The sequence below is a fragment of the Epinephelus fuscoguttatus genome, linkage group LG18, assembly GCF_011397635.1.
Source record: "Epinephelus fuscoguttatus linkage group LG18, E.fuscoguttatus.final_Chr_v1".
Taxonomy (NCBI): domain Eukaryota; kingdom Metazoa; phylum Chordata; class Actinopteri; order Perciformes; family Serranidae; genus Epinephelus; species Epinephelus fuscoguttatus.
The window spans coordinates 40,361,748-40,505,926 of NC_064769.1; the positions used below are offsets into that span (position 1 = coordinate 40,361,748).

General features: G+C 42.0%; 5 protein-coding genes across 9 annotated transcripts in view; 3 read left to right on the forward strand and 2 right to left on the reverse strand.

Moving 5' to 3' along the window:
* Window positions 1-22,363: 22,363 nt before the first annotated feature.
* LOC125905946 (putative apolipoprotein(a)-like protein 2) lies at window positions 22,364-25,910 on the forward strand. The gene is made up of 4 exons (XM_049604280.1): window positions 22,364-22,494; window positions 24,117-24,279; window positions 24,389-24,501; window positions 25,759-25,910. The coding sequence occupies exons 1-4, from the start codon at window positions 22,446-22,448 to the stop codon at window positions 25,908-25,910; spliced, it is 477 nt and encodes a 158-aa protein (XP_049460237.1). The 5' UTR covers window positions 22,364-22,445.
* Window positions 25,911-29,637: 3,727 nt separating this feature from the next.
* Window positions 29,638-87,454, forward strand: LOC125905626 (scavenger receptor cysteine-rich type 1 protein M130-like). Its single transcript, XM_049603735.1, has 18 exons — window positions 29,638-29,659; window positions 32,292-32,597; window positions 32,691-32,981; window positions 49,849-50,154; window positions 50,248-50,535; window positions 54,601-54,906; window positions 55,000-55,296; window positions 57,109-57,414; window positions 57,508-57,798; window positions 66,680-66,985; window positions 67,079-67,369; window positions 68,101-68,406; window positions 72,592-72,882; window positions 81,105-81,410; window positions 81,504-81,788; window positions 82,548-82,877; window positions 84,402-84,484; window positions 84,606-87,454. The coding sequence occupies exons 1-18, from the start codon at window positions 29,638-29,640 to the stop codon at window positions 84,780-84,782; spliced, it is 4,788 nt and encodes a 1,595-aa protein (XP_049459692.1). The 3' UTR covers window positions 84,783-87,454.
* A 9,116-nt stretch (window positions 87,455-96,570) lies between these two features.
* capslb (calcyphosine-like b) lies at window positions 96,571-115,029 on the forward strand. 3 transcript variants are annotated; one of them, XM_049604276.1, is made up of 5 exons: window positions 96,571-96,854; window positions 102,290-102,428; window positions 110,756-110,933; window positions 111,006-111,215; window positions 114,518-115,029. In XM_049604276.1, exons 2-5 carry the CDS (start codon window positions 102,292-102,294, stop codon window positions 114,617-114,619), a joined length of 627 nt encoding a protein of 208 aa, XP_049460233.1. In that variant the 5' UTR covers window positions 96,571-96,854; window positions 102,290-102,291; the 3' UTR covers window positions 114,620-115,029. The 3 variants fall into 3 exon arrangements, with proteins under 3 accessions (XP_049460233.1, XP_049460234.1, XP_049460235.1); XM_049604277.1 differs by lacking the exon at window positions 114,518-115,029 and adding an exon at window positions 111,371-111,712; XM_049604278.1 differs by lacking the exon at window positions 102,290-102,428.
* Window positions 115,030-115,969: 940 nt separating this feature from the next.
* Window positions 115,970-127,729, reverse strand: il7r (interleukin 7 receptor). Its single transcript, XM_049604269.1, has 8 exons — window positions 127,629-127,729; window positions 121,559-121,691; window positions 121,310-121,464; window positions 120,658-120,809; window positions 120,412-120,565; window positions 120,233-120,338; window positions 120,074-120,146; window positions 115,970-118,697 (listed from the first exon to the last, which is right to left on the reverse strand). The coding sequence occupies exons 1-8, from the start codon at window positions 127,720-127,722 to the stop codon at window positions 118,326-118,328; spliced, it is 1,239 nt and encodes a 412-aa protein (XP_049460226.1). The 5' UTR covers window positions 127,723-127,729; the 3' UTR covers window positions 115,970-118,325.
* Window positions 127,730-139,065: 11,336 nt separating this feature from the next.
* The window catches only part of myo5b (myosin VB), a 58,420-nt gene continuing 53,306 nt past the window's right edge, over window positions 139,066-144,179 (reverse strand). For all 3 annotated transcript variants that reach the window (XM_049604266.1, XM_049604265.1, XM_049604267.1), the window contains exon 39: window positions 139,066-142,005. In XM_049604266.1, coding sequence (XP_049460223.1) covers window positions 141,853-142,005 — 153 coding nt within the window. In that variant the 3' untranslated portion in view covers window positions 139,066-141,852. The remainder of the gene's footprint in view (window positions 142,006-144,179) is intronic.

A 144,179-nucleotide genomic window follows, 5' to 3' on the forward strand; every position in this document is an offset into this window, starting at 1 on the left:
TCTGAAACTAAGCAGTGAAACCATTTAAACTGATTTACTGACGTTCAGACAGTATGATCAGACTCTTCTACCTGGATGAAAAATATTTCAGCCTGATAAGTTATGACTCTGTTTCCTCCGAGTAGCTGGCTGCAGATTTATCGCAGGATTACGTTTTTTCAGAATAGCTGGTGACATTAATGTTGGATGAGAGATTGTCCATCGACTAGAGGGACACGAGCAGTTGGCTATGAGAGGCATTGTGGGATTCCAGATGATGCAGGGTGGACCAGTAACACGAGAAACTTCTCTTGGAGACATTTAAAGTCATTCGCCTGGAAACTGAAGAAGATGAAGTGCCCAACAGTCACAAACTGTTGGAAACTATTGCAGGTTGCTGTTTTAGTTTTGCAAACCAGGAGGCTACTCGCTGCCAGTGACGTGCCATTTGATCACCTCATGGTAGTCATGTTATATCCAACCAGTCTGACAGACTTCCTGTTGACCTGCAGCCAAGAACTTTAACCACCACTCGCTCTGTGTTCAGTGATAAGATGAATCAATACAATCTGCAGTATTTACATTCACATTAAGCCTCCATTAGTTCCAAGTGTGTTACAAACACACCCACCAGAATGTAAATACAATGACTTGTAATGAGCCTCACTGAGTGAGTGTTTCAGAGTTAAGAGCTGTTAGCTGAAGCTTTATGTGCCACACTCGACTGTAGAGCACTCTGAGTGAATGGGTGTCTGTCATGCTAAACCACCACAGCAGTGATTTATTAATGCATATGTGCAAAATGTTGAACCCCATGTGGACAAAGATCCGTTGGAAACCTGACATGATTGGATCTGGAGCCTCTTTGCAGAAAAATATCCTCACTGTGTGTCCTTAATCTCAAGTTTCAAAGGCAGTAAAAATCCCTTCTGCCTATGACGGACGCAGGTCCTAAACTCATGGCTGCGTCCCATCTTACCTCAGACCGCCTGTCTTATCCTCACAAATCTTAATTAACTGTAAAATTCTTCAGTCGGCACTCGTCCTGTCAGGCCTGTGTCTTCGATTAGAGCGTCCCAGCACGCTGCTGCCAGCTGGCTTTCTGTCATATACAAAGAAAGACAGATGCAATATGAACCCATTAATACATGGACTGGGAAATTTATCGCACAATACTGGCAAGAATTATGGCAATGTTTTGGTAAAATCGCAACCTCTTTTCATGGCACTAACCCAGCAGGATAGAACAGTTCGTGTGACATTCTTGGAATTTGTACCCAATGAATGACACAACGTCCTTAACGTGAAGTTCCAGAGATAAGGTTCAGGAAAAAAAACATGGTGTGGATGTACCTTAACATGGCAAAAGTCTGGGTATTTTGTGACCCATCCATCACCCCAACTGCCTCCTTACAAATCTGCTTGGGTCTTTCAGAATACATGGGATATGTGCACTGCTTTTTTTGTAGGAAAACATACCAAAATAATTGAGAGCAGCCTGCCCTCCACCTCCCTATGAAGAGGCCACCTTATATACTACATGACTTTGGAAACGTTGATTACCCAAATGAACCATTTTATTCAGGTGACTGCGTTAGGCCCCGATCCCACAGAACCATCACCTGCTTACCCTTTATTTATTGTGTGTGTCCTGCAGTAATCAGTGTGTAGCTGCTGCCATGTTGAGGCAGAGGGTGCTGTCTGTAGCTCTGGTTGAGGGTGAGAGGCTGTCAGCAGATAAACAGAGATCTGTGTGGGTACATGAGACCCTAAAAAAGAGGCTGGATCATGGGGAGTACCACCAGTTGGTCCAGGAGCTTCTCCTCCATCATGGACGTTTACAGTACTGCACTTATCTGCTGTTTTCTATTCAGATGGTGCTAACTGTGCTTTGTAAAGTCGTATAGCTCTGGGTATCCAGCAACCACTACCACCAGTTTCTCCTCCATTGTTTACCAACTGTAAACTGGTTGCCGTGACCACCACAGAAGCCCCGCCTCTCAAATCATCCCATTGGACGATGGGAAAAAGAGGAGCGTTTATCCGCTTTGAGTTTAAGTTTTTTCAACTTGAGTTCAGAGCACGCCGACAAACACCAGAACGGCAAAAAGCTCCACTCTAATTGAGATTTATTACAAAAAGTTTTATTCTCATTAAAACTTTACAAACTTAGAAATCTCTGAGTGTGGACGGTTCTGTAATAGTTAAATTACCTTCCTCAGGTAAGACAGAACTTTTTCTTGAATGTAATTCAGATACTTTTCTGTAAATTTCCCAAATGTCATCCTAAACTGAGATTATCTTTGAATATCAAATTAAGACACACAGTTGGGATATTTGTCTGTGATGAGGCTCCAGCTTGTGGTCCCCTGATCAGCTTCACAGTATATATACAGACCCGTCCCTGCTCATTCTCTGTCCAAGTCCAGCTTTTGACTTCAGACACCTGCAGCAGGGTAACGTTACTGCCACTGTTCCCGCCCACCTGCTCACCTGCAGCTCATTCCCTCATCAGCCTCTCCGTTTATTTACCAGCCCACATCCTTTGTTTCTCTTAGCTCATCAGGGAAAAGTGGTTTTCTGTCGTCGGTTTTGAGCCTGTTAGCTGTCTACCTTCATCCAATGTTCAGACTGATGTTCTGGAAATTTTTACTTGCTGAATATGTGTAAAGGAAAAAATCCCTCTTTTCTTGTAGTGTGTGTAATGATATAAAGTATCTGGAACTCCTCAGAATAATTCTCGTCTCTTGTCGAATGTGTTGATTTACTCCCAAAATCCTCGACTTCTCACGACAGACGAGACGTCTGGGGGATCAGCAGAAGGAAACCTGGGTTCATACAGCAGGACTGGTTTATCTGAGAGGATGTTTCCTCCCTGCTCACATCTTTTTTCCCCCACAGTGCTGCTGGATTTTCAGATTTGATGTGTGTCATTGTGCCGGAGCTCATCTCCAGGATCATGTCAGCACTCTGCTAAATAATGACAGCAGGGTCTGATTAATTCCTGTCTCTTCACCTGCTGATTTCCTGCTCTCAGATAGTCACCCCATCATCGTCCCCCAGAGTCTGTTGCCCCTGAGTCATCTCTCAGGGATGCTGATATTTATCTGATAACTCATTCATAATTCATGAGGCTGTTTTCCATCAAATACATTTAAGATTTTATTAAAGTCAGGAGCCTTAATCTGGACCTTCTGTTCTCCTGGTTTGTGTCTCAGTAACTAATGGGAACAATCATTTTTAAAAGTGGTTAAGACAGACCCTTTACTGTTAGTAGACAGGATGGTGTTTGTTGGTGGGCGGGGCTTAGCTGGAGGCAAAACAGTTCTCCACAGACGTTAGCTAGCGCTAGCTAACAAGTTGTGTTGTCTTGTTTTCGACGATGGAGGAAGATGATGTGAGTGGTGCGTTCAGAAACACTCATTGTGAGTGTGGGAGCGCACTCTGACACAAACTGGAGCGTCAGACTGAATTTACCAACGCACCATGTCAGGTCACTCACTCTCCGGGACCGCCAGTGTTACTTGAATAAGTAAACACTGACCAACGGGACCAGGCTGGCCGACCCGTATGCTCTCACTCAGTGGATGGATGATGTCACAGGAAGCCAATCTTACAAAGGAGGACCACACTTGTTTGTTTTGCTATGGAAGCTAACGTTAGCTAATGTGCTAAAAAGTTAGCGTTGCAGAGAAATCCAATCTTCCTCTTAATCCCTCCCCAGTTTCTGATGAGGTGGACATGATAACCCTTAATACACATAACCTTATTCATCCCTACAACAGGAAATACTTTTTCCCTAACCTGATATGAAGTGTGCGCTGCACATGTGAGCATTTTTGATGATGGCCTCCGTCCAGTCCTTTGGTCTTATCACATTTAACCATAGTTGTCTTTGTTTTTGTTGACGGGCAGTGGCGGCTGGTTTTGAGCCATGACTCCTTCTATTCTGGCTCCCAATAACACAACAAGACAAACATATTTTAACACTCCTATGGAGCCTACAGCCCTGTGGGGGAGAGGCAGCTGCACCTCCAGGTGGTAAAGCTAGATGACCGTTGTTTGGCTTCCCTCAGAGATCCCTGCCCGTCCAGCAGAATCTGTGTCAGAATCAAGTCATAGATGATCGGTGCTGCCGATTTCTAAGATAGGATGTATCCATATTCTTAAAATGAATGTTCTCTCCCTAAATTCCTTTACCTTTTTCAGTCCCCTGACTCATGTCCTTGCAAAAATGAAATCCCTCTGAAAGACAAAGGCCTAAAACTCCCAAACCTCTGATGGTACAACTGGGCAGCCTTCTGCTGCCTCCTGCTGGTTCTCACTGGAGACTCTGATGTCCTGGATGAGCTTTGAAAGATATAATACATCTCCTCTTTATTAATGATAATAATTATTTGTGTGGCACTAAACAAGGTTAGAAAGTGCAAAGAAATAAGACAACAACACAATGCAAAGGAAACAAACACATTAGTACAAATCAGGCATCAGAAGGGAAAGGGAAAGCAAGCCTGATCTCCAGAGCCTCAGGGCCTCCATGGCAAAAGCCTGGTCACCTTTGGTTACCGGCCTTGATCCAGGGACGACTAGTGAGGGTAGACTCAAAGATCGCAGGTCACGACTTGGGGCGTAGGTAGTCAGAAGCTCAGCTATATAACTGTGCGCTAAACCACGAGGAGCTCTAAACGTTATCTCAAGAATCTTAGAATCAGCTCAGAAGTCACCTGGCAGCCAATAGAAGGAGGCGATGATCAGGGTGACATGTGACCTAAGATTTGTCCCAATTAAAGTACGAGCTGATGAAGATTTACCAAGGTGAGCAAACGGAGCGTTACAGTAGTCGAGGCGTGAGAGTACAAAAGCATGAATAAGCTTTTCTGGGTCAGAAAAAAACAGCTGATTTGATTTTGATAATAATTCTTGTACTTCTTCTGTCACTCAGCTAAATTAACTCTTTCCCTGCCACAGTATTATTTTTGTTTCCAGCCACCGCCAGCATTTTGTTCATCTTTCCACACCCACAGATTTGTTCTATGTACAGTATGAACATGAAACTAAAGAACAGACCTTCTGTTTAGAATATTCTGTCTTGTGTCACTTCCTTACGTCAGTATGAACTGTATAAATAATAATAATAATAATAATAATATTGTCTTGGTGCAGCAGCAGAACACGTCGTCACATTCAGTGATCGCTCAGTGTTCTGTTTCTGTCTCCTCCGTGGTCATCTCGTCCGTGTGTCACTGTCACCATCATGGAGATCCTGTCTCATCCCAACAAACTCGTTTGTTTCATCGTCCAATCAGATTCACAATGTTGATCAAAACAGGAAGTGTCAAAGTCTGAGTCCATCAGCGTCTCCACAGCTTGTGCAACCGTAAACTCTTCTGTCGGCGCCGTCATATTCATGCACTTTACAAGCTGCTACATTTCTGTGAACATCACCTTCTTCATTTATTTGTGGACGAGGCAGTGCCGTTCTATTTCACGACATGTGATACAGCGCCCCCTGTCTTATGGTGGTGAGAACACGGACTGGCGGAAAATCTCGTCAATGGTGGGAAAGAGTTGAGAGACCCAAAGAACTTCACACAGAATCACTTTGTTAAAAATCCAAGTGTGTTATGAAGAACATAAACACAGAGGTGTTTGACTGATTTGTGTATGAGCAACATGTAATAAATAAACTGTAAAAACAACCAGCACAGAGGTGAAACAGTTTCATCCAGTTTACTCACACACACACTGTCTGCAGGAGACCAGAGAGACAGGTGTCTTTAAAAGTCTCTGTGTTCAGCTCTCAGTACGTCTGTAGCTTCTGACTGAATCTCTGTGGTTTGGAGTTTAGTTTCTCTCCTGCGTCCTGTTTGTACTTCACATATCTGATTTATTTTACTGTTTCATGTTCGCTATCAGCTGGATTAGAAGTTGTGTGAAGCTGCTGCTCTAAAACTCAACGTTTCCTCATTCTGCTGCTTCACAATAAAAGTTTTTACATTACAAAATAAGGTGGTTGGGATCTTGAGACACAGCCGGGGGGAGGAAGGGGTCTGGTTTGGGGACCTCGGAATTGCGTCTCTGCTCTTTGCAGATGATGTGGCTCTGTTGGCTCAATCTCACCGTGACCTCCAGCATGACCTGGGGCGGTTTGCAGCCGAGTGCAACATGGTCAGGATGAGAGTCAGCACCTCCAAATCTGAGGTCATGGTTCTCTGCTGGAGAACAGTGGAATGTTCCCTCTGGGTTTGGAGAGAGTTACTGCCTCAAGTGAAGGAGTTAAAGTATCTCAGTCTTGTTCACAGTGAGGGTAGAATGGAGCGAGAGATGGATCTGTGGTTTGGGGCGGTGTGTGCAGTGATGCAGGCGCTGTACCAGACCGCTGTGGCTCAGAGGAAGCTGAGCCACAAAGCGAAGCTTTGGATTTACTGGTCCATCTCCGTCCCAACCCTCACCTATGGTCATGAGCTCTGTTGTAACTCTGTATTCTGAACACAACTCTGTGCACAGTTTGAACACAAAGAGGAGGTGAACATGGTGTCACTCGTAGTAGGATTTAGGGGACGGAGATGTAGAGCATAAAGGCTCGAAAGATTAATGGAGCCGCTTCTTCTTAGTGTCACACTGATCCTGGATTAGTTCTGTAGAGTGTCAAACAAAAAAAGGAGTTAGGAGCTCACACGAGGAGGAGGATCTGCCTCAGAGCTCAAACTGCTGTTTATGTATGGTGTCATATTAAGATCAGTGGGTCAAATTATATGAAGTAACCCTGTAAGGTGAACCCCAAAACTATAAACAGCAATAACTGAAAACATGGTAAGAGCTTTATAGAGTTTTGTTTCAGCTTGATTTTCTCACTAAAATCTCCACACACATAAAATAACTGGAGGGTGTTTATGATGTTTAGTGATTGTGTGATAAAAAGTTTTTTGGGGATCAGCGCCTGGCACATGATAAACTCTCTACTGCAACTATGGGAGTGAAGAGGGAGGTCGATGTCTGGTGTTGGATCGTACAGGAACGGGTCCTACTCTCTGACCATCATCGACACTCCCGGATATGGGAGCACTGCTGGGAGAGAGCATGATGTCATCATCAGTCAAAGATAACTGGACTTGTTCCGCTCAGACGATGGCGTCCATGAGATCAGTGCAGTGGGTCTGGTGATGTAAGCAACTGATAATCGACTGAGTGATCGACTGAGGTACATCTTTGATTCAGTCATGTCTCTGTTTGGAAAAAACCTGGAGGAGAAGATTGTCGTCCTCATCACACACTCAGATGGTCTGACTCCTGAAAATGTTCTACGAGCTCTAGAAGACGCAAAAATCAAATGTGCTGAAGATGAAGAGAATCAGCCTCTTCATTTTATGTTCAATAACCGCCAGAGAGAACAAGAAGAAATAAGTTTGCCCTAAAGAGTGTGTGTGGGGCGTAACAATGGAAGGAATGAGTCAAATCACTGATTTCCTGAAAATCAGACTGACAGCCTGCATCCAAAACCTGACTCAGGAAGCTCTGAGGACATTTCATCAAGAGATGAAGAAGAACAAGGAGTTCACTGTAAAGGTTAATGAGGTCTACACAGAAAAAGAACCTATCTATGGTGGGATGTGGGGGGAGCCGTCTGCTGCACTGTCTGTGACGAGAACTGTCACTATCCTGGATGCACAATGGCTCCAAGTCCCTCATGGTGTGAGGTCATGAAAGATGGCCGCTGCACTTCATGTGCCAAGAAGTGTCCTGTATCAGATCATGTGAGAGAAAAGAGGAAGTTGAATACAAAGGGCAAAGTGAACATGGAGTGCTTTGTGTTCACAATGTACAGGTTAAGCGAACCACACTGTGGGCTTGGACCACCTTAGGAGTTGGTCTGAGTTCGGTTCACTTCCAAAGGGGTCTGAGTTCTCTTGGAGTGTTCACATATGTGCAAAAAGTCCACTTAGTGGGCTGAAAAGGACCAAATGTGAAAATAAATGAAAGAGGACTGAGTTCAGTTTGTTAAAAGGACGAATGGATGAAGATGAAGGAACCAGATCAGTGTGGCGCTACATGTCTGGTAAACTGACTGCAGCTGGTGAAGCAGAGAAAGAAAAGAAGTAGTTGATCAGCGTCAGACTGTGAGCAGCAGACATTCAAGAGACAACGACAGCGAAGAGAAACGGCCAACAAATAATAACCTTCCATCCTGCAGAGTGAACCTTAAAGTGTAAAGTTGATGTAATAACTTCATCAGAAAATGAAAATGTAATCAGCTTTTAAATGTAACTGTGTCCTTCATGGAAACAGCGCCCTCTGTGGTTTATAATGTTTCTGTTTGTTCTTGTAGTTTCATGTTTAATGACCAACAGTCACTTCACTGTACACATTACTGACCAGACTGAATGGCAGCTCTGGTTTGAAATGGAGTGAGGACGCCCCCTGCTGGTTAATGCTGAGTACAACAGCTCCCTCCCTCCTCTATATCCTCCTGAGACCTCAGCTTTTGTTTGCTATGCATTTTCAATTTCTCTGAGCTATTTGGGAATGTAGGACCTGATCACTGTTAAACACTACGCATTGTCTTTGAACAGCCAGTAGATGTGTCCTCACACGGGGACGATGGGCTGATCTTTAATAGTCACAAGTGTGTCATAAATTATAAAACTGTTTCAATTATTTCAGCACCTGAACGTTGTTGTGCAAAAACAAAACAAAAAGTCCAAATGTCCTCAAATGAGTGCTTCATAATTAACAGCATTTACTTTGTTAATGTTGCTGAAATTGGTCAAATTTGTTGCCACATCAAACTACAGACGTTATTTAGCACAAATAATTAATGTGATCAGGTTTGTACCTCGTCCACTGTTGTGTCGGGATCACAGGTTGTGACAACAGGTCCAGGTTAAGCAGAATGAAGTATGAGGTGTAGGAAACCCAAAATATGAGGTCCTCATAAGGACGCAGGGTCTCAGGAGGATATCACAAACTAAGGTCACATGGTGTTGGACAGAAATACTTTTATTTATCTGTAGTTTCTTTGTGTTGGTTTATTGTTTCTAATCTTTTTCTCATGTGATTTTTTTAATCGATTCTGATGTCACTCTGATGTACTTTTATATTATTCATACCCCGCTGTCTTCATGTGTGTTCATGCTTGTAACGACTAGTTAAAACATGTCACATGACACAGGCCACGTGGAAATGTTTTGTTCCATTTATTTTGTCCTTTATGTTGTTAACAAGCCATATTGTTAGCGATGTCTTATATTGTGTTGTTTTCTGTGAATCCTGAATAAAATCTGTGCTGATGAAGTCAGTTTGTTCAGAGCGTCTTCACTGGACCATCAGCAGGTTTTTGGCTCTGTTGAAGTTTCTGCTGAACTTTGTTTGTCTTTGTTACTGAAACAGTTTGAGTTCACTGTGAGCAGCAGCTCTGACACAGATTCACTGGACAAACACACACCACCATTAAAACTGATGCTTCGGCGGGCTTCCGGTGAGCGGCGCTAGAGATGGCAGCTTAAATCTGCGCTCCTGCCAGTCGAGGACAAATTATACCCCACAAACAGGAAGAAACTGAATTCAAAGCTAAATAAACCGTGTGATGAGTGGGGAAACTAGACGCAGTAAACGACAGACACGAAAACTCCGAAACAAAGCACAAGAGGAGCTCACTATGGAGGAGAAGTCAGTCAACGAAGAGATGCTAGGAGCTAACACCGTGTCACTGCACGAGGAGCTAACTAGCATAACAAAGGAGATACGAGAGCTCAAACAAGAAATGAAAAACGAGCTAACCACTTTTAAGGAGGAATTCAAAGCCGACTTCAGACAAGAGTTCAACGTCTTCAAGGAACAAATAGACAGCAAATTGTCGGCAAATAGCAAGGAGCTACAGGAACATAAACAAAGCATCACAGAGGCACAGACACGCATCGGAGAACTTGAGGAGTGGAACATCGAGGCTAAAGAAGCCCTGCTAACAGCACTGAAAGAACAGAAAAATCTTAAAGAAAAGCTGACTGACTTGGAGGGAAGGTCACGAAGAAATAACGTGCATATTTTCGGAGTCCCAGAAGGTGCAGGAGGCGACTCGGTGCCCCATTTTGTGGAGAACCTGTTGAGGAGAGAGTTGGCACTGCCGGGGGAGACACACCTGCTGATCCAGCGAGCACACAGAGCAACGGTGGGGAAGCCCAGACCCGGAGCAACACCACGATCCATAATTGTCAACTTTCTCCAATTTGACACGAAGGAAATGATACTCAAGAAAGCATGGCAGAAGCGGATAAAAATAGACGGCAAGCCTATTTTTTTCGACCACGACTATGCAAACGAAGTGGTACAAAAACGCAAAGCCTATGCAGAAATAAAAAAGGTGCTGAAAGAAAAGGGGATCAAGTTCCAGACTCCACTGACTAGGATTAAAATACATTGGTCAGACGGCCCTAAAATCTACAACAGTGCTCGGGAAGCAGCGAGAGAGATGGAGAAGCGTGGAATCGTCGTTCGGATGAGAGACAACGAGGAAGAGGACTCGGTGGAGAACCGGATTCAAGGAACCTTCCATTGGCAGAAAGTCAGAGGATCAGCAGAGCAGAGCGACGCGAGACAGAGGGCACGAGAGAAGCTCCAGGAGTTTCGGAGATAATACAGTGAACTAGGAAAAACGGGAGGTAGATGTAAGTGGGACATTTAATGAATATGACATTTGAAAACAAGAAACATAAACAAAGAGTAACAATATGCTGTAAATAAGATATGTTTTTGTTTATAAGCACTTTATAAAGCTGTGACATTATTTATTTTTCCTTAATTTTATTTTTTCTTGATTTTACCAACTGGAGAGGTCACAGGACAATGCAGGACAATGCAATGCAAAGCTGCAGTCTACCTCCCAATACAAACTGTGGTACTTGAAAAACATGACTGGCAGGAAAATATAATGATTAAAGTTGGACTTAATTAGAAGGAAAGGAGGACTCATGGAAGAGTCAGCATCTTCCTCTCCTGAGGGGCCCTCCCTTGCTGGGAGGTCTTTCCCCTCTCCTACCAACGGGACATTGGGACCAGAAGAAGGACCCACATGGTATCGGAAGTATGTTCATGGTTTTGATGTTAGTGTTCTTATAGTTCAATATGTTGTTAGTGTCAGAAGCACAAAGAAATGTAAAAGTGATGGAAAAGACGCAAATTAACCATCTGAAAATAGCCTCTCTTAACGTGAACGGGTTGAATAACCCGATAAAAAGGGGTAAGGTTCTTACAAAGTTTTACAAAGAGAAAACACAGATCATCTATCTGCAAGAGACTCACCTTTCTCCACAGGAGCATCAGAAACTAAAGAATCTGGGATTTAGAAATACTTTTTATAGCTCATTTAGAAGGGCTAGTAAAAGGGGGGTTGCAATTTTAATCTCCAACAAGATAAGATTTGAGAGCCTAAAAGAAATAAAGGATAAAGAAGGCAGATACATTATTGTAAAGGGGAGACTGGAAGACCAAATGGTCACATTAATCAATATATACGCGCCACCAGAATCTGATAAACATTTTTACAAAACTCTGTTTGACATTATCTCCCTTGAAACTGAGGGAATACTGATCTGTGGAGGAGATTGGAACCTGGTATTGAATTATAACCTGGACACAACTAGTACCAAAAAAAGTAGTAAAATACAATTGGCTTGTTATATAAATACAACATTAACAGAATTAGGAATAATAGATGTTTGGAGAGAAACTCACCCATTAAAGAGAGATTATACATACTATTCCGTTCCCCATCTGGTACACACGAGAATTGATTATTTTTTCATGAGCTCTGAGGATAGATTTAGGATTGTGGAATGTAAGATAGGAGTAGCAGACCTGTCAGATCACTGTACCCTATATCTGACATTGAATCTAAATAGAAGACAAAAGAATACAACCTGGCGACTAAATCTTGACCTATTAAACGACACAACGCTGGTAGAAGCACTAAAGAGGGACATAAACGCATACAGAAAAGAGAATGATAATGGAGAGGTAGATCCCACTATTTTGTGGGATGCTATAAAAGCAGTAATGAGGGGCAAACTAATATCCTACGCCTCTTATATTAAAAAAAATAGGGCTAAGGACTTTCAGGAAAAGATTGAAGAGCTTAAAACATTAGAACAACAACATAAAAACACAAGTGACCCAGATACATACAGTCAAATTAAAGAAGCCAAGAGAAAAATTGATGAAATATTAGGGAAAGAAGTAGAAAAGAAACTTCGATTTCTAAAACAAACTTATTATGAAGGAGGGCCAAAAGCAACTAAATCATTAGCCAGGCGCTTAAGAAATAAACAACAACTCAACACAATTCATAGAATTAGAGAACCTACAACAAATTCATTAGTACTTAAACCAGAGGAGATTGAAAATTCATTTGAAGAATACTATAAAAACCTTTACTCTCAACCTGATGCTGCAGATGATGAGACAATAAAAACATTTTTAAATTCATTGGACCTTCCAACAATAGGGGAATCACAAAATGCTTTAATATGTTCACAGATTACAGAAAAAGAATTAGAAAACGCCATTAAGAAATTGAAATCAAATAAAGCCCCAGGAAGCGACGGCTTTCCAATTGAATGGTATAGAACTTTTAGAAAGGAACTAAACCCACTATTATTAGGATCATTGAATCAGACAATAAAAAAAGGCATACTTCCCCCCTCGTGGAAAGAGGCCATTATCACTGTTATCCCCAAGGAAGGTAAAAACAAGGAATACTGTAAAAATTATAGACCAATATCGATACTAAATTGTGATTACAAGATATATACGTCGATTTTAGCCAATAGATTTGAAACCTTCATGACAGAGCCAATAAGTGAAGATCAATCTGGCTTCATTAAAGGGCGACAGACCCAGGACAATATAAGACGGACATTGCATATAATAGAAGAAATACAAAGAAAAGGAGAAAGTGCCATATTAATAAGTTTAGATGCTGAAAAAGCCTTTGATAGCGTTAGCTGGAGATTCTTGTATCTTTGCTTGGAGAAATTTGGCTTCAAACCAGAGTCTGTTTCATGTGTTAGAACACTGTATCAGGACCCAATAGCAAGAATAAAAGTAAATGGCAGCCTTACTAAATGGTTCAAGTTAGAAAGGTCCACTAGACAGGGGTGTTGTCTCTCCCCCACCCTATTCGCAATCTTTATTGAACCTCTAGCTCAAGCAGTGAGGCAAAAAGAAGAAATAGAGGGAATAAATATAAGAGATGCGGAACACAAAATTGGGCTGTTCGCAGATGACGTTTTGATATATTTAAAAAAACCAGACTCCAGCCTACCGAAATTGATGACCTTGTTAGAATTCTATGGGCACTGGTCTGGATATAAGTTAAATGTTGAAAAAACACAAATCTTGTCCATTAATTACTCCCCATCTACAGAAATTCAACAAAGATATAGTTTCAAATGGGACAAAAAATCCATCCATTACTTAGGGATAAAAATCACAAAAAAGCTATCTGAATTATATGAAACAAATTACAAACCTTTAAATCAAGAAATCTTAAAGGATATGGAAAGATGGGAAGTTCTGATGTTAGATTTTAGCTCAAGAATAGAAATTATCAAGCTGAACGTGTTGCCAAGAATTTTGTATCTATTTCAGTGTTTGCCGGTGCCGATCCCTCCCTCACAATTTATAGAGTGGGACAAAAAAAATTCAAGATTTATTTGGAAGGGATGCAAACCAAGAATTAAATATACAACACTTCAAATATCTAAAGATGGGGGAGGATTGGCGCTGCCAAACCTTAAAGAATATTACTATGCTGCACAGCTCCGCTCATTGATATGCTGGTGTGCAACAAACTGTGCCACAAGATGGAAGGAGATAGAGTTAAATATAGAGAACTGTCATGTGCAGAGTATGATTGCTAATAGAAATATCTTCAAACAAAAAGAAGGAAAGCTGGATCCAATCACCAAATTCACCTTGGAGATCTGGTACAAAGTAGTAAGGAAGTACAGACTGGAAAATGAGATAAAAGTTTTGAATTGGATGGCCTATGACACTAATTTCAAGCCAGGGACTCTGAACCAGAAATTTAAACAATGGGCAAACAGAGGCCTGAATATATTAGATACAGTAATTGAAAAAAGAGAAATCAAAAGCTTTCCTAAATTAAGAAGGGAATATGGATTAGAGCATCAAGATTTTTATATGTATTTACAAGTCAGAGACTATTTTAATAAAGAAATAAAGCCAGATCTCCCAGGTGAACCAAATAAAGTGATTGTGACTTTATGTAATGCACACAAGAACAAATTTGGAAGAGTAATATCTGAATTGTACCAAGGTATGGTAGCAAATAGAAACACTTCAACTTTGTACATAAGAGATAAGTGGGAGAAAGAACTAAAGGAAGTAATAACTGACGATATGTGGTAAAATATATTTAAAACACAGCAAACAACTAGTTATTCCAGAATATGGAAAGAATTTTGCTGGAAAAACATTGTGAGATTTTTCATCACACCGAAAATGAAAAAGGGACGTTCACCTGTTCAACAACTCTGCTGGAGACTGTGTGGGGAACAGAATGTGGGTCACACACATGTTTTTTGGCACTGTACCAAAATCACAAGATACTGGAATGATGTGTGGAAAGAGATGGGAAAGATATTAGGCTATGAGCTGCCTAAAACATGCACCGCACTATACTTGGGAAATGTAACTCGAGAAAACATCCAAGACAAAGACTGGTATCTGATTAAGATTTTACTGGCGGCTTCCAAGAAAGCCATCACAAGGAGATGGCACAAAGAAGACCCCCCTACTTGGAGGAACTGTATGGAGATCATTGATGAAATACACGTTATGGAGAGACTCACACATATTATAAAACTGCAACAATCATTATGTGAAAGCAGATGGGAAAAATGGACTGTCTACAAAAAACAGCATAAAGACTGAGTAATTTCTCTGACACTATGTTCTATATGTATTGTGTTGTTTAAATGAGAAAATCAATAAAATATTAGTTAAAAAAAAACAAAAAAAAAAACTGATGCTTCATTCAAGTGTCATGAAGACTGTTGGTGATGGTTTCTGTAGTGGCCACTAGAGGGAGCCAACACTGCATCACTGTAGGGATGATGTGGCCTGACGAGACTCTGCTCACCTTCAACACACACACTGTGAAAAAAGAAAACCTTGAGTAAACACAAATCATCAAGGCCACATGATGCAATAGATTTTTGAGTTTTCTCAACTTTTGACTGTTGCTGACTTTACGAAGGTTCACAGGTTTAGACAAGAGTTGTGCCAACTGGGATCTTCTTATTTACCTCATTATGACGTTCCTGTCAGGCTAACAGTTAAATTCCAGCTTCAGTGCCTTTCAATTAACACAGATTTACTTTTTGTATAAACGTACAGCTCTGAGTTCAAAACTCTGCCTTTCTAACTGTAACTGTATTTAAGGTGTGCTCAGTAAATGAATGAGTAAATGAAATAAAGAGCAAACAGCTGAAAATGAACTGAACCTGCTTTGTTGCTTTAAACAAACATGATTCAACATGACTGAAGTAAATCTGGCCTCCAGTTCAATATTCATACAGATTCAACATGTTGTCATCAAAATCTTATCTCTGTGTGTGTGTGTGTGTGTGTGTGTGTGTGTGTGTGTGTGTGTGTGTGTGTGTGTTCAGGTTTTTCTCCTCACTGACTTGGTCAATCCATGTGAAATTTGGCACAGTGGTAGAGGGTCATGGGAGGATGCCAATGAAGCAATATTACATCAATTGGCCAAAGGGGGGCGCTATAGCAACCCATTGAAATGTCAAACTGTGAATGGGCATATCTCATGCCCCGTATGTCGTAGAGACATGAAACTTTGCACAGAGATGCCTCTCCTCATGAGGAACACATTTGCCTCAAGAACCCATAACTTCCGCTTATATAGATTTTCCGCCATTTTGAATGTTTTGAAAAACACTTCAAATGGATCTCTTCCTAGGAAGTTTGAGCGATCTGCATGAAACTGGGTGAACATAATCTAGGGACCAATATCTAAAGTTCCCTCTTGGCAAAAGTTGGAAAACTTCCTAAAACTGAGCTTCTATAAGGCAATGAATATTGCGGAGGGCGTGGCTCATCACATAAAGGTGTAGAACATCTCAAGGGTTTCACCCATCACCACGCAACTTTGTAGGCATATGACCACACATAATCTGAGGGGACCCCTCCATTATTGACCCCATCAAACAAAATGAGGGCGCTAGAGAGCTCATTTCTTATCTAGGCCTAACCGCCATATGGATTTTTACTAAACTTGGTAGATATGTAGAACAGGACGCCTCAAGGTGACTGGAGAAATTTAACTCTAATTGGCAACTGGGTGGCGCTATAACAACAGAAAAATGCTTCAAAATGGCTAAAATGCGACCGATCGCTGTGGCTCCCCCTGTGGACCAATGCTGGTGTTGTTGTTTTCTAATGTTTGGTATGACTAAGTCATGGTATGGTATGCTGCACATAATCACGGAAACTGTCAGTGTGTCATTCTGTCAGTCAGTCATTCTGTCTGTCCCACGTTTTTCTACTCACTGACGTGGTCAATCTACTGTACTTTCAATAAAGCAATCGTACTATCAGCTTCACAAACACTCTGTCTGAATACATTGCTCTTCTTAATGGGTTCAGTTGACTATTTAATCTGCAATTTCCTGTGACCTGTATCCCAAACACACACCATGTGAAAGGCAAGGCAAGGCAAGTTTATTTGTAGAATAGTAATTCAAAGTGCTTTACAGAACAAGAAAATGCATTAAAATCACAATACAGAATAAAAACATAAATAATCATTATAAAATGAACTTTAAAAGAGAAGAGTGCAGATAAGATCCTTTCAGTCATATGCACAGTGAAACTGTACGTGGGCAACTGTGCACTCAGTGGATATGGACTAGTGTTACTATATTGTTGACAGTAAACAAAACACTCTGAGTTTTCTCCATGACTGAATATAGTGATAAATCCTACTGGACCTCAAACACTAAAATAGCTACTGACAATGCCACAAACATTCATCCTGAAAATCAGCTGTGTGAGTGAAATGTTTAAAGGAGCACTAACCACAATGAACTGGACCAATTAAAAGCTGCGCCTGTTGTCAAGTGGCAACTGACACTGACACTTCAACTGACAATCTCTATTTCAGAGCCAAAGGAGACGTACATGCTTCAAACGTGTACCCCATAATGTTCACGGCATACAGAAGGTAAAACAGGTCTGCAACAGCAGTGCAGAGGTCTGGTAGGTCATGCAGCACAATGGCCCCTCCAACACAACAGCCACGTCTTGAACATCTGATGATATGGAGCAGCATCATCTTCTACGATGGCGTGGAGGGCAACAGACACACCTCTGAGGATCCTTTGTTCATGGTCAATGTCCTGAGGAAAGTAACTCTGTAATTTTTTTTCAGTCTGTGGAAGTTTTACAAAGATGTGTTAAAGTCTGACTCAACAGCAGCATCTCTTTCAAAAACCAATGACACTGTTGTAATCACACAGCAACTTTGTTGTGATGAGTTTTGTTAAAAGGACAGTTTGATGAAAGATGAACAGTTGTTAGAAAACATCAATACAAAGGTACAAGAAGCTTGTGGATCTAAAAAGTGAAGCTGAAACATCGACTGTACCTGTAAATTATATATTTTTATAGTTTAGTTTTTTATCATGTAAATCTCGTCACTGTGAAACCTAAATCTGAGGACATTGTATAAACTGTATAAACTGTCACATCCATCCACCTCAGGTTTATTTAAAAATCCCTGTACATGAATCTTTCTATATTGATCTTATTATTCCAGCGCCCTCTGCACTCTGCACCATCCTACTGTTTACACCTACAGCTACATTTATATCTGCTCATAGTTAATTGTTGGTGTTTGTCTTTGTCCGTCTTTGTTGTCCTTGTTTTTATTTTTGTGTGTGTTTTTGTGTTTGTAGGTTAAATTCAAACAGCAACCTCCAGGACTGAAAAATAAAACCAAGTGAGGAGACAGAGACAGAGACAGAGAGAGAGACAGGACAGACGGTAATGACAGTAGCTTACAACAACATTAATGAAAGTAATAATATTGTAATTATAATTCTGGCTATTGTGGTACAATATGTTGAAAGTATGTATTAATATTCAATTCAGTTCAATTCAAATGGCTTTATTGGCATGGCGTAACACTGTACATATTGCCAAAGCAAGCGTCTGGAATTAAAAATAATAATAATAATAACAATAAAGGAAAACAATATTTACAATAAATGAATTATAATCTATACTGTTGGTAATACTGTAACTATGACTGACTCAGTCACCACAATCAATCAATCTCAGTCAATTAATTACAATGAATGAATCAATCAATCAATCAGTTTGTGTCAACTAAAAAAAATGTCATTAAAACTGTAGTAAAGTAACAGGCTACAGTTAAAACAAGTAGTCTGTTGTCAATATAACAGTAATAACAAAGAAGAAGAAAACAACAAACAACAAGCGTGTGTGTCACTCCCTGTCTTTCAGTCTATGGCAGGCAGAAACATAGACTGCTCCTAATTTACTACTCTTTGATTCTTCCCCTAGTAGGATAGGCTGTTTGTCCTCATCTGGTAGTTTTAAAAAAACTTTTGTTGTGGATTCAAATTTTGGGAAATATGTTTCTCTAATATGTTTATATTTTTCACATTTGGTGAAGAAGTGTAACTCTGTCTCAGGTTCACTAAGGCTGCAGTGACAGCACAGGCTCCAGGTTTTCCTGTGCCTCCCTGTTTCAATAGCAAGGTCGTGTTTACTCAGTCTGTACTTTGGCAAGGTTCCTTTTAGTTGCTGATCAGTCACCATGCTCAAATAATCTGCTGTGGTGTAGTGTTGATTTAGATATAAATGTATAATATGTATACTATCAGATATATTAATATCTGGCAGTATACATATGTGACAATAATCATATGTGTATAATAACAGTAGAAGTATGACTAATGGTAACAGCAGCAGCAGGAGGCATCTGGCAGTATCATCCCCCTGCGGAGCCACAGAGACACAATTTTAGTCGTGCGCACGTGCCAGTTTCAGAGCCACCATTTTAGACATCCACATGTGAGCTCAAGAGGGCGAGGTATCTATCAATCATTTTTTAATGTGGCCAATCAGGGGCTCACAATCTTGTCAGTTTTTAATTCAGCCAATCACATCACAGTAGTGGGAGGAGTCAACATTTCAACAGAATATCTTTACAAAACAAGGCATTTAAAGACGTCCCCTTGGACTGTGACAAACTGTGCTGCACATGTTCACTGATGTTTTATAGACTCAGTGATTGATTACTGAAAAACATCATCATAGATTCATCAATAATCAATATAATGGTTATTCACTGCTGAAATTCAGTCTCCTCTGAATGACTCTGCTGATGTTAACACGTCTACAGGAAATAACAAGAAGACTCTGACTGCATTAAGCTCATAGGAACATCTCAGCCTGGTTGTCATGGTAACAGAGACCACAGTCCTATAATTAGTAATTTATCAGCAGCTTCTTATCTAATTAAAGTTTATCAGTTTCACAGAAATGCAGTTCAGAGAAGTGAGGCCGCTCTCTGCTCCCCGCCTTTACATGCTCGCAGTCTTCACTTAGCAACAGTTGTCATGACGCTGATGTGCAGATTGGATACTTTCACACAGACACACTGAGAGAAGCCCAATAGAGACAGAGTGCATTTAACTCCCGCCCCCACCATTGACTTTGTATTACCTGAAGGTGCCTCCTTGTCTTTAACATCTAGCAAACACAAACTACCTAAAAGCTGCTCTATGGTGGGATGCACTACCAACGCTGTAAAGAATTCATAACTAAGTTTTCACAAACTGCCGAACCAAAAACTGAGCTTTAAAACAATAAGACGTGAGGCATGAGCAGGAAGATATGAGGAAACTGTGGGATCCTGACACTCAGTATGCAGATATGCAGCCAGCATTTTGCTAATTTGGCCAGACAAACTGTACAGGTTGAAGCTAACTAAGCTACAGTGGTGGAAAAAAGTTTTCAGACACCCCATGCATTTGTGAAATATTGCATTAAGAATCACTCTTAGGTCTTCAAGTGCAATTTCTTTTAGTACAGTCACAGCCAAAATACTAAATAAATCCTAAAAAAGCCATTAAAAACTTAAAATTGATTGGTTCCATAAAAATACATAAGAAATTTTGAGTATTGGGTCATTTTGGTACCAGTGATGAAGGTCGTTCTTTTTATTAAAAGACACAATTTTTGTTGCCAAGCTTTGTGTCTACATAAAGCCAGCACATTTGAAAGTTCGTCAGACACAAAAATGGCTAAAACAAGGAACCTAACGCAGGAAACACGCCTGAAGATAAAGATTCTCAGCCAGGAAGGGTACAGCTGCCGCCAGATAGCCAGGAAGTGCAGATGCAGGCCTTCAGCAGTTGGATACACTCTGCAGAAATACAGACGAACCAACAGCTTGGAAGACAAACCAAGATCTGGGCGTCCAAGGGTTTCTTCAGCAAGAAATGACCGCATCCTGATCCACATGTGCAGGCAAAACCGCCAAATGACATCACAGGAGCTTCAGCAGCAGTGGTCAAACCAAACTGGTGTCCAGTGTTCCACCAGCACTGTACGTGGCCAACTTTTAGATCATGGCTTAAGGTCCTACAAGGCTATCAAGAAGCCCCTGATCAATGAGAGACAGAGGTTAGCCCGGCGTCGTTGGGCCCAGGCACACAAGAACTGGACAGCCAGGAACTGGAAGAAGATTTTGTGGTCAGATGAGTCCAGTTTCCAGCTTTATCTTCCTCCTACTAATGTGAGGGGAAGGCCAGGCGAAGCATTATCTCCAGCATGTACAGTACCTGCTGTCAAGCATGGTGGAGGCAGTATCATGGTTTGGGGATGCATGAGTGCTGCTGGTGTTGGTCATCTCACTGTCTGTGATGGCACATTGAACTCTACCAAGTATTGTACCATTCTCCAAACCCACATGCTCCCTTCTGCGCGTGCACTGTTCCGTCGAGGTAAAAACTGGATGTTTCAACAAGATAATGCCCCTTGCCACACATCCAAGGCCAGTAGAACTTGGCTGCAGGAGCACAGTATCCAGGTCTTAGAGTGGCCAGCTCAATCCCCGGACATGATCCACCACAGATAAAAATCTGTGGTGGATTATCAAAAGGTCTGTTTCAAAGCATAAACCAAAGAATTTAGAAGAATTAAAAGCAGTAATTCAAGAAGAATGGGACAAGATTACCCCTCAACAGTGTGAAAGGCTCGTGGGGAACATGCCAGCCAGGATTAGAGCTCTACTACGTGCCAATGGCAGGACTACTAAACATTAATTTGATGATGTGATGGTTTATTTATTTTTTGTTCAGTTTTGAACACATTCTCTGTTATTTGTTGACTCTGATACCGACAATGTTGAGAACTGACATATTGAAACTGTCAAGAATTTAGTTTTGTTAGTTTTTCTTGTAAACAATAAACAAAAAAATATAATTTGTATTTGTTTGTATCTGTCTAATGCAGCCACACCTTTTGAAACACAAAAAAGATTTCCACAAATATTTCACGATAATATTTGAGATTGTGTAAAATTTTAATGGTGTCTGAAAATTTTTTTCCACCACTGTATGTAATGCCTGGTTTTGATCTTTGGTATCTTAAATGGGGATTTTATCTTGTGATTCGATAAAATAGTTGAAAACATCAAAGTATGTCATCACTGACCGTTCAGTAGGATCTTTTCTACAAGATAAGCAAATAAAGGAGAAGAGACACTGAGGTAAACCCACAATGTTGTCGTTGTCAGCTAAAATTAACTTAGACTCATGTTAAATGTTCATCGAATGTGTTAGCATCTGTTTGTGAGTCACAAGTAATCATAATAATCTTTTAGAAGGAGTAGATGTTACTGTAAGCTAGCTCAGACTCTGTTAAATTTAACAATATGCTGACATAGTAAGACAGTGCTTTGAGATGGCTGTCAGAAATGACAGAGGTAGTATCATGTTTTACTATCTGAGGTGTAACAGGTGGTGTGTTTCACAAGTTTAGAATAAGGTAGATATGGTGTTGCACATGGTCAGTAAGTCAGCACTGACGCAGGCTCACTGTTGGAGGGTTTTATAACTCACTTCCTCTCTTGACTAGTTGGTTTGAGACGGAACTCAGTGTGGTGGATGAAGTGGATGTGGGGAGGGAGAGGGTGCGGGGAGGTGGGGGGGGGTTGATAAAGGCCCGAAAAGTAGCTGTAGGGAGGTACAGAGAGGCAGGATGTGACAGATATATTTCAGTAATGCTCCACCTCTTCCTGTGCGCAGATACACTCTGAGGACATAACGTGATGATCAGAGTGGACAGCGGACACACAGGAAGACAGACGGACGGGCAGATAGACGGTCCACCTGAACATGGATCACCTGTCGGTACTGGTGCTGGTGCTGGTGCTGTGGAGCTCAGGTAGGACTCTGCTTAAAGATGATGTGTTATTATTAATATTTGTACTGAACCTTTAAATCAGAGAACAAACTGATCACACACACCAACATCAAGTTTTATTCTGTTCTTCTTTCAGTCAGTTATTAATCTATTATGCAACATCCAATCAGTGTGTTTATATTCAGTGACTATCTCAGATGGACCAGTCGGTTCATGTACAGGCCTCACTTAAACAGTCAGTGGGACTGCCCGAAATAAGAAGAACACACTGACCGCATTTATCTGACAGGAACATCTTAGCCTGCAGTGGCTGTCATGGTGATAGAAACCATAATCTGTAATCTGTCAGCATCTTTTTTTTTTTTTTTTTTTTTTTTTTTTTTTAGCAAATAATCAGTTAATCAGTTTCACAGAAATGCACTTCAGAGAAGTGTGAGACTCAAAATGATGGAATATGGAGGTTGTAAAATCATACACGTTCAAGGTCAAATTATTCAGATTTTCATCAAAGCAAAATTCAATTCTTAGTCCACTTTTATTTCTGCAACATCCAATCAACCTATATATAAATATCATGTGTGTGTGTGTGTGTGTGTGTGTGTGTGTGTCTGTGTGTCTGTGTGTGTATTTTGTTTTGGGTTTAATTTCTTGGGGGTGAGGGGGTGGTCTTTTTTCATGTCCTTGGACATTCACAGCAAATAATGAACACCTCCCGTTATATTAATGATCTGTTTGTGCAGTGGTTCTCATCAGTAGTGGGGGAGTCCGCCATAGATTCAGACTCAGGACAGATGTGTCGGAAACGATGCTGCATGTGATGCAACATCTGATTGGTATCAGCCTCGATGTTTCCTGTTCACTCTCCTGCAGCCTGATCAGAACTGCTGAAAGTTACGCAACATTTCTTGTTGCTGTTGCTTCACATTAAAACACCTCAGCTGGACAAACACAGGGGGGCTTGTATTGTGAAGCAGTCACAGGAAACACTATGTGTTTGACACTAAGGTAAAAAGTGTGTCAACCTAACAAGACAGCGGCCATGTTGTTCATCTTGTTGTCAGTGGATTAATCTGATATGTGATGGTGAGTAAGAGACAGATTATCAGACGTGTCTTTGTGGTGGTTTCACGTCTGATGGTGGTTGTTTTGCAGTGATGGCTGAATGAAGCCTTATGAAGCTTTGCAGCTGTCTCTCTGTTAGTGCTGAGAAAGATTCAAAGCCTCACGGCATCAAACACAGTAAACACAGTGACACCTGGTGGCTGAAACACCACAACACAACCACCATTTTAATAGTTTAAGTCTGGTGTGCAGTAAAAGTCCAAGAATCATGTCTGTTATTATATCTGTCATAGGTGTGATCAGAAGTGCTGCATTAAATGTAGATGGTTTGATGTCATATGTTACAGTAAAATAATAGTCAACATTATATCTATATGTATATAAAAATATATATTCACAATTTCCCCTCAGGGATAAATGAAGTATTTCTGATTCTATTCTTATTAATTCAGCAGCAATTTAGTAATCACTATTTTCACAGTTAGTTTTACTTTGTAATTTGACATGATTTTAAAGTGCCACTACTTCACTTGTATTGTCTTTGAGTTCTACAACCAGTCTGTCTCATCCTCTGTGCTCAGCATCCGAGCCTCCCACCATCGCCCCAGAGCTGACCTGTGCCACTGGTAATGGTGAAATGTACCGAGGCAGGATTGCTGTGACTGAATCTGGCAAAACATGCCAGAGCTGGTCGGCTCAGACGCCTCACCAACATGACAGAACGCCAGAGAACTACCCCCACAAGTACTGTAACTGAAACATGTTGTTTTTCATTAAAGAGGGACATATGGTCTGTTGCCTTTATTGTTGAGTTGACCTGTGTTCATCATTCTCACTGTCTGTCATTTGTCAGAGGCCTGGATAACAACTACTGTCGTAACCCTGACAATAAGAAGATGCCCTGGTGTTACACCACTGACTCTGAAACCCGCTGGGAGCACTGCAAGGTGCCAAGATGTGACACAGGTACAACTAATCAATGATGATGATTCTTTACCCATTTACAATAATAATGACGGTGATGATGAAGGTCAGTGGAAACACGTGTTCAGAACAGGCCGATTGCTGGGCCTGTGGTATTGCAGCTTGTAGCTTTCTGGAGAACGGCTCATACAAACAACTTCATGCTCGACACAACACTTCCTTAGATCCTGACCAATACACCTGGGCCCCAAACAGCTAGAGATTTATTATGAAGTTTACACATGAAAATATTGAATCATGTTGCTATTCTGACTCACTGGACCCTGAAATAATTTACAACCCATCCAAAGCACTTAAAATATGCAAATCATGATATGATGCATTATTATTCTCAAACTATCCAGAATTGAAAGCTTCCCCTTGAACAGATGTTAGATTGCATGTGTTACAGTCTCAGTGAGGGAAACGGTGAAATGTAAAGCAAGGCAGCATTTACCCTGGGCCCCTAAAACACTAAATAAAAACACACCCAAGTCACTTCTACTCAGAGACACCGCTGAAATATACTTTGCAGATGTATTAATTAATCCAAATAGGTGTATTAGTTGCTTGCTTCGACATAACCACCATGGGTATAAACTAGAGCATGGCTTTAATTAGCGGAGATATTTTGACAGCAGTGACATCATTAGCGTCAAACTTAAACAGTGGACATAGATGAAGACATGCTCGAGTCAGTTCACAGAGCTCTGGAGCCTCGCCCTTACTGCTGCACAGATCCTGTTCACGTGTGTATTCAAAGATTATTATTACTAAATGTGTTCTGTGTCCAACTTGTGCCAAATTCAACACTGCACGTCCTTAGTTTGTCCTTATTTATTTAGTTTATTGTTCATCTTTTGTTTATTTGTGTGTCATATCAGTGATGTGACACATCTATAGTCTCAAGTTTCATTCCAAATATTCAGGTGTCATCTATATATTTAGATTTTATTCCATATATTCTGACTTTCATTCCATGTACTGCAACTTCACATTATATAAATTTGTAATAATGTCCTAAATGGCATGCCATAATATAGGGGTAAAAATGGGTACAAACTCTCCTGATGTGTACTTCACAACTGGTTTCAAGTTTCAAGTTATTTATTGTCATATGAACAACAGCTACAGAGAAGAAGCCACTGGCAATGAAGACGGGTGAATGAAGTAAAGATAAATGATGGATACAAATTACAACAGTACAGATATGTGATGGTTAAGATTTGACAGAAAGACTTTGGCGCTGAAACTCTACAGGGAGATTTTGTAAATTGAGCGGCGTCTGCCCTGAGCAGCAGCAAGATGAATCTCCCCACAGAGTCCAGGGGTCCATGTCATTGGTCCGACATCCCATTAGTCGGACGGTCCGCGGTGCTGAACGGCTCCCGGCGGACATAATTCTGCCTTGATGGTGCGCCGCGACCGGCTCTGGGTCAGCTGGGAAAGGCTTGAGGTGAAGCAGGCTCACGGCTTATGTGTTTGTCACTTTCTTTTTCATTTTAACCCACACCATGATCTTTTCCTGACCCTAACCAAGTGGTTTTTGTGCCTAAACCTAACCAGACCTTAACCACAGGGCATCATGATGATTTCGGAACGGACTTCGGAACAATGGGTTTAATATGGTCGGAACAATGGGATGTCGGACTAATGGGCAGTCCCCGATTCCAGACAGTGGTGGTGGCTGATGATGCTGATGGACTGATGAAAAGATAAGATGATGAATCTGTGAAGACTAGGTGTTGACTGTTAGGTGGGGTGTGAACTACAGAACTAACTACAGAAACAAAGAGAATCACATTTAAAAAGACAGCAGCAAGATGGCCAACAGTGAAGGTGTGTTGCTGTGTTATTGGTTAAAAGTGACCATCTGACAGAACAGCTGATTTCTTAATTGACAGCCTCAGACAATGACAGCAAGCAATTGTGAGTGAGTGAGTGAGTGAGTGAGTGAGTGAGTGAGTGAGTGAGCATGCGTGTGAGGAGTCCTCCCACAGATCTGTGTGGAGAGTTGACTCTGACTGTGTTCACTCTGGATCTGCTCTGACAAAGTGTGCAACATCACATTCCTTTTCCTACAAGCATACAGCCTCCATCCTGATACCATTTTTAACATGTATGTTTCATAATATAATCAATATGTACAAGTAATCGCCTTTCAGAGTACACAGCATGTGCTTTAGCTCACATTTGTTTTAACGAGCCATAAACTGTCAACGCTGTTACCTTTCCACAGTAACAGGATTTGACATGTGAGTCACAGGGATGATCATCATAGATGGCTTTGCTGTCTTTAAAGGTCAGCCTTATCAAATGAAAACATTTTTAAAAGTCATCATGTGAGTGTTATTCAGCTAATGTCCACAATATGATGAAACTGGTTACTTGATTTACTGTGAATGAGCCCTTTGATATGTTTGTATGGTCTGGTTGTTCTAAGTCCTGTTTAACTGCTACAAAACCCTTTTACTGTTGGTTACTATGTTAAATAAATGAAATGCTGTTAAATCCTCCTAAATTAATAACACTTGAAATATGACTCACTGTGTTTTAATATGTTAATTACCAACATAAAAACAATCTGTCTCAATAACAAAAATGATTCCAAAACACTTGTCAATAATGCGCGCATGGAACTGCAACAACAACAACAACAACATGAGACCTCTTAGAAATGTGACGTGCTTCACTGATACAACAATACCAATCAAGTGCAGAACAATACCCTGTGACTTGGGAGGGGAAACTTCATAGTAGTGTGTAGACAAAGATGTTCAGTGTAGGCAGTAAAATGTGTATCAGCTGTTACTGTAACAGGGCTGGCAGTCAATCCTATTGTTGGTGTTAATTTCATAATGTCAAATGTCAAAATGACGATTAAAAGAGACTTTCAACTCTTATCATTATAATTTAAACTATACTATATTTTGGACAGGTCCATTCTTTTCATATTTCTCTTCTAAAAAATTATCTTTTTTCCTAATAGACATGTGATGGCCATGCAAAATCAGGGTGCACTTGATAATCTGAATGAAAACAGGGATACAATACAATAATACAATGACGTTTATTTGTTTTAGAAGGGACAGTGTACATCAATAAACATTCCTTTTAAAGAAAAGAAAAAAGAAAATGCAGATGCACCCCATTACAGCCAGGGGCTGATTTACATTGGTAGTCCCCCTGCCAGATGTGTATCAGCATAGTTCCTAAAAGGTAATATAAAATCAATACAGCACACATAAAATACACAATTACAGTATTAGATACATTAAAACACATAACGGTTTCATCGTCACAGTATAGAGTTGGCCAGCGACACATAACAGAAGTATTGCACACATCATATTGCCTCCAGTGCCTTAAGTATGTATATGCTTTACGCCATGTTTCTGGGTGCAACCAGGTAACGAACAGACGGGGGAGAGGGGGCTGTATGGGGTGTGTAAATAGTGTGTTGCCTGTAGCAATGCAGAGTCCAGTACATAGATCTTGTTGTAGTTGTGATCAGTTATGATTGATGACAGTAATAGATGTAAAGACACTGGGGGTTAAAGTGCTGGAGAAATGTAAAACATTAGAAATTAAAGTGCTGTAGAGCTATTTTAGAAAAAGAAAAAGAGGGCGAGAAAAAGAAAAAAGAAATAAATAGTTAAATAAATAATAAACAGCAGCCAGAGGAGCAGGGCCTGTTTGGGGGTGTGGAGATGGAGTGTAAAACTGCAGCAATGCAAGGTCCAGTTCATAGTTCTTGTTGTAGTTGTGATTAATTGTTGTAGGAGTCATTTATATTGTAAAGTGTGTGGTAACTAAATACAAATAAACAAAAAAAAAGGAGAGAAAGAACCATAGAATAAAATAAAAGAAAAAGGAGAGAAATGAGAAAGACATGTTGTACATCAACTCATTAACTGTGGTTACAAATTTGTGTACTTTTTAGCCACTTCTTAAGATTTATTTTGAAAGTGGCATATGTGTTACAGTCCCATATCTTAGATGGTGTACTGTTCCAGATGTGGCTTCCTGCAAGCAAAAGTACTGACTGCCCACACGAGGTACGCCTGAGCGGAATTATACAATCCCCTCGTGTGGTGGCCCTGGTCGTGTAACTGATGTTTTCATTCTGCTTAACATAAACAGACATTGGGGGCGCCGCTAAATCTTTCAAGATTTTATATATTGCGCAGGCATACTTGAACTTTGTGAAATTATCAAAAGTGAGAAAATTATATTTCTGGAGTATGTGGCAGTGATGATATGATACAGGTTTTTTGTCCAATATTTTGAGTGCTCTTTTGTACAGAGAATCAATCTGAGTAAGTGCAGCTTTAGAAGTGAACGACCAGTTAGTGAATCCATATTCGATGTGAGAGAGGACAGTTGCATGCATAAACACCTTAGCTGACGCTGTTGTCAAAGAAGACCTTAGTAGTTTGAAATTGGAGAGATTGAATTTGATTGTTTTCAAGATATATTTAATGTGACTCTTGAAGGTGAGGGTTGAATCCAGGATGACCCCTAGTTACTTGAACTCATTAACTAGTTCAAGCTCCTCTCCTCCTAGGAAGACACCACAGTGTGTGAGATCCTTCGTTTTTTAGAAAAATACATACAGACAGTTTTTTTTGTATTTAACAGTAGACATGATTTTTTGAGCCATTTGTGAATGTGAGTCAATTCCATTGTGAGTATGCGGGCAGCCTCTTGAATAGTTTTTGCTGATGTTAGTAAAACTGTGTCATCTGCATACATTTGTATATGGATGTTCTTGCATACAAGTGGCATATCATTAATATAAAGTGAAAAGAGTATTGGTCCGAGGATCGAACCTTGCGGGACCCCGACTGAACATGTACGAAGAGAGGACTTAACCCCGTCAACAACAGCACACTGTTTCCTATTAGTTACATATGATTTTATCCACATGGTTGCCTGATCTGAGAAATTAAAAGAAGAGAGTTTGTTTAACAGCACTGCGTGATCAACTGTATCAAACACTCTTTTCAGGTCCAGGAATACTGCACCAACACACACTGATTTATCAAGAAACTGTTTGGTTTTCTCCAGAAATAAATTAATGTCCGACTCTGTCGAGTGATGTTCCTGGAAGCCAAATTGTGCGGGGTGCAACGGAGTATGGCCAAGGTTCAGATGTTCAGTTAGTTGTGTAAGCACACATTTTTCAATTATTTTGGAGGTGACTGGCAGGATGTTGATAGGCCTATAGTTACTCATGTCTGTCCTGCTTCCAGACTTGAAGATGGGATTAACTATGGCAGTCTTCCAAGAGGATGGAACAACTGAGTGTCGTATAGATAAATTAACTAGATGTGTGATTGGTCCAGCCAGAGAATCTTTATTAGCTTTTAAAAACATGGTGTCAAGACCGTAGATGTTCTTGGCCTTGGAAGTTTTTAGCGAGCCGGTAACGTTAGTCACTTCAGCTTCTGTGACCTGTTGTAAATTAAATACCGGCAGCGCAAAATTGATAGGGACCGAGCCATACTCTGAAGGGGGAAAAAGTTTGGTTATGTTTTCCACTGACTGTAAAAAAAAATTGTTTAGCTCAGTAGCCAGAATGTCTGGACTTCTCACTAGTTTATTATCAATAATAAGTTGTAATTCACAGTTATTTTGTTTATTCTGTTTACCCGTTAGTTTATTAATATTATGCCAAATTTTTTTCCCGTCACCCTTAGTACTCTCCATGATTGCTATAAAAAAATTTGCTTTGGCCTTCCGCATTGCCTGAATTACCTTGTTCCTTGCAGCAGTGAATTTTAACCGGTCTGTGGTTAAGCCGGACTTTAAGAAAGTCTTAAGAAGAAGATCACGCACTTTCATCAAGTTAAGACAATCAGGGGTTAACCACGGTAGTGATGCTTTTCTTTTCTTTTGGCTCACCCTCCTGGAGAAAGATTCCATTATTTTTCTGATGTGTTCATGAAGGGAATCTGTGCTGTTGTCAGTGTCTCCACAGGAAGTGATCTTATTCCAGTTCTGGTTTTTTAAAGCCAAATTAAGATTTTCTTGCTGGCTCTTTGGGATGAAATTAAAAGTATTTTTACTATTACATAAGTATCTGGATGAGTTTGAGAAGCGTGACTTGGTGAGCTTTCTGGAAAAGAAAATTGCATTATGGTCTGATAAACCAGTTAAAAGATTATGGGTTTTAATAATACGTTCTGGTTTATTGGAGAAGAGCAAATCAATTCTGGTTCTGGATCTTGTAGTAATTCTGGTTGGTGTCTCTATGAGCTGAGATAAATTCAGATGTTCAGTTAACTGTTTTAGATTTTTCCTGTCTGCCTTACTGTCCCAGTTTATATTAAAATCGCCTAGAATTATGACTTCTTTGTTGTGATCACATGATTTAAGTACGGCTTTAAATTGACCATAGAAATCCTTCTTAGCAGTGGGTTTTCTGTACAGGCATAACACAGTAAATGACATCTCCAGAGAAAGTACAATATTTACCCCAACACATTCAATTTCAATACTAGAAGGCCAAATAATTTGTTTACACTTCAGGGTGTTTCTGACATATAATGACCAGCACATGGTGGAGTGGGTGTGAGATATTGTCCAAGATAGTTCGTAGCTTAGACAGCATCCTCCTCTCTGACACCACCATCAGAGAGTCACACTCCGTTCCCACAACGTCACTGTCCTTGTGGATCAGTTTGTTGAGTCTGTTGGCGTCCGCCACCCTCAGCCTGCTGCCCCAGCACACAACAGCATAGAGGATAGCACTGGCCACCACAGACTCATAGAAGATCCTGAGCATAGTCCGGCAGATGTTGAAGGACCTCAGTCACCTCAGAAAATATAGACGGCAAATCCCATGACATCAATATTAGAGCCATTTAATAATTGTTCCAGTTGCTCTCTTTTCGGGACCATACTCCTGATATTTAGATGACCACCAAGGAGCCCCTTTTTACAATGTGGATCCCAAATTATCTTGGCCTGATGTAGTGTTGAGAATATCTTTGTTGACCTAAATTAAGTGGTTTTGAGTTTATACTTGCCATCACATGTGTGTGTTAAAACTGTACCCTTATTATCTATTAATCTTGTAGCCAGCAGTTCAGCGGCTGTTTTAGAGGTGCTGTAGCCAGGCCCGGGTGGTGCTGGTCCCCCGGCTAACACCACTGATGGAGAAAGCCTTGCAGGCGTCACTTCAGCAGCCGTTTTGGGGATACCAGAACCACAACATAGCGGCGCTAGCCCCCCGGCATGCGCCGCTAGCCGGGGGGCTAGCGCCCTGGCTAACGCCGCTGGTGGATGGGGTCCCACAGGCGTCGGTTCAGCAGCCGTCTCGAGGATACCTAGCGGCGCTAGCCCCCCAGCTAACACCGCTGCTGGTGATTTAAGTACTGTTCATAAATGTGCCATCTATTACATAAGTCTAATTAGGAATATTAGAAATAGTAATACTTTCTGTGGTAACAGGGTTGGCAAAACCATCAAAACAATAAGGAGAGAAACAGTCATAAAATATGAAATTCCACAGCCTGAGATGGCACAATACAGGTTATTGTAACTTTCAACTGTTTTTAATCCCAGGCTACTGAAAAAATAGAATTTAAATTTAATTAGAATTTTAAATTTCCAAATTTGAAAAGGCATCGATTTTGTTGAATGACCCACAAGCTGTTAATGATGAAGTGATGTTGGAATTGTTGTGAGTCCAGTTTGAATCAGTGAATTGTTGTTTGATGACATCTTTTTATTTAGTGTCTGGTGTCTTTTATCTCTCTCTATTTTATCTTCTATTATCTCTCCAGACTCTGTCAGGCTGGTGGATGGGACCAGTCTGTGCTCAGGCAGACTGGAGGTGAAGTCTAACCAGAGGTGGTCCTCAGTGTGTGAAGCTGACTTTGACCAGCAGGATGCAGAGGTGGTCTGTAGGGAGCTTGGCTGTGGGGCTCCTTCAGTCCTCCAGGGGGCGCTCTATGGAGAAGTGGAGGCTCCAATGTGGACCAAAGAGTTCCAGTGTGGAGGCCATGAGTCTGCTCTCCTGGACTGTAGAAGCTCAGGCTCAGATAGAAACACCTGCTCACCTGGCAAAGCTGTTGGAATCACCTGCTCAGGTAGAAGAGGAGCTGCAGCTCTGATTTGGTTCATTTCTCTTCTAATGAAACTCACTTTGTTCTTTTACTGATGACTCTCTGGTTTCTGTTCAGATTCTGTCAGGTTGGTGGGAGGAGACAGTCACTGTGCAGGAACACTGGAGGTCAAACATCAGGGAGAATGGAGACCAGTGAAGGGCTATTACTTTGACTGGACCCTGAAGACAGCAGGTGTTGTCTGCAGAGATCTGGACTGTGGCTCTGCTGTTTCTGTAGGAGAGAGAAAGGAGTCCTCAGCCAGACCTGTGTGGGGGATCTGGTCTTACTGTGTTCACTCTGGATCTGCTCTGAGGGAGTGTGCAACATCATCTTCCTCTTCCTCCATCCTGGATCTCACCTGCTCAGGTAAGTCCATCAGTGACATCATCAGTGACATCATCTATGACAGTAATGTCCCCAGGTTGACTCACACATGTTCCAGCTAGAATGGCAGCAGACTGTCTCCAGCAGCCATGATGGAGTCTGATGAGCTGCTGCCTCAGTAAATCAGCTGCTGAATGCACCAAGATATATATCTGTACATATGAAACATACACGTGTGCTGCTTCAGGAGTCCCCTGGGCCAACCACCAACCAGCTCAGTGGCCTAGAGGTAGAGTGTCTGCCCTGAGACTGGGAGGTCGTAGGTTTGATCCCCGGCTGGGTCATACCAAAGACTTTAAAAATGGGACCTATTGCCTCCCTGCTTGGCACTTAGCATTAGGGGTTGGAAGTGGGGGGTTAGATCACCACGATTCCCGAGCAAGACACCGCTGCTGCTCACCGCTCCCTCAGGGGATGGGTCAAATGCGGAGAACAAATTTCATACGTTCAGGTGTGTGACAATCAGTGGGACTTTAAAGCTATAGTTGATAATATTGGAGAGCTAGCAAACAAATAATTACCTGTCCAACAGAAAGACAGCAACCTCTGCATCACTTTCCAGACCCTTCAGCTCCCTCAGTTGTCTCCACCGTTCAAAAGCTGGACTGCTGTTGATGTCTGGTTTGTCCTCTCACTTTATCCAAAGCCTTTTTCGTCGCAGCCTTTTCTGCCTCCGACTTTCTTTTCTCAGCCTGTTTAGCGAGGCGAGCCATTACAAGTAACACTGGAAGTCATACTTCTGGCTACATTTTCTCTGCCATTGTTCTGTGTGCTGATTATTTCCGGTAACGTGATGAGTGCACGCAGGGAGGAGGGACGGAGGGGAGCGGGCAGGATGAGACATGAAGGCATCTGATTGGTTCTTTCCATTCACACTGAATGGCAGGGACTGGTCAGAGTTTTTACAGGCCTGCAGCTGCCACACTCTGAATGTCCCAACTGACTGAGCTAACGATGTGTAGCATGTTCACACTGACACAAGTTTGTCTTCTGACTAAAACTTTAAGCCTTTCATTCATAATTTCATGGAGACATAGAGGGAGAGTGGTGCTGAGTAGGACTAGTGTGCAGCTGTTCAGTGTTGGCAGCTTGTCGTCCTTTACAGGTGTAGCCCTGTCTAAAATCATTCCGACTACAGCGCATAAAATCAGTTACACAGCATAGAAATAGTTGCATGAAAAACAACAGTTCATGATACTAAAACTGGTTAAAATATGAACTGGATAAATGCATAAATATCATATTCACAGTTTATAAAGTGCAATGACGTCACACAGATGGTTTTAGAGACGCTTTTTGTTTCTCGTTCTTAAAATAGCTGCTTATAGCAGGATTTTATTAAAATCACTTCCTTCTTTCTCTAGTTTCTTAATTTCCAGTTTCCTTAAGGTCTTTTTATTTATTTGTCTGTCAAGCTCCATGTCCTGCAGCTTCCTCTTTTCACACTGGAGCTTCACATCTGCCAGGGCTATCTGCTTCTGTAGATGACTTGCATATAGCTGTCTGACAGTTTGTGAATTCTGTACAACACATATCTGTTAGCACAGCAATTGTGGACACCATGGATGTCCTTCAGGCAATACTCACTATATTTCCAGGCAGGCTGTCAGGCTGGTCAGCATATGTGTCATGCTACAAATATATTTTCTATGAGCACCACATCACTGACTTCTTATACATTATGGACTAAATTATTTCCACAAGACTGACAGGTTTTGTCCAGTTGTATTTGTGCTGTATGAGCATTAAATGAGAGAGATTATATGTAGCCTGTAAGAGATTTGCACAGTGAATCAAGAATCATCATGGTACATTTCCCGAGTAATATTAACTCCCACTGCTCACCTTTAAGGTGAAGTGTACAACTGTTAATTTGTGAAAGAAACTTTAATTGTAATTATGACAGATTCATTTGTGCAGCAAGTGTATATTTTTAGATTACTTACACATTCAGTCGGTCCGCAATTGTCTGCCACGCATTTTCTCTCTGCTTAATATTTGCTGCTGTGTTTCCTTTATTAGTTATGATGTGTTTAATCTCCTCATAAGTCTCCATGATGACACGCTACTCACTGGGTGAGAAGTCAGCCGCATGTGTCCTCTCCATTGGTGCATCAGTGAAACTGTGATCGACCCACGTGGTCTATTTAAGAAAGCCGTGGACGCGCACTTACCTGAATAAGTTACACCTGGCTTGACATAGCCGCTCCTCCTCAGCCTGGCTTGGCGTTGGAACAACCAATGAAGCCAGGATGGACTGATGAGACTTTGTCCAGCCTCGCTTTTACACGTATCTTGGATTGCTTAATTCTACTTTCGAACAACGGCCCCTGGTCGACTATTTGTGGTCCTGATAGTAACTTGTTTGTAATCTGAAAAAAGGTAAATAAGAGAGTGTGCCTTCTTTTTTTTTTTTTTTTTTTTTTCCCTACTTGTCTGCATTGGTCTTCATAGCTTAGCGCATAGCTTCAGCGCGGTGTGGTAGGTCTGAGAAGCAAGTGGGCCCCTTTGGAGTGATCCCATCGGTTCTTTGCAATGCGTCACGGAGCTGAAGTATCGATCATGCATGCGTGTATTTTAACCCTCCCAATGTGTTTATGAAAACCATCACCAGGGTCCAGGGCCAGCCCTGCAGGGGAAGAGGGGCGGTATGGCACCCCAAGACCGCAGGAGCGCCCAGACCCCAAGACCAGGGAGCCGCAGAGGCCGCAGGACACCACACAGGCCCAAGGACCCGGGGCGGCAATGGCCGGCACCCCCAGAGAGCCAGAGACACACCCCAGACAGGCGGGGCAGGAGGGCCCACCCACCCACCGCCTGACGCAGACCATGCATATCTACAGTGTGTGTAAACCCACCACGCCCCCCTTACTATGATTCTCCGATCCCTGACGGAGAAACATTAACCCTACACCGTGAATGTGAATGTGAGTGCCCATAAGTGTGATGTGGTGCATTAAAATTGAGGGACATAGGAGACAGGTGGGGGCAAGGCTGATGGCTACAGCCCACTGCTGTCCTGCAGCACGTGCAGCCATAGGCACCTGGAACCTGTTCCCATCTGTCCCACAAGATGTAGGTGTATGTGGTGCTTTAAAATTGGAGAGCAGATAAGGATGGGCCGGGGGGCAGCATGGAGGGCTACCGGACACCACTGTCCCACAGCCTGCCCCATCATGAAGCCCCCCAATCCATCCGTGGTCTGCACCTCGAAGAGTGAGTGTATGTGGTGCATTAAAACTGTGGAATGTGTGGTGAGTGAACTAAATGTGGTTCAGGAGGCCAGGCCAGTGTAGGCCCGGCCCAAGGGCTGGAGGGATGGATGAGAGGGGCTAGAAGGTGGCACCAACCAGACCCCGGCACCGCGAGGCCCCCAGCACCCATGGACAGCAGGCCAGGCGGGCCCCAAGGAAACCCAACATGCCCCCACCCAACCCCGCCCCCCAAGCAACTGCAGCGTCAGGTCCCCGCAATGGTCCCGACCTGGGGCACACCGCCTGCAGCAAATCAACCCCCAGCAGAAGGACGAGCGCGCCACCAGGGTGCACGGACGACGGGCCCCACCCAGCCCCCCCGAACCCCGACACGCAGGAGCACAGGCCAACCCGCAACCCCGCCAGTACCCCCCTAGACAGCCACAGACCCAAAGCCGGACCCCCAGCCCATCCGCCCCGCCCCCCACCGCCGGCCGCACACCAATGGGCAGGCCCACACTGCGCAGCACCAGAACACCCCCCGTGGGCAGCACCCAGCCCCCACACCAGGCCCCCCAGCCCGGGGGAGGACCCCGGGCCCGCCCGAGGCAGGGAGAGAGGAGCAGGGAGGGACGGGGAGAGGGGGGAGGGAGGAGGGAGAGGGAAGGGCGGGAGCGGAGTGAAAAGGGGGGAGCCCACCCACCCCGCACCACCAGGGGCGGAAACAGCCCCCCAGGGGGGACCGGCCACGCCACCACAGGTCCAGGGAGCACGAGGAGACCCCGCCCCCCCCAGGCACACAGGGCGAGCAGTCCAGACGCACCCGCCCCCACAGGAAACCGCCCGGCCCCGCGATCCCCCAGAGAGCCAGGGAGCAGGCCCGGATTCAGAGTGTGCCTTCTTTTCTGTGCTGTAACTAATTGTTGTAGTAATAAGACATGACGTGTGATGCTGTTTAGCAGCCTGCTAGTTAGCTTAGCATACCATGTCAATGTGCCTTGATATCATACTGTTAGCATAGCATTGTAATGCTTCCCAGTTAGAACAGACTTCACGTTAATGCGCCATGAAATAGCGTTTGGTATTGTGGCTCAACTGAGTTAATATGCTTAAAGGAGATGGACGCTGTGGAGAGAGAGAGGTCGGAGTGGTTTTGCCGCTCTTCCCGGTGGACGGACCCTGCTGTTTTCTTCCTGTGATTCTACGAGGTTGTTTACTCACTGCTTAACTGTGAATGCCATTGCCCCGGTGACTGCTGTCACTCTATTTCCCCTGCTATCCCCTACTAACAACTCATCTTGGATTTGTGAGTACTAACGTAACTGAACTAACTGAACTTGTGTGCACGTGCTTTTTGTTTCTGCTCATTTGGAGTGAAGCGGCCATAAAAGTTTTGAGGCCTCACCGCACCCCAGCTTCAAGTCAGGCCTGCAACAGGGTTAAATGTCCTACTTTCTGGTGTCTGGTTAAGGAATGAATGTGTGTGTGTGGGCCCACAGGTATAAACTGAGTGATTTTGATGATTTAAATGTGATGGAAACAGTGTTTTGGTAATATCAATAGTACTTAAAAGGAAACTTTTTGTTTAAAAGGTATTTTTGTTTTACTTAAAGGTATAAAAGGCATTTTGAAAGTAAAAGTGAAAGGTTTAAAAACTAAAGAGACCTGATATTTTATTTTGTAAACCTTTATTTATAACTTTGAGTATTTATATTTTATTTCTTAAGAAATGGTTACCAAATTTTATTTTATCTTATTTTGTAAATAAATACCTGTAAAGGATTATTGCATTTAAAGTACAATTGTAATTTTGTTAAGAGGTAGTTTCTAAATCATAATTGTGGGAAAACTCAGAATAGGTAAATTAAAGATATTCTCAAGGGTAATATTACACATAACAGATCAACAACGAACTTAGGCCCTGTCCCATTGTACTACCCACTCAAGACAGATGAACATAGCTACATGGGACTTGGGTTACACAAGCTTCAAAACTGTATTTATCACCTGAATTTGGTGACAAGAGTTTCATACTGTGAAAGACAAGACTTTATTTAAGATGAAACAAAAGCCCAAAATGATCAAAAATGGAGACGTCATGAATAAATGTAACAAATTCTCATTATTATTATTAATATTGCTGGTTCTAGTATTATGGTGTACTGAATTACTGAAGTAATGTTGGAATTGTTGTGAGTCCAGTTAGAATCAGTGAATTGTTGTCTGATGACATCTTTTTATTTAGTGTCTGGTGTCGTTTATCTGGGGCGGCACAGTGGTGTGGTGGTTAGAACTCTCGCCTCACAGCAAGAGGGTTGCTGGTTCGATCCTGGGCGTGGGAGCCCTTCTGTGCGGAGTTTGCATGTTCTCCCCGTGTCAGCGTGGGTTCTCTCCGGGCACTCCGGCTTCCTCCCACAGTCCAAAGACATGCAGGTTAATTGGCGACTCTAAATTGTCCGTAGGTGTGAATGTGAGTGTGAATGGTTGTCTGTCTCTATGTGTCAGCCCTGCGATAGTCTGGTGACCTGTCCAGGGTGAACCCTGCCTCTCACCCAGTGTCAGCTGGGATAGGCTCCAGCCCCCTGCGACCCTCAAGAGGATGAAGCGGTTAGAAGATGAATGAATGTCTTTTATCTCTCTCTATTTTATCTTCTATCACGGGCGTTGCCAGCATTTGAGGACATCCGGGGCTTAGCCCAGACAATTTTTAAGAGTTGGGGGAAAATCAAGGATTATTACAAATAGCGCAATATGACTGACAATTACCAATCCAGCACTCCAAAATTCAATGAGACAGATCATTAGTTAGTGAAGAAGCGAAAATCGGTGCCTGGAATTGGACCAGATGGCTCCCGACCTCGTCTTCACCTTCTCTTCAAATCATCCTCTGTGTCGGTTTAGTATCTTAGGTTCGGTTGGCTGGTACTCAGAGAAACACTGGAGACAAATAGAATCTGGTACAATTGAGTTTAATGTGTTCACAAGCAGCAACACATACAACTCATGAGTCAGGCTCCGGAGCAAGACTGAAGTTTCACTTTCTGAGCTCTCTCTTTTATGCTGGTGAAGATTCGAGAGAATCTCCACCCTTTTTCCTTTAGCCCTTCCTACCCGGGCCCCAAACTCTCCCACCATTAGGTTTGAACTCAGGTACACTCTTTTTTTTAAAAACATATGGAACTTAGGGACTATTTTCTAGTCCCTTCATGCAATTGCCTTCATGCAATTTGAAACCTTAGAGTGTATGTGTGTGTCTATTATTACACTTCCAAGCAATACATGGTATGGTATGTGTGTGTGTTTTCTATATATGAATACATAAACTTGTGTAAAAGTGTTTCACCATATATGGATACATAAAAACATTATTATGTGAACTGTCAACCTTAATCAACTTATGCAAAATAAACATTTACCTGATTAATGATTAAATCTTACACTACATTAGCTAAATTCCCAATATCACAAATCACAATTTGCCTCACAGGGCTTTACAGCATACGACATCCCTCTGTCCTTATGACCCTCACAGCTGATCAGGAAAAACTCCCCAAATTTATTAATTTTCTCCAATTAGTATCTGATAGTATACATATGTGACAATAATCATATGTGTATAATAACAGTACAAGTATGACTAATGATAACAGCAGCAGCAGGAGGCATCTGGCAGGACCACGGCAGCAGCACAACCACACACGTCACACTATCCAGGCACTGCTGTGATATAAGAAAATAAATTTGTTAAATTAATCTTAATTTTGTTGCATACTCTCAACGGGTACTCATGTGTAGCCCTGTTTTTATAATGAATGCAAAGCCACAGTTCCTGTGACAATACACCTGGATGCATTTTAGAGATGTAATGGTATGAAAATTTCATATCACGGTTATTGTGACCAAAATTATCACGGTTATCATTATTATCACGGTATTGTTGAAATGTACTCACAATGTTCAAAAAGTACTTTTACACACACTGAAATCATTCAACCAAGATTTATTTTGAAAAACAAATAAAATTATAGCTGCTGCGCAGCAATGGTCAGGGCCGGGCAATTTTAGGCAAAATTAGGCAACTCTGAGCAACACACACACTAAAACAAAGCATATCACAACATAGAAGTTACATCATATAATTATGGCATGCCCTTCAAATTGTGGATGAGTGGCTGAAGTGATCAGACTCATAATATACAAAGGAAAGAAAAAACTCAAGAACAACAAAGTAAGAATAACATTAACTGCTAGCACTTATGAACAAACTGGCCTGATCTAGCTTAAAGCTAAACATTATCCATGGTGACAAAGATGAAAACATTTTTAAAATGTAAAAGTAGCTATTGGATAGACTCTGCATATTGACTGATAGCTAAGCCAAATAAACGGGGAAAAGAGATGGGGCATAACAGGGAAAAGTGTTGATAAAGAGTATTTGTCTCTCTGCAAAACTGCCTGGATCATAATTATTTTAACCTTGGTAGTCTCTAATCCACATAGCATGATGCCTGAACATTGGACTTTCACATTAGAATGTCTGTTCTGCCTTAGCTGAGGATTGAACTCACAACTTCTGAGATTGAGGTCCGTCTTCTATCTCACTGAGCTAACTGGCAACTGACAGTTCATGTGTGGCTTCACAGATTGACTAAGCCAAGCATCAGGGTGCCAGACAGTAGCCATCCATGCCATGGAAAAGCACATTTCAAAGTGAAAGTTCCAAAGCTGTAGCACATATGGTTTAGAGGCTTGCTGTAGCGCCACCATCAGGACTATTGTCTTGTGTTTCCAGTTGAGGACATCTGGCATGGGACTGGACCTTTATGAAAAGTTTGGGTAGATTTCTCATATGGAAATGTTGCACAAGCTGAGGCTTGAACTCACAATCTTTAACACCAAGAACCATCCTCTATCTCACTGAGCTAATTGGCAAACAGAAATGTCACATGTAGCTTCACAAATTGACCAAAGGCCCGAACATACTCGGGTGGAATGTATGCGGAGCGGACTCCGCGAGGAATGTCCGCAGTCATTCGGGCTTTCATAGTCGAGCGCACTTCTGCGTTGTAGTTTCCTGTAAAAATGTCCGTGAAAAATCCCTGCAATGTGAAAAATACATGCCGAGCAGTCACTGGTGCGCGGAGCAGAGTCCGCGCAGTCGTAAAATCTGAGCTTTGCGCGCACAGGGCTTGTGGACGTCCGCTTTGAGTCCGCGCGGACCTCCGCGGAGTCTGTTCCGCGTACATTCCGCCCGAGTATGTTCGGGCCTGAAGCCAGTCACCTGTGTGCAAGACAGCAGCTGTTAGTGTGTAAAGGCAGATTTCAAACGGCTGTCAAAAATTCACTTATTAAGACAAAAATCTGAAAATACACAAATTGCATCTAGACAGCATGGAGATGTTGGTAATTTGTTTGTAACAATGATTTATTGGCTCCATAAGTGAAAAACTGATGTTTATGCCATTTTTACATTGACTCCAGTTGTTCGCATGAGAGCAAAATTCAAAACGCTGTCAAAAATTCAGTTTTTGAGATAAAATTCTGATATTTTCCAAACATCATCTACCATGACTCCAAAATTTTGTCATTTTTTTTAATGAACATTGAAAATTTTTTTAGCAAGAATTTGCAAGTATATGTTTACAGTACCGTTTACAGTCAAACATTTTGATGCACTGTAGGCTCAATTTTCGATAAATCAAAAATCTGTGTGGATCGTTTGTGTAGGACAGTCTGAAGATGCTCTGTAGCAAGTTTGGTGTCAATTGAGCAAAAATTGTGGGAGGAGATAGGTTTAATAGGTTTTACAGTTTTTGGAAAAAAAAACAGAGTGATGGACTTCATAATTTGCAATAGGTTTAAATGTACAAAAGTTTCTTCAGTATTGGAGTTACAATTTAGTGAAAGTTGCAAATCTGTAGCACATATGATTGATTTGTTATGAATTTTCAAAATTTTGAACATTCAAAATTGCATGGGACTGGACCTTTGTGCAAAGTTTGGTGATTTTTCGCGCATGGGAAGTATAATTTCCTCGGAAGAAGAAGAACATGCAGGATAACAATAGGGTCCTAATAAAGAGCACAATGTAGACCTACTGTCTGTCTAACAAAGTCTAGCATGTTTGATTTTATTTTTGTCGTTCACGATTACTCCCGTCACAGCCGTCACTTTGACCAGTAGAAACACAGAACAATCTGCTGCCGTAGACAACCGTATGACAACAACACCCCAGCGTTTTTAATATTTCCTCTAGGGATGTTACCACACAGAGTAAAAGGGGAAAATGATGGTGTGAAACAGCAGAGGCACTTTGTCAACCCGCTGAGTTAACGTTACTGTCATCAGCATCAAGATAGCAAACAATGGCACATCCTCACGGTCGGACATAAAGTAATAACATTAACAAATAGCAGCTTTTACTCACCACAACTGCAGAGGCTCCCAGCTTCATGTGAAACAAACTACATTATAGACGCTCCGTTATTTATTAATCCCTCTGTGTGTTTATATAGTTACTTTTTATCCGCTCCGTTGTCTTTATAAAGTTAACATATCGCACTGTCATTTCAAACTCAACACTTCCTGAATTTCTTTCAAATTAAAAGATGCTTTTAGATGACTACAACAACATGTCGGCTGGCACATGAACACACACAGTGACTCAAATAATAGTGAAAGTAATAAAAATAGGACAAGAATAACCCGATGACATCACACAAAGACGTGAAAGACGACCGGGGATAATTGGTGAGTACCAGCGTGTAGTGTGTCATGTCTGTCGGCCAAGTCACGGCACAATTTTATGACTCAACAATCGTGTAATGTGACATAGTGACTTTCAGAACGGGCAGAAAAGTCATGTAGTGTCACCAGGTACACTCGCCGTGCAGTTGTGGGTGGTGGTCACGGACTTTGTCCTTTTTAGGGGTGTGAAAAAATCTCCAGAGCACTGTCTGTGCAGGTGCCTTCACTGCCTTCTGCCTAGAGCTTAGATTCTCTGCCCGAGATCCTCGCCCCCCTCTGACGGGTCCAGGCCGGGCTGGTCAGATATGACCTTTTTTTTTTTTTTTTTTTTTTTTTTTAATGCTATGATTTGATAATGAAATGTTAAGACTATGTATTATAAAAAGTAAAATTAAACCACACTTTGTATGACACATAAAATCAAGATTCTATATTTCTGTTATTCAAATGTCAAGAATTGTGGTTTTTGTTTAAAATGACCTGTTGAAGTGAAAATCGAGTACTGACAGGAACAGACGAGTGGAGTCGGTGTTTAACCGGCGCGGATAGCGCAGGAGAAATGCGCTGCCTGTGTGGACACTCAAGCACCTGCGAGTACACTCACAGGTGCTTCCGTGGCACTAACGCGTTCACTGTGTGTGCCCAGGCACTCTTAATTATAACAGCCAACTTATTGAAAAATGCTGGGTTTAAATCGGGCTCGGGCCCATAATTACAGTTAATTGGACCGGCCGGGCCGGTCCCGGACACAACGTGCACAGGCTCGGGCCATGTCAGGCTCCATTTTTTGGGCCTGATCTAAGCTCTACTTCTGCCGTGTTTTCAGAGGCCAAACATTGCAGACTGCTCATGCGCACCTGATTCGGAGGGACTGTTGCTGCTTTTCCAGGCAATGAGCAATATCATTTTGAGTTTTTCAAAGTGCAGTAATCAAACATAGTTTTAATGATCAAAATTTGAAACGGTAATACTAACCATTGTGAATTTTACCGCAGTGTATCATTTTACTGGTAATCGTTGTATCCCTAATGCAGATTTTGGTTTGTTGTAGTTTATAAGAGCTCAGTTGCATATGTGCAACACCTTATTATCATAGCATGAAGTCAAAGGAGGTCAGAATAGCCCATATATTAATAATGTCAGATTTCAGGATTTTACAGAAACCTAATTTAAGTGCTTTACATATCCACAGATGAATGCATCTTAATAAAAACAATATAAAAATATCTTGTGTGAACTGTATGCACCTTCCTGCACCTGCTCCCCTTGTTGCTGCCTCACTCCTTCCACCAGAAAGCTACTGGAGAGAGTAAAAGACACAGTGTCGGTGAAATTAACATCCACATTAATAACAGCATTAGACTTGAGCATGAGCTTCTCCTTAAGGCCACCCACTTTCGCAATGAATGAAATACTGTGGGGTGAGCTAGCTAGCATGGCTCAGGCTGCAACAACTTACCGGGTCCCATGCCAGATTCTAACTCGGCTGCTACTCCTCCTATGGCTCCTGGCTCCCCCATCTGCAGGTCATCTTGGCTGCCATCTACAAAATCATGAAATCAAGTTGAAGTATGTGGAACGGCTGCAAACCAATAACTCAAGAACTCACGTGTGTGCTGATCCAAACTAGAGAAGTACAGAAAATGTAAAATGCATGGAGAGCATTGAAGATATTTGGAATATTTCGACTCAGTGACTTTATTAAACATAAAAAAAACCACACAAAATAACTGTGACCTGTTTCCATAATTGAAGCTGATTCAGCCGCTGCTGCAGCTTCTGGCTCCTCACTCCATGCTGCTTCCCTCTACATGACAATGAGACATCGGTGTGTATTAACAACAAACCAATGATGCAAAAAAACAGATCCACACTCACGTGTAACACTCAAAAAAGCATATCCACTATCCACAATTAAATGTATTTTAATTTTTGTATTTATGCCCTATAGCGTTGTTGTATTGTCACAGTTATACTCGTTCATTAATTGATTCTTTTAAGATTTCTGCATTGCATATTATATTGAATCTAATTCAAAATATTTGTGTTATTTAGTATTGATCAGGAATGCTTGCTGTAAGCCAGTCTTACTGTTGATAGCTTTGAAATGACTGTGTGTGTAATAGGCTGGGTTACAACAGATAGCAGTCACGCTCTAAGCTTAACAGTCATTAAAACAACTGACCAAATTTGCAATACAGTAAAATAATATCAAGATTACACCCTACAGTGTGCATGCTGCTGAGCAATAATGACAAGTGTCTGTATTTTAGAACAGAAATGCAGACTTTACTTGCACTCATTTGTCGTCACGAAATGTTTTTTTACACTGACTGAATTAAATGATACAAGTAGCCTACTAAACAATAAGAAGTACAGCCTTTGTTATTTTATTGTCATAGATTAATCTATGCACACTGATCAGAAAAATGAATTGTCATGAACAATGGATAATCCATTTTTCTGATCAGTGTGCGAGCTTTTCCTGTTTTCTTTTTGACAGTTTTTTTGCCTACGCACCTGATGTGAGTTTTTCTTTGGACTTGTAATAAGAGCGCAAACACCCTTGTTTTCTTTTTCTTTTCATAGACTAATCTATAAAATCATGCATGATGAAGGAGAAGTTAATCATTTATCTGTCAGACTTAGTGTCTACACTTGGACTGTGTAGGTAGGCAAAACAGAACTGAACTGCATTAAGTTAGGAAACGGAGAATTTGTAAGTTTAGATGCTGCAAGCCAGCAATCAGCCAGCGCATTACCTGAGCTGAGTGAGCGAGTCAGGTGATCAGTGTATGTGTGTGCATTTTCAAGAGAAAATAAAGCTGCAAGCAGCATTGGGCAGGACCTCGGACTCACGCCATTTCAGCCTCCAGCTCACATAGTCAGTTAAAGTTAAAAGTTTCATGGCACTTTTGGGGTTAATTTTTTCATTGTATCAAATTTTTCGCCAGTCCTGACATGTATGCCAATTTTGGTGAGTTTTTGAGCATGTTTAGAGGGTCAAATCCCAGCTCAAGGAGACAGCGGAAGAAAGAATAAAGAATAATAATTAAAGATGATGATGTTACAGGGTTTCTGCAGGTCATTAAAAAGCATTAAAAGTCATTAAATAGATTTTGCAAAAATTAAGGCCTTAAATGGCATTAAAAAGCATTAAATTAGATGTCCAGAGACATTAAAAAATTAAATACATTTGATGGAAAAAATGTTGTTATTCACGATTTATTTTGATTATATAAACATTTAATAATTTTGATCGGAAGTGTAATGTGATGATTGGCAGGCGGAACCCTTTAATTGGCTATTGTTTACGGCCGGTGCACGAAGTCACAACACCTGATGCTTGGAATGCAACTTGCGGTGAGTGTGCTCATGCTGTGGCGAAAGAGCGGAGGGAATATTAGCGAAATGTCGGAAAAATGGGAAAATGCAAGTTTCAGCAGAAGTGGTTGGATGAGGAACTATTCAGAACCTGTTTTAAAGCCTGTCAACGGTAAACCCGGAGAGGCATTTGCATGTGTGCAGCGTGTGCAAAAAGATCTTCAAACAGTGACCGCCTCCGGCCTTGTCAGGTTAGAGTTAGTTCTTCACATCATTCTTCAAGCTGGTTTTGTTCTTTTTGAAATGTGCAAATAAACCGTCTTGTGGGCCATTTCTAATTCACTACAGAGTGACAGTTAATGTAAATTTAGATTTTCTCAAATATTCAAGATTAACATTGTCAAATGCTTACAATTTTGTTCATAAATAAAATAAATAAATAAAAAAAATATCTGCAGTTTGACATGGGCATTAAATTTGTTTAAAGTGGCATTAAAAAAAGCATTAAAAAGCATTAAATTAGATTTGCTGATACCTGCAGAAACCTTGTGTTAGCTCTGCTAACTGTCCCTGTCAGCTGCAGCCACTGCTGCTTTCTAGACATTGTGATTTCCCAAAACTGAATAAATACCACACATAGCAACACAAACCTACTTTGCTAGCTCAATCATGTTGTAACTAAGATATTCGCTGGAAAAAATATTTTATTCACGGACCGTTTATTGAGTTATTACCTTATTTTTATAGTCTATGGTTATAGACAATGCTAACGGCTAACGTCAACAGCTAACGGTTAGCCCAGCTAATCTACGATAACCATATTAATTACGTGCACACAGAAATAGTAACGTTTGTTTAGTCATTGTGTTTATAGACTTAACAAACATCAGATTAGTCTACACGGTGATATAGTGACGTGAAAAATGTGATATATAACTAAACTCTGCTGCTTTTCTAGTATTTGTAAACAACACGGTGATTCCCTGGGGGCACCGCCGGAAGTGAAGGGCGTGAGGCCCCTGCACTTCCGGTTAGTCGAAAAACTCCGGGCTGTGCCTCCAGAGGTAAAGGAAGAAAAAAAAATTATTATTATTATTTTTTTATTTTTTTATTTTTTTACCGATGGATTTCCAGATTGTAAGTAACTAGAAAATGCATTCCCTGCAGAACATGCGTGTGGATGCTGAATGCTGAAACGAATTCAAGACCATGGCTGAAAATGCTGAAAGTGCAGAAATAACAAACAAATTGCCACACACATCTGAAAATCCTCACAGAGCTGAACGTTTTGACATTTGAATGGTTTCTGTAGCTGAAAGTATATAGAGGTAATGATTAATCAAAACATGTACAGGAGAAGTACTGTAGGAGAAGCAGTACTACTACAAGTAGATGTACATTTAGCAGTAGTAGCAGTAGTTCAGACTTTAAATAGCATAAAAGTAGAAAAAAAAAGTATGAATGCCCTTACAGAGCTGAACATTTTGACATTTGAATGGTTTCTGCAGCTGAAAGTATGTAGAAGTAGTGATTAATCAGAAAATGTACAGGAAAACTAGTAGAAGCAGTAATACTTAGTAGTGGTAGAATGCTGAAATGAAAGAAAATACTGAAAGTGCAGAAATATCAAACATATTGCCACAAACATAAGAAAATCTTTACGGAGCTGAACGTTTTGACGTTTGAATGCTTTCTGTAGCTGTAGGTATGTAGAAGTGATGTCACAATATGCAAATTAGATGAGTTAATGTACTCCCATCTGATTCCTCTTCCTTTATTTTGAGGATGAGATGACAAAAACAACACAAAACAAAATAAATCTACTGTGTAAATCTGTTCAAAATGTTGTTTTTTTATGAAATCCAATATCCAATATGGCCGCCGCCTAGTGATGCCACAATATGCAATTAGATGAGTTAATTTACTCCCATCACAAACTTTGGGTCATGATGAATGGTTTTCTCATTTACAGTATGCCTTTATCTGTCACCACTTTCAAGCCACAGCCTTTTGAAATGTTGAAATGAAAATGGAATATTTTCCTCAATAAACTCTGGCACCTAAAGGGTTAAAATGGAGATGCTGCCTCTGTCATGTCTGCATGTAAGATTAAGACACACACACACATCATGTTTCTGTGAGTTTGTGTGTGTGTGTCTGTGAGGAGTCCTCTGCCTACGGCGAGCAGCGTTGGGCGGGACCTTGGACTCACGCCGTTTCGGCCTCCAGCTCACGTAGACAGTTAAAGATAAAAGTTTTAGACGATTTTAGACCCCTCTCCACTCTAGCTCACAGCGGACAATCTCTCCACATTTGCCCATGTTATTTTCACAGGCACTAGCTCACTTCCTGTTGGATTTAGGTAAGGCATGTCAGTGAGTGATTTGTAGGTCTTGATGAGACGAACAAGCCAGTTTTGGTTTAATCTTTCTATGACATCCCTACAGGCCGCAGCAGCCATTTTAGTGTGTCTAGGTGGCGCTACAGAGCCCGTTTTGTGGTTAATTTTTTCATTGTATCAAATGTTTCGCCAGTCCTGACATGCGTGCCAATTTTAATGAGTTTTTGAGCATGTTTAGGGGTTAAATTTAGTTTTTCTGCGCACCAATGGGGCCTCATGTCATGCAGTAGGTGCCCTTTTTTCCTTTTCACCCCTGCCCTTCAAACATCCGAAGTCCACCACTGACAGAGAGAGACAAGTTGAAGAGCAGGCAGATGGTGACGGCTTTCGAACTCCTCCCTCTCATTCCCAAATTGTAGGTCCAATCGTCAATCTGAACATACCAACCGAGAGATACACTCTTTCTGAACACAGACATTAGGTTTCATGTTTGTGGAGAAAATCAAATGAACTACCATTACTATTTTCTTTTCAAGTTAAACGCGCAAATGTAGCAAGGAAAACTTGAGTAACTAAGCTGGAGAGGGACTCGGGGAAATGTTCTGTTGGCTAGTAACAGCACAGCACAGGCTGACAGTTACAGCAGGTTAGCTAGTGTATGTGGCATGAGGAGAACTTGACTTGAGCTAGCGTCATGTAGGGTGTAACCTTTCAATGCAAGCTACAAAGCTAAATATTACCCTACAGAGCTAGCCATGCACGCCTTCCATGCAGTTGCAATGGAATTCTTGTTTAAGACAGATACCCCCACAGAGGATGATGAGCAATGAATAATGATAACAGCTGTTTTTCTCTAGTCAAGAAATACATGATAGATAGATAGCTGCTAGTTCTACTACCACTGATCTGATGATTTACTCTGCTAGCAAGCATAGCAAGCTAGTTCAAAAGGAGAGCTAGTTAAACTAGTGCTACAGAGGCATACATGCATTAACCATCTCTCTTACCTTTGTTCTTCTTCTTGGAGAATCCCAAAATGTCAATCTGTTTATACTTTGATTTCTTCATTATGTCGCAAATGAAATCAGCTCTGTAACGTTCTTGAAATGAAATCCACTTGATCGACTGGCAGGCTGTCCTCCTCGACAAGTGTGCGCAGTTGCAGAGTTTGACTTTGAATCTGTCCAATCCTTACCCCGGAAAAAATGCTTGGTGACGCCACTGTCTTCTATTATCTCTCCAGACTCTGTCAGGCTGGTGGATGGGACCAGTCTGTGCTCAGGCAGACTGGAGGTGAAGTCTAACCAGAGGTGGTCCTCAGTGTGTGAAGCTGACTTTGACCAGCAGGATGCAGAGGTGGTCTGTAGGGAGCTTGGCTGTGGGGCTCCTTCAGTCCTCCAGGGGGCGCTCTATGGAGAAGTGGAGGCTCCAATGTGGACCAAAGAGTTCCAGTGTGGAGGCCATGAGTCTGCTCTCCTGGACTGTAGAAGCTCAGGCTCAGATAGAAACACCTGCTCACCTGGCAAAGCTGTTGGACTCACCTGCTCAGGTAGAAGAGGAGCTGCAGCTTTGATTTGGTTCATTTCTCTTCTAATGAAACTCACTTTGTTTTTTTACTGATGACTCTCTGGTTTCTGTTCAGAGTCTGTCAGGTTGGTGGGAGGAGACAGTCACTGTGCAGGAACACTGGAGGTCAAACAGGGAGAATGGAGACCAGTGGAGGACTCTTACTCTCCCTGGACCGTGAAGACAGCAGGTGTTGCCTGCAGAGATCTGGACTGTGGCTCTGCTGTTTCTGTAGGAGAGAGAGAGGAGTCCTCAGACAGACCTGCGTGGAGGATCGACTCTGACTGTGTTCACTCTGGATCTGCTCTGAGGGAGTGTGCAACATCATCTTCCTCTTCCTCCATCCTGGATCTCACCTGCTCAGGTAAGCCCATCAGTGACATCATCAGTGACATCATCTATGACAGTAATGTCCCCAGGTTGACTCACACATGTTCCAGCTAGAATGGCAGCAGACTGTCTCCAGCAGCCATGATGGAGTCTGATGAGCTGCTGCCTCAGTAAATCAGGCAAGACAAGGCAAGTTTATTTGTAGAGCACAGTTCGTACACAAAGTAATTCAAAGTGCTTTACAGAACAAGAAAATGCATTAAAATCACAATACAAAATAAAAACATAAATAATCATTATAAAATGAACTTTAAAAGAGAAGAGTGCAGATAAGATCCTTTCAGTCATACGCACAGTGAAATAGAACTGTTTTGAGCCTAGATTTGAACATTGTCAGAGTAGAGGCCTGTCTCACATCTTCAGAAAGACTGTTCCAGATTTTAGCTGCATAAAACTGGAATCTGGGGCGGCACGGTGGTGTGGTGGTTAGCACTCTCGCCTCACAGCAAGACGGTTGCCTGTTTGATCCCGGGCGTGGGAGCCCTTCTGTGTGGAGTTTGCATGTTCTCCCCGTGTCAGCGTGGGTTCTCTCCGGGCACTCCGGCTTCCTCCCACAGTCCAAAGACATGCAGATTGGGGACTAGGTTAATTGGTGACTCTAAATTGTCTGTAGGTGTGAATGTGAGTGTGAATGGTTGTCTGTCTCTATGTGTCAGCCCTGCGATAGTCTGGTGACCTGTCCAGGGTGAACCCTGCCTCTCGCCCGATGTCAGCTGGGATAGGCTCCAGCCCCCCCGCGACCCTCAAGAGGATGAAGCAGTTAGAAGATGAATGAATGAATGAATGAATGAAAACTGGAATCCTGATTCCCCATGTTTAGTCCTGACTCTGGGCACCAGCACGAGGCGAGTCAGAGATGGTTCATATGGCACTAACATGTCAGAGATGTACTTTGGTGCTAGGCCGTGGAGAGACTTGTACACAAGCAGAGCTGCTTTAAAGTCTATTCTCTGAGCCACAGGAAGCCAGTGTAGAGACCCGAGCACAGGACTAATGTGCTCATACTTCCTGGTTCTGGTCAGGACCCGAGCAGCAGCATTCTGGATGTACTGCAGCTGTCTTACGGCCCGTTTGGAGAGGCCAGTGAGCAGGCTGTTACAGTAGTCTAACCTACTAGAGACAAATGCATGGATAAGTCTCTCCAAGTCAGGTTTAGACACTATACCTTTGATTTTGGCAATGTTTTTTAGATGGTAAAAAGCTGCTGATGTTATTGATTTGATGTGGCTGTTAAAGTTCAAGTCTGAGTCCATTATTACCCCGAGATTTCTAACCTGATTTGTAGGTTTTAGAGAGAGACTGGAGGTGACTGCTGACACTTTCTCTTTGTTTCTGTGGACCAAATACGATGACTTCAGTCTTGTCTGAATTTAGCTGGAGAAAGTTGTTTTGCATCCACACACTGACCTGTTGGATGCAGTGACAGAGTGAATCCACTGGTCCATATTCACCTGCTGTCAGTGAGACATAGATCTGAGTGTCGTCTGCATAATTGTGGTAGGACACATTATTACTTTGTATTAATTGGCCTAAAGGCAGCATGTAGAGATTGAACAGAAGGGGTCCCAGGACTGACCCTTGGGGCACCCCACAGGTCAAGGCCATGTGGTCTGAGACACAGTTACCAATTTCAACAAAGTACTTCCTGTCTTCTAGATAGGACTTCAACCAATTTAGGGCAGTGCCAGAGATGCCCACCCAGTCCTCTCGTCTCTGTGAAAGGATCTCATGATCGACAGTGTCAAAAGCAGCACTCAGATCTAGCAGGACTAAAACTGAGACTTTGCCTGCGTCAGTGTTCAGGCGGATGTCATTTGTCACCTTAATAAGAGCAGTCTCAGTGCTGTGATGGGGTCTAAAACCTGACTGGAAAACATCAAAGGAGTTGTTCTTTAGGAGAAAGTCAGTAAGCTGTTGGTAAACAACTTTCTCAAGGACTTTGCCTAAAAACGGCAGATTTGAAATGGGCCGGTAGTTGTTCAGTACTGTGGCATCAAGACTGCTCTTCTTTAGGAGAGGCTTTATGACCGCAGTTTTCAAGGCCTTTGGGAATGTTGCAGATTGCAGTGACATGTTAACTATGTGAGCGAGTGGTGGTAACAAACTGCTCGGCACAGACTTTAGAAATCTAGTGGGTAACACATCGAGGCAGCATGTAGACGAACTCAGACTGGTGATGATCTCTTGGACAGTTTTGTCAGTTACAGGTGCAAAATGAGTCAGCTCTAAGTGTCTAGGTGGCTGCAGGGTTGTTATTGGTGTTGTGGAATTGATGGCATTTTTAATGGTCTGAACCTTGTCGCAAAAGAATACTGCAAACTCATTACACTTAGATGTGGAGATCAGTTCCAACGGCAGTTGAGCTGGAGGGTTTGTTAATCTGTTCACTGTTGCAAATAAGACACGCGAGTTGTTACTGCAGTTTCCAGTAATTTCAGAAAAGTACCTCTCCCTTGTTCTACGTAAGATCTGGTTGAACACGAACAACTTTTCTTTATAAATTTCATAATGAACATGAAGCTTTGACTTGCGCCATTTCCGCTCGGCCCTCCGGCACTCCCTTTTCTGTGCCCTGACCGAGTCGTCATTCCTCCATGGCACCTTCTGCTTATTTTTAACCATTTTAACCTTCACAGGGGCAATGGTGTCCAGAACATTCAAAACACTCGAAGTAACAGAGTTCAACAAATCATCAACATTAGAACATGAGGCATTTTCAAAGTTTATCATTTCCATGAAATAGATCAGCTGCTGAATGCACCAAGATATATATCTGTATATATGAAACATACATGTGTGCTGCTTCAGGAGTCCCCTGGGCCAACCACCAACCAGCCTGAAAGGACTCCTTCTTCAGCTTGACAGCTTTCTGAGCCACTGGTTTCCAGCAGCAGGTTCTTTGGTTGCCACCATAACAGGCACCAATGACCTACTGGACACAACTTTGATCAGCTCAGCTCAGCCGGGGGCTCGTCAGTATCTCCACACCCACATGGTGTCCTTCACAAGTCAAGTCAAGGAGGGGGGGCAGAGCAGGGAGGGAGTTGAGTGTCCTGACAGCTTGCTGTATGAAGCTGTCCCTCAGTCTGCTGGTCCTGGCCTGGAGGCTCTGTAGTCTCCTCCCCGATGGCAGCAGGCTGAAGAGGGTGTGTGACGGGTGAGTGGAGTCACCAGCAATGCAGAGGGCTTTGCAGGTGAGGCGGGTGATGTAAATGTCTTGGGGGGGGGGGTTGGGGCACCGATATTTTTTTCAGCTGTTCTCACAATGTGCTGGAGGGTCTTGCGGCCGGATGCTGTGCAGGCACCGTACCAAACCACGATGCAGCTGGTCAAGACACTCTCGATGGTGCCTCTGTAGAATGTGGACATGATGGGGGCTGGGGCTCTGGCTCTTCACAGCTTGCAGAGAAAGTAGAGGCACTGGTGAGCCTTCTCGGCCCGAGAAGTAGTGTTGAGGGTCCAGGAGAGGTCCTCTGTGACATGTACCCAGGAACTTTGTGCTGCTCACCCTCTCTACAGCAGCACCGTTGATGGTCAGAGGGGAATGCTGGGTGCGCGCTCTCCTGAAGTCGACAACAATCTCCTTTGTTTTCTCCACGTTCAAAGAGAGATTATTGTGGCTGCACCACAAGACCAGGTGGCTCACCTCGCTTCTGTAGTTTGTCTCATCATCGTCTCTGATGAGACCCACCACGGTCGTGTCGTCTGCAAACTTAACGAGGAGAGAGTCCAGCCCCTATCCCTTTGAGCTTTTAGGGATCATTTTCTAAACACATTTTTATTGTGGCCTACAGATCATCTCAGGAAAAAATGGACAGAGAAATGGATAAAGTATGTTAGAGAGTATGAAATGTAAATGTGATGTCAGACAGCTGCAGTCTGTGGTCTTATAAAGATGTGTTCTGTTGTTAATGATGAAGTGATGTTGGAATTGTTGTGAGTCCAGTTTGAATCAGTGAATTGTTGTTTGACGACATCTTTTTATTTAGTGTCTGGTGTCTTTTATCTCTCTCTATTTTATCTTCTATTATCTCTCCAGACTCTGTCAGGCTGGTGCATGGGACCAGTCTGTGCTCAGGCAGACTGGAGGTGAAGTCTAACCAGAGGTGGTCCTCAGTGTGTGAAGCTGACTTTGACCAGCAGGATGCAGAGGTGGTCTGTAGGGAGCTTGGCTGTGGGGCTCCTTCAGTCCTCCAGGGGGCGCTCTATGGAGAAGTGGAGGCTCCAATGTGGACCAAAGAGTTCCAGTGTGGAGGCCATGAGTCTGCTCTCCTGGACTGTAGAAGCTCAGGCTCAGATAGAAACACCTGCTCACCTGGCAAAGCTGTTGGACTCACCTGCTCAGGTAGAAGAGGAGCTGCAGCTTTGATTTGGTTCATTTCTCTTCTAATGAAACTCACTTTGTTCTTTTACTGATGACTCTCTGGTTTCTGTTCAGAGCCTGATGATGTCAGGTTGGTGGGAGGAGACAGTCGCTGTGCAGGAACACTGGAGGTCAAACATCAGGGAGAATGGAGACCAGTGGAGGGCTCTGACTCTGGCTGGACCCTGAAGACAGCAGGTGTTGTCTGCAGAGATCTGGACTGTGGCTCTGCTGTTTCTGTAGGAGAGAGAAAGGAGTCCTCAGACAGACCTGTGTGGGGGATCGACTCTGACTGTGTTCACTCTGGATCTGCTCTGAGGGAGTGTGCAACATCATCTTCCTCTTCCTCCATCCTGGATCTCACCTGCTCAGGTAAGCCCATCAGTGACATCATCAGTGACATCATCAGTGACAGTAATGTCCCCAGGTTGACTCACACATGTTCCAGCTAGAATGGCAGCAGACTGTCTCCAGCAGCCATGATGGAGTCTGATGAGCTGCTGCCTCAGTAAATCAGCTGCTGAGTGCACCAAGATATATATCTGTATATATGAAACATACGTGTGTGCTGCTTCAGGAGTCCCCTGGGCCAACCACCAACCAGCCTGAAAGGACTCCTTCTTCAGCTTGACAGCTTTCTGACCCACTGGTTTCCAGCAGCAGGTTCTTTGGTTGCCACCATAACAGGCACCAATGACCTACTGGACACAGCTTTGATCAGCTCAGCTCAGCCGGGGGCTCGTCAGTATCTCCACACCTACATGGCGTCCTTCACAAGTCAAGTCAACTTTATTTGTCAATATCACATATGCACTGGACATATGGACAACTGAAGTTACGTTACTCTCAGACCCGTGTTGCAGTGATGTTCACATCAATCTAGACCTAAAAATAAAGAAAATATATACAATATAGATCTGACTAAGCTATACAGAAAAAAACGAAGTCCGGAGAGAACTACAAATTTAAATCATAGAAAAGAAATAAAGACAAAATGCAAATTGCAAAGAATGCAGAGACAAGGGGCACACAGCTGATAAGAGTCTTTGGTGTGACAATAGTGCAAAAAGGAATGCACCAGGAGTGCAGAGACAGAAGTAGCTTATTCATTCTGGCTAAAGGGGTGGTGTGCTGACAGTGTTCTGAGAACTGGGGGGGGGGGGCAGCAGGAGGAGGGGGGGCAGAGCAGGGAGGGAGTGGAGTGTCCTGACAGCTTGGTGTATGAAGCTGTCCCTCAGTCTGCTGGTCCTGGCCTGGAGGCTCTGTAGTCTCCTCCCCGATGGCAGCAGGCTGAAGAGGGTGTGTGACGGGTGAGTGGAGTCACCAGCAATGCAGAGGGCTTTGCAGGTGAGGCGGGTGATGTAAATGTCTTGGGGGGGTGACCGATGTTTTTTTTCAGCTGTTCTCACAATGTGCTGGAGGGTCTTGTGGCCGGATGCTGTGCAGGCGCCGTACCAAACCGCGATGCAGCTGGTCAAGACGCTCTCGATGGTGCCTCTGTAGAATGTGGACATGATGGGGGCTGGGGCTCTGGCTCTTCACAGCTTGCAGAGAAAGTAGAGGCACTGGTCAGCCATCTTGGCCCGAGAAGTAGTGTTGAGGGTCCAGGAGAGGTCCTCTGTGACATGCATCCAGGAACTTTGTGCTGCTCACCCTCTCTACAGCAGCACCGTTGATGGTCAGAGGGGAATGCTGGGTGCGCGCTCTCCTGAAGTCGACAACAATCTCCTTTGTTTTCTCCACGTTCAAAGAGAGATTATTGTGGCTGCACCACAAGACCAGCTGGCTCACCTCGCTTCTGTAGTTTGTCTCATCATCGTCTCTGATGAGACCCACCACGGTCGTGTCATCTGCAAACTTAACGAGGAGACAGTCCAGCCCCTATCCCTTTGAGCTTTTAGGGATCATTTTCTAAACACATTTTTATTGTGACCTACAGATCATCTCAGAAAAAACTGGACAGAGAAATGGATAACGTATGTTAGAGAGTATGAAATGTAAATGTGATGTCAGACAGCTGTAGTCTGTGGTTTTATAAAGACGTGTTCTGTTGTTAATGATGAAGTGATGTTGGAATTGTTGTGAGTCCAGTTTGAATCAGTGAATTGTTGTTTGATGACATCTTTTTATTTAGTGTCTGGTGTCTTTTATCTCTCTCTATTTTATCTTCTATTATCTCTCCAGACTCTGTCAGGCTGGTGAATGGGACCAGTCTGTGCTCAGGCAGACTGGAGGTGAAGTCTAACCAGAGGTGGTCCTCAGTGTGTGAAGCTGACTTTGACCAGCAGGATGCAGAGGTGGTCTGTAGGGAGCTTGGCTGTGGGGCTCCTTCAGTCCTCCAGGGGGCGCTCTATGGAGAAGTGGAGGCTCCAATGTGGACCAAAGAGTTCCAGTGTGGAGGCCATGAGTCTGCTCTCCTGGACTGTAGAAGCTCAGGCTCAGATAGAAACACCTGCTCACCTGGCAAAGCTGTTGGACTCACCTGCTCAGGTAGAAGAGGAGCTGCAGCTTTGATTTGGTTCATTTCTCTTCTAATGAAACTCACTTTGTTCTTTTACTGATGACTCTCTGGTTTCTGTTCAGAGCTTGTCAGGTTGGTGGGAGGAGACAGTCACTGTGCAGGAACACTGGAGGTCAAACATCAGGGAGAATGGAGACCAGTGAAGGACTATGACTCTGACTGGACCCTGAAGACAGCAGGTGTTGTCTGCAGAGATCTGGACTGTGGCTCTGCTGTTTCTGTAGGAGAGAGAAAGGAGTCCTCAGCCAGACCTGTGTGGGGGATCGACTCTGACTGTGTTCACTCTGGATCTGCTCTGAGGGAGTGTGCAACATCATCTTCCTCTTCCTCCATCCTGGATCTCACCTGCTCAGGTAAGCCCATCAGTGACATCATCAGTGACATCATCAGTGACAGTAATGTCCCCAGGTTGACTCACACATGTTCCAGCTAGAATGGCAGCAGACTGTCTCCAGCAGCCATGATGGAGTCTGATGAGCTGCTGCCTCAGTAAATCAGCTGCTGAATGCACCAAGATATATATCTGTATATATGAAACATACATGTGTGCTGCTTCAGGAGTCCCCTGGGCCAACCACCAACCAGCCTGAAAGGACTCCTTCTTTATTGTGGCTTACAGATCTTCTCTGAAAAATAACACAGTGAAAACTGTTTCACTTCTCTGTGTGGAGCTCAGCCCTAATTATAATATAAATATATTCAAATACACTCAGAATGTCCCAACTGACTGAGCTAACGATGTGTAGCATGTTCACACTGACACAAGTTTGTCTTCTGACTAAAACTTTAAGCCTTTCATTCATAATTTCATGGAGACATAGAGGGAGAGTGGTGCTGAGTAGGACTAGTGTGCAGCTGTTCAGTGTTGGCAGCTTGTCGTCCTTTACAGGTGTAGCCCTGTCTAAAATCATTCCGACTACAGCGCATAAAATCAGTTACACAGCGTAGAAATAGTTGCATGAAAAACAACAGTTCATGATACTAAAACTGGTTAAAATATGAACTGGATAAATGCATAAATATCATATTCACAGTTTATAAAGTGCTATGACGTCACACAGATGGTTTTAGAGACGCTTTTTGTTTCTCGTTCTTAAAATAGCTGCTTATAGCAGGATTTTATTAAAATCACTTCCTTCTTTCTGTAGTTTCTTAATTTCCAGTTTCCTTAAGGTCTTTTTATTTATTTGTCTGTCAAGCTCCATGTCCTGCAGCTTCCTCTTTTCACACTGGAGCTTCACATCTGCCAGGGCTATCTGCTTCTGTAGATGACTTGCATATAGCTGTCTGACAGTTTGTGAATTCTGTACAACACATATCTGTTAGCACAGCAATTGTGGACACCATGGATGTCCTTCAGGCAATACTCACTATATTTCCAGGCAGGCTGTCAGGCTGGTCAGCATCTGTGTCATGCTACAAATATATTTCCTATGAGCACCACATCACTGACTTCTTATACATTATGGACTAAATTATTTCCACAAGACTGACAGGTTTTGTCCAGTTGTATTTGTGCTGTATGAGCATTAAATGAGAGAGATTATATATAGCCTGTAAGAGATTTGCACAATGAATCAAGAATCATCATGGTACATTTCCCGAGTAATATTAACTCCCACTGCTCACCTTTAAGGTGAAGTGTACAACTGTTAATTTGTGAGAGGAACTTTAATTGTAATTATGACAGATTCATTTGTGCAGCAAGTGTATATTTTTAGATTACTTATGCATTCAGTCGGTCCGCAATTGTCTGCCACGCATTTTCTCTCTGCTTAATATTTGCTGCTGTGTTTCCTTTATTAGTTATGATGTGTTTAACCTCCTCATAAGTCTCCATGATGACACGCTGCTCACTGGGCGAGAAGTAAGCTGCACGTGCCCTCTCCATTGGTGCATCAGTGAAACTGTGATTGACCCACGTGGTCTATTTAAGAAAGCCGTGGACGCGCACTTACCCGAATAAGTTACACCTGGCTTGACATAGCCGCTCCTCCTCAGTCTGGCTTGGCGTTGGAACAACCAATGAAGCCAGGATGGACTGATGAGACTTTGTCCAGCCTCGCTTTTCCACGTATCCTGGATTGCTTAATTCTACATTGGAACAACGGGCCCCTGGTCGACTACTCGTGGTCCTGATAGTAACTCGTTTGTAATCTGAAAAAAGGTAAATAAGAGAGTGTGCCTTCTTTTCTGTGCTGTAACTAATTGTTGTAGTAATAAGACATGACGTGTGATGCTGTTTAGCAGCCTGCTAGTTAGCTTAGCATACCATGTTAATGTAATTGATATCATACTGTTAGCCAGGGGTTGCGTTAACCAGATATTCTCGGTCATTGACCGTTTTTTTACAACAATGACCGGAAAATCTGAAGGCTGTCGGTCATTTTGACCGGTTGCAATTACCACCCCTGCCCACTTGGTGGCAGAGTGCGCAGTCAGTGGTTTAAGTGCCTGCCGTTTTCACACTGCAGAGAAAAAGTCATTCATCTGCTTCATGTAGTGCATAGATATATATGTAGGGTCCGTCACAAGTCTCTTAAGTTAATGCAAGTTATCTTACTTAGCTGGCTTTGCTAGCTGTTTAGCCCCTCCCACCTAGGAAAAAATGCGAGGAGCTAGCGCTAGAAGCGATGAGCGAGCATTGTTGGCGATGTCCATTCCTGATGACGGCAACACAGCTGGATCTGCTGCATAACGGAGCCAGTGTTTGGCGTACATCCCAAGTCACATTATATTCACTGATCAAAGCTGTAACCCCCCCCGCCATGACTTTGGTCACACACTTTTGCATGTATTACCATTGTTATTGAGTCATTTGCCGAAGTTTGTCGCATTTAAAGAACAGTCTGTAGCCCTGCCACTGTCACTGTGGTGAGCATCATTATCATCATTATTATCACTATTATTAAATCCACTCGCCATCATTCAACAAGTCAGCTGCTGAGTGAATAAGATATATCAGACCTGTCAGTCTGCCTCAATCAATTCAATTTTATTTATAAAGCCCAATATCACAAATCACAATTTGCCTCACAGGGCTTTACAGCATACGACATCCCTCTGTCCTTATGACCCTCACAGCTGATCAGGAAAAACTCCCCAAAAAACCCTTTAACGGGGAAAAAACGGTAGAAACCTCAGGAAGAGACACTGAGGAGGGATCCCTCTTCCAGGACGGACAGACGTGCAATAGATGTCGTACAGAACAGATCAGCATGATAAATTAACAGTAATCCATATGACACAATGAGACAGAGAGAGAGAGAGAGAGAGAGAGAGAGAGAGAGAGAGAGAGAGAGAGAGAGAGAGAGAGGACAGGTGGTAATAACAGTAGCTTACAACAACATGAATGAAAGTAATAATATTAATTAATATTAATATTACCTACAAGCTGCACATTTAACAGCCACACATCACAGACAGTCCGCTGAATAACGCAACGGGTTGTGAATGAAATAAACTTAATTACAACATGACAGTCTTGCAGGAAATATCATCAACGTTACTCTTCGTAGTCACGTAGGTATGTGAATTACAGCGTGTCATTGCAAAGAATGCATGTAACGGGTACACTTGAGCTGTTTCTCCACCATCTCGTTCAATTTTTATTTATACGTCATGGCCTCAAGCTGAAAAAGACTTCCTGTTAGGAACCTCTCGTGATTACCTCAAGCCTGATTTATGGTCCTGCGGCGTACCTACGACGTACCTATGACGTACCTACGTTGTTGCCGTGACGCTGTCGTGAACCCTTCGAAGTTCTCCATCACTCCATTTCATCACGGTGCAATTCACCGCCAGAGCGGTAGGGGGCTGCGTTTCTTTCCTGAATGGTTATTGTTGTCTCTAGTTGATTCTTTGTTTAGCTTACGGTTTTTCCGGTCACAGAGAAATGAATGTGGAGCACGGACAGACGGTGGGGGTTATTTGTTTTCTGTATCAGCGTGACGCGCTGTGTTAACTGAGTGAATCGTCCGAGCCGGACGCGTGTTAATTTGAGTTTGATTTAATTTAATTACACTAAAGTTGTTGAGTTAAACTAACCATATGAGTTCTTTTCATTTTCATATAATTTACTGCTGCATTTTGAAAGCAAAAAGAGTTAATTTTTTGGGGGTTATGTTATATCAGGGGTTTCAGCTTGGCACCGTGAACCTGTGCCTCCCGTGACCTGTAAAAGTAGCGCTTTGACATAAGCCTCAGTTTCTGTTGTTGGCGAATTGTTACAAGCTGATGAATTCGCTGGTCAAGGCAGGCCAAACAGGTGAGATGACAGACAGATGGATGGTTTGTCTCTAACAAAATACTTTCTGTAGACGTTGATCAATAATGTGATCTGCCATTTTCACCTCCCTGGGACACCAGTGGCAGCTCTTGTAGGCTGAAATCAGGACGATCACATTAACCAGCGCGCAATCATCAGACTTATTTATTTATCACGAGAAAACAATCTTTGTTATCTCGAGATAACGAATTAATTAAGTCATTATCACGAGAAAACAGTCTTTGTTATCTTGAGATAACGAATTAATAAGTCGTTATCAGGAGATAACAGTGCACAAAAAAAAGAATAATAAATGGCTGTTCTCATCTTCCGTAGATGTACAATGCTCACCATGATGTCATTTAATTATTAATTTTGATTATAAATATTCACATTTTAAGTCACGCAAAGTGCAAAAAATAATGTATCAGCAGGGTTGTGCCGAGCTGCAGTGTAGTTACACATTCTGATTAACAAATGTTGGTTTTGTACAAGTGAAAATAAATGACTTAGAGCTGCATGTTTACACAACATTTTGCTTTAATCTCATATGTATAACACCACAGTGCTCATGGGAGCCTGGACACAGAACTGTTTACATTATTAGGTCATATTTACAAAAAATACAGTGTACAGTAGCTAGTATTATTTTTAGGAGTCTGCCCAGTCCTGTTGAAGTCCTCAGGTCTGAAGTGACAGCTGCAGATGACTGAGGAGTCACTCGGGTCGAAGTCCTTTCTCCTCACTGCTGCTACCCATGCCCGTCTCCTATCTGTGTTTTTTGGGAAACTACACACAAAATAAGTGTGTCAGAAAAACACACTTCCACATAATTTGTAGTTACAATTCAAGCCACAAGTTAACTACTAACGTTACACTGCGTTATGTCACGTTGGTGCCATGAAACAGATAGTTGACAATTTGGAATAACACATACACCGACATAGCTGTTTGACAAAGCATCATAATTTTATAAGTAATATTATATAAATGTTAACCTTTTTTCTTTAAGTTGTGTGACATAGCGTTAGCTTAATTTGGCATTAGGACCAGATCAGGACAGTTACTTTACTTGATTAGCTTAAAAGAAGGATCACTTTGAGACATATATCTCATTAAACATGTTCGTAACAGTAAAATATTGTAAAACAACTTCTTACCTGTGGAATGTTTTTCCCTTCTGCTTGGTTTTAACACTTCTTTCATTCGTACACCCAAATGTAGAGCAAAAATGTGGCATTTTTGCCGAGTCTGACACGGGTCTGAACCGGTCAGAGCACCTAGGCAAGATGGCGGCGGTATTGACGCATCCCACAAGCCAGGGTGCGGCATCTATGTATATATATCTATGTTAAGGGCCAATGTGTCGGCCAGATGTGTGTGTGCTATCTGGGAAGATGGCCAACAGTGAAGGTGTGCTGCTGTGCTATTGGTTAAAAGTGACCAGCTGACAGAACAGCTCATTTCTTAATTGACAGCCTCAGACAATAGGCTCGTTGGAGATGAACTGCGCCTCGCCTGCAAAGTAGACAAGAGCAGGCGGCTACAGTCCATACAGGAAGTCACAGACACACTAACATCCTGTCTGGAATGATGTCAGTTCATTAAAGAAGTGATCAGACCCATATATCAGTTTGTTCTCAGTCTCCAGTTGTTTTAATTATGATAGATTCATTTATTAAAATGCTTTACAGGTGATCTGTAGTTTATGTTCATGGTTTATCCTGAGTTATCAGTGGTCAAGTCTAGCTTTTTTCAGCTGAGGCTTTTAGCCAAAGTTAAACCCTATCTAAACCAGAAAGACCTCGAAAAAGTTATCCATGCTTTTAGATTACTGCAGCTCCGTGTACGTCGGCATTGAGCAGTCAGAGCTTAACCACCTGCAGCTTGTTCAGAATGCAGCAGCCCGTCTCCTGACTGGGACAAAGAAACGTGAGCACATAACTCTGGTGCTCTCTTCACTTCACTGGCCTCCAGTTAGGTACAGGATTGATTTTAAGATTCTTTTATCTGTTTTTAAGTCTCTGAATGAGCTGGCCCCGGAATACCTATCTGACCTTGTTGAGTTGCATTGGCCCTCCAGAGCCCTCAGATCAGCCAATCAGATGGTCTTGGATGTTCCTCGATCACTATTAAAAACGAGAGGAGATCGAGCCTTTGCAGTCGCGGCTCCCACTCTGTGGAACGAATTAATGTTGACTGTGTGGACTGCGAATAGCCTCTCCACTTTTAAATCACTGCTCAAGACTCACTTGTTCACCTTGGCCTTTGGTTGAGTACAGTCACCTCTATTTGGTCTTTTACCTTTGTTATATTTCACTGTATAAATGTTTTTTTTGTGTGTTGTTGTTGTTCTTGCTTATTTAACTGTAAAGCACTTTGGTTGGCCACTGGCTGTTTTAAAGGTGCTATATAAATACAGCTGACACTGACATTATCCTCCATTTGATATGAACTCTCCTGTAAATCAGCATCATATCAGTTTGACCTGTCCCCTCAACTACACAGGCTGAATACACTGTGTTTGACTGTAAGCTTCATATTTTATACAAGACAACAGCTTTCATTAAAGTTACAATGTGCAATTTACGTGGTTGTTTATTAGCAAATATCGCGAGTGAATATCGGCGTTGCTTATTCCGTGGAAAGAACTCCTGTGGAAGAACACTCTGGAGACGCATATATTATAATCGTACCAACCTGTATTTGATGCACTGTGCCGTGACTATCACATAAACATGTTATTTTAGCATTACTGTGCTAATGTTTGCTCGTGTTACCAAAACAATTAGAGATAAAACACTCCTAACATAACGTTATATCTCACAGATAACCTATATGTCACTGGTAAGCTATAACATATTGTAGCGTCCGCCAGGACGTGTGGAAAGGATGACGCAGTTATTCGGCAAACCACCGTTTATTACTGAACAGTACAGGTTACTGTTGGCCGTAACTACACCAAAACAATCAACAAACAAGAACTTAGCTGTAACTCCAACTGTGCACTCCTGCTGTCTGATGTCACTGTTACTCACCATTTTTACACACTGAGGCTTTAAGGCTCAGTCAGATACAGTCAGGGCTTCACATCTGTACACATGTTATCCCACTGACCACCAGTCTCTGTGCTGCTAAATGCTTCAAGAATTAAAACAGTCCAGTGTTAATATACAGTAGACTCTGTATAGTTTATGATCAACTAGTCCATACCCAGGGATGTGTTATGTATAGAGGAATAAGACATCAAAAACAGTATATTAGAGGAGATGTAAAATCAGAGCACTGTAAATGCACTGTGTAATAAATATTAATGTAATACGTCAGAGCAAGTTGGGATGAAGTCGGACACAAAACTAACCACCATGCATTGTGCGCCGATCGCCGGCGATCGAATCTGCGCAGGCCTGGCTCATCTCGAACGAACCTAGTGACAGCAAGCAATTGTGAGTGAGTGAGTGAGTGAGTGAGTGAGTGAGCATGCGTGTGAGGAGTCCTCCCACAGATCTGTGTGGAGAGTTGACTCTGACTGTGTTCACTCTGGATCTGCTCTGACAAAGTGTGCAACATCACATTCCTTTTCCTACAAGCATACAGCCTCCATCCTGATACCATTTTTAACATGTATGTTTCATAATATAATCAGTATGTACAAGTAATTGCCTTTCAGAGTCCACAGCATGTGCTTTAGCTCACATTTGTTTTAACGAGCCATAAACTGTCAACGCTGTTACCTTTCCACAGTAACAGGATTTGACATGTGAGTAGCAGGGATGATCATCATAGATAGCTTTACTGTCTTTAAAGGTCAGCCTTATCAAATGAAAACATTTTTAAAAGTCATCATGTGAGTGTTATTCAGCTAATGTCCACAATATGATGAAACTGGTTACTTGATTTACTGTGAATGAGCCCTTTGATATGTTTGTATGGTCTGGTTGTTCTAAGTCCTGTTTAACTGCTACAAAACCCTTTTTACTGTTGGTTACTATGTTAAATAAATGAAATGCTGTTAAATCCTCCTAAATTAATACCACTTGAAATATGACTCACTGTGTTTTAATATGTTAATTACCAACATAAAAACAATCTGTCTCAATAACAAAAATGATTCCAAAACACTTGTCAATAATGCATGCAACAACAACAACAACAACAACAACATGAGACCTCTTAGAAATGTGACGTGCTTCACTGATACAACAATACCAATCAAGTGCAGAACAATACCCTGTGACTTGGGAGGGGAAACTTCATAGTAGTGTGTAGACAAAGATGTTCAGTGTAGGCAGTAAAATGTGTATCAGCTGTTACTGTAACAGGGCTGGCAGTCAATCCTATTGTTGGTGTTAATTTCATAATGTCAAATGTCAAAATGACGATTAAAAGAGACTTTCAACTCTTATCATTATAATTTAAACTATACTATATTTTGGACAGGTCCATTCTTTTCATATTTCTCTTCTAAAAAATTATCTTTTTTCCTAATAGACATGTGATGGCCATGCAAAATCAGGGTGCACTTGATAATCTGAATGAAAACAGGGATTTAAGTACTGCTCATAAATGTGCCATCTATTACAGAAGTCTAATTAGGAATATTAGATATAGTAATACTTTCTGTGGTAACAGGGTTGGCAAAACCATCAAAACAATAAGGAGAGAAACAGTCATAAAATATGAAATTCCACAGCCTGAGATGGCACAATACAGGTTATTGTAACTTTCAACTGTTTTTAATCCCAGGCTACTGAAAAAATAGAATTTGAATTTAATTAAAATTTTAAATTTCCAAAGTTGAAAACGCATCGATTTCATTGAATGACCCACAAGGTGTTGGTGATGAAGTGATGTTGGAATTGTTGTGAGTCCAGTTTGAATCAGTGAATTGTTGTTTGATGCCATCTTTTTATTTAGTGTCTGGTGTCTTTTATCTCTCTCTATTTTATCTTCTATTATCTCTCCAGACTCTGTCAGGCTGGTGGATGGGACCAGTCTGTGCTCAGGCAGACTGGAGGTGAAGTCTAACCAGAGGTGGTCCTCAGTGTGTGAAGCTGACTTTGACCAGCAGGATGCAGAGGTGGTCTGTAGGGAGCTTGGCTGTGGGGCTCCTTCAGTCCTCCAGGGGGCGCTCTATGGAGAAGTGGAGGCTCCAGTGTGGACCAAAGAGTTCCAGTGTGGAGGCCATGAGTCTGCTCTCCTGGACTGTAGAAGCTCAGGCTCAGATAGAAACACCTGCTCACCTGGCAAAGCTGTTGGACTCACCTGCTCAGGTAGAAGAGGAGCTGCAGCTTTGATTTGGTTCATTTCTCTTCTAATGAAACTCACTTTGTTCTTTTACTAATGACTCTCTGGTTTCTGTTCAGAGTCTGTCAGGTTGGTGGGAGGAGACAGTCACTGTGCAGGAACACTGGAGGTCAAACATCAGGGAGAATGGAGACCAGTGAATGGTTATTACTCTCCCTGGACCCTGAAGACAGCAGGTGTTGTCTGCAGAGATCTGGACTGTGGCTCTGCTGTTTCTGTAGGAGAGAGAGAGGAGTCCTCAGCCAGACCTGCGTGGAGGATCGACTCTGACTGTGTTCACTCTGGATCTGCTCTGAGGGAGTGTGCAAGATCATCTTCCTCTTCCTCCATCCTGTATCTCACCTGCTCAGGTAAGCCCATCAGTGACATCATCAGTGACATCATCTATGACAGTAATGTCCCCAGGTTGACTCACACATGTTCCAGCTAGAATGGCAGCAGACTGTCTCCAGCAGCCATGATGGAGTCTGATGAGCTGCTGCCTCAGTAAATCAGCTGCTGAATGCACCAAGATATATATCTGTATATATGAAACATACATGTGTGCTGCTTCAGGAGTCCCCTGGGCCAACCACCAACCAGCCTGAAAGGACTCCTTCTTCAGCTTGACAGCTTTCTGAGCCACTGGTTTCCAGCAGCAGGTTCTTTGGTTGCCACCATAACAGGCACCAATGACCTACTGGACACAACTTTGATCAGCTCAGCTCAGCTCAGCCGGGGGCTCGTCAGTATCTCCACACCCATGTGGCGTCTTCCTTAAAAGGAGAGAGTCCAGCCCCTATCCCTTTGAGATTTTAGGGATCATTTTCTAAACACATTTTTATTGTGGCCTACAGATCATCTCAGAAAAAACTGGACAGAGAAATGGATAACGTATGTTAGAGAGTATGAAATGTAAATGTGATGTCAGACAGCTGCAGTCTGTGGTTTTATAAAGACGTGTTCTGTTGTTAATGATGAAGTGATGTTGGAATTGTTGTGAGTCCAGTTTGAATCAGTGACTTGTTGTTTGATGACATCTTTTTATTTAGTGTCTGGTGTCTTTTATCTCTCTCTATTTTATCTTCTATTATCTCTCCAGACTCTGTCAGGCTGGTGGATGGGACCAGTCTGTGCTCAGGCAGACTGGAGGTGAAGTCTAACCAGAGGTGGTCCTCAGTGTGTGAAGCTGACTTTGACCAGCAGGATGCAGAGGTGGTCTGTAGGGAGCTTGGCTGTGGGGCTCCTTCAGTCCTCCAGGGGGCGCTCTATGGAGAAGTGGAGGCTCCAATGTGGACCAAAGAGTTCCAGTGTGGAGGCCATGAGTCTGCTCTCCTGGACTGTAGAAGCTCAGGCTCAGATAGAAACACCTGCTCACCTGGCAAAGCTGTTGGACTCACCTGCTCAGGTAGAAGAGGAGCTGCAGCTTTGATTTGGTTCATTTCTCTTCTAATGAAACCCACATCGTTTGCTGGACTGTGGTGTCCAGCAAACGATGTGGGTTTCGTTAATAACTGGCAAACTTTCTGGGGAAAACCTGGTCTTATTAGGAGAGACGGCATTCATCCCACTTTGGATGGAGCTGCTCTCATTTCTAGGAACCTGGCAAACTTTATTAGTAATTTAAATCCCTGACAACCCAGAGTTGAGACCAGGACTCAGAGTCGCAGTCCTAAACGCCTCTCTGAGCTTCTAGTTCAGTTACCCAGCCATAGTTTTCATAGTTTTATACAAACGGTGTCCCCTGACCACCTAAATTATTTAAATCTGAAATTAAACAAAGAGGAGTTGTGCATAACAACCTCATAAAAATTAAAACCTCTTCTGTGACAGAAAGACAAAACAGGAGAATTAAATGCGGACTGTTAAATATCAGGTCTCTATCGTCTAAAGCAGTGTTAGTAAATGAATTAATATCAGATAATCATATTGATTTACTGAGTCTCACTGAAACCTGGCTGTGTCCAGATGAATATGTCAGTCTAAATGAGTCCACTCCTCCCAGTCATAATAATACCCACATTCCTCGAGGCAGCAGCTGAGGAGGGGGAGTTGCAGCCATTTTTAACTCTAGTCTGTTAATCAGCCCTAAACCTAAACTAGATAATAATTCATTTGAAAGCCTCGTTCTTAGTCTTTTACATCTGACCTGGAAAACCTCGCAGCCACTTTTATTTGTTATAGTGTACCGTGCTCCTGGCCCGTATTCTGAATTTGTATCTGAATTCTCAGAGTTTTTATCCAGTCTAGTTTTTAAATCAGATAAAGTTATTATTGTAGGCGATTTTAACATTCATGTCGACGTTGATAATGACTCCCTGGCTACCGCGTTTATCTCATTATTAGACTCCATTGGCTTCAGTCAGGGTGTACATGAACCCACTCACTGTTTTAACCATACCCTCGATCTAGTTCTGACGTATGGAATTGAAATTGATAACCTAAAAGTCTTTCCACAGAATCCCTCGCTATCGGATCATTATCTGATTACTTTTGATTTCTTTTTACTCGATTACACGCCACTCAGCAACAGTTACTATACTAGATGTTTATCAGATAGTGCTGTCACAAAATTTAAGGAAATGATTACTCCGTCGTTAAATTCAATACCAAGTCCCTCAGTAACAGAGGTTTCCCGTACCAACTTTAACCTCTCGCGAATTGATCATCTTGTCGATAGCGCCGTAGGCTCGCTGTGAACAACATTTGACTCTGTAGCTCCTCTTAAAATGAAGTTAACAAAGCAAAGAAAGTTCGCTCCTTGGTATAACTCTCAAACCCATAAGTTAAAACAAATATCGTGAAAATTTGAAAGGAACTGGTGATTAACCAAACTGGACGAATCTCGTTTAATCTGGGCAGACAGTCTCAAAACTTATAAGAGGGGCCTCTGCAATGCCAGAGCAAACTATTACTCAGCATTAATAGAAGACAATAAGAACAACCCCAGGTTTCTTTTCAGCACTGTAGCCAGGCTGACTGAGAGTCAGAGCTCTATTGAGCCTTGTATTCCTTTAGCCCTTAGCAGTAATGATTTTATGAGCTTTTTTAATGACAAAATTCTAACTATTAGAGGCAAAATTCATGACCTCCTGTCCTCAGATAGTACCTATCTAACCTCAAACACAGCTGTAAGACCTAATATATATTTAGATTGCTTCTCCCCAATTTCTCTTCAAGAATTGACCGCAGTGATTTCTTCATCTAAATCATCAACGTGTCTCTTAGACCCCATCCCAACTAGGCTACTTAAGGAGGTCTTTCCTTTAGTTAACACTCATATATTAGATATGATCAATATATCCTTATTAACAGGCTATGTACCACAGTCTTTTAAGGTAGCTGTAATTAAACCTCTACTAAAAAGCCCACCCTGGATCCAGAGGTGTTAGCCAACTATAGACCAATATCTAATCTTCCCTTTATGTCAAAGATCCTTGAGAAAGTAGTCGCAGACCAGCTGTGTGATTTTCTCCAGGATAATAATTTATTTGAGGAATTTCAGTCAGGATTTAGAGTGCATCATAGCACTGAGACAGCTCTAGTTAAAATTACAAATGACCTTCTCATTGCTTCAGACAAAGGACTCGTCTCTGTACTTGTTGTATTAGATCTTAGTGCAGTGTTTGACACTATTGACCATCAAATTCTACTGCAGACACTGGATCACTTAATTGGCCTAAAAGGTTCTGCACTAAGCTGGTTTAAATCTTATTTATCTGATCGTTTTCAGTTTGTTCACATTCATACGTACCAAAGTTTGTTTTGGAGTTCATGAGTTCTGTGCCCGGACCAATCCTATTTACTCTATATATGCTTCCTTTAGGTAACATCATTAGAAATCACTCTATAAATTTCCATTGTTATGGATGATACTCAGTTGTATTTATCGATGAAGCCAGAAGAAAGTAATCAATTAACTAAACTCCATAACTGCCTTAAAGACATAAAAACTTGGATGAGCACCAATTTCCTGATGTTAAATTCAGACAAAACTGAAGTTATTGTTCTTGGCCCCAAACAACTCAGAGACTCTTTATCTGATGACATAGTTTCTCTAGATGGCATTGCTCTGGCCTCTAGCACTACCGTAAGAAACCTCGGAGTGATATTTGATCAAGATTTGTCTTTTAATTCTCATTTAAAACAAACCTCACAGACTGCATTTTTTCATCTGCGTAATATTGCGAAAATTAGGCCTATCCTGACCCGAAAAGATGCAGAAAAATTGGTCCACGCTTTTGTTATCTCAAGGCTGGATTACTGTAACTCTATTATCAGATAGCTCTAGTAAAACTTAAAAACTCTCCAGCTAATTCAGAATGCAGCGGCACGTGTACTAACAGGAACTAAGAAATGAGATCATATCTCTCCTGTTTTAGCTTCTCTGCACTGGCTCCCTGTAAAATCCAGAATTGAATTTAAAATCCTACTGTTAACTTATAAAGCTCTAAATGGTCAAGCTCCGTCATATCTTAGAGAGCTCATACTGCCATATTATCCCACCAGAACACTGCGCTCTGAGAACGCAGGGTTACTCGTGGTCCCTAAAGTCTCCAAAAGTAGATCAGAAGCCAGAGCCTTCAGCTATCAGGCTCCTCTCCTGTGGAATCATCTTCCTGTTACGGTCCGGGAGGCAGACACCGTCTCCACATTTAAGACTAGACTTAAGACTTTCCTCTTTGATAAAGCTTATAGTTAGGGCTGGCTCAGGCTTGTCCTGTACCAGCCCCTAGTTAGGCTGACTTAGGCCTAGTCTGCCGGAGGACCCCCCTATAATACACCGGGCACCTTCTCTCCTTCTCTCTCTCTCTCTCTCTCTCTCTCTCTCTCTCTCGAATCCTATTACTGCATCTTGCTAACTCGGCCATTCTGGATGTCACTAACTCGGCTTCTTCTCCGGAGCCTTTGTGCTCCACTGTCTCTCAGATTAACTCATATCACAGCGGTGCCTGGACAGCGTGACGTGTGTGGTTGTGCTGCTGCCGTGGTCCTGCCAGATGCCTCCTGCTGCTGCTGTTATCATTAGTCATTAGTCATACTTCTACTGTTATTATACACATATGACTATTGTCACACATGTATACTGCCAGATATTAATACATACTTTCAACATATTGTACCGCAGTAGCCAGAACTATAACTATAATATTATTACTTTCAATAATGTTGTTGTAAGCTACTGTCATTATCTGCATCTCTCTCTGTCTCTCTCTCTCTCTCTCTCTCTCTCTCTCTCTCTCTCTGTGTCTCATTGTGTCATGTGGATTACTGTTAATTTATCATGCTGATCTGTTCTGTACGACATCTATTGCACGTCTGTCCGTCCTGGAAGAGGGATCCCTCCTCAGTGTCTCTTCCTGAGGTTTCTACCGTTTTTTCCCCGTTAAAGGGTTTTTTTGGGAGTTTTTCCTGATCAGCTGTGAGGGTCATAAGGACAGAGGGATGTCGTATGCTGTAAAGCCCTGTGAGGCAAATTGTGATTTGTGATATTGGGCTTTATAAATAAAATTGATTGATTGATTGATTGATTGATTATTGATTGATTGATTGACTTTGTTCTTTTACTGATGACTCTCTGGTTTCTGTTCAGAGTCTGTCAGGTTGGTGGGAGGAGACAGTGGCTGTGCAGGAACACTGGAGGTCAAACATCAGGGAGAATGGAGACCAGTGGAGGGCTATTACTCTGGCTGGACCCTGAAGGCAGCAGGTGTTGTCTGCAGAGATCTGGACTGTGGCTCTGCTGTTTCTGTAGGAGAGAGAGAGGAGTCCTCAGACAGACCTGTGTGGTGGATCGACTCTAACTGTGTTCACTCTGGATCTGCTCTGAGGGAGTGTGCAACATCATCTTCCTCTTCCTCCATCCTGGATCTCACCTGCTCAGGTAAGCCTATCAGTGACATCATCAGTGACATCATCTATGACAGTAATGTCCCCAGGTTGACTCACACATGTTCCAGCTAGAATGGCAGCAGACTGTCTCCAGCAGCCATGATGGAGTCTGATGAGCTGCTGCTTCAGTAAATCAGCTGCTGAATGCACCAAGATATATATCTGTATATATGAAACATACATGTGTGCTGCTTCAGGAGTCCCCTGGGCCAATTGACTGAGCTAACGATGTGTAGCATGTTCACACTGACACAAGTTTGTTTTCTTACTAGAACTTTAAGCCTTTCATTCATAATTTCATGGGGACATAGAGGCAGAGTGGTGCTGAGTAGGACTAGTGTGCAGCTGTTCAGTGTTGGCAGCTTGTCGTCCTTTACAGGTGTAGCCCTGTCTAAAATCATTCCGACTACAGCGCATAAAATCAGTTACACAGCGTAGAAATAGTTGCATGAAAAACAACAGTTCATAATACTAAAACTGGTTAAAATATGAACTGGATAAATGCATAAATATCATATTCACAGTTTATAAAGTGCAATGATGTCACACAGATGGTTTTAGAGACGCTTTTTGTTTCTCGTTCTTAAAATAGCTGCTTATAGCAGGATTTTATTAAAATCACTTCCTTCTTTCTCTAATTTCTTAATTTCCAGTTTCCTTGAGGTCTTTTTATTTATTTGTCTGTCAAGCTCCATGTCCTGCAGCTTCTCTTTTCACACTGGAGCTTCACATCTGCCAGGGCTATCTGCTTCTGTAGATGACTTGCATATAGCTGTCTGACAGTTTGTGAATTCTGTACAACACATATCTGTTAGCACAGCAATTGTGGACACCATGGATGTCCTTCAGGCAATACTCACTATATTTCCAGGCAGGCTGTCAGGCTGGTCAGCATATGTGTCATGCTACAAATATATTTTCTATGAGCACCACATCACTGACTTCTTATACATTATGGACTAAATTATTTCCACAAGACTGACAGGTTTTGTCCAGTTGTATTTGTGCTGTATGAGCATTAAATGAGAGAGATTATATGTAGCCTGTAAGAGATTTGCACAATGAATCAAGAATCATCATGGTACATTTCCCGAGTAATATTAACCCCCACTGCTCACCTTTAAGGTGAAGTGTACAACTGTTAATTTGTGAAAGGAACTTTAATTGTAATTATGACAGATTCATTTGTGCAGCAAGTGTATATTTTTAGATTACTTACACATTCAGTCGGTCCGCAATTGTCTGCCACGCATTTTCTCTCTGCTTAATATTTGCTGCTGTGTTTCCTTTATTAGTTATGATGTGTTTAACCTCCTCATAAGTCTCCATGATGACACGCTGCTCACTGGGCGAGAAGTAAGCCGCACGTGCCCTCTCCATTGGTGCATCAGTGAAACTGTGATCGACCCACATGGTCTATTTAAAAAAGCCGTGGACGCGCACTTACCTGAATAAGTTACACCTGGCTTGACATAGCCGCTCCTCCTCAGCCTGGCTTGGCGTTGGAACAACCAATGAAGCCAGGATGGACTGATGAGACTTTGTCCAGCCTCGCTTTTCCACTTATCCTGGATTGCTTAAAGCTATAGTTGGTAATGTTGGAGAGCTAGCAAGATTTGAAAGTGGCACCTCCTCTAAGCTCCACCCCCTGCTCCCCCTCCCGTCAGTGCTCCATCCAAAGTCACGAGCCCAGACATGCCTGAACGCACATCCTGCAGTCAGCAGGGCAGAGGAGAGCCGAGTAAAATAACAAATTCCCCCTAAGCAAACAAATAATTACCTGTCCAACAGAAAGACAGCAACCTCTGCATCACTTTCCAGACCCTTCAGCTCCCTCAGTTGTCTCCACCGTTCAAAAGCTGGACTGCTGTTGATGTCTGGTTTGTCCTCTCACTTTATCCAAAGCCTTTTTCGTCGCAGCCTTTTCTGCCTCCGACTTTCTTTTCTCAGCCTGTTTAGCGAGGCGAGCCATTACAAGTAACACTGGAAGTCATACTTCTGGCTACATTTTCTCTGCCATTGTTCAGCAAAGTCCTGCTAACTCGGTATTTCTGCTGAGGAGTGTGCTGATTATTTCCGGCAACGGTGACACGTGATGAGTGCATGCAGGGAGGAGGGAGGGAGGGACGGAGGGGGGCTCAGGCAATATGAGACATGAAGGCATCTGATTGGTTCTTTCCATTCGCAGCGAATGGCAGGGATTGGTCAGAGTTTTTTACAGGCCTGCAGCTGCCATAGAGGTCTGATTTTTTTCATTCCTTTTTCTGAACACATTACTACATGGGACTTGGGTTACACAAGCTTCAAAACTGTATTTATCATCTGAATTTGGTGACAAGAGTTTCATACTGTGAAAGACAAGACTTTATTTAAAATGAAACAAAACCCAATTTTTTGAGTCACGTGGAACCGCTGACCAAGATGGCTGCCTAGAGCGAGCGTCCCGACAGATCGCTCACTTTCCCTAGTCTATGTACAAGTAAAACCTTTATTTCTACTACATATCAGCTTCGAACGAAGGCCTGTACCAACTCTGCAATGACACCCAACAAGAAGAAGAAGGCCTAGAAATGGCGGCGTCTACGAGAAAGGGGAGTGCGAGGCATAATACAGTCGGTGCTAGCATCACTAGCGCCGCAAGCATGCGAGTGGAAACCATTTCTGAAGAGGACACGCCATCCCCGCTGCTAGTGGCATTGACCGCCCTGACCGAACTGCAAGCTACTCTGGAGAAAGCTATGCGTGAAATGGCTCAAGTCAGCAGTATTCTGCATGATTTACAAGTGGATGTCTCACAGGTGAAATCATCGCAGGCCAAAATGGAGACGGAGGTTGCTGATATCAACGACAAGCTTGAGCAAGCAGATGCGCGAATTACGGAGTTGGAAATGGAGAACGCATGGCTTGAAAGAGAGACGAAAAGGAGAAACCAGCAATATGAGGAACTTCAGAGTGCGGTGCAGGACATTGAGAATAGAGACAAGCGTCTCAATCTTCGCCTTGTTGGTGTAAAAGAGCGCTCTGAAACTGGTAACGCAAGAGATCTTGTGAGAGGAATCATATCAAATGCACTGGGCGTAAAACTTTTGGAAACGGAGTTATAACAGGTGCACCGCACCGGGGGGCCTTGCCAGACGAGGGTCGACCACCGAGGCCGTTCATCATGCGTTTCCACAACTTTCTGGAGAGGGAGAGGGTGCTCGCGGCTGCAAAGCAACGATACAGAGACAAGAGGGGAATCATTTGGAACGACTGTAAGATCTCCTTCTTTCCTGACATGACAAAAGAAGTGTTTGAGAAGAGGAAGAGGTTTGCCGAAGTCAGGAAGAAACTTCATGACCTGGACATCAGATTTACACTGGCTCACCCTGCTACTCTTCGTTTTACGTGGAGGGGAGAGAGGAAAAGTTTTGAGGACCCCTGTAAAGCAATGGAGTTTATTACACACACGAGAATGTATAATTTGGAACATGGGCACATTATGCATTGAACAGGTATGTTGACTGTATCCATCATCATTAATGGCTATGCATGAGAGAAGATGAACATCATCTAGATATGCCATTCGGAGGACTACTAACCCTGCGCGGATGCGCGTGAACAATCAGAGCTGTGACTTTTTTTTTCACCACTTTTTTTTTGTGTATGTGTGTGTGTCTGCTTGTTTGCTTAATATTTTTGAATTATTTAGCCACGGGAACCGAATAGATGAACTTATGAAACAGGCTGCAGGCATATATAGCTCTTTTGAGTCTCTCTGATTTAAATATGATATAAAATTGTTTTTTAGTTTTAATCCTTAACATATTGAGGTAGTAGAAAGTTTGATTTCTGATGTGGGGATTTGGGAGGTTTGGGAGGATGGTCACTGGCAGCACCACACGGACCAGTAATGACAGGGATTGCCTGTAATGGGCATGGGGTGGGGAGCGGGGAGGGGAATGTTTATCGTTTTTTCTTTTGTGTGTGTGTGTGTGTGTGTGCGTGTGCCTGTGTGTGTAAGTTTTGATTTGGCGTTTTGCACAGACTTGAGTTTTACAGCAGCATACAGGTACTGTGTTTTAGTTTTTTCTGACAGGACAAGACTTAATGTATTTCTGGATGGGCATGCTCAATTTATTCTGTTATGGAAAGCAAATTTCTGTTAGTTGATAAATCAATTAATAATGATGTCTAATAATATAAACATAATTACTTGGAACGTGAATAGTTTGTCAAACCCTGTTAAAAGAAAGAAACGTATATTATCTTAAATCTCAGAAGGCAGACGTGGTGTTTCTGCAGGAAACTCATTTGACAGATATGGAAGCTACTAAACTTAAACAAAATTGGATAGGTCAGTCTTTTTTCAGTTGTTTTTCTAGTCAGAAACGTGGAGTTGCAATTTTAATCCATAAGAGGCTAAATTGTGTACTGTTGAACCAATATAAGGATGAGGAAGGGAGATTTATATGTGCAGAAGTTAAGATAAATGGAAGCAAGGTAAATCTGTGCAATATATATGCCCCAAATACAGAAGATGCCAATTTCTTCTATAAAATCAATAAACTGCTAGGTGATATTGGTAATGGACAAACAGTCCTAGGGGGGATTTTAATCAGGTTCAAGATGGCATACTAGATAGATCAATTACAGTAAAAGAACCCCAAAGGATTGACAGGCAATACACCAATTGGTGGAAGATCATGGCCTAGTGCATATATGGAGATTGATTAATCCTAGAGAAAGAGAATTTACTTTTTTCTCTCATAAACACAAATCAACCTCAAGGATTGATTATTTTTTAATTTCCAAATCTATGAGTGATGCATACATTGCATGTAAAATTGGGGCTATTGCGCTTACTGATCATGCAATGGTGATGCTTGATTTGGTAGTTGGTGAGGAGTCAGACAGTGCTGAGAAACTCAGCACTGTTTGGGGTGCATCTAAAGCCTTTATTAGAGGTAAAATTATGGCATATTCAAGCAAAAAGAAAAGAGATAATAATGCTAAAATGATTAAGTTAGAATCCCAACTCAAAAAAAAGAAAAAGATCTGTCCCTTAATTACAGTGACATGTTATTAAAAGAAATCTGTAAATTAAAATTAGATATTAATGAAATTTATAACAAAAAGGCAGAGTATGCTCTCTTTAGAACAAAGGCCAGTTTTTTTGAGAATGGAAAAAAAGCCAGTAAATTATTAGCCAGGCAGTTAAAACAACAAGATGCAGCACATGTCATCCCAGGAATTAGAAATGAACAGGGAGAAATAATCACTAAAACATGTGAGATTAATCAGAGATTTCAGAGATTTTATTCAAAACTCTACTCTTCAGACACGGAGATAAATATGAGCAAAATAGAAGATTTTTTTTCTAAAATTGAATTCCCACAGCTGTCGTCTGATCAGGCACAGGAGATTGATGCACCAATCACCGAACTAAAGGTTAGGGCAGCTATTCAGTCTATGAAAATGGGAAGATCTCCAGGAATGGATGGTTTCCCAGTTGAATATTATAGAAATCATAGATTTACTATCACCTATTCTAACAAATGTCTATACTGAAGCATGCACTCTGGCAAGACTACCGTATACTTTTAATGAGGCTCTCATTTCATTAATTCTTAAAAGTGATAAGGACTCATTAGATCCAGGTAGCTTTAGACTGATTAGCTTAGTGAATGTTGACTATAAAGGGCTTACCAAAGTCTTGTCTATGAGATTGGAAAATGTCCTATCAACAATTATCCATACAGACCAAGTGGGTTTTATTAAAGGGAGGTCCTCTTCTGATAATCTAAGACAGCTACTTCACTTGGTATGGTTAAATCAGAATAGCAGTATACCTGTTTCTGCCTTCTCACTAGACGCTGAGAAGGCATTTGATCGGGTCGAGGGGGGGTTTTTAGTACGTGTGTTAGAAAAGTTTGGATTTGGAAGTTTTTTTTTTAATTGGATTAAGGTAATTTATGCAAAACTTAGTGCAGCCGTTGTCACAAATAGCTTCATATCTCCATTTTTTAGACTGTCTAGAGGAACAAAACAGGGGGATCCCCTTTCTCCTCTTCTTTTTATTTTATTTATCGAACCTTTAGCGATAGCTATAAGAAAAGAACAGAGAATTAAAAGTGTACAGGCCGGTGGAAGAGAGCATAAGCTCTTCTTATATGCGGATGACATTCTTTGTCTGATTTCAGACCCAGCTTCTTCTACCCCAGCCCTTCTTGAAATAATGGAAATATTTTCTCAGATTTCAATGACAATACCTGGAGAACTTTTCAAACAATACAATCAAATTATAAAAGATTACTTATGGATGGGAAAGAAACCAAGGATTAATATAGGAAAACTTTTCACAACAAGAAGTAATGGTGGGCTTTCCCTACCTAATGTAGAGTTGTATAGTATTGCCTTTGAGCTGGCTAAATTGGCGAGACATTGGACAAATGAGAGTAACTATTTAGGATGGACAGGAATAGAGCAAGAACTCACTGTCCCTTTTAGTCCAATCGAGGTCTTGTCACAAAAAAACCTAATATTTAATAATGCTGGGAGCAAAGAAGCTAATCCAATCCTACAACACTCAAAGAATGTCAGGGCTAAGCTTCACAAATTATTAAAGATCTCACAGTATAAACAGGGATATTCTTCACCTTGGAATAACCCAGCAATAACGGTGGAGAAAAAAACTATTTACTGGCACTCATGGTTATCGAGGGGTATACGAAATCTATCATCTCTGGCTATGGACAAAATATTTAAATCTTTTGAAGAACTCCGCACACAGTTTGACCTAAAAGACAAAGCTGACTTTTGGAGATACTTGCAAATAAGAAGTAGTTTAGTGAGTCTGGTAAAACAGATGCCTGGTGAAGACAATATAATTCAGGCTTATTTTAAATTACCTAAAAATAATCATTCAGCTGCCACTTTTTATAAGATGACAGCTAATGCCATATATGGCGATACTGAGAGCCTTAGGCTTATTTGGCAGAAGGATCTAAGTTTGAATATTGACAAGGATTCTTGGAAAAAGATCATCTCTAATACAGGCTGGTTAACAAGAGAAGCTCAGGGAAAGTTTATACACTATAAAATACTTCATCGATATTATTTTACACCTGTCCATCTCCACAAAATGGGCCTACTCGAAAATAACTTATGCTGGAAATTTAAGACGCATGAAGGCACTTTTATCCATACAATGTGGGCCTGCCCTTTAGTTCTGCCTTTCTGGAGAGAGGTAATCAAAACACTTCAGGAATGGCTTTGTGTACCCGTACCTGAATCAATCCAGCTGTGCCTCTTGGGAGACAGGTCATGTCTACCTAAAATTTCAAAACCTGCATTTGCTCTTGCCATGACAGGCTTCATTTCAGCTGCAAGAGTTATTCTTCGTGACTGGAAAGGCCAAGCTAGACCTGAATATAGAGATTGGGTTAAAATAATGACAGAGAATGCATCATTTAAACTAATGATAGCCAAATTGCATCATTACAAAGAATCATATCTGCTGGTGTGGAATCAATTTTTGTCTTTTGTAAAAGAAATAAATATGGGATAGTCAAACATTGTAGAGTCTTGAATCTATTTGCCTTGCGGATGTATATTCTGTTTTGCTTGGCTTTTTTTTGTTTTGTTTTTTTTTTTGCTTGTTCTTTTTTTTTTTTTTTTTTTTTGGGCCTGACCCTTGGAATGGGTCAACTTATGAACTTTTCAATAGACGATGCTGAGCTGTTGGACTTTTGAAACATATACTGTGAGCTCTGCTGTTTATGTTGTGGGAATGAGGCTGTCTTTGTTAGGTCTGTGTTAATTTTGGTGTTTGTGTGTGTGTGTGTGTGTGTATGTGTGTGTGTGTGTGTGTGGTTTTTTTTTTTGTTTGTTTTTTTTGTTTTTTGTCTTAAAAATTAATAAAAATTTAAATTAAAAAAAAAAATGAGACAAAAGCCCAAAATGATCAAAAATGGAGATGTCATGAACAAATGTAACAAATTCTTATTATTATTATTATTATTAATATTGCTGGTTCTAGTATTATGGTGTACTGCAGTTCTACATGTGGTTTGTGTCAGTGGTGTTGCCTCTGCAGAAGCTGTTGGTGATGAAGTGATGTTGGAATTGTTGTGAGTCCAGTTTGAATCAGTGAATTGTTGTTTGATGACATCTTTTTATTTAGTGTCTGGTGTCTTTTATCTCTCTCTATTTTATCTTCTATTATCTCTCCAGACTCTGTCAGGCTGGTGGATGGGACCAGTCTGTGCTCAGGCAGACTGGAGGTGAAGTCTAACCAGAGGTGGTCCTCAGTGTGTGAAGCTGACTTTGACCAGCAGGATGCAGAGGTGGTCTGTAGGGAGCTTGGCTGTGGGGCTCCTTCAGTCCTCCAGGGGGCGCTCTATGGAGAAGTGGAGGCTCCAATGTGGACCAAAGAGTTCCAGTGTGGAGGCCATGAGTCTGCTCTCCTGGACTGTAGAAGCTCAGGCTCAGATAGAAACACCTGCTCACCTGGCAAAGCTGTTGGACTCACCTGCTCAGGTAGAAGAGGAGCTGCAGCTCTGATTTGGTTCATTTCTCTTCTAATGAAACTCACTTTGTTCTTTTACTGATGACTCTCTGGTTTCTGTTCAGAGTCTGTCAGGTTGGTGGGAGGAGACAGTCACTGTGCAGGAACACTGGAGGTCAAATATCGGGGAGAATGGAGACCAGTGAAGGGCTCTGACTGGACCCTGAAGACAGCAGGTGTTGTCTGCAGAGATCTGGACTGTGGCTCTGCTGTTTCTGGGCGAGAGAGAAAGGCGTCCTCAGACAGACCTGTGTGGAGGATCAGGTCTGACTGTGTTCACTCTGGATCTGCTCTCAGGGAGTGTGCAAGATCATCTTCCTCTTCCTCCATCCTGAATCTCACCTGCTCAGGTAAGTCCATCAGTGACATCATCAGTGACATCATCAGTGACAGCAATGTTTCCAGTATGTTCCTTCCTCTGTCACAGTGACAGTCAGTGGTTTCTATTTGACTTAAATGTAAATGACTTCCTAAAGAGAAGTGAGCGTCCATCCATCCCTCTTCAGCCAGTGGGTCCAGTGTGCGCCTGCAGTGCACCAGATGGGTGGAGTCTGCACACCATCAGACAGTTATCATAGCCAGTAGATACACCGGACTGACTGCTGAAGTCCAGCAGAGAGAGCGGTGTTTACGTCACCACGACCACATGACTCATACAAACACAAACAAGTGAAGGGAAATGAATAAGACTTACATAAGATCAAATTGTCAACATTACTGTCTATGCAGGCAACTATTTGTCAGCTCAGGAAGCCACCCTGGCTTTTGACCTGTAGACCAACAGTGCTGTTTGTTTTGTCAGTTGACAGTTACGTGGTTGCTGCCGCTGGCTGACAGACTCCACTCCATTTACACAGCTTTGGTTTGTGTTTGTATGAGTCATGTGGTCGTGGTGACGTGAACACTTAAATTTAGCAGTGGATGTGGCGTATCTACTGGCTACGATAACTGTCAAAAGGAGTGCAGACTCCACCTAATTGGCACATTGCAGGTGTACCACGACGTACTATTGGTGCTGACCCAGTATTTACTGACCTGCTGCTTCAGCCAATCATCTCTCTGTATTTACAGACCTGCTGCTTCAGCCAATCACCTCTCTGTATTTACAGACCTGCTTCTTCAGCCAATCATCTCTGTGTCCTCCTCCATGGACGGGGTCTCCGAGGCCCAGCAGCAGGGGTTTCACGTGCTCAGAGGCTCCAACTTCACCATCAGCTGCTCCATCCAGCCACAGTACCCAGGAGGCTCCTTCCAGCTCACCTTCACCTCCTCCAACTCAACACACAACTACACCCAACCAGCTGTCAATCACTCTGCCTACTTCCTGTTTCCTGAAGCAGAGCCCGCCCACCAAGGAAGCTACAGCTGTGTTTATCACCTCTATGTTTTCTCTCATAACTTCTCCTCTGAGAGCCGCCTGCTCTCCGTCACTGTCTCAGGTAAGCTGACTGTTTACATGCAGGTTTGGAGAAGATGATTGGTCCACACTGACTGAAAATGATCAGCTGACCACATGTTGTTTCTGGAATGACACTGTGACGACGGGTCCATGTCATTGGTCCGACATGCCATTAGTCCAACGGTCCGCGGTGCTGAACGGCTCTCGGCGGGCGTATTTCTGCCTTGATGGTGCACCACGACCGGCTCTGGGTCAGCTGGGAAAGGCTTGAGGCGGAGCAGGCTCACAGCTTATGTGTTTGCCACTTTCTTTTGCATTTTAACCCACACCATGATCTTTTCCTGACCCTAACCAAGTGGTTTTTGTGCCTGAACCTAACCAGACCTTAACCACAGGGCATCATGATGATTTCGGAACGGACTTCAGAACAATGAGTTTAGTATGGTTGGAACAATGGGATGTCGACCCAGTGGGCAGTTCCCATGACAACTGTCATTGTGTTACTCATGTCATAGGCGCTAACTTGTCTGGTGTCTTCTACCATTTAGGACAGTGGTTCTCAAATGGGGGTACGTGTACCCATGGGGGTATGTGAAGGCACTCCAGGTGTACGTGAGATTTTAAAAAAGATATATTTAAAATTAGCATCCATTCAAAAAAAAATTTAAAAAGTCTTTAGTTATTTTTATATCTTTATTTCCAAATAGTTCAAGAGAGACCACTACAAATGAGCAATAATATGCACACTGAGTTTTAAATGTTTTGTTGATGAATTTTCAAATGTTTGAAATTTGAAAGTGTCTAGTTACAAAGTTTATTAAATCAGACACTGATGGCACAGTGCTGTGTATTTCATCTTTTTTTTCAACCAAAAATGCTTTGTGCTGGTTAGGGGGTATACTGACACTGAAGTCTTCTAAATCAGTGGTTCTCAACCTTTCGTCAGTGATGTATACATCACACCACATGGCTGGTCTGGAAGGTTTGTTGGCCTGGTGACATCACAGGGTGGCATGTCAAGGTGACCAATGGTAACTGAAAACTGGGTCCATGGGTGGAACTTCACACTGAAGTGTGAAACATGACGTATCCTGAGTAACAGAGTTCAAATGGCTGATGATCAAAGGAGGCCACAGCAGCCCTTTTCTAAGAGGGCTGAACTTACAGGACGAGTCTTTACCTGTTCAGTTTAGAGTTACACAAATGAACAAAAATCATCTGTGGAGTCCAGTGATCCCAACAGACGTGCTGGAGCTTCTGTGATTGGTCACAGCAGAGGGTGATTCCCATAGTGAGACACTGAGCGAGGGTCAAAAGAGAACCAGACACTGAAGCTGTTTGTGGTTTGTTCTAGTTTACACCTGAGTACTGACTGTTTAATGTCACAGATACAGCTAGAGGCTTCACTGTATCGGCCTACTGTCTGGTAGGGAAACACCCACATGTCAGCCCACATAGAAAAGTCTCACTAAAGTCACCTCAGGTTTATTTCTACAGATTATTCTCACAGGACTTTATCATGTGAACAGCGAAAGATGTAATGACTTTCTATGTGTTTGTTCAGATCCAACACCTTTCATCATCAGAGCCGTCGTCCTGCCGCTGATTCTGCTGTTGGAGAATATGGTCCTTTACTTCTACTGTAAGGTACTGACACGTGTCTGTTGTTTAGACCTGTGACTGACATGAAGCACTCAGTCTGTGTTTACTGAAGTGAAGAGAGGAGTGATGCAGGAAGTCACATGTGTGTGCTGTCATGTGTCTCCAGGCCAGCAGGGGGCAGAAGGTGGGCAGACAGGAGAACATTGAGCTGGATTATTATAACCTGGGTGTTGCTGCAGCTGAAGGAGGGCCGACTGAAGAGGAAGGAGCTCAGGAGCAGAGTAGCACCTCCAAGGAGCTCACCTCACATCCACATGGGTTTTTATACGCATGTTCCCTTTAAACCAGAAGGATGGAGTTATGATATTACGTTATATACTATATTTTTCTTACTGTCAACATGAAAAGACCAAATCAACAAGGTGTTAGTCTCTTCATACTGTCTGACTTCCTGTCAGCTCTGAGCCCATTGGTTCCTACTGAAGACGTCAATCTTTAAAAACACAAATATAAAGTTTCATCTGAAAACTAGACTTGAAAGCAGGTATACTGGAGTCGGAGCAGCCGGCGCCGTTCAGAACCAGAGATACACCAACACAGGTCCATCAGGAACAACGCTGGTCAGATAATGTTTTATATTAAATAAAATAAACACCTCAGAAAGTTTAATCAATATTAGAGAACATGTCGTTGTCACCGGAGCAGCTCCAGACTTTATACCCTGTGACATCACAAGATTGATTTTGGATTTAGCAGAAAGTTGTACATGTTTACTAATGTTTCTTTATACCTGCCATAGACCACAGGAGTGACATGTATGAATTCTGAAAATCGGTGTGGTTCCCCTTTAATCTTGTGATGACTGATTTTGTTTATTTCATAACATTGTTGTTTAATTGTGTAACGAAGGAATTTACTTATTGATGTGCTGGATGTTTTTCATTTTCATGTTTATTTGATAGGGACAGATACATATACATAGAGAATTGCACCGCAATTAACCAATGCAATGTATCACAGCATTTATAGCTACTGCTAATTTCCAATGCCCGTCCCTTGAAGGGCCATTAAAAAAGAAAACATACAAAACAACATACACATACACAACAACAAATACACATATTTACATACAGATACACATCATGCATATTTTATACCTACCCAAAATTTTGGTCTAAAACCAAATTGTAATGGGTGCAGATAATTATGAGTTTCCAAGTAGTTCATCAGTTGCTTTGCCACAGCCTTTTCCAGCACCTTACGAAAAGCAGGAAGGATGCTGATTGGCCATAATTACTCACTTGATCAGCTGCTCCAGATTTAAAAATAGGCACTACTCTTGCTTGTTTCCACATTTCTGGGAACTTTCCACTAGCCATGGAGGTGTTGATCAAGTGAGTTAACGGTTCAGCCAGTGCATCACTGTGTCCTTTCAAAAATGCTATGTCCAGATTAAAAAGGTCTTTTGAATGTGTATTTTTGAATGTATTAATTATTTCAGTGACCTGTGTTTTAGTGGTTGCCTGCAGTTCAAACATACAGCCTTTCTTTCTGTTTGTAGTGGTGTCAATACACAAGCTAGTTTGTTCAAAGTTATTGGCAAGTTCCTCCACTGACCCGATAAAATAATCATTAAATGCTTGTGCAATTTGTCTACTATCCGAGATAATTTGGTTTCCAACTTTGATCTCATGTACTGTTTTTTTAATATTCTCCTGTGAGTTTATGAGATTTTTATTTGTTTCCAGATTAACAAATTGTTTCCTTTTGCATCTGTTATCAAAATAGTGTAATATTTGGCTTTTGCGGTCCACAGTTCTTTGGTTACTCGGTTTCGAAGCACTTTGTATAGGGCCATGGCAGTATTTGTTCGGCTCTTTAAGAAGGCCTTCAGTGCGAAATCTCTTTGTTTCATTAATTGTCTAATCGACACATTTACCCATGGAAGGGATTCCTTCCTATTTGAGTTTTTGGATTTTTTAAGGAACTTGCAAATAATTTTTTCAATAACAGTCATCAATTCATTACAACATCCATTCGGATCGTTGCTTTGCAGAACATTATTCCATGTCATCCCATTAAGTTCATTTCCTAGACTTGATAGATCCTGTTTTGGTAAAATAAGTTTATCTGATTTTGGCAAACTATAATTGGCCAAACGTTTCTTAGTTAATTTCCTCGCTGCCAGAATCATATTGTGATCCGACAATCCTGTTATGAGATTGTACGTCTTCACTATACGTTCTTCTCGGTTAGAAAACATCAGATCAATTTGGGTCTGGGTGGATCGGGTGATTCGAATTTGCCCTTTAATTTTCTGACTGAAATCAAATTTAGACATTGAATCCTTGAGTTTCTTCTTAGTTTTCTTATCTGCCCAATTTATTGAAGTCGCCGAATATCATCACTTCTGTCTTATGGGAAATGGCTTCATGCAATTTTTCCAACTTATCATAAAAACCTATGTCACATGCGGGAGGGTTGTATAAAACCAAAATGCGGAAATGCATCTCTGGGGATAAAAATTAGCATTTAATCCTCGACGTTCAATAGAAACATCATATTCAAACTCAATTTGAGTGCACTTAAATGAATCCCTAATGTAAATAATCACTCCGCCTCCTCTACCACTGTTCCTGTCTTTTCTAAAACACGTATACCCGGGCACATCGACAATAGTAGTTAAAACCTTGCTGTGTAGCCAGCTTTCAGTCAGTCATGTGACGACCTGTAGCTCACCTGGTAGAGTGTTCGCCCCATATAGACTGAGCCCTCTGCAGCGACACAGGTTTGATTCCAACCTCCCACATTTCCCGTCTGTCTTCAGCTGTGCCGTCATTAAAGGCAAAAAATAATAATTAACAAAATAATATCAGTAATATTTGATGATTTTGTTTCTAATTTTTGATGAAAGAATTTGCTATTATAATTATTGTAATTAAAAATTTTAAAAAAAAATTTAATATTTACAACAAAAAAATCTTAATTATGTAATGTAGAAATTTACTTAGTGGTGTGCGGTACCATCATTAAATAGAAAAAATAAAAAAATTTTTTAAAAAATATCAGTAATATTTGATGATTTTGCTTCTTTTGCAAGATTTTTTTCATTTTTGTAAGAATTTTTGCTTAAATCATAAAAATGTTTCTAATTTTTGAAGAAATAATTTGCTACTGTAATTATTGTAATTAAAAATGTAAAAAAAAAAAAAAGAAATTATTAAAAAAAAAAAAAAGCTTAATTTTGTAATGTAGACATTTACTTAGTGGTGTGTGGTACCATCATTAAATCGAAAAAAAATAGCCTAAAAAATATCAGTAATATTTGATTTTGCTTCTTTTGCAAGAATTTTATTCATTTTTATAAGAATTTTGCTTAAATCATAAAAATGTTTCCAATTTTTGATGAAAGAATTTGCTAATTATTGTAATTAAGAATTTAAATAAAAACCAAAAAAAGCTTAATTATGTAATGTAGAAATTTACTTAGTGGTGTGTGGTACCATCATTAAAGACAAAAAAAAAAAAGAAAACCACGAACAGACAAACAAAACATAGTAAAAAAAAAAAAAAAAGAATGATTTTGTTGCTTTTATAAGAATTTTATTCATTTTTATCAGAATTTTTGATGAAAGAATTTGCTATTGTAATTATTGTATTTTTATTTTTTTAAAGTAGACTATATTTAAAAAAAAAAAAGCTTAATTGTGTAATGTAGAAATTTACTTAGTGGTGTGTGGTACCATCATTAAATAGAAAAAAATTAAAAAAAATCTTTAAAATTTGATTTTGCTTCTTTTGCAAGAATTTTACTCATTTTTATAAGAATTTTGCTTAAATCATAAAAATTTTTCTAATTTTTGATGAAAGAATTTGCTATTGTAATTATTGTAATTAAGAATTTAAATAAAAACCAAAAAAAGCTTATGTGATGCAGAAATTTACTTAGTGATGTGTGGTACCATCATTAAAGACAAAAAGAAAAGAAAACCATGAACAGACAAACAAAACAAAATAGAAATAATGAATGATTTTGCTGCTTTTATCAGAATTTTGCTTTTTTTTTCTTTGTAAAGTATTTTGCTGTTAAAGGTTTTGCTCAGTTTAGTGATGAAGGATTTTGTGTATTTCATAAAAATGTTGCCTAATTTTTAACTGAAAGGATTTGATACCAAATATCCCCATAACTAATGAAATTATATGAATAAAGATATGAACACGTGTATCAGGAGCCTTCAGAGATCATAATGAATACAACAAAAATGAGAGGTTTATTCTACGTGCAGAGGACGTTAGTTCAGGACGTCTGTTTACAACCAATTAAAGACAATATGAGGACATTTTAGGACAGAATTAAAAACACATACCTGCACAGAGACATTTAGTACCAGCACTACTTTAACAAAGTACTTTAGGGGTTTGTGAAGTTGGTCCAGGAGGATCATTATTGGACGTGGAAAAGACGACACCATGTGACCATCTTGTTCTCATTCTGCAGTCGTCAAATACCACCGCTTTGTCAGTGATTTTGGTGTCACGTATGACAGTATAATATGCAGTGGGGGGCGTCAGTTTGTGACGTGGCCAGACAGAACCTGTTGTGCTGTGATGATAGGCCACTGGACGGCATCGGGTTAAAACGCTGCCGGTAACGGTGTAACATAAGGAGCGTGAAAGACCCTGTAGGGTGGATGGGAGGGGCGGGGGATGGGTCCAACAAATCCTGGACTTTCAGCTGAGACCCTGGTGTTCGCTTCCCGTGTGAATGTAGAGTCAAAGCATGATGTTTTTCTAAATCTAACCACTTGCTTTTGTTGACGTCGTGGTGTTGGTTGCAGCGTGCGGCGAACATCATCAGCAGGTTATCTAGCTGTAATATATAGACGTGAAAGGCCAGTGACAAAGCGGAGATATGTGACAACTTGGGATGAGAACGTGTTGCAGCGACCGTCTGCTCACAACCATTTAACAAGCAGAACCAAAGCTGAGCGCCATCAGAAGGAGAACTTTCCACTCACCTGTGCAGCTCTGTGTTCAAATATGTGGCAGATATTCAGCGTTGATGTCACCATTGTTGAATCATGTTTGCTGGAAGCTTCCATACACAGAGAGATGAAATGATGCAGATGACTGTAATAAATGGATCAGTGTCATCTACTATGTTCAAAGAAAATAAAGCCTCTTTAATAAACTATCAAACTCTGTGAATGAGCTGATTTGAAGTGGTTTGCTCTTAGTTGGGAAAATGTTGTGTTTGCTTTCTTTGCCTTCACCAGAGAAGACTGGACTCTGTCACTATCAGCAGATAACAGATCTGATAAGAACCACAAACTGTTCCTTCATGTGAATGATCAGATATGAAGTGTGATTGGTGTGCTGTTGCTTCAGTTGGTGAATGGCTGCCTTCACGTTATCGCTGTGCTTGTTTCTGGATGTTTGCTGATATCTTAGAATGCGGTCAGATGAACCGCCATCTGCATTTTGATGCTCGTCTATTGGTGGTGTTACGGTACTTTGGGCAGGACAGAGGGTCAGGACTCAGGAACATTTTCATTGGATCATTTGATCACAGTCCCACATTTGCTCCTTAAAATGTCTTCAGGTGCTTAGTTTAGTTTAGTTTAGTTTAGTTTAGTTTAGTTTAGTTTAGTTTTGTGTATTGACAAATAACCACAAAAATAAAAGTAACAAACTGTCATAAAAAGCACAACGACAAATAAACAGTCTTATCCAGAAAAAAAACAACCACAAAATAATGTGTTCGAGAGGGAACAGGAGGAAGCAAAGAGCTTATTTAGTCCTACCCCTTCTTCACGTTATTATATGTAATACAAATAACAAACAAACAAACAAAAAGAAAAATCAAAAAGATATAAAGTCCTTTATCCCTGAGAAAATAATATATAATTACAACAACAAAAATAAATAAAGTAGTAAGAAAAAAATAAAACAAATCAAGGCATAATTTAATTATCCTCCTGCAATATCTTAAACTCAATTTATACATGATGCTTCATATAAGGAACAGAAATTTAATAAAAGAAATACATACAAAAAATAAATAGTCGTTAAGCGGTCATTTTCTTATATTTGGCAGGAATTGTTTTCTTGTATCTGTTTTTAAACTGTATAGTGCTAGTGCTTAGTTTGATTCCCTCGTCAAGAACATTCCACAAAGTTACCCCACAGACTGATATGCACATGCTTTTAAGAGTAGTGCGTACACTAAGTTGTTTAAAGTTTAGTTTTCCTCTTAGATGATATTTTCCTTCTCTATTTTGAAACATTTTTTTGAATGTTTTCAGGCAGTGCATTGTTTCTTGCTTTAAATACCATTATTGCTGTTCTAACCTTCACCAAGTCCATAAATTTCAATATCTGCGATTTGTAAAATAGAGGATTGGTATGATCGAAATACCCAGCATGAATTATTATCCTCACTGCTCTTTTTTGCAATGTGCATATCCTTTGTAAAGTGCTCTTGTAAGTATTAGCCCAGATTTCAACACAGTAGATCAGATATGGTAATATCAGTGCGCAGTACAGAGAGTGTAGTGTTGTTTGATTTAAGATGTATCTACATTTACTCAGCACTCCAATGCTCTTTGCCATCTTAGAACACAAGTACTTAATGTGGGCCTGCCAGCAGAACTTGTGGTCTATTAAAACACCCAAAAATTTGTTTTCAGATACTCTTTCTATTGCAATATTATTAATTTCCACTTGAACATCATCGTTCATTTTACGCTGCCCAAATAACATAAATTTAGTTTTGTTCAAGTTCAATGATAACTTATTTGTGTCAAACCAACATTTTAATTCATGCATTTCTTTTGTGACCACTTTCAAGAGCTGCTGCAAGTCTTCCCCAGAACAAAAAATACTTGTGTCATCCGCAAAGACAACAAACTTAAGTATGTTTGAGACTCTATAAATGTCATTGATGTACAAAATAAATAGCTCAGGGCCCAAGACTGACCCCTGTGGTACACCACGTGTAATATTCAGACTCTTTGACTTATTGTTACCCAGCTGCACAAACTGAAGCCTGTTTTCAATGTAACTCTTAATCCAATCCAATGCAACCCCTCTGATGCCATACATCTCCAGTTTTTTAAGTAGTATCTCATGATCAACTGTGTCGAATGCTTTTTTTAGGTCCACAAATATTCCCATAGCATATTTCTTGTCATCTATACAGTTTGTTATCTCCTCTACCAACTCAATTAATACCATAGAAGTTGATCTGCCTGATCTGAAACCATACTGACTGTCCATTAGTATATTGTTTTATTCAATGAAGTTATCCAGTCTTGTAACAAAAAGTTTTTCAATTATTTTTGAGAACTGAGAAAGCAAGGATACAGTTCTATAGTTGGTGAAAAGGTGTTTGTCACCATCTTTAAACAATGGAATGACTTTATCAACTTTCATGTTACCTGGAAATGTTCCTGTTTTGAATGATAAATTACATAAATATGTTAGTGGATCCACAATTCCATTTATTATTTTCTTTACTAGAAACATATCAATATCTTTCCAATCTTTTGAAGTTTTACTTATGCCCTTATTTACAATATCGACAATTTCCTTACTGCAAAAACACACGATGCACAGTCTCTTGCAATGCATGATGTGAAGAACTACTCTGACTACCAGCACAGACAACATGAACAGGTTTCACAGTTTGAAACTATCAGAGTTGTAATTGGCTCCATATTAGATCTGCTCCGACCACCTCTGATAGAAATCCATCTCCTGCCGTTAAACTTTTACTCCAAAAATGTAAAACATGGTAGAATTGTGTGAGAATGAGCAGGAAGTCCAGAAACAAGAACAACTGCAGCAAAACTTGGCAGGACGAAATGGATAAGGCAAGTCGAAGCCCCTCGCTTTTTTTTGGGTTTTTTTGTTTTTTTTTTTTGACTTTACATAGTCCAGTAAAGAGGTAAAAAATATTGGGTCAGCTCAAACAACTACACTGTGATGTAGCTCATACACAAGAAACTCACATGTCAAATGCTGAACATATAAAGCTAAAGATGGGCAGACAAAGTGTTTTATTCCTCTCATGCTCCACAAGAGGTGTGGTGGGATTTAAAAGGAGAGGAGTGAACTCCACATCAAAGTTTAAAGACAGTGAGGGAAGGTTTATACGAGTGAACGGGGCAACGATGGTACTGAGGTCTCACTAGTGAATGTGTATGCACCTAATGAAGATAATACAGACTTTATTAAGATTCTTCAGCCTTGTCTTAGATAAGAGTGAGGGATAGGCATTTGATAGTATATATGTTAGAAGTATACAGTACAGTATGAAGAGATAGTTTCCTCTGATGGCATTGCTCTGGCCTCTGGCTCAACCACAGGAAACCTTAGAGTGATATTTGATCAAAACAAACATGAACTTGTGTTCATTCTTCCGCCTGCAAAAATTCCAAAAATTTAGGCCTATCCCATCTTAGAAATAAATGTAATCATCTTCTTAGAGCAGAAAAAAAACAAAACAACAACAAAAACAGTTTGTCAGTTCAGAAACGCTGCAAATGAAACCGAAGCTACGTGGAAAATTATAAATCAGCCACGACAAAAGAAGAAAACTGCCACAAGATTTCCTCCCAGTTTTTTGATGGGAAAACTTCCATCATGAAGCCTTCTGATACGGCCTGCGGATTCACTAGTTTTTTGTGAATGTTGGAGTTTCCATTTCTAAGAAAATTTTCAGTACAAACACTAGTCCAGCTGATTATGTAAGAGGTTGCTTTCCGTGTGTTTTTTGAACCTCCTACATCAAATAGATAAACGAGGTTATAAGGGAATCAAAGAGTGATTCTCCAGGACATGACTGAATTAGTGCAGCTCTGGTAAAAGAGGTGAAAAGCTCAGTTCTGAAACCTTTACTACATATATATATATATATATATATATATATATATATATATATATATATATTTATATAGTCATAAATAAAGTCATTCCTCTTTTTAAAGCAGATGATCCAAAACATTTCACAAATTTTCCAAACTTTTAGAAAATTAGTTTATGGATGCTGTCGTCAACATTTTAACATGTATAAAATACTTTATGGACAGCAGTATGGATTCCACAAAAATCACTCTGCATGCATCTCTCCAGCTAATTCAGAATGCAGCAGCACGTGTACTAACAGGAACTAAGAAACGAGATCATATTTCTCCTGTTTTAGCTTCTCTGCACTGGCTCCCTGTAAAATCCAGAATTGAATTTAAAATCCTACTGTTAACTTATAAAGCTCTAAATGGTCAAGCTCCATCATATCTTAGAGAGCTCATAGTGCCATATTATCCCACCAGAACACTGCGCTCTGAGAACGCAGGGTTACTCGTGGTCCCTAAAGTCTCCAAAAGTAGATCAGGAGCCAGAGCCTTTAGCTATCAGGCTCCTCTCCTGTGGAATCATCTTCCTGTTACGGTCCGGGAGGCAGACACCGTCTCCACATTTAAGACTAGACTTAAGACTTTCCTCTTTGATAAAGCTTATAGTTAGGGCTGGCTCAGGCTTGTCCTGTACCAGCCCTTAGTTAGGCTGACTTAGGCCTAGTCTGCCGGAGGACCCTTCTTAATACACCGGGCCCCTTCTCTCCTTCTCTCTCTCTCTCTCTCTCTCTCTCTCGTATCCTATTACTGCATCTAGCTAACCCGGCCATTCTGGATGTCACTAACTCGGCTTCTTCTCCGGAGCCTTTGTGCTCCACTGTCTCTCAGATTAACTCATATCACAGCGGTGCCTGGACAGCGTGACGTGTGTGGTTGTGCTGCTGCCGTGGTCCTGCCAGATGCCTCCTCCTGCTGCTGCTGCCATCATTAGTCATTAGTCATACTTCTTCTGTTATTATACACATATGATTATTGTCACACATGTATACTGCCAGATATTAATACATACTTTCAACATATTGTACCGCAGTAACCAGAACTATAACTATAATATTATTACTTTCATTAATGTTGTTGTAAGATACTGTCATTACCTGCATAGCTCTCTCTCTCTCTCTCTCTCTCTCTCTCTCTCTCTCTCTCTCTCTCTCTCTCTCTCTGTCTCATTGTGTCATATGGATTACTGTTAATTTATCATGTTGATCTGTTCTGTACGACATCTATTGCACGTCTGTCCGTCCTGGAAGAGGGATCCCTCCTCAGTTGCTCTTCCTGAGGTTTCTACCGTTTTTTTTCCCCCGTTAAAGGGTTTTTTGGGGAGTTTTTCCTGATCAGCTGTGAGGGTCTTAAGGACAGAGGGATGTCGTATGCTGTAAAGCCCTGTGAGGCAAATTGTGATTTGTGATATTGGGCTTTATAAATAAAATTGATTGATTGATTGATTGATTGATTGATTGATGACCCTGTCACAGCTGGTAGATCGGGTCCACACTGCCTCTGAAAATAAAGAGTTTACATGTGGTATTTTCTTGGATCTCTCCAAAGCTTTTGATGCTCTCGGCCATGACTGCCAAACTGCACAGGTACAGATGACAGGGCTCTGTTGTGAAATGGCCCAGTAATTAAGTTTCTTATATACAGCAGTATTTTCATGTTAATGCAGAGTCTGAGAGAGCTGCGATACATTGTGGGGAACCACAAGGATTCGTTTTAGGACCCATGTTGTTTCTCATCTATACAAACGATCTTGCAGCAGTGTCAAACACTATAATACCAATATTATTTGCTGATGATACTAATTTATTATTTCAGATATAAAGATGTCAGTACTTATGAATGAAGTTAACAGTGGCCTTCTTGCATATTTAACATGATATATTGATGGTGAAGAAATTTCTAAAGTTACATCAACAAGATTTCTTGGAATTTTGATGAAAGAGAAACGCACTTGGAAAGATCGCATCGGTCACAAAATCTCTATGAATCATCAGAAATCTTGTTTTTTTTAACAGTTTATATATAAATATATATATATATATATATATATATATATATATATATATATATATCTCCTCTTCTCACTGACTGTTATATTATCTGGGTGAGCGCTGACCCTAAGTACCTTCATAACATTTTTTATGGTGCAAAAAAGTTTTATTGGAATAGCAACCTGCTCCAAGTGATGTGCTGCAACCTTTCCTCTCTTCTTGATACGTGATGTACAGACTATTTCTTATACATATTCAAATATATTTAAATATCTACTTTTATTTCCAAAGAGAAGTAAATGAACACTGACTGAGCAGAAAGCTTTAATTATGTAAAAGTGGGTTCGTGACAAAAAGGTCTGGTGTCGTATAAAGCATCACTGTGCTGTGTCTCTGCAGAGCACTGACTCATTTGGTGTTTATTTCTCCTCAGTCACGATGCTTGTCCGGAAGACATTTATTGTTACTGACCTTTTACTTTGCATCATGTCGGATTTTTAAATCTATGCATATTTTATTTGTCCCTTTTGGGTGAGGTACCAAGAAAAGCTCTCTCTGGGTCTCCACCTCACCTGCACATGGAAACTGGTTTTAGCATGTTTTACTTTTCTCTGTTCTTTATATCTGAATTTACAAATAAACTTTAATAATAATAATTAGTATTAGTGTCTGCATTATTCCCAGTGAGAAATGCAGCATGTAGTTCCTGACTCTGATCACTAGAGGGCAGTGAACACCTGTGATTTAACCAAAGACAACACAGTAAAACTTCCCAAATAAAATCAAACAGACGTTCCCAGGTCAGTTTTTATTACATTACACCGAGTCACATTTTACAGGGACTCAACATCAGAAGAAACAAAAGCATACCAAGAGTAACATTAAAATAGAAATATGAATTAATACTACAAAAGTTTACAATTAAAATCACCACAGTTACTGATTTATGGATTTTACAGCAATTACTGTGATTTTATTTATATGAACTGAAGTTTGATCCACAAGATGATGATGATGATGATGATGATTGTCGCATCATCGTTCATCAGTTCCTGATCATGTGTGAAGCTGCCACTCTTACTAACGTCACACTTCCTGCGTGTGTTTCATAAAAATACAAAATAAAAGTGTCTTAATGTGAAGCCAGCGGTAGACTTTTACTGTGAAACACGTACAGGAAGTGTCAGCTGATGCTCCCGAGGTCAGACACAAGCCTTTGACACGTCACTGTCAGAAACATGACGAGACGTTTTCAGCAGCCGGTGAAACACCAGAGAGAGACTGAGCCACAGGATGGCTGCTACTGCTGACTCCTCCGTCACAGCTCGGGTCACGTGTTTGTGAAACTAACTTGGATTTTAATGAGACGACGCCTGAGGAGGAGCGAACAGCCAATCACAGGAGAGCACACCAGGTCTCCATGGTGACCGCGGATTGTTTGGGGAACGGCAGCCTCGGTGTCACACTTCCTGTTTGTTGTTTCCAGCTGGAGATCAGAACATTAGAGAGACGGTGAGTGTGTGATGGGTCAGTCCTTGTGTTTCATGGTTCCGTCTGTAGTTTGAGGTTTTATTATAATTATGATGATGATGATGATGATGATGATATGTTTTTGGGCATTTTGCCTTTAATGGACAGGACAGGTAAGCATGAAAGGGGGGGGGGGGGGGGAAGGGGGGATGACATGCAGCAAAGGGCCACAGGCTGGATTCAAGTTCTTCTGTCCACAAGCAGTCAGCTGTTCACACCTGTTCTCATGTCACAAACATACTCTGCTTGGAAGATTCCTCGAATCATCAGTTCAGATGCTTCACTGCAGCACACACACACACACACACACACACACACACACACACACTCTGTGCTGTAAAAATTCTAATGTAATTATACTAGTTAATTTATTTAGTGTATTAATCAGGGACAGTGTTCAGATACTGAGCTGCACCACGGTTAGCTGTGAGCTAATGTTCATCTGATGTCCCTGGACAGGAAACACAGAAATGATGCTAAAATATAAAACACAGTTACAAAACAGAAAATATTCATGACACACAACACAACGCTTCAGCAATAACAACAACATGACTGGGTTGATTTTAGCCAGGATGTCATCTTAAACTTTAAAACCATCAAAGTTGCTGCACTGTCTCGTCTCACCTGGGACTGAGCGCCAATAGTTGTCGCTCCTACAGGATGTTGGGACTTTATTGTCGTCTCATGTTGGGACTTTATTGTCGTCTCGTCTGAGGACGTTGGGACTTTATTGTCGTCTCGTCTGAGGACTTTGGGACTTTATTATCGTCTCGTCTGAGGACGTTGGGACTTTATTGTCGTCTCGTCTGAGGACGTTGGGACTTTATTATCGTCTGGTTTGAGGACGTTGGGACTTTATTATCGTCTGGTTTGAGGACGTTGGGACTTTATTATCGTCTCGTCTGAGGACGTTGGGACTTTATTATCGTCTCGTCTGAGGACGTTGGGACTTTATTGTCGTCTGGTTTGAGGACGTTGGGACTTTATTATCGTCTGGTCTGAGGACGTTGGGACTTTATTGTCGTCTCGTCTGAGGACGTTGGGACTTTATTATCGTCTCGTCTGAGGACGTTGGGACTTTATATTGTCTCACGTTGGGACTTTATTATTGTCTCGTTTGAGGACGTTGGGACTTTATTATCGTCTGGTTTGAGGACGTTTGGACTTTATTGTCATCTCGTCTGAGGACGTTGGGACTTTATTGTCGTCTCGTCTGAGGACGTTGGGACTTTATTGTCGTCTGGTTTGAGGACGTCGGGACTTTATTATCGTCTCGTCTGAGGACGTTGGGACTTTATTATCGTCTGGTTTGAGGACGTTTGGACTTTATTGTCGTCTCGTCTGAGGACGTTGGGACTTTATTGTCGTCTCGTTTGAGGACGTTGGGACTTTATTGTCGTCTGGTTTGAGGACGTTGGGACTTTATTATCGTCTCGTCTGAGGACGTTGGGACTTTATTATCGTCTGGTTTGAGGACGTTGGGACTTTATTATCGTCTCGTCTGAGGACGTTGGGACTTTATTGTCGTCTCGTCTGAGGACGTTGGGACTTTATTATCGTCTGGTTTGAGGACGTTGGGACTTTATTAACGTCTGGTTTGAGGACGTTGGGACTTTATTATCGTCTCGTCTGAGGACGTTGGGACTTTATTGTCGTCTCGTCTGAGGACGTTGGGACTTTATTGTCGTCTGGTTTGAGGACGTTGGGACTTTATTAACGTCTGGTTTGAGGACGTTGGGACTTTATTGTCGTCTCGTCTGAGGACGTTGGGACTTTATTGTCGTCTCGTTTGAGGACGTTGGGACTTTATTAACGTCTGGTTTGAGGACGTTGGGACTTTATTGTCGTCTCGTCTGAGGACGTTGGGACTTTATTGTCGTCTCGTTTGAGGACGTTGGGACTTTATTAACGTCTGGTTTGAGGACGTTGGGACTTTATTGTCGTCTCGTCTGAGGACGTTGGGACTTTATTATCGTCTCGTCTGAGGACGTTGGGACTTTATTGTCGTCTCGTCTGAGGACGTTGGGACTTTATTGTCGTCTGGTTTGAGGACGTTGGGACTTTATTAACGTCTGGTTTGAGGACGTTGGGACTTTATTATCGTCTCGTCTGAGGACGTTGGGACTTTATTATCGTCTGGTTTGAGGACGTTGGGACTTTATTATCGTCTCGTCTGAGGACGTTGGGACTTTATTGTCGTCTCGTCTGAGGACGTTGGGACTTTATTATCGTCTGGTTTGAGGACGTTTGGACTTTATTGTCGTCTCGTCTGAGGACGTTGGGACTTTATTGTCGTCTCGTTTGAGGACGTTGGGACTTTATTGTTGTCTGGTTTGAGGACGTTGGGACTTTATTATCGTCTCGTCTGAGGACGTTGGGACTTTATTGTCGTCTCGTTTGAGGACGTTGGGACTTTATTGTTGTCTGGTTTGAGGACGTTGGGACTTTATTATCGTCTCGTCTGAGGACGTTGGGACTTTATTATCGTCTGGTTTGAGGACGTTTGGACTTTATTGTCGTCTCGTTTGAGGACGTTGGGACTTTATTGTCGTCTGGTTTGAGGACGTTGGGACTTTATTATCGTCTGGTTTGAGGACGTTGGGACTTTATTATCGTCTCGTTTGAGGACGTTGGGACTTTATTATCGTCTCGTCTGAGGACGTTGGGACTTTATTGTTGTCTGGTTTGAGGACGTTGGGACTTTATTGTCGTCTCGTCTGAGGACGTTGGGACTTTATTGTCGTCTGGTTTGAGGACGTTGGGACTTTATTATCGTCTCGTCTGAGGACGTTGGGACTTTATTGTCGTCTGGTTTGAGGACGTTGGGACTTTATTATCATCTGGTTTGAGGACGTTGGGACTTTATCATCGTCTCGTCTGAGGACGTTGGGACTTTATTGTCGTCTGGTTTGAGGACGTTGGGACTTTATTGTCGTCTCGTCTGAGGACGTTGGGACTTTATTGTCGTCTGGTTTGAGGATGTTGGGACTTTATTGTCGTCTGGTTTGAGGACGTTGGGACTTTATTATCGTCTCGTCTGAGGACGTTGGGACTTTATTATTGTCTCGTCTGAGGACGTTGGGACTTTATATTGTCTCACGTTGGGACTTTATTATCGTCTCGTCTGAGGACGTTGGGACTTTATATTGTCTGACGTTGGGACTTTATTGTCGTCTCGTCTGAGGACGTTGGGACTTTATTGTCGTCTCGTCTGAGGACGTTGGGACTTTATTATCGTCTCGTCTGAGGACGTTGGGACTCGTCTGAGGACGTTGGGAACTTATTATCGTCTCGTCTGAGGACATTGGGACTTTATTGTCGTCTCGTCTGAGGACGTTGGGACTTTATTGTCGTCTCGTTTGAGGACGTTGGGACTTTATTATCATCTCGTTTGAGGACGTTGGGACTTTATTATCGTCTGGTTTGAGGACGTTGGGACTTTATTATCGTCTGGTTTGAGGACGTTGGGACTTTATTATCGTCTCGTCTGAGTACGTTGGGACTTTATTATCGTCTGGTTTGAGGACGTTGGGACTTTATTATCGTCTCGTTTGAGGACGTTGGGACTTTACTGTCGTCTCATCTGAGGACGTTGGGACTTTATTGTCGTTTGGTTTGAGGACGTTGGGACTTTATTATCGTCTCGTCTGAGGACGTTGGGACTTTATTATCGTCTGGTTTGAGGACGTTGGGACTTTATTATCGTCTCGTCTGAGGACGTTGGGACTTTATTATCGTCTGGTTTGAGGACGTTGGGACTTTATTATCGTATTACGGCATCATTTCACACTGACTGTCTCTGCAGACAGAGGGACATTTGCAGCTCGGCGTCTGAGACGAGGAAAACTTTTAGATTTGTTGCATTTTTTGTGACTTTGTTTTTGCACAACGTTCAGACATGAACAAGTGTCACATTTATCTTGCAAGTGTACTCTTCTTCAACGTTTGCTTTACTTCCTGGATTTTTCCCACATGGAAATTCTGACCAATCAAGAGCAGCTTTCTCACACAAGGCATTTGATCTGGTCCTCTTGTAAATGCTGCCGTGAGAACACCAACCAACTCTAGGCAATTATACAACTTTGGAACAACATGAGTCCCTGATTCAGACCAGAGGAGACCACTCTAGGGCTGACAGCAGCCTGAAGCATTACAGTGCCTCAGGTGTCTTCTGCTCCTCCAACTTCTCTCAGACTGATGAGAAACTTTAAACACTAAATATGTTCATTATTCTCAGACTAAAACCTGACGAGTCCAAATTACGGACAGACACAAACAGTGTTTTTAGTTTATCCAAACTCGCTTCTTTTAACTCTATTAATAAAGCACCTTTCATACAAATGATCAACTGAACATAAAGTTTATTAAGACAAAAAAATGACAATGAGAAAATAAAATATAAAATAAAGCAAACCAAGTAACAACAAAATTGATTAAAGGTCCACAGAATAAAAAGAAAGGTTAAAGGTTAAAATAAAGTTAAATCCAGTGGTTAACACTTAAAAATCAGGACTATAATGTTACTCAACATTAAAAGCCAAATTAAAAAGACAGGTCTTTAATTCACGTTTTTAAAAAATGAGAGAGTCATTTGCCATTCTGATATGCAGAGGGAGCGAGTTCCACAGTTCAGGGACATAAAATCATCATGTGATCCATTTTCCTTGTTTTAGTCAACACTCTGGCTGCAGCGTTCTGGACTAGCTGGAGTTTTCGTTTTGACTCTTCGGGTAGTCCAGTGAAAAGGGAACTGCAATAGTCTTAACTACTAGTCATAAAAGTGTGAGTGAGTATTTAGGCATCTTTCTGGGTTAAAAAAGGTCTGACCTTAGTAATGTTACCTAGATGATAAAAGGATGTTTTGATGATGTTAGAATGAGAATTATAATTTAAGTCAGAGTCTAAAACCACTCCCAGGTTGGTAACATCAGTGTTAATGTGCTTGCTGAGGCCACTAAACACTTGGTGCAGTTTTTCTCTTGCTGCTTTTTGTCCGATTAAAAGAAGCTCAGTTTTTTCGACATTTAGCTTTGAAAAGTTTTTACCCATCCAAACATTAATGTCAGAAAGACGGGCAATCAGACCATCCAATGCATTGGAGGCATTCAGTGTGACAGAGATGTATAATAGTGTGTCATCAGCATAAAAATGGTGATTAATGGAGTGATGGTTAATAATGTTTCCAAGTGATAATGAGAACAAAAGTGGTCCAAGAATGCTTCCTTGTGGAACACCACATGTAATACTATCACTTTGTGATACATGAACACCCAGACAGACACAAAACTGTCAGTTATATACGATCTAAACAAACCACTTAGCCTCAGTGTGTTTTGTGAGAACGGCTCCAGAGCTTTGAGTCATCTTCACCATGAGTCCCCTGAATAACAAACAGCTTCTGTCAATGCTGGCAGTGATGGCGGGGACGTCGAGACACGATCGAGAGATGGCGATGAACGCCAAGCGCCAACTGTCAGAGTGCTCGGACCCAGTGGAGAGACTCAGGCTGCAGTGTCTGGCCCGAGGATCGTCTGGTATCAAAGGTTTGGGCAGGTGAGCTCCTGTTTGTCATATATTCAGGGTTCAAGTTCCAAAGGGGCAAAAACCCAGTTGAGTTTGTGACAGTTTGTTTTTGTTATTGTCAGGGCTGCAACAGTACAAGATTTTTTTACTGTGCAATATCTGTCTCAGAAAATATCAGTGTTACAGGATTATTATTATTCTCACTCAGAATGAGCCTTAAAGGAATGAAAACAGAGGGGTTAGTGTTGGTTGAACAAAGGTTTTATTTCTGTAACTGAAACTTGAAACATTTTCTTAATGAAAGTTTGTGTAAGAAGAAAATAACTCAAATAAATGAGAGATTCAGCGTCCAGTTTAAATTTCTTTTTCAGTATCATAAATAAGCAAATATACACGGTATGATAACCGTACTAATTATTAGAATTATTATTATTTGTCATAAACTGGTCTGGCTCAGATTAGCGTGAGCTGGAATGAGCTAGAAACATGAAACTCAGCCCAACAACTGGAAATTATGTGCAAATGCCTCCCAAGAAATATGACCCCAATCAGCCACATGGTGGCGCTGTAATTAATGCCCCAAAAAGGTGATTTTGGACAGGCCACGCCCCTCACCTCATGGGACAAGTTGGGACAAATATGCAGCTTAATATGCTCTACAAAAGAAAGCTCTTGGACCACAGAGGTCTGCCGTGATTCGCTGATCTGCGTCAAGTGGAAGACGCCGCACTATGACACTGACACATGATGCTGGTATAAATGAGCAGGATCTGTCAGAAACATGGGGCTGCCATCAGTCAAAGGGTTGGGTTAGAAAAATAAGCCATAACTCAAGTCAATGAATTTTCCACATGATAAAATAAGTCATATTAATTTTGGAGGTAAAAGTCCGATATGACTTGTTATGGCATGACAGTGCTGTGACAGTGTGAGTTGATATGAATACACTCAAAGAACAACAAGATACAGCAACATAACTTTTACATGAAGTACTATGACTTTGGTTGGAGCAGTGTCACATCAGAGGAAGTGCTGCTGGCCTCGTGCCTACAATTGATCAGCCATGTTAATATTCCTGCACACGAACTCCCTACTTTGTGTAAGTCCACACATTACCACAGGTCGAATACATTTGATCATGTACTTTTGTCTCTTTGTTTCCATGGTGAAACTTGTTTTGGTGACATATGTGATGCATGTTTTTCATACTGTAGCAGAGACAATGTCTTGAAACATATTTTAACGATTCTTTGAGAATTCTGGGGTACAATACTATGACACGTTTGAGATCGACATTCTTTATTTAAACGGCCCAAGGAAACTTTTTATAATATGTTTTTAATGATTTTTTATTTTAACATACGATACTGTAAAACTTTTATTTAAGTACTATGCTATAGCATTTTTTCCTTTTTTTACATGCTGCGCTGTGACTTCTTTTTATGTTTATAATCATATGCTATTTCACTTTTATAATTTTATATATGTTTTTGTGATTTTTTGTTCAACATACTCGACTGAAATTTTGGTGACATTTTGAATGACATGCTATACTATGACGTTTTTGTTACATTTTCATCGACATGCTGTACTATGACATTTATTATGACATTTTGATCCACATGCTATACTATTACGTTTTGGTCACATTTTCATTGACATGCTTTACTATGATGTTTTCTTTTTTACATTTTGATCGACATGCTATACTATGACATTTTGGTGACATTTTCATCAACATGCTATACTATTACGTTTTGGTCACATTTTCATCGACATGCTATACTATGATGTTTTCTTTTTACATTTTCATCGACGTGCTATACTATGATGTTTTCTTTTTTACATTTTGATCGACATGCTATACTATTACGTTTTGGTCACATTTTCATCGACATGCTATACTATTACGTTTTCTTTTTTACATTTTGATCGACATGCTATACTATGACGTTTTGGTCACATTTTCATCGACATGCTATACTATGATGTTTTCTTTTTACATTTTCATCGACGTGCTATACTATGATGTTTTCTTTTTTACATTTTGATCGACATGCTATACTATTACGTTTTGGTCACATTTTCATCGACATGCTATACTATGATGTTTTTATGACATTTTCATCGACATGCTATACTATTACGTTTTGGTCACATTTTCATCGACATGCTATACTATTACGTTTTCTTTTTTACATTTTGATCGACATGCTATACTATGACGTTTTGGTCACATTTTCATCGACATACTATACTATTACGTTTTGGTCACATTTTCATCGACATGCTATACTATGACGTTTTTTTTTACATTTTCATCGACATGCTATACTATGATGTTTTCTTTTTTACATTTTGATCGACATGCTATACTATGACATTTTGGTGACATTTTCATCGACATGCTATACTATTACGTTTTGGTCACATTTTCATCGACATGCTATACTATGACATTTTTATGACATTTTCATCGACATGCTATACTATGACGTTTTTTTTTTACATTTTCATCGACATGCTATACTATGATGTTTTCTTTTTTACATTTTGATCGACATGCTATACTATGACATTTTGGTGACATTTTCATCGACATGCTATACTATTACATTTTGGTCACATTTTCATCGACATGCTATACTATGACGTTTTGGTCACATTTTCATCGACATGCTATACTATTACATTTTGGTCACATTTTCATCGACATGCTATACTATGACATTTTTATGACATTTTCATCGACATGCTATACTATTACATTTTGGTCACATTTTCATCGACATGCTATACTATGACGTTTTGGTCACATTTTCATCGACATGCTATACTATTACATTTTGGTCACATTTTCATCGACATGCTATACTATGACGTTTTGGTCACATTTTCATCGACATGCTTTGAAGTTTGGGATCACGCACCGACACTCCCTGCTGATATCTTTTTTGTTTTTTTCTTATTCTTACATTTTCGTCTTCTCTTTCTTCTTCCTCTTCTTTGTTTCTTTCTTTCTTCTTTCTTCTTGTTTTTCACTGCTACAAGTTTCTGTGCAGCGACATCATAAGATGAAAACTCCCAAAACTTGTTGGTGAGTTTTAATTACCACCCAGAACTCAGGTCCAAAAAAAATTAGACTCCTTGACCTGAGGGAGGCGCTGTATCAACTATTCTTAGATTTTTTCAATAATTTTCAAAACGGACTGGCTTACAGTCAAAATTCCTTCAACATATCAATCCATACTCTTATCTGTATATTTCATCTAATGGTCTCCAAATCAAAAAAGGTATTTTTTCCAACTTTTTCTTAATTTGTTCTAAATCATATTTATGCAGTGTCTTCATAGACAGTTGTTCTAAGTGTCCCAGACCTTTGGCAGGATCATCTACAGATATGTCCTAAATTTTTCAAGGATTTTTTTTATGCCGATCCGTTTTGAAGTGAAACATTTCTTAACATTTCGTCAATTTTTATTTTACATAAATACTCATCAATCAAAAAGGGCAACAGCAGTTGTCACCAAACTTGGTACATGTTTGGATGCTTTGTCCAAGCTTGCCTGCTCTGTCTTTGAATGTTCTGCCACTAGATGTCGCCACAATGCAACAGTTTTATATCACATAATCACCCAAAGGGATTCATATGAAACTAGGTTTGCACCATCTAGAGCAGCAAGAAAAAGTTTGCCTCACTGTGACCTGTCGTCAGCTCAGACCTCCATCACGTTGTATTTTTAAGAATATGATAAATGAACATGAATATCTCCAAAAGTCTTCATTCATATGCAACCAAAATTGACTCTGACGTTGTTTATACAGATATCACGTTTCAAACAGTGTTCAGATCAGTTTGACAGTTAGCTCACAGTGATATTTAATATCTTGTTATAATTTGTACTGTATGCACAACATTTTCCATTTCATCTCATTTTTAACGAAATGTCGACAAAATATTTGACAATATACCTGAAATCAGCAGAATGATGTGAGATTTTTTTTTTTTCTACAATTTTATCACCAACGTTTTGAGTGGCCTACATGCTTTAATCTTAAAAGACACACACAAAAAAGCTTTGCACATATGACATCATTGCTTCAAGTTGTAGTAGGTGTGTTGGAGCTATGTCGTCCTGGTGGTGCTCTGGGGATACACAGGTTAAAAGTTTAAATCCCCACATGGGCAAATACTGGACCCTGAAAATATTTCACCAAAGTCTTTAAAATACATCAACCGATAGCGAGTCTGTGTGATTTCTTTTAGGACTGTGCCCAAAACAATTCATTTGTTGTCGTTATTAGAGTTTTGTGACTTCCCTCTCTCCGCCCTCTGCTTCTGAGGCTGGTTTGGCGTCCTGGTTGTCGAGCTGGTGGGCGGGGTTGGACAGGTCGTGTGGATACTACCTGCACCTGTTTTTGTTGTGAACTCTCATGATGTGAACTTTCACGTGCCTTATCGTGTGCTACTTTTTCAGCTTCCAATTAAAATTCCCAACTCACAAACCCAATATATTCAACTTAATAAAGAAAGAACATTCAATTCATAATTCATAATTCATCCTGTCAAAAACCTACCAGGCATGGCCCTGTGTATGTTTGATGGTTGTAGATACACCATGAGCAGCTGATTTGTTCAGTGGTTGTCTTTTAATGCAAAGCTTACGAGTTCCCACTTTCACCGTCCTGTTCGGGGTCTGATGATTCTTTGCATTTTAACTTTTGACACTTTTCAGACAGGAACATCATCTGTGTATAAATTAACACACATGGATCCATTCCAGATCCTGAACAAAATAAAAATTCAAAACAGGCATAAAGTGCACCACATTTCTACATTAGGTCAAACGCCACATCAGATGTTTCTGACAGTAGAATTTTTCTGTGTCAGCAGAGCGTTAGCATAAAGAGATGACCATGAACATGTCGCTTACAGCTTTAAATTATGATTTTTATGACATACTGTATTATGGTGTTTTCTCATTTATCATACTACAACATTTTTCTATCTTTTTTTTTTCCCCAAACCGCTTGGTGAATTTTTGTGTTTTCTTTACATAATATAATACGATTTATTTTATCTTTTTTAATTACAAACTGTGCTGTGACAGTATTAACTATGACATTAATGATTTCCAATAATATGTCATTTGTTTTACATAATAGTTCGAGGTTGTCCCCGTCTGACGCAGCAGCGGAGTGAGAGGTGTATTAAATGTATGCTCACACTTTGACAAGCTTAATGACGATGGTTAGGCTGTCGGCTCTGTTCTGAAGTCGGTGTGCACGGTGCTGCACTGGAGCCTGTGACAGCCGACGGTTCATTTACCAATGGTAATAACTAAACAGTGGAATATATAATAATGTTAGATGCCATTTTCACTGCCCATGAGTTCTTGTACTCAGTGTTGGGCAAGCTACTTGGAAAATGTAGTGAGCTAAGCTACTAGTAACTCCACATCAAATAAAGTTTAACTACACTGAAGCTATCTCCAGTGAAATGTAGTGAGCTAAGCTACGGGATAATGGCAAAAGTAGTTTGCTGCTTCCAAAGCTAGTTTTATTTTTTTAACTTTATGTCAAATCAGGGTTATAAAAAATGACAAGAAAAACAGGGAGGCAGTTTATTATAAGATAACAGAAATAAATTGATGCATTTCTTTGTCTTGGCCTCTTTCAATCGACTATCTGTCTGTCAGTCTGTCTGTTAAAAAAACAGATATCCTAAAAATATTTTTCAGTCAATAAAACCACAGTAAATAAAAGCAAGTCATATAAACGATAAAAATAGCAGACTTAATTTAAAACTTTTCTTTTTTGGGGGACATCAGAACATGAACATGTCCTGCAAATAACACGTGACATCAGTACGTCCCTCTCTTCCTCCTAACACTGTTCTCTGTCTCTCAGCTGTGTGTGATGTCATGTTGTGACGGTTTGAAATATAAGTTTTATTTTATTTATGTTATCTTATTTTATTTCATTTTGTTCAGTTAGGGTTGTCTTGTTTTTTCTGGGGTGCCAGCCAGGTCTCTCTCCTGGCATGTCAGATTGTCAGTCAAGTTTTAGGTCGTTGAGTTTTTTTCTGTTTGTCTTTTAGTTGTTTGTTTTAAGTCAAGTCAAATGTATTTATAAAGCACATTTAAAAGTGAATTAAAGAGATACAGGTGAAGTAAAATAATAAAGAAAAAAAACACAGCAACCAACATAGATCAAGGCACAAGTAAACACATAGGCAACATCAGGAGGACTCTGAAGCTTCAGTAAACAGGAACATTTTTAGCCTTGATTTAAAGAGTCAATGGAGGGGGCAGGTCTGACAGAGGGGGGTGCTGTTCCTGAGTCTGGGGGCTGCGACCACAAAGGCACGGTCACCCCTGAGTTTAAAATAAGTGCGTGGAACAGTGAAAGCCCTAGGTTAGCTGACCGGAGGGGTCTGGAGGTGGAGTGAGGGGTTAAAGTTCCTTCATGCCTTCCTTCAGGTTTTTGACATGCAGTGTTTTAAATCCAAAACCTCACGAAGGATGTACCTTACTAAGAAATATTGAGTGACACACAAGAATAACACAATGAGCAGCCGGATATGCCATAAATAAAGCAGAACTGATGTGAGTAAAGACATTAGAACAAATCTTGGTATATTAACGGTTGGTTCTTCAGTTGGCAGTTACACCGAGAGTAAAGCTACTGAAGACCAGCAAAATGTTTTCCTTTATTCTTTCAGGTGGGTAAATGTCACCTAGGCACCTTCAGATTTTATCAGTAGTGTACCCTTAATAGATAATGTGTTTATATAGTTTGTATTGTGCTTCTGTAACGTAAGGTAACTGCATACGAGTGGATGTAGCCGTCACTAATGCTAGCGTAGGTCCTCAGGGATTAAAGCCGTTATTACTTTAATGTTGACACTCTGACCTGTGACAACATATTAGCTTAGGCTGTAAGGACTGTAACTGTTGGTAGCTGCTGTTGATTTTGTTTAAATATGTTGAATTATAATTTTATGGTTTATTGTTTGTTGGACAATTGAGCTAAGCTAACTAACGCTAACGTCAGCTGTCACTTGTTGCCATAGCAACGGTAAACATTCACATACGGGCTAAGTGCAAAGTGCAGGATCAAGCTTCATTGTAAATATAGTTAAGACACATTGTATTTGACACAGGATGTGGGATTTTAGTAATTAGTAAACTTTTAGAAAAGAGCTATTTACCGTCACTCTGACGTCAAACAATGGAGACAGGTAATAAAATACTGCGGTTATCCTATCTACACGCAACCGCTGGCACCAGAGTCTTCCCAAAACTTCACCCTGGACTCCAGTTTCAAAGAAACGCGGTTTCGGGGGCCCAAAAGTGTGGTTGCGTGTGGACAAACAGCCACATTGCATAGAACACGGTTTCAGAAGCACACGGGTCAGTGTGGACTAGGCCTCAGTTCAGTTTGTAACAAAAATGTAGCTCAGTTGGCCCAAAAGCTCAGAAAGACAAAATAAAGACGATAACGAAAAAGAGTGTACTGTCAGTCTGGTCATTTTGTTAGTTACGGTCAGTCAAAGTCAGTCTGGAGATCCAGCTCTGGTTTTGCTGCTGCAGGCTGCTGGTGTGGATAGTGACTGGCGTAATGAACAGATGACAGGCTGTGAATGGCAGGTGAGGATTTTAACTTTATTTTGGAGTGGAGGTTAATCGGAGGATGGCTATCGCAGACAGCGGATGAAACGAGGACGGGATTGACAGCCTAACTTAAGTTTCAATATGGCGCCGTGAGCGTGCTGCCTCGTGGAGCGCTGGCGTCAGTCATGTTACTTAGTCTCGGTTTACTTTTATCCAGACCTTGGCAGAAAAATAGTCAACTGCACTTCAATCAATCAACCAATCAATCAATTTTATTTATAAAGCCCAATATCACAGATCACAATTTGCCTCACAGGGCTTTACAGCATACGACATCCCTCTGTCCTTATGACCCTCACAGCTGATCAGGAAAAACTCCCCAAAAAACCCTTTAACACATTTCAGAGCTTTTCCGGGGAAGAACAGGAGAATAGCTTGTAACTTGTGTGGACATGACCACGCTACTTGGTCAATGGATCAACTTCACTACTGAAAAGCTATTTGACTCACAAAGTAGTGACGTCACCAACACGCTACTGAGAAATGTAGTTACGTTAGTAACGTTGCTACTTGTAGTGACGCTACTGCCCAGCACTGCTTGTACTTTTACATGTGACAGAGAATGTTTAAAGTCTCTGACTGTTACGATACTACTTGTGTATTTGTTTGAATGCAGATTTTATTTGACGCTGTTGTTACGTTTGAATGATGAAATGATGTCATACTGTCTGTGTTTGTCAGAACCTTTAAAATAATGGACGACGACAACAACCGCTCCCTGGAGCTGAAGGAGTTCCTGAAGGGTTTGAATGACTTCGGGATCCTGATCGAGAAACAGGAGGCCACGGCTCTCTTTCAGCGCTTCGACCGCGACGGGAACGGGACCATCGACTTCGACGAGTTCCTCATCACTCTGAGGGTAAATATACAGAGAGGTGACTGTGCAGTTCAGCAGCAGTTTGTGTGTCTTAACTTCAGGTGTTCACTGCAGCCGCAGATGTCTAAAGCCAGGAAGGAGGTGGTCATGCAGGCATTTCGGAAGCTGGATAAGACAGGTGACGGGGTGATCACCATCGAAGACCTGCGGGGGGTTTATAACGCCAAGTACCACCCGAAGTACCAGAACGGGGAGTGGACAGAGGATCAAGTCTTCAGGAAGTTCCTGGACAGCTTTGACTCTCCGTACGACAAAGATGGAAAGGTAATCCAGTGTTTATCTGACAGGCTACGTCACGTCTTCATCAGGTGATTTATGTGATGAGTTTCAGTGTCTGGAGGTCAGTGACAACATTCAGATACTGTGTAGGCCTAAAGGAAGCTGTAATCACTGAGCTCACATTGGTATGATCTCTGAAGGTGACCCAGGAGGAGTTCATGAATTATTATGCTGGTGTGAGCGCGTCCATCGACACAGACGTCTACTTTATTGTGATGATGAGAAATGCCTGGAAACTCTGACTGAGCGTCGTTCTGGTAAACCAGCTCATTGCTGGGTTGGTGTGTTGGTGGAGGGAGGTGGAGGAAGGTGGAGGGAGGTGGAGGCAACAGAGGCTTATTTTTCCCCACAGACACAGCTCACTGTGCATCTGGAAATATTCTGCAGAGTATATTGTATGGTTTTTAAATTCTAACATACCACAAAGAGAAAAAGACGTGAAAATAAAGTGGTGATGGAACCATACAAGATACAAACCTCAGTAGTGCAGTAGTTTGGTGGCTGTTGTTCCTCACTGTTCAGTAACTTTACCTTCAGCAGGCCGACTCTGGCTTCTCTCTGTAGTTCAGTAAAGCTCAAAATGATCCTTTTCATTTCAGTTTCTGGACTCAGACGTGTGCACTCCCCTCACTCACTGCTTCCATCCAAGTCCACAGACTTGTTTGGCCCCTCTAAAGCTCCTTTCCCACTGCACAGGAAACCACAAACACCTGCTGACATCTGGATTTGTAATGTAATGGGACAGGTTACAATCAGCGTTCACGCCCAGGTCAGTCACGGTTATTTATGGGCTCCAGCACCGATCTGCATGGATGGAAACAGCACCGGGGTGAACACACTAATTTTACCCCTTTACCGGCGAGATGCACTGGCACATCGACCTGAATCAGTCTGCACCGAGTCTGAAGAGAGACTGAATCAGTCAGAGATATGTGACCAGAAGTAACCACCGTAAAGTTTTCACTGGCCTCTGTGCTGCTTTCTATTGTTTACTAACCTGTTGTCAGGCGTATTCGTCACGTCAACCGTGACACACCAGTAAAACATAAAAACAGAAAGGCGTTTTCGTGTGCTGCAGAGCCGTGTTCACAGCTCAGCTCTACTGCCAATGGGAAAGGAGCCGATCGACCAGTGTTTAAAAAACGTGCGCTAATTTTGGAGAAAAATGGGTATGAGAGGGATGTGGACAAAAAAATAAGAGAAACAGAACACATACAGTACGTGACATTCTGCCAGTAGAAACAGTAACAAAGGACGAGCAGTGTTGTCATTGCAGTGAACGTCTCCTGGTTACAACTCCTTCAGTGTTTGTTGAGGAGCTGAATTATCCACACAGGTCTCGTCCTCTCAGAGACAAACACACCAGCTGATTTACACCAGGAAACACTGAAGAATGATTCATGTTAAAAATCAGTGTGTCTCTGATTAAATACACATTAAACACACATGAAATACACATTAAACACACGTTAAACACACATTAGACACACATTAAACACACATTAGACACACAGTAAACACATTAAACACACATTAAACACACATTAGACACACAGTAAACACATTAAACACACATTAGACACACATTAAACAAACACACATTAAACACACATTAAACACACATTAGACACACATTAAACACACATTAAACACACATTAAACACACGTTAAACACACATTAGACACACAGTAAACACATTAAACACACATGAAACACACATTAGACACACATTAAACACACATTAAATACACATTAAACACACGTTAAACACACATTAGACACACAGTAAACACATTAAACACACATTAGACACGCATTAAACAAACACACATTAAACACACATTAGACACACATTAAACACACGTTAAACACACATTAGACACACATTAGACACATTAAATACACATTAGACACATTAAATACACATTAGACACATTAAATACACATTAGACACACATTAAACACACATTAAATGCACATTAGATACACATTAAACACACATTAGACACACATTAAACACACATGAAACACACATTAGACACACATTAAACACACCTGAAACACACATTAGACACACATTAAACACACATTAGACACACCTGAAACACATATTAAACACACATTAAACACACATTAAACACACATTAGACACACCTAAAACACACATTAAATGCACATTAGACACACATTAAATACACATTAGACACACATTAAACACACATTAAATGCACATTAGACACACATTAAACACACATTAGACACACATTAAACACACATGAAACACACATTAGACACACATTAAACACACGTTAAACACACATTAGACACACATTAAATACACATTAGACACACATTAAACACACATTAAATGCACATTAGACACACATTAAACACACATTAAACACACGTTAAACACACATTAAACACACATTAGACACACATTAAACACGTTAAACACACATTAGACACACATTAAACACACGTTAAACACACATTAGACACACATTAAATACACATTAGACACACATTAAACACACATTAAATGCACATTAGATACACATTAAACACACATTAAATACACATTAAACACACATTAGACACACATTAAACACACATGAAACACACATTAGACACACATTAAACACACGTTAAACACACATTAGACACACATTAAATACACATTAGACACACATTAAACACACATTAAATGCACATTAGACACACATTAAGCACACATTAAACACACGTTAAACACACATTAAATACACATTAAACACACATTAGACACACATTAAACACACGTTAAACACACATTAGACACACATTAAATACACGTTAAACACACATTAGACACACATTAAATACACATTAAACACACATTAGACACACATTAAACACACGTTAAACACACATTAGACACACATTAAACACACGTTAAACACACATTAGACACACATTAAACACACGTTAAACACACATTAGACACACATTAAACACACGTTAAACACACATTAGACACACATTAAATACACATTAGACACACATTAAACACACATTAAATGCACATTTGACACACATGTTCGGCTCCATTACCGCTCACAAAGTTCACTGACAAAACAACTGTCTTACACTAAACAAAAAGTGAACCTCCACTTCAGGCTCATTTGGATGGAAGCAGCAGCTGTCTGATGATCTCTTCTTTACTTTGCACTTGTTAGTAGAACTCACACTTTGATCTTGTCGTCCTGCTGCGACTCAACACTGAAATCTTTGCTCTAATCAACAGGTGACCAAAGAGGAGTTTGTCAACTATTACTGCGGAGTCAGCGCCTCCATCGACAGTGACGTCTACTTTATTCTGATGATGAAAAACGCCTGGAGGCTCTGAACACAAAGGACACTGACAAACTGCTCAGCTGCTCCCAGCTGTAATTCACTGTTAGATCATTCTCTGTATGACGTTAGCACTGTAGTTTAAAGGCAGATCATCATCAGGTCTGATGTGTTGTAGATGATCACAGGGCAACAACATCACTTCTTAACTGTCTTGTTTTATTACATGCAACACCGTCAGCTCTGTTTAAATAAAGAACATGTTGTACAATCAGACGTTACGGTGTAGTACACACAGCTGAAATATTACAATCAGACCGGAGAGGAAATAAAGTGTACATTCTGTGTTTGTCTTTCAGCCGTCGCTGTGAGGAAACATGAGGTGTAGGTTGTGTCAGATACATGAAGAAGCAGCATGGTGCTTGGTGTGGGGTCAGGTCGCTGCAGCAGCACGTGTCACCTGTCTGACCAGAACGACACGTACTGCTGGTCAGCGGAGGGAGACGAGCCTGATCCATGACGAACAACAGCTGAAGTTCTTTAACAGTTTCAGTGCAGATACGAGCAGCTTTCTTTAAAAAGACCTCGCTGGTGTTTCTGAACGTTTTAGCTCAAATCAAACAGACGGGTGACAAATTCAAAGGAAACACCTGAACGACTCAAACGCTGCCGCTCGACCTCTTCACCTCCGCAGGAGCGCAGCAGCAGCTCCAGACTCTGACCTGCAGCAGCTCAAACTCAGCCGGGGTTCTGATACCGGACCGCCCTGCCTCCCAGCTGGATCAGAAACCTGTCTGCTGTGAAACAGATCAGGCACAGCACTGCCGCACCTTAATGCTACATCACCTCCACCCAGACTGAGGTCGCTGATCTGCCAGGTAGCTTCTAAGGAAAGCCCAAAAACAGAAGAGCATAGACCTTTGTGCCAGGGCGGTGCTGAGGACATTCAAGAGTTCTTTTAGGTGGTCTTTGAGGAAGTTCTAGCACTCATTTAGGTGGATCTAGGGGTGTGGTCAGGTGTGGTCCTCTAAGAGGTTCATGTGGACACTGAGGAGTTTGTAGTAGTCCTCGAGGTGGTTCTGTTGTCCATTTAAGAGGTTCTACCTGGTCCTTGTGGTCTGTCAGGTGGTTCTTCAGGTTATTCTAGTGACTTTCATCTTAATTTTCTGATGTTTAGGTTCTACATGGTTCTTGTGAACACAGAGGGTTTTGTTGTAGTCCTTTAGGTGGTTCTGGTGTCCACTGAGGAAGTTCTAATGGTCATTTAAATGGTTCTTTTGGTCTGTTAGGTGTTTTTTGTGGATAGTTACTTTAATCTGTCATTACTTTGTACATCATTTTGAGAGCTGGACGGCTTCGAACTTCCTCAAGGGTTTGGATTAAGGCTTTGAGGTGGTTCCACTGGTCCTTTTGGTGGTTCTAATGGTTTGTTTGGTTGTTATGGTCATGTATGTTTATGTGATACCAGTGGTCGCTGAGGAGGTTCTAGGAATCATTAAGGTGGTTCTAGTGGTCTGTCAGGTGGATCTTCAGGTTACTCTAGCTGTCATTAATTTGTACATTATTTAGAAATCTTAGGGCTTACAACCTCCTCAGAGGTTTGGGTTTAGATGTAAGGAGGTTCAGCTCATCCTTTAGGTGGTTCTAGAGGTCATTTAAGGGATTCTATATGATTGTTGTTGTGTGTCAGGGGGTTGTTACGTTCACTGAGGGCTCATTTATATGATGATAGCTGTCACTGAGGAGGTTCTAGGAATCCTCGGGGTGGTTCTAGTGGCCATTTGAGAGGTTCTTTGTGGTTCTTGTGGTCTGTTAAGTGGTTTTTGTGGTTACTTTAAAGTGTCATTAATTTGTACAGCATTTAGGGATCGTAGGGCTCAGAGCTAGAGGGCTTCGAACTTCCTCAGAGGTGTGGGTTTTAGGGAGTTCATTTCATTTCATTTGTTTATTGTCATTTGCATGCTTGCACATGAAACGAAATTTGTAGGAATCCTTTCCTTCTAGGGGTCATTTAAGAGGTTCTACAAAGTTCTTATGGTTATTCTAGTTACTTTAATGAGTCGCACATATAACACGCCATCAAAACGTCACACTCGTCATGCTTTGCTCACACTTTTAACACAGACATCAAGTCGGCGCTTCGCTGTCGGCTTAAAGGCGAGACAACTCTGTCCCTCTGTGTCACGATCGTACCGTTTATACAGAACAATGAGGCGGCATGTCGGCGTGACCTTCCTTGAACAGGCGGTGTAAAACTCTATGATGAGGAGAACTGAAGGTGTTCTAGTGGAACAACACCTAAGTAACTCACCTCAGACGGAGATTTATTTTCATTTGTCACCCATCTGTGAGTCGTTGGACGACCCTCCAAGCAGCCAACTGAATCTTTTTATTTGGTTGCTTCACTACAGAGAACATGGCGCTCAGCTGAAAGATGAGCTGAGCCTTAACCAGTGCCGTCTGGACGCTCTCTGGAGACACTTCTCTGTGATTTGTAGTAAAACCTGCAGAAACACAGTAGCTGACTGTATGAGGAGGTCTGTCAGTATACAATGTGCCATATATGATTCAGATATACTTGATACAATCGTACGGCGTCAAAAGCAATAAAATAAACATAAAGCTACATTTCCGTCTCTCTGGGTCCACAGCCCACATTTAACAAACTGCTACTGTCACACTCTGCACTCCAGAGAGAGATGAAAATAAAATATCTCCACTTTCACTTGTTGAAGGAAAAATAAAAAAAACTCTGCTGCACAGGCTTTGACCATTTAAAAAACTGGAGACATCAAGGGGTGAATAAAATCAACTCTGACCTGCTGGTGGCGCTACAGGAAACGTGAAAGGATCACTGAGAGTCAGTGAGACCGTGAAGACCCGTCCAACACTGTCCAGGAAATGTTGCTAATATTTCACTAAAAAAACCACACCACCTCATGGTGGCGTTCAAGGGTTCATCCTCTGGCCAATGCCGTCCGTGCAGGATGTTATAGTCACAACAATTAACACAAAATCAGCCAATCCCTGTGAATTTTGAGCGGTCACTGAAAATTAACCACAAATTTGACTATTAACATCTGATTTCATCGTGGAGCTGCGTGCAGCGCAGTGATTCTCTCTGTGTTTATCTGCAGGACAGGAGCTCAGGGTCACACACACACAGTGACAGGGCTAACTGTTAGCATCACGTGGCTAACGTGACCTAAGGGTTATTAACAGGTTTAATGACAGAGTCGAGCTGTTTTGGTGTCAGCTCGGTGTCTGATGTTCTCAGCAGGAGAGGAGACGCTCCTGCAGCTCTGCGTCAAACACCATCAGCAGCTGATTGTTGGTGATCAGCTGTTGATGCAGACACCCCCCATCTCCGCAAATCACGAATAGATTCTAATTCTGTGGGAAACACTGAGCGCTCACGATAATGAGCTCCGAATCAGAAACAGCATCACAGCTATTCTTGTAATTTCCACTTGCCCAAAAATTGAACTGCAAAAAAAGGCCAAAAGAAGTTGTAAAGAATTTTTTGAAATGAGAAATATCAGGCTGCAACAATCCCAAACACAGCCTGCGAAATCCTGGACAGACTGATGAAGTGAACGTCTGTGAAACGTTGATGGAAATAGAGATATTCCAGAGTGAATCAGAGACGTGGACTGACTGATATTAAAGGACTGTTAATCATTTTGTGGCTGGTCAGAGTTTTCTGAGGTGTCATTTTCCAGTTTTGTCCGTCCATCACTGTCCCTCTTCGTCCTTCTGACCTACTTGATCTGATAAAAACTGGACATGGTGACGTAAGCCTCCGCCTCATTCCCTCCGCCGCTGTACTCAGGCTGAGGTGTGTGAGCTCTCTCCTCGGGCGGCTGCACTTGGACGGGGGACAGACTGGTGCTCTGGAGGGCGTCCTCTCCGTCGGAGGAGCTCCGGCTCAGCAGGGCGGACAGCTCCAGCTCCTCTGTGCTGACGCTGGTGGCGCTCCTGGAGGAGTCAGAGCTGTGGGAAGAGCCGGGAAATTCGGAGTGAGCACCGTCAGCGGCTGCAGCAGCGATCGAAGTTTCCTCACACGGCTGCTCCTCCATCTTCTCCACTTTAAGAGCGCTGAACACTTCAGGTTTGAAGTTCAACAGGAGGCCCTGAAACAAACAGGACAGATCCCATCAGTGTGTGGAGCATCAGTCAGAGCGGTCTGAACGTCACCTCATCTCAGATCAGATGTTCTCCTCTGACATCACTGCACTCACAGTTTGTTCGTTTAGTCATGTTTAACCCTGTTGAAGCGGTCCTCCAGTGCCTACGGTGGTATTTCTGCTTACCGTGTCATTTCCTGGAGTGTCTTCAAATGCTTCCTAAAATCTGTACAATTATGTTTCTGATATGAATGTAATGATGAAATGATATGTTTTGGTGGTTTGAGTTGAAGGTGTGAGAAAGAATAGTATCAGTAACATTGTTAACACTGTGCTACATTACAGAGAAATACAAACCGTACTAATGAACCTTCATTAATATAGGCCTATATTTTATCTCCAAGTGCACGTCACACACTGAGCGAGCCGCCTGTTAATGACGCTGTGGGCTAATGGGCATGTAGCTACTTCCATGTTTCACATGATACGTCATGTTTGTAGTCGACCAATGAAGATGAGTTCACATATCACCTTGGGTTCATCCTTCACCTTCTCAAAATGATCCCACACTTTGGATTTCCTGCCCGACATGTTATTAACTAGCCTGTGGAATAACCGCAGGTACCAGCCCTGGAGATTAGGGGCCGTACACCTGCTGCATCTTTAACCACCTGGGAAACGTGAGGTCGGGTGCTGGGCGCAACCTTAACAAGCATCATGTCGCCTGTTGACCTGAAACCGTGAGGTCAGAGCTGATCTTCTTCCAGGAGCTGTTTATAAGTGTGTCGGCCTATCGTCTGTGGGACAGATGTGAAGCTCTGGGCAGCACTAACATGATCAACTTTTATCAAACTGAATATTTACAGAAGAAGGGAAAGATATCTGTCAGCTGTGATTGGTTTGTAACCTGACTCCTGTCTGACTGCTGAGCGTGGCCTCTTCTAGACAGCATGCAGCAGTTGTTCTTCTTCTTCTCTGTGTTTATTGGCGGCTCACAAGCCAAATGTGTGTGTGTGTGTGTGTGGTGTGTCATACTGTTGTATGAAAAGTGTCATATAAATAAAGTTGATTTGATTTGAAATGTAAAGCTACATGTACATCCACCCACTGTGCCGGGGGGGGTAGGTGCTGCCCTTGTTAAGTCAATGAAGGCAGTCTGACTTCCTTTTATTGGCTATAATTTTAATTATCAGAGTAATGCATAATTATGAAAAATGTCCTATCATGCACCCCATTAACAATCAGTAAAGTGACTATTTTAGTACAAACTGTGCGCTGCGGCACTTGGAGTTAGTATTCCTGAATGCACCCCTAATTCTGACCACTAGAGGACGCTGTGGTTGTTTTTCTGATGAGGACAGTCTCACAGTAAAATGACTCACTTTATTTGGCTTGCAGATCTGCACCAGTGTGTGTTTGGGGTGCGGGATGCTCGGCCACATGTAGGTAAAAATTCTGCAAAGGAATGAAAAGAGAAATATCAATATATGACTCAAGTGTGAACAAACTGACTCTACGACAAGAAAGCAGAGACGTCATACTTGTTTTTCCAGAAGAAAATAACACTTAAAGGCACCACCAGCAAAACGACGAAACACAGAAGCAGTGTGTACGTCTCCCGTCTCCCGTCCATCTGTTTTTTTTCTCCTGGAGGAAACAAGAGCACAGAGTCAGATGAGGTCGTTATTCTGATGTGAGCATGAACAGGACTTGTTCTCACCAGCGGGAGTAAAGAAGCTGTACGTTTCACTCCACTCGCTCCAGGTACCCTGCCAACCTTTCACTGGTAACGCTCGCACTTTGACGTGATACTCGGTGTGTCTGCGGAGGTGCTGCATGTCGATCTTTAGAGTGTCCGATGAGAAGTTTTGAGGCTGTGGTCAAACAGGAAGTACAGCTCAGTCACTGCTGAACATCGTCAGAGGAAGAAATAAAAACTGCAGCAACACAAATCAAATGATGTTACTATTGTTCTGCCGGGGCTCTGGATGAGCAGCTGGAAGAGTTGGTTGTCGAGTCTCAGGTAGTCTTTGTGATATGGAATCTGAATACGAATCACAGCCTGGTTTGACTCATGGTCGAAAGTCACGTTCTTCACCTGAGGACTTCTCGGTTTGACTGCAGGGACACAACAAACGAACACGAGACATCTGAGACATAAAATCACCTTGTAAAGATTTGGATTGAAATCTGTTGGATTGTGTTGATGTGTTTCTGTTCATGGCCTCCAGAGGATGATCCTCTTGTTCCGACGGTCCATTGTCCCAAAATCTGTATTTGATGTTTTTCTCGTCAAAAAGCCAATAAGATTTATATCTGTCTGTCTGTCTGTCTGTCTGTCTGTCTGTCACCATGATGACAAACTGTCCCTTACCTTAACCCAAACCGTTCTGTAAACCGTACCTTAACCAAAGAGTCACGTCAAACCATGTAGTGATTACTCAACAGGCCTAACAGGCACAGGCCCAGGGGCCCAAAGTGTCAGGGGCCCCTGGGCCTGTGCCTGCGAAATGTCACTTAAAAACTGAAAACGACCACAAAGAGACATAAAATTAGCTCCAAGAGAAACAAACTGAGTCAGTGATAATGAGTTCTCCAGCTCTGCAGGAGGGACTCACCTATTTTCTTCAGGTCCACCATGATTGTGATCGAACTTCCTGTCTTCAGGTGGACGGATACGTTGAAGTCAAGGACAGGACGCAGATCTTTGACTGTGTTTCCGGGAACCTTCAAACACTTCTCTTCTTTTTTATTTCCACTCCAGTCGAAGTAGCTGTGAACAGACGAGCAGAGCTGTGGCTCAGTGACTGAACGTCCTCTGAACGCTGCTGATGTCACACCTACACATGACGGATAAAAGCCATTACCACACTGTCATCCCGTCTATGACATCAGCCTCTTCGTCTTCATCGTCCTCACTGTCGCTCCGGCCTCCGACCAGTTTACAGGTCAGACTGCTTCCTGCCATCAGGATGTCAGAGATGCAGCTGACTCTGGGCTCTGACAGGAAACACACAGATTCATTAGCGACGTCACATCCTGTCCCAGTGTCACGCTCACGGTGGGCAGGAAGGAAGTCATGGAGCATTAAAGGAACACAGTGGCCATTTGTTTGTCAGTTCTTCGCCACCTGTGATGTTGAATTCATGAAGGAAAGAGAGAATTCAGAAAAGGTGAGTGTTGCTGATGAAGTGCAGTAAATGGGGTGCGCCTTTACCTGCAGGTGCCCCACATCAGAACAACAGTCAGATGTTCAGGACGCCACCAACACGTGACTTTTACACCAAAACACTGAAACATGATTTAAAGGTCCAGAGTGGAGGATTTACAATCGGTCAACTTTGAGCCGACAGGAAGTAACAGCACCAGATCGACAAGGTGTGCGTCAGCAGGGCGGGACAAACATGACGTTTGGATGAGGTGTTCTGTGTGCGCCTCACGGCGGGAGATTTAGGCTGTCTTCAGATATCTTTGTAAACAGAAATTTCCCTTTACGTTCAGGCCTCTCGTCCACACAAACACTCTCTGAGCTGAAAATTGATCAAAACTCTGTTTCCTGTTGAGTGGACGTGTAAAACTGAGCATTTGGAAAATTTGGGGAAAAAAATCACACATGCCTACTGGTGTTTGGGCAAACACTGGAAACAACAACAACAATGGCGGACTACTGGTTTGTTAGCGTTTTGTCAGTACTGCTCGGTCTAATGATGACTTTACACCTAAACTCACCACTTCACAAATGAACAGAGGCGTCTGCTGCACCTGAGTGTTTGTGGTTTAAAGTCCATCAGAAGCGATGGTTTTGGCTCAGGACCGGTGGAACCAGCAGACGATGGGACACTTTCAGAGTGGGACGGTTGATGATGAGGAGTGGAAGGAAAACTTTCACATGTCCAGACAATCACTCGTCTGTTTCAGTGAGTTTCTTTGTCCTTAAACTGGACGGGAATCAGCGGTGATGAGGGTTTGGTTTTTTCAAGATATAATTTTTATTGACAGGACAGCTAAGTGTGAAGGGCGGGGGGGGGGGGGGGCACGCAGCAAAGGGCCACAGCCAACAAACAGGCGGTGAAAATTATATTTAGATGATCATATTGACATCGCACAATCTTTCACCACAGTTTCAATGTTTCTATCTGTAAGTATTTAATTTTGACTCAACACTTCCTGTTTCCGTTTCAAAATAAAAGTCCCCTGACAACATTTCTGTGAACAGAATCTCTTCATTTGTTACCACAAGGCTTTTATTGTGAAATATACGGCAGTGGAGCCGATACGTTTCAGTTCTAGTCAATGTGTGTGTTTACACCAGCTGTGGCTGTGCTGCGTTCCGGCTCCATCACAGCTCCAGAGCCCTCCGCAACAGATACGCAGGACTTCTGTTTTTGCCAGACGCCGGAGCACAACGCAGCAATTCAGCACAGAGCAGATCGTGCGGGGCAGGAAGTCGTACACAGAAACAAAATAAAACATCTGGTTAATTTTCAAAGTAAAATACACAGTGTTCACGGCGGATCATAATTCCCTGCACTACACCTTGAAAACTACCTAATGGGCGGAGGCAGGCCTGAAGTCAACAGGTCAGAGGTTTTCAGACGTCATTTCACCCCGTTGACACCATGGACGAGAAGATGTTAATCATGGCAGTGCACCGAGATGTCTTCCAGCGGAGCTGCACCGCTCCACACAGCAAACGGACAGCGGAGCACGCAGCGGATAACCAGCACTGCCGTTCCGCCACGGACATGCATCCAGTGGAAATCCAGCGTAAATTAGAGAAGAAGAACAGCAGCTGTTGACAGTTAGCGGCTAACTCAAAGAAAAAGAACAGCAGCTGTTAGCAGTTAGCAGCTAACTCAAAGAAGCAGAACAGCAGCTGTTAGCAGTTAGCGGCCAACTCAAAAAAGAAGAACAGCAGCTGTTGGCAGTTAGCGGCTAACTCGAAGAAAAAGAACAGCAGCTGTTGGCAGTTTGCGGCTAACTCAAAGAAGAAGAAGAGCAGCTGTTGGCATTTAACAGCTTCATCATCCTCCTTAAATATAAACCATCCTCAATGGGTCCAATCAACGTCTTGTCACATTTTTCATACGCATGTGCAGCAGTAAATAAATATTCTTTTCACTCAGAATGAGTCTCTGCTGATTGAATGATGTCAGGGGGACATAGCGACAGAGACAGAGACAGAGAAGTAGAGAACTCAGTGGGATCACAGAGCGGTGGACAAATGTTTGAGTTTGTCATTATGACTTTAAAGGTGACTTTATCGTCTGAATTTGTTGATAAAAGTTTCATTTCTGAGAGCAAATACTTGATTTGTTTATAATCATCAAAACCCCAAATGAATATGTTGACATGGATCCACATTTATCTAGAAATGAGCTGTCATGACATCTGACTGATTCTGAAAGAGCATGCCACAAATGTGTTTTCAGGTTCTGCGACCAGGGCCGGGCCCAGTATCGAGCCCTGAGGTTTACCACAAGAAAGTTTCACAGACAAGGAAGTGGAGTTCAACAGAAAAACACAGCAGCAACAGCAACAGCAGCAGAGACCATCTGTCTTTATTCCACTCAGTCTTTGCCTACATTACCCACAGTGCTCCTCTCTTCTCTGACAGCTGTGTGGGATTGCGGTGTGTTAGCAGCAGTGGTTCATGTTTCCTGCAGCAGAGACGAGCAGCGTTTCTTTCTGACTCCACACCTCCAGATTTTTTTCACTTGTCAGACTTGTAGTCTTCAGCTGATAATGAGTCACATAACATCACTGAAGGACGTTTATCAAACATCACACAGCTCCCTCTCAGAGGAGATGCCGAACTCTTTACAGTCTTGTTAAAAATGTGCAGTAAAACTCCACAGCACCTGCACACACAGTGAATGGGAGTTCCTCTTTAAAACCTTTTCTAGTCTCTCGTCAGTTACGTTTTCTCCACATTAAAACCACAAGTTTAGTTTTACTTCAGTTTGTCTTTGGTTCAGACTGAAATATCTCAACAACTCCTGGATAGCAGGGGCGTCTGAAGCTTTCCAAATGTGGGGGGGGCAATAAGAGAGGTGGTCTGGGGATCGGCCCCCGGAAAAGTTTTCTAAAGAAATAGATGTCATTTCCTGCATTCTGGTGCATTCTCACAGGCTTTAAATAGCTTTGGTTCTATTAAAGGATGGTAAAGTTTCATCAAAGGAAAGAGACTACGACAACAATTCAGTGACAAATTTAGAGGCAGCTGCAGAGCCAGGAATGACCTTTGCATGTAAATATTAGCAGTATATTTCTGATTCTGAATTAGGTTTGATTTTAAACAACCTTGTGTTTGCAGCAGAGGTGAGACAACAAACAATACTGCATTAATCTCTGTCAGTGGGGAGACAAAGGGGAAGAGTTAATAAATCCACAAAGATAAATAGAGAGCGAGGTGGACAAATAGATAGATAGATAGATAGATAGATAGATAGATAGATAGATAGATATCACTATATACATTTTTCATATCATGTTAAAAATGATAGTGTATTTTCGGGGACATGATATGACACAACACAAATCAGACTATAAATCACAAACTGTCTAATTATTCCCCAAACTGCAGGATATGTTTAAAGTCTAATGTTGGACTGTTTTGAAATGGGTCCATGGGGGGCGCCGCCAGCACCAAACAAGTGGCCTCTCACAAAATGTGTCCATAAATCAAAAACAGTTTGGTCAAACTTTTCCAAACTCAGGAGGTTTTTAATTCAAGTGTTGAAGTCCCCAAAATGTCTCTGTCCTGATCAGCAGGGACGAACAGTATGAAGAGGACAGGTGGGGACGGCTCAGATTTGGACATGAATGAATGAATGTCTGTCTGATGGTCATAAAACCGGTGCGTTATCTTTGTGTACTGTGAACTTCATGCTGGCTTGAACCCTAAAATCAGCACGTGTGGCTTCATTCTGTTGATTATCTTCATCCTTCAGTCTGAGCACGTCTGACGCAGGTGGAAAACAGACATCACAAGTTCTGAGGTCATGTCTTCAAATGTTTTATCATCAGTCCAACAGCCAAAGAGAAGACAGACTAAAAACCTGACAGTGTTTCAGCTGTAGAGAAATGACCATCAGCGAACACATCAGGACAAATACAGAGCGAATCTCTTCCATCCAACACGACATATGACATCATCAACACGCTGACCTTCCCACCCCCACCATCCCCACACTGCACAGTGACACACACATCATGATAACATCTGCTCAGATGAGCTGTCACTCAGTTTTTCACTATGACGCTGTGTTCTGGGGAATAACAGCACCTGCACCACAGCAGATAACCATCAACAACACCGAGACGCCGCCTCACATCTGCTCACTGCCACGTCACCGCCGGCCTCAGCTGACCGGGACTGATACACAACATGAGTTTTCTTTGTTTCGTCACATATAAACAGATTGAGTTACAGAGTCAGCAGGTCACATGACCAACATTTACAGCAGGCAGTTTTTATCAGGATGAACTGAAGTTGTTTTCAAAGTTCGGCTCGTCTGTGACGTGCTATCTGAAAGAAAACAGGACTTTGTGACCTGTAAATGTTGAATGACCTGCACTCGTACAGCAGGTTTCTGGTCTTCCCACCTCTCAAGGTGCTTTCACACTGTCACATTCACACATTCACACACTAGTGTTTGAGGCTACCATACATGGTGCCACCTGCCGCTCAGTAACCATTCACACACACTCACACACTGATGAACGGCCATCAGGAGCAGTTTGGGGTCCAGTTCACCTCAGAGCTCAAAGGGTTAAATGCTTGTGAACGGCGTCTGAGAGTGGCACAAGAAAAGTGACGTGGCTCCAGGTTTTAAAGGGTTAAACACCGTCCACTCTGTCATTCAGATCATGATCTGTTGATTATCCCGCTCTGAGTTAATGTTCTTGTGTTGGGCGAATCGACCTGACGCCACTGCAGCTTCCTGTTAATCGCAGACATGTCACACTTGTCTGTTAATATGTGGCAGATATGTTCAAACTGTTTGTTTCAGCAGCGCTGTAAACCCTGCACACTGGAGTGTTACTGGGTTAAAGGCATTCATCTGATAAAATAAAGTCTTCACTGGTATTAAAAGGAATGTCAGGAAGTCTGACGCTGTTTTGCAAAATCTCAAAAATAACTGTTAACGTCTCTTTTTGTTAAATCATTTACTGAATTCTTCTTCACCCGGTCAGGCTGTGGCTCAGAGGCAGAGCGGGCCGTTTAATCCCCGGCTGAAGGACTCAAACTGTCCTGGTGACGAGATTATTTCACACATCATATGATCAGATGATATGGTGTGTGAGTGTGTTACAAACTGAGCAGCAGGTGGCGCCCTGTGTGGAAGCCTCAGCAACCAGTGCATGAATGTGTGTGTGTGTGTGTGTGTGTGTGTGTGTGTGTGTGAGAGAGACTCGTGGTCGGAGGACTAGAGAGGAGTTTTACAGTCCATGTACGACGTTGGAAGGCAGTCTGATGTCAGAGTGTGAACACCGTCCAACAGATGTCTCATATTTCCCACATGCTGGTAAAACACACACATACTTTAATGATCATATGATGTGTTCACTGTCCTGTAAAACGGATTGTTTTTTTTTTCCAGTGTTTGGGAAATAATCTCGTCACCAGGACAGTTTGAGTCCTTCAGTGTTAGCTGTTGTCAGATTGGTGTTAAGCTTCAGTCTGACTGTCCCTCAGCTGTCAGAGCTCTGAACTCTTGGCTCAGTGACTTTGAGCTGTTGGACACTTGTTGAGTGACGACTGGATCAGGATCAGGTACCGACCCACAGGTGCAGAGACTCACCTCAGATATGTGGTTCTAACTCTGATGAACACTGACTGAGCTCTGGAGGATGAAGTGATCACAGATGTGTCTCTACAGTCACAGATAAGAAACAGGTGAGCAGATGCTCCAGATGAAATGATCCTCTCACCCATGTCCGTGTCTCCGTCTCCGCTCTGAGCCCGAGTCCCAGCCGACAGCAGCAGCAGCAGCAGCGGTGCAGCGATCCAGCAGCCAAGCAGCATCTCCTCAGTCAGAACGCTGATCTCAGCAGCTGACGGCTTTTCTGTCAGCCACAGAGGAAGGAGGAGTGGCCTCTGTGCAGAGGAAGGAGGAGGAGGAAGGTGCTGACAGGATGTAAATCAGAAAACATCTCTGCAGGTTGTGTGCAGAGCTGAAAACACAGGCGGTAAACACACACCCTTCAGTCACAGATCACACACACTGACTTCCATTAAATGTTGTCTGACATCTTTCTTTAAAGTCCACTGAGACGCTCCTCTCTCTGAACATGTCCTAAGAGATGTCCCCGTCCAGTCTCTTTACCCCTGATCCCCCTCTGAATCAGTTAACAAGGAGAACCTGCCGAGTCCTGATCCGATTCTTCTGGTGTCCTGCATCATTCAGCTGCACCCCAACGCCTGCAGCGCTCATGTAACTGATGAATACTATTTTATCAATAACCATTTTTTCCACAATGTAAACGGGATGATGACGAGCTGAAAATAGATCCTGATGATGAAAACATTGAGGTCGTCGAAATCTGGTGCTTGGGCAGTGACTTATGGCGTCAGAAACCAGCAAGTAAACGCATGATATGTAGCCGGTTGCCACTGTAGTTAAATGGTGCCTGGTGGCGTCAGGGGCGAACGCAGCGGGACAAGGACGAAAGTTAAGGCAGCAAAAGTCTGACTGGGGCAGCATTCACCCTGGAGGGCGGTGCTCACTTCCTGTGAGACTGTAAAGCCAAACCCTGTTCTTTTATCCTAAACCCAACCACACGTGTGTGTGTGTGTGTGTGTGTGTGTGTGTGTGTGTGTGTGTGTGTGTGTGTGTGTGTGTTGGCTAAACATAACCATGTGTGTGTGTGTTGGCTAAACGTAACCACATGTGTGTGTTGGCTAAACGTAACCACGTATGTGTGTGTGTTGGCTAAACGTAACCACGTATGTGTGTGTGTTGGCTAAACATAACCACGTGTGTGTGTTGGCTAAACATAACCACGTGTGTGTGTTGGCTAAACGTAACCAGGTGTGTGTGTGTGTGTGTGTGTGTGTGTTGGCTAAACGTAACCAGGTGTGTGTGTGTGTGTGTGTGTTGGCTAAACGTAACCAGGTGTGTGTGTGTGTGTGTGTTGGCTAAACGTAACCAGGTGTGTGTGTGTGTGTGTGTGTTGGCTAAACGTAACCAGGTGTGTGTGTGTGTGTGTGTGTGTGTGTTGGCTAAACGTAACCAGGTGTGTGTGTGTGTGTGTGTGTGTGTTGGCTAAACGTAACCACATGTGTGTGTTGGCTAAACGTAACCACGTATGTGTGTGTGTGTGTTGGCTAAACATAACCACGTGTGTGTGTGTGTGTGTGTGTGTGTGTGTGTGTGTGTGTGTGTGTGTGTGTGTGTTGGCTAAACGTAACCAGGTGTGTGTGTGTGTGTGTGTTGGCTAAACGTAACCAGGTGTGTGTGTGTGTGTGTTGGCTAAACGTAACCAGGTGTGTGTGTGTGTGTGTGTGTGTGTTGGCTAAACGTAACCAGGTGTGTGTGTGTGTGTGTTGACAAAAATATCAGTTGGTGGTGTTGTACTGACGTAGTGCTTTTATTTTGAAAGAGACTGTATCAAACTGTACATTTCCTGTGAAAACAGAAGTGTATGTTGAAAACAGACAATGCATGTAACAGGCTGAAGTTGACACGGCGTCCCAGAACGTCAACAACCAACACACCCAGGGTACCTTGGACGTCATATGTGGACGTGGAAAGTCCATGACCAAACGTGGACATGTGACGAGGTCACAGTGAGGATGATGATGCTTTGCAACAATGTCCAAAATCATGTAGTCCGCACCAAACACAATGTGAGCGGTGATGCTGTGGTACCACTTCCTGTTGACGAAGGCGTGTTCATGTTGACATGGAGCGATGATGTACTCTAAGTCTTACCTCCCAGTCTTATTTCTAAGTCTTAACTTTAAGTCTGATCTTTAAGTCTGATCTTTAAGTCTTAACTTTAAGTCTTAACTTTAAGTCTTAACTTTAAGTCTTAACTTTAAGGGGAAATCTGGAAACCATCTCAGTTGGTCAGCAGCAGTGAGTGTGTACGAGGCAGCTTTGTGGATATGACCTCAGGCTGCAGGGTTACAGACACACTCCTCCATGTTTATGAGACTCAGGAGGAAGTGATGTCATTCTGATGCTGAGGTGTGAACACTGCAGCTGAACATGACTTCCTCTCCGTCAAACAGCAAACCTCACACATGTCTCTCACACAATGTCCCTCACACCACGTCTCTCACACCATGTCTCTCACACCACGTCTCTCACACCATGTCTCTCACATCATGTCTCTCACATCATGTCTCTCACACCATGTCTCTCACATCATGTCTCTCACACAATGTCCCTCACACCACGTCTCTCACACCACGTCTCTCACATCATGTCTCTCACACCATGTCTCTCACACCATGTCCCTCACACCATGTCCCTCACACCATGTCCCTCACATCATGTCTCTCACACCACGTCTCTCACACCATGTCCCTCACACCATGTCCCTCACACCATGTCTCTCACACCATGTCCCTCACACCATGTCCCTCACACCATGTCTCTCACATCATGTCTCTCACACAATGTCCCTCACACCACGTCTCTCACACCATGTCCCTCACACCACGTCTCTCACACCATGTCTCTCACACCATGTCTCTCACACCATGTCCCTCACACCATGTCTCTCACACCATGTCCCTCACACCACGTCTCTCACACCATGTCTCTCACACCATGTCTCTCACATCATGTCTCTCACACCACGTCTCTCACACCATGTCCCTCACACCACGTCTCTCACACCATGTCTCTCACACCATGTCTCTCACACCACGTCTCTCACATCATGTCTCTCACACCACGTCTCTCACACCATGTCCCTCACATCATGTCTCTCACACCATGTCTCTCACATCATGTCTCTCACACCATGTCCCTCACACCATGTCCCTCACATCATGTCTCTCACACCATGTCTCTCACACCATGTCCCTCACATCATGTCTCTCACATCATGTCTCTCACATCATGTCTCTCACACCATGTCTCTCACATCATGTCTCTCACACCATGTCTCTCACATCATGTCTCTCACACCATGTCTCTCACATCATGTCTCTCACATCATGTCTCTCACATCATGTCTCTCACACCATGTCCCTCACACCATGTCCCTCACACCACGTCTCTCACACCATGTCCCTCACATCATGTCTCTCACATCATGTCTCTCACATCATGTCTCTCACACCATGTCTCTCACATCATGTCTCTCACACCATGTCTCTCACATCATGTCTCTCACATCATGTCTCTCACATCATGTCTCTCACACCATGTCCCTCACACCATGTCTCTCACACCATGTCTCTCACACCATGTCCCTCACACCATGTCTCTCACATCATGTCTCTCACATCATGTCCCTCACACCATGTCCCTCACACCATGTCTCTCACACCATGTCTCTCACACCATGTCCCTCACACCATGTCCCTCACATCATGTCTCTCACATCATGTCTCTCACATCATGTCTCTCACATCATGTCTCTCACATCATGTCTCTCACACCATGTCTCTCACATCATGTCTCTCACATCATGTCTCTCACACCATGTCTCTCACATCATGTCTCTCACATCATGTCTCTCACACCATGTCCCTCACACCATGTCCCTCACACCACGTCTCTCACACCACGTCTCTCACACCATGTCTCTCACACCATGTCTCTCACATCATGTCTCTCACACCATGTCTCTCACATCATGTCTCTCACACCATGTCCCTCACATCATGTCTCTCACATCATGTCTCTCACACCATGTCTCTCACATCATGTCTCTCACACCATGTCCCTCACATCATGTCTCTCACATCATGTCTCTCACACCATGTCTCTCACACCATGTCTCTCACACCATGTCTCTCACACCATGTCTCTCACACCATGTCCCTCACACCATGTCTCTCACACCATGTCCCTCACATCATGTCTCTCACACCATGTCTCTCACATCATGTCTCTCACACCATGTCTCTCACACCATGTCTCTCACACCATGTCCCTCACACCATGTCCCTCACACCATGTCCCTCACATCATGTCTCTCACACCATGTCTCTCACACCATGTCTCTCACACCATGTCCCTCACATCATGTCTCTCACACCATGTCCCTCACACCATGTCCCTCACATCATGTCTCTCACACCATGTCTCTCACACCATGTCTCTCACATCATGTCTCTCACACCATGTCTCTCACATCATGTCTCTCACACCATGTCTCTCACACCATGTCTCTCACATCATGTCTCTCACACCATGTCTCTCACACCATGTCTCTCACACCATGTCCCTCACATCATGTCTCTCACACCATGTCTCTCACACCATGTCTCTCACACCATGTCTCTCACACCATGTCCCTCACACCATGTCTCTCACACCATGTCCCTCACACCATGTCTCTCACACCATGTCTCTCACACCATGTCCCTCACACCATGTCCCTCACACCATGTCCCTCACATCATGTCCCTCACACCATGTCTCTCACACCATGTCCCTCACACCATGTCCCTCACACCATGTCTCTCACACCATGTCCCTCACACCATGTCTCTCACACCATGTCTCTCACACCATGTCTCTCACACCATGTCCCTCACACTATGTCTCTCACACCATGGTGAGAGACATGGTGTGAGAGACATGATCACCATGATGAACGAGTGCGTCCTTGCACGGCGGCCGTGGTTAACATGCTGTGTTTACATGTTGGAGACAACATGGAGACAATCATGGACACAAAGATGGAGACGTTTTGTTTTCTTCACTGAACGAAGAAGAGGAAGAGTGAGATGAGGAGGGGGAGGTGATGATGAGAGGGTGCTGCAGAGGTTGTGTAAACAGACTCGAGGGTGTTGGGATGGCACTCAGCTCTCTGCTGTGGCTCCGCCCCCGCCCTAACCACACGCCTCAGACTCCTATCTCAGCTCAACATCTCAAAACATCTTCGGCTGTGGTTTGGTGTCTTTGGTCGCCTCCCTCTCAGGCGCTGATGGGAATATGATGAGCCACCTGTTTACACGCACACACAGTACTCTGTGAACACGGGGAGGAGGGTGGGCTGTATTGGTGGAAGATGTGTTCAGAGCCTGATGTTGTGTTTGAGGTCCTGTTCATCATGTAACGTGTCAGAATAAAAACACATGAACACTTCCTGATGTCGTGAAGCAGAGTCTCAGGTCGTCTTCACGTCGTCTCTGCTCTGAAACAAAACAGAGTTCGTTCAGCTGTTCTTAAGTCAGCAGGTCCATTCTGACTGGACCGCAGGTGACTCACAAACATGTCAAGTTTGTAAAAGAAAAAAAAAGTGAATTTCCAGCACAGAGCTTTTATTTTGAAGTGCTGTTTCCTGACTAACAGACAGATACTGGACAGAGACAGCAAACATATATATATATATATATATTTATTACACGGCTCTATTAAATGCTGTATTCTGATTGGTCAGTCGCGGCGTTCAGCAGTCTGTTATTACTGTGTAATGACCGCTGCTAGTAGCAACGGTCATTACACAGTTGCTATGTAGCCCAGCGTTGCTAGGGATGCTGCCCTGCAACACTGCAGCTGTCAAACAACTTCCGAGAGAAAAAACAAACAGAAATGGCTGATTTTAACATTTCTTTTAACTTATTTGGAGAGTAGCTACAAGGATTCTGAGGAAGGGGATGCCACTGAAGAAAAAGAAATGGAGAAGGAAAGAAAAAAATCAAGCGAAAAACGGCACAAGGAACTGACACCTGAAGAGCTTCAAATGATAGAGGAGGAGAAAGATGAGATAAATACAAAAAAGACAACAAAATGGGCTACTGTACTATACTGTACTGTACTACTACTACTATACTGACGGACTTTCTCTGCCAAAAACAAAAGAACACGGATTTGAATACACACTCGGCAGTCATGCTTAATGACATTTTAGGCGAGTTTTATGCCTCGGTTCAGTCCACTAAACCTGGGTGAGTACAAAACTTTCACCAAAAGTTGTTGAATCCGGTCGGTTTTAATGCACTTCGCGGAAGCAGACAACATTATTTATTTAACTGATAATTAGCCGTGTAATAAGCGGGATAATATGTAATGAGCCGGTGCGCATCGGGGTTCTATTCCCCTGTCGGGAGTTATTTTCCCAGTATGCACTGGCTCATTATACATTATCCCTTACTTAATGTGTGTGTTCAGTGTGTGTTTAATGTGTGTGTTGGATCAACTAAACTTTACAGCACTTCGCATGAACCCCATCACCACCCAGTGTTGTGGAGGTGTAACTGCAGAGTGACACAGGTATAAATGCTGATGCATAATCTCAACACGTCTTCAATTCAAAACTATACTGAAGTCGAAGTACTCTTCCCGCAGACAGTGATTTTATCTGTGTTCAATATTTAATACCACCTGGACAGGTGTGTTTACCTGTGGGCGGGATCACACTGGGTTTGACTGACAGCTTCACATCATCACATGATGTCTGTCGACCTGAGATCAGGTGCAGAGAGCAGTTTGAATCAGCCACAGAAACCACAAACAGGACTTGAACTACAGAGTGCATCACGCTCACTAGAGATGTGCACATGGTGTGAGCGCACCTGAATGCTCGTGCACTCATCAATCATCCACCCTAACCCCACCTGAGTAATTATCTTCTAACATTTAGAGACCTGCACCCAACATTAAGTTATTGTATTTACATTTAAATGATGTCCAGCCTTGGTGCTCATTCACTGCTCATATCGCCACATGTTCTTGACTTAAACAATTAAAAGACCAGGACTCACAGTAACTACGAGAAGCAGACATGTAAACTGGCTGCAGGTCAGTGTGTCCTGTCCTCTGCTTGATTCACGTGTCTACACACACACACACACCTGTGTACACACATATATATATACATACATACATGTAGAAATGGCACATCTATTTATGTTACCCATGTTTACACCTACAGCTGGAGCACCAAACCACAGTGTCAAATCTCATGGTGATGAATTTGAGTAAAGCCAACCTGAGAGTCTTTGAAGCCCCACCTCCATCAGCCACATGAAGGTGCCCTCTGTACTTACTCTACTTCCTGTCATCAGACAGACAGACAGACAGACAGTCAGACAGACAGTCAGACAGACAGAGTGTATCTCTGTAGAAAGGTGCTGCACGTCGTGCAAACAGAGGTGAGGTTTAGACTTGTTCTGAAATGACTCGTCACCACATCCTCTTCCTCCGCTCACAGTTTGAGCTCTTCCTTTAGAAACACAGCGCTCAAACATTAACATATCACCATGGAGACGGCGCTGACCACATGTTCTCAACATGAGAGAAAGACTGAGCTGCATCATCATCATCATCGTCGTCGTCATGACATCAGCTGACTGCCTGTAAATAGTTAGCACAGTTTATTCATCGACACACTGCTAATAAGCCACGACAGCTTCCTCCATGTTGGACTCAGCGGTCAGCTCTGATTGGTCGGCACATTAATGGTCTACAGAGTGAATCTTCAGGTCAAAGTTCACAAAGTTAAACTGAACACAAAATGTTTGTGTCATGCTGTAATGCACCCAAATTCATGCATATCCCATGTATTTTGAAAGTCTGCCATCACATGACTAATCAATGACGGCAGTAAACAAGGAAGCAGTCATGAGCGTTTGTGAGGAGGCAGGTTGGGGTGGTGGATGGGTCACAAAAACACAGGACCCATGTGAACATTGAGTCATTTTAAGGTTCGTCCTCACCATGTTGCCTAAACCTAACCTCAGTAACTTTACGTTAATAAGGTGACTGTACGTTAAGGGCGTGACGTCATTCATGGGGTGCAAATTCACAGGACATCATACAAACCGTTCTTTCTTCTGCGTTGGTTTGTGGAGTTTACAGCGAAGTCTTCAGCAGTATCACTCAGGGTATGTTACCAAGCACAGAAACAGTTCTGATCAAAGTTACTAATAACTTACTGTTGCTGCTGACTCCACGGTTGCTCCTGGTTTTCCTCAGCTCCAGGCCTCCTCTCTCGTGGTGTTCCCCAGGGCTCAACTCTGGGTCCTCCTCTGTTTTCTGTTTATCTGCTTCCTGTGGGGTCAGATGATCTGTAAGGGGTTTCCCACACATCTATTCATCTGTGTCGGCCCGCCACGATTAAAACATCTGCTGCTACCTTTTGGTTTCATACTTTGGGAGCTGGACAGTGACAAAAGAACCGTTCACTGTGCTGGGTCTAAACTTTGCTTTTCACTCACAAACAGCTGCTCCTCGCATCCATTGATCAGCTCGGATCTGATCGACTGACAAATAATTATCCACTTCACAACTCAAAACTCTACAAACTGCTGCTGAGGGAGAAAAGAAGTGTTCTGTCTGTGCTGCGTTCACAGACCCACAAAAACCTTCAAACCTTAAAGGAACCTGTCCCTCAGTGGAAAACACTCTGCCTGCTAACTGTTTGTCGTCTTTGACTCTGAGCTCTGTTTTAATGACGAAACTATTCCTGCTTTCTGAGTTCGAAACATGGACACAGTAAAACATTTTTATCTCAAGTGGACATTTGATAAAGTCATCCATGATTTCATCTCGTCACGACTGGATTACTGTCATTGCCTCTACAGACCCTTTTTGTGTTTGTACGTTGTGGGCGGAGCCTAGCTGGTGGCAGAAAGTGACAGTAGTAGTGTCGGTGTAAGCGCAAAAAAAACGTAGAAAGCACTTCCGCCTGATATTTCTCAATAACCTGCAATGAGTCATTTTTATATCCATATCCATTTAGTCTTTGGTTAATTATAATGTGTATATTCAGGCTGTAATGACTGCTTATTTTCATTGTTTAATATATTTTAGAACAATGTCATTACTGCTGCCACCTGCTGGATGGAAATATAGGCCATAATATGAACATTTTGTTTACATCAGTTTTAAGCGACTATAAAGGCCTTCGGTCAGTTTCAAACGGCGTCCTCGGCGATGGTTTATTGTAATAATGAAGTTTATCTTATTCTGTGTTCCTGTTCTGACATCCAATGAGACATTTTTATTTTCCATATCTCAACTGTCTCTCTCCGGCGTACGCTGTTTTTCTGCCACCATGATGTGTGCGCAGCTGCTGTGACGTAACCGTGACGTCCACTAAAAACTGGTGTATTTGGGGCTCAACCAAGACGCCATTTCCTGTCTCCTTCTCTATCGGAAACAGATACCGTTGTTCACGTCTCCACCGTTGGTCATCCTTCCCACAGTCCAGGAGAACCCAGATCTCCAGTCTGTGTGACATGTGACTGTAACACACTGTGTTTGGATGTGACAGTGTGTCAGACCTCAGAGTCTGGCGGCGTGTTGCAGAGCTGTTGGTGTGACGCTGTGCGCCACCTGAGCAACAGGTAAACCACAGACAGCTGGGACAACTGACACCGAGCTGCTGTGGGAATCCTCTCCTCGCTGTGTTCACACAGTCTCTCTGGTCAGAATCTAACAACCTGACAGCAGCCACAGAGCTGCAGGTCTGTCATGTGATGCCTCAGAGCAGCAGCTCCTCCAATCACAGAGGAGCGTCTCTTTTCAAAGCAGCCGTCCAGTGTGAGAAACAACACACACTGCTGTCAGTGTTCCACACCTCCCTCCCTCAGTCTGCTTATCATCACTTTAAACACTTACATAAATATAAAATATTACAGACCGGCTGTCGGGATGAGGCGATGATGTCATCATCAGTTTGCTCATATGAAACAAATATCCAGTTACTTAAATCTTCACAGAGGTTCGGGCCTGCTTCATTTTACCGCTGCACCACTAACAGTGTTTGTTTTTGTCACTGACAGGCTCAGACTGTTACTCTAAGTGTGTGACAGCATGATGAAAGGATAGAGCTTTGTGTTAAAGAGTCAGATCCTGTTTGTTTAACCAGAAACAGCCCTGAAATCACCGTCACCAAACCCACCAGACTGCATTTAAACAAACAGTCATTTGTGGCGTCAGTAGCGTAGTGGATAGTGCTGGTGCCCCATGTACAGAGGCATTGCCTCGCTGCAGCAGCTGCAGGTGCAGGTTTGTGGCTCTTTGCTGCATGTCAGTCCCCACTGTCTCTCTGTCCTGTCATTTTATCATCATTAAACACACTTCATTCAACAGGAACAAAACAAAACTCATAGAAACCATCTTTTCACTGTTCCAACAATCACCAGCTCTGGTTTGGTTTAAATTAACCCTTAATTCACCAGTTAGCTGTGACAACATGCTGCCTCTGTACACACTAACATGACTGTTTATCTAAATGGAGTCTGGTGGGTTGGACAAGGGAAAACTCCTACATTACATATGTTCTCACATATTCCAAAATTAAAGCTGAATATTTACAAGGGGAAAAAAAGTGATAATTTATGAGACAATTTTTTCTGAGATTAAGGTCTAGGAACCACTTGCCCCTTTTTTCTATTTTTATAGTTCACTTACAGCAAATATTAACAAACTTGTATATTGTTTGTTCTAGAGCTGCATATGTTTGAGTTCATATTTTTGTTATCTGTAACCGATGTCGCTGCCTGACTCGGTCAGGACACTGTAAAAAAAGAGATTTTTTTCCTGGTTACATAAAATAAAATAAAAAATGTAGGTTTTGTTCTTTTTAAGACTTTTTTTTGTCTTTCGCCACATGAAACGCTTCACAATAAATAAAGGTCTCTGCTTTTGGGTTTCTGTCTGGTTAGAAGTGGGCGGGGCTGTTGGAAAAGGTTGGTGTCACAAATTTTCTTTCTCACCATTTAGTTACATTTAAATAGCTAGAATTTGTATGACTCCGCCCACCAGTCCACCCTGTGGTTGTACCGCCTACCAGTGTAACCACGTGTGTGTGTGTCGGCTAAACGTAACCACTTGTGTGTGTCGGCTAAACGTACCCGCGTGTGTGTGTCGGCTAAACGTAACCACGTGTGTGTGTTGTTGAAGGAAAAAAACATCAGTTGGTAGTGTTGTACTGACATAGTGCTTTTATTTTGAAAGAGACTGTATCAAACTGTACATTTCCTGTGAAAACAGAAGTGTATTTTGAAAACAGACAATGCATGTAACAGGCTGAAGTTGACACGGCGTCCCAGAACGTCAACAACCAACACACCCAGGGTACCTTGGACGTCATATGTGGACGTGGAAAGTCCATGACCAAACGTGGACATGTGACGAGGTCACAGTGAGGATGATGATGGACAACCTGAAGACATAACACGTCCGTCCTCAGAGCGGAGGAATAAACAAATTTTAATGAAACTGCAGAATTTGGTTTTTGCAGGAAAAACAAAGGTTTTATTCACTATCTGACGACAGAGACGAATCAGAACATCAAATCATGAACAAGCAAAGAAAACATTTGTATCTGTCAGCGGCTTCATCTCAAAAATATCTGCTCTGAAACAGGAAGTGACTTTGTGCTTCGCTCAGAGAGAAAAGATTCAACAAACTGAACTGGGACTATTTTACAAACTGCTGCCCTGCTGTGCTGCTCTTATGAAAATATATATTATTATTTTATTTGACTGTTTTTAACTTCCACACAAGAGATCAAACATGTCGCAGTGACACAAACTTCATCGTTACTACAGTTTCACTTCATAAAAAGATGAGTGTTGTTTTCTGAGAAAAGGGTTCAGTTTGTCCTCAGACACCATCAGTGTTCCTCTCTACCAGTGCAAATAATCACTCAGGCTGAAGCTTCATCAGGAGTTGACTGCATCCTGAGTAACATCATGTCGTCACTCAGTGTTTCTGTTCTTTCACTTTGTGTGTTTCAAGGATTAATTAGTGTTCAAAATCACACAAGAAAAAAAGAGGCTCTAAATGAGCTGCGAGGATAGAAAACCATTTACACTCAAATATATAAGAGAGATTAGAGAAGTCAAAGTGAGTAAGAGCACAAGGCTGAGGAGGTCCACATATACATGATGTATATATGTCAGATACAAGTCAGTACGGGTGATTATAAAAAGAGACAAAAGAAAAGCAGCAAAAAGTGTTTGTCAGTTTTGATTCATTAAACCGACCCGACTGTCAGAGACTTTTAATAATCCAGACTGACGTGTTCAGAAATCAACACATGAACGACTCTGTGACGCCGTCAGGATCTGGTCATGACGACCAGAGCTCCTCTGGCGGCGGTCTCCGCTCCGCTGATTCACTGACTCATCTCAATTTCTGAAAAACATGTTTCTATCCACAAACATTAACCGGCCTGGATCCACGTCAGTATTCTCCGCACACACATATTTATAAAGTTCAGCAGGGATATTTTAGTGCTAGTGTCAGGTGACATCATCAGCTGGCTTGAGTCCAGGTCACACCGCTGCTACTTTCCTCTGCAACGCTCTGAAACGGTTTCATCTCGTCACTAATCTTTGGTCTGAACCGGACGTCAAACTGCTTACAAGACGTCTCCGACTGTAAACAAGCCATTACTGTTTGTGTTTACAGGCCCGTACACGTGCCGCATGTTTTATTTACTTTATAACCACGGTGTTCGTGGGTTTGTCTTGTTCTAGTGGTGGGCAGAGTTTGTAGACGTGCGTTGTGTACGCTTCAATCTGACTGTGGCTACACACGTGTCCGAACAAAATCACAGACTTGATGAAATAATTAAATAATGGACGTATCCATGGCGATGTCACCCACTGGTTTGTGGACGCCTGTTTTGAAGCCTCCACTTCGGCGTTTTGGTCGTCGCCATACTGTCTTTTTTTCTGGGAGCCAGGCGTGACCATATTTGGAGGAGAGCGTTGAGTTAACACTAACGCACAGTGAATTTACAGCTATGGTTCATTGTGCTAATGCTAATTGTTGCTAGCAATCTAACGTCTTAAAACCATTAAAATGAAATGTACTGATCATCGTTTGGCCCGGGGACCAAATCTGGCCCCTGATTGGATGCCTGGTGGCCCTCCAATCATTTTCTAATTCACAGTTAAAAATAAATTAATTAAAACTGGGATTGTTTTGGTACCTAAATATAAATGCAGTGTCAGGGTGCACAAAAAAGGATCAAAAATAGGGCTGTCAAAATAACATGTCAATTTCGATTAATCGATCACAGAAAAAATAATGTTAAAAAAATCAACGCTGTTTTTTTTATGCGCGCAAAATGTTACGATGAACTCTAATGACCTGTGACGGATACGCCTGTGCTCTGTGAGTCTGGGGTTACGCCATGGTTATCTTACCTAACCGTTATTACCGTGGTAACAACTTGTCAACGGACGACACTCAAAGAGGCCCCGCCTTTAAAAGTTGTCATGAATGTTGACATTAGTGTTTTTGTACCAGGCTGTAAACGTGTTTGTTTCTACATGTTAGCGTGGAGCTCTGTGGGGACTGACTCACTGCTGGAGCCAGCCTCTAGTGGACATTAGAGGAACTGCAGGTTGCGGCTTCATGTTTTAGCCTCAGAGGAATGTGACCTGACGATTAATCGAACGGTAAATTAACACAGAAGAACTTATGTACATGATCAGGAAGTTCAGGTTATTGATTACTGATCTGTTTATGAGTCCTGTGGTGTTTGTTTGTGGACAGTAAACATGTTTTGTCTGTGGATCATAAAAACTACAGAGACTCTTTTCTCTCTGTTCTCCCGCAGCTTTCCTCAAACTTCTCAATAACCTTCCTCATCCTGCGGGACACGTTCCTGTTCCTTCTGTTCACGTCTATCACTTAACGTCTGTCCTCACTTCCTGTAGTGTCACACTCACTGTCAGGGGACGCAGGACTGGAGGCACTGCTGTGAATGGTGTGCGACAGAAGGAGAGGATACAGAAGAAGAAGAAGAAGAAGAAGAAGAAGAAGAAGAAGAAGAAGAAGAAGAAGAGTGGTGGATGTGATTGTCTGCACTGCTGCTGTTGGTCTCTGCCGGGTCTCCACGTGTTTCAGACACATGACGATGAACTCGAGTCAGTAAACGTGTCTGAACGTGTCTGTCAGGAAGTAGGTGGACTCTGACAGATGGCGGTAGATATGTGATGGTTTAAAGCTGATGTGTGGTCAGTTTACTGTCAGTGGTCTCCCGTCTATTCCAGACTTCAGACTCTGACGAGGAAGTCGAGGCCGATGGAGGCGGGGATGTGCAGCGTCTCCAGGCTGAGAGCAGACGGGGTGTACGGGAAGAGGACGGGGAACATGTACTTGGTGTCCACCAGGAGCTGAGGAGCATCGTTTCTCTGCTGAGGACGATTCTGGACACACAGGTAAAACATCCAGGTTAAACAGGTGAAACAAGCCGTGTGATGATGTCACTGAGGGCCCTTCCACACCTACATCGTTTGGTCCAAACTGAAACTACAGGTGTGAAACAGTCGAACCTCGCTCTGACTGACAGAGCTGGTCTCAGTCCACATCAAACACTAATACAGGAAGTTCTGTCAGGCTGTCGTCAGAACCACAAAAACAACCAAACACACTCTGTTTATATTTTACTGTGTTGAGGATGTTTACGGGCGTTTCCCCGCAGTGCTCAGGTGAGGTCGGGACTTTAAAAAAAGGTGGTGACCAGGTGCCAGACCACAGCAATACATCCACAATGCCACCATATTGGAGAAGGTAAGACTCACCTGTAAACAGAAAGAGAGGGACCCAGCTGCAGACAAGATGGCGGACAAGGGCGCCGCCATATATCCAATCCAATCAATTTATTTATTTTTTTTTATACGCGCCGTCATCTTCATTATATTTTAACACGCGTGTTATGTTCTCTAAGATGCAATTCTACGTAATGTATCGAATCATCAGGGGGATGTCTATGTGGGGAATCTCGGCACGCACAAATTACTACCACCGGATGGGTTTAGCTACATTTGTAAAAATGAGGGCATGATGGGTATTAACTTAAGGTTAGCTGCTCAAGGTCTGTTGTGCTCCCTTTCATCAATGTCTGTGAGTAAACAGTGTTAATGTTGGCCAGAGACTATCACTGCCCTCGCTTGATGTGTTGGTTAATTTAGACGTGTAGTTTGCAGCGGGGTTAATATGTGTTCCTCTGCTTTTTGGTGTGTTGTGGTGTAAAACATCTGTGCACACACTCACTGCACACAAGCCATTTTTGTTCCCCAATTTTTGGTTCGCCTGGTCTCCTTGTGTATTAATGCTTGTATAACCTCAACCCTGCACTGCTCAGTCAAGTTATATACAGCTTTTTTTTTTTTTCCTGGAGATATTCTATAAATAGTAACGAGAGTCGTCTCATGTGGTATACGACATGAGTGACCCCCGAGGGTTAACCAGGTGAGATACATAACGTATACATAGCCCCGGGTGTCTGCAAAAAATACATTTGTATTATGTTTTAGTAATGCAGAGCACTAATACACACACACACACACACGTGGATACATAAATAGCTGTCGTGCCTCCTCCACCATGAGTCCTTTAGATCGGTAAAATATGGTTGGTGTTCAGTATGTTTTCCAGCTATCAATGTTGATTGACTTCTCCTTTTTTCAGATGCACCCCCGAGTGACGAAGCCAGTCTGGGGCACACAACCCTTTCACCGTCTGAGTTTGGGTGTCCTCTCTGCCCCAAACTTAAAACCAAAAATGAGAGCGCGATCCAGAGGCACCTGAAAAACCATACGGAAAATGCAGTTCATTTCCATGGTGTGTTGATGAGAAGTGTCTGTTTGAGATCATATACTTCTACATGTAACAGTAATGTTTAATGATATTTGTTTGGGACAAAACAAGACATGTTAGGCTGCATCTTGGGATCTTGGGATTTGTGGAACAGTGGTTGACATTTTATACCATTATCTTACATTTTATAGACCAAACAAATAAATTATTTTACTGTTTTTCCATTTTTTTTTCTACTTTTGAGATTGATATGGGTATCTGAAATAAAAACTTGTTCACAAAAAAGAGAACTCCAAGTCTCCTTCTTTATGTTGCCAGTACAATAGTGTAATATTGTGTTTGCATGTGTTCCTGAAATATAATAGAATACATCTGACAAAATGACCATCTAATTATTACGTTCATTTAATAGTTAAAATTAACCATACTGATGTAAGAGTAAGTATGACATTTGTTGTGTCCATGGTTTTCAGCTGTTTTGAATGACATGATAGTAATCTGTATGTTGCAACTGTTGCCCAATAAATGAAGTGCTCATCTTATTTAATCTTTGCTAAAAATTAAATCAACTAAAATTCATGTGTTTGCTGATTTTCTGCAATTTTTGTAGGTTTAACTTGTTGAGGTCAATGTTATTCCAAACAAAACATGATTGTATTTAAAATAATTGTATTATTATTAATATTTATTTTATAACATTTATATTTATAATTGTTGACTGCTTCAAAGTTCGTAAATGCTAAAATAAATAATATGAAAAAGACAGACTTAAAAACCGACT

Coding starts and splice junctions, on each gene's coding strand:
- LOC125905626 (XM_049603735.1), top strand. CDS start 29,638: ATGGCCAAGGTTCAGATGTTCA. Junction 50,155..50,247: donor TGTTGGACTCACCTGCTCAG/GTAGAAGAGGAG, acceptor GTTTCTGTTCAG/AGTCTGTCAGGTTGGTGGGA. Junction 66,986..67,078: donor TGTTGGACTCACCTGCTCAG/GTAGAAGAGGAG, acceptor GTTTCTGTTCAG/AGTCTGTCAGGTTGGTGGGA.
- il7r (XM_049604269.1), bottom strand. CDS start 127,722: ATGCTGCTTGGCTGCTGGATCGCTGCACCGCTGCTGCTGCTGCTGCTG. Junction 121,692..127,628: donor AGACGGAGACACGGACATGG/GTGAGAGGATCA, acceptor GTTTCCTGTCAG/AGCCCAGAGTCAGCTGCATC. Junction 120,147..120,232: donor ATTTTCTTCTGGAAAAACAA/GTATGACGTCTC, acceptor ATTCCTTTGCAG/AATTTTTACCTACATGTGGC.
- capslb (XM_049604276.1), top strand. CDS start 102,292: ATGGCGGGGACGTCGAGACACGATCGAGAGATGGCGATGAACGCCAAG. Junction 110,934..111,005: donor AGTTCCTCATCACTCTGAGG/GTAAATATACAG, acceptor TGTTCACTGCAG/CCGCAGATGTCTAAAGCCAG. Junction 111,216..114,517: donor CGTACGACAAAGATGGAAAG/GTAATCCAGTGT, acceptor TCTAATCAACAG/GTGACCAAAGAGGAGTTTGT.
- LOC125905946 (XM_049604280.1), top strand. CDS start 22,446: ATGGATCACCTGTCGGTACTGGTGCTGGTGCTGGTGCTGTGGAGCTCA. Junction 22,495..24,116: donor GCTGGTGCTGTGGAGCTCAG/GTAGGACTCTGC, acceptor CTCTGTGCTCAG/CATCCGAGCCTCCCACCATC. Junction 24,502..25,758: donor GGTGCCAAGATGTGACACAG/GTACAACTAATC, acceptor GAAACTCTACAG/GGAGATTTTGTAAATTGAGC.